This window comes from Chaetodon auriga, chromosome 20 (assembly GCF_051107435.1).
Source record: "Chaetodon auriga isolate fChaAug3 chromosome 20, fChaAug3.hap1, whole genome shotgun sequence".
NCBI classification, from domain to species: domain Eukaryota; kingdom Metazoa; phylum Chordata; class Actinopteri; order Chaetodontiformes; family Chaetodontidae; genus Chaetodon; species Chaetodon auriga.
Window position 1 is genome coordinate 1231535 of NC_135093.1, and position 122216 is coordinate 1353750.

The 122216-nt window shown below is 45.9% G+C and overlaps 14 protein-coding genes, 1 non-coding gene and 1 pseudogene across 29 annotated transcripts; 9 read left to right on the top strand and 7 right to left on the bottom strand.

Moving 5' to 3' along the window:
• The first annotated feature begins 3845 nt into the window (after positions 1-3845).
• LOC143339347 (receptor activity-modifying protein 2) lies at positions 3846-9870 on the top strand. Its single transcript, XM_076760525.1, has 5 exons — positions 3846-3957; positions 4158-4250; positions 4666-4776; positions 5102-5249; positions 8518-9870. Exons 1-5 carry the CDS (start codon positions 3921-3923, stop codon positions 8765-8767), a joined length of 639 nt encoding a protein of 212 aa, XP_076616640.1. The 5' UTR covers positions 3846-3920; the 3' UTR covers positions 8768-9870.
• A 1968-nt stretch (positions 9871-11838) lies between these two features.
• Positions 11839-15295, top strand: LOC143339540 (uncharacterized). Its single transcript, XM_076760835.1, has 6 exons — positions 11839-11926; positions 12296-12412; positions 12861-13625; positions 14039-14190; positions 14283-14410; positions 15127-15295. The coding sequence occupies exons 1-6, from the start codon at positions 11839-11841 to the stop codon at positions 15293-15295; spliced, it is 1419 nt and encodes a 472-aa protein (XP_076616950.1).
• Positions 14875-14946, bottom strand: trnap-ugg (transfer RNA proline (anticodon UGG)). Its single transcript has one exon. It is a non-coding gene; the product is annotated as a tRNA-Pro (tRNA).
• Positions 15296-15492: 197 nt separating the features above from the next.
• LOC143339250 (UDP-glucuronosyltransferase 1A5 pseudogene) lies at positions 15493-18866 on the bottom strand (annotated as a pseudogene). The gene is made up of 2 exons (XR_013079316.1): positions 18780-18866; positions 15493-17665 (listed from the first exon to the last, which is right to left on the bottom strand). The product of XR_013079316.1 is annotated as a UDP-glucuronosyltransferase 1A5 pseudogene (transcript).
• Positions 18867-19773: 907 nt separating this feature from the next.
• LOC143339266 (endonuclease domain-containing 1 protein-like) lies at positions 19774-23743 on the top strand. The gene is made up of 2 exons (XM_076760434.1): positions 19774-20055; positions 21213-23743. The coding sequence occupies exons 1-2, from the start codon at positions 19774-19776 to the stop codon at positions 21831-21833; spliced, it is 903 nt and encodes a 300-aa protein (XP_076616549.1). The 3' UTR covers positions 21834-23743.
• LOC143339251 (DELTA-actitoxin-Afr1e-like) lies at positions 22682-23642 on the bottom strand. Of its 2 annotated transcripts, none has more exons than XM_076760414.1 (3): positions 23570-23642; positions 23306-23423; positions 22682-23129 (listed from the first exon to the last, which is right to left on the bottom strand). In XM_076760414.1, the coding sequence occupies exons 2-3, from the start codon at positions 23407-23409 to the stop codon at positions 22682-22684; spliced, it is 552 nt and encodes a 183-aa protein (XP_076616529.1). In that variant the 5' UTR covers positions 23410-23423; positions 23570-23642. The 2 variants fall into 2 exon arrangements, with proteins under 2 accessions (XP_076616529.1, XP_076616530.1); XM_076760415.1 differs by having other exon boundaries at positions 23306-23454; positions 23570-23628.
• Positions 23744-24006: 263 nt separating the features above from the next.
• Positions 24007-26239, bottom strand: LOC143339252 (DELTA-sagatoxin-Srs1a-like). 3 transcript variants are annotated; one of them, XM_076760417.1, is made up of 4 exons: positions 25707-26239; positions 25213-25327; positions 24168-24602; positions 24066-24132 (listed from the first exon to the last, which is right to left on the bottom strand). In XM_076760417.1, the coding sequence occupies exons 2-3, from the start codon at positions 25314-25316 to the stop codon at positions 24176-24178; spliced, it is 531 nt and encodes a 176-aa protein (XP_076616532.1). In that variant the 5' UTR covers positions 25317-25327; positions 25707-26239; the 3' UTR covers positions 24066-24132; positions 24168-24175. The 3 variants fall into 3 exon arrangements, with proteins under 3 accessions (XP_076616533.1, XP_076616532.1, XP_076616531.1); XM_076760418.1 differs by having other exon boundaries at positions 24007-24602; positions 25213-25324; XM_076760416.1 differs by having other exon boundaries at positions 24069-24602.
• A 2445-nt stretch (positions 26240-28684) lies between these two features.
• Positions 28685-33170, bottom strand: plaub (plasminogen activator, urokinase b). Its single transcript, XM_076760201.1, has 11 exons — positions 33046-33170; positions 32827-32962; positions 32635-32739; positions 32406-32559; positions 31753-31850; positions 31625-31666; positions 31344-31542; positions 31105-31256; positions 30884-31024; positions 30320-30468; positions 28685-30235 (listed from the first exon to the last, which is right to left on the bottom strand). The coding sequence occupies exons 1-11, from the start codon at positions 33109-33111 to the stop codon at positions 30041-30043; spliced, it is 1437 nt and encodes a 478-aa protein (XP_076616316.1). The 5' UTR covers positions 33112-33170; the 3' UTR covers positions 28685-30040.
• A 2502-nt stretch (positions 33171-35672) lies between these two features.
• hid1b (HID1 domain containing b) lies at positions 35673-47093 on the top strand. Its single transcript, XM_076760189.1, has 19 exons — positions 35673-35758; positions 36557-36706; positions 38256-38426; positions 40174-40296; positions 42011-42117; positions 42482-42598; positions 42700-42931; positions 43012-43068; positions 43146-43286; positions 43710-43800; positions 43930-44081; positions 44522-44600; positions 44711-44875; positions 44950-45171; positions 45459-45595; positions 45673-45756; positions 45861-45952; positions 46271-46429; positions 46554-47093. Exons 1-19 carry the CDS (start codon positions 35693-35695, stop codon positions 46615-46617), a joined length of 2409 nt encoding a protein of 802 aa, XP_076616304.1. The 5' UTR covers positions 35673-35692; the 3' UTR covers positions 46618-47093.
• A 748-nt stretch (positions 47094-47841) lies between these two features.
• Positions 47842-51148, bottom strand: LOC143339133 (proton channel OTOP3-like). The gene is made up of 7 exons (XM_076760191.1): positions 50761-51148; positions 50530-50666; positions 49575-49633; positions 49289-49443; positions 48529-49211; positions 48285-48449; positions 47842-48188 (listed from the first exon to the last, which is right to left on the bottom strand). The coding sequence occupies exons 1-7, from the start codon at positions 51146-51148 to the stop codon at positions 48018-48020; spliced, it is 1758 nt and encodes a 585-aa protein (XP_076616306.1). The 3' UTR covers positions 47842-48017.
• A 3944-nt stretch (positions 51149-55092) lies between these two features.
• On the top strand, positions 55093-61391 carry LOC143339226 (pre-mRNA splicing regulator USH1G-like). Its single transcript, XM_076760340.1, has 4 exons — positions 55093-55395; positions 58581-59028; positions 59194-60017; positions 60790-61391. The coding sequence occupies exons 1-3, from the start codon at positions 55232-55234 to the stop codon at positions 60013-60015; spliced, it is 1434 nt and encodes a 477-aa protein (XP_076616455.1). The 5' UTR covers positions 55093-55231; the 3' UTR covers positions 60016-60017; positions 60790-61391.
• Positions 61392-62074: 683 nt separating this feature from the next.
• On the top strand, positions 62075-70690 carry fads6 (fatty acid desaturase 6). 4 transcript variants are annotated; one of them, XR_013079300.1, is made up of 7 exons: positions 62075-62621; positions 65012-65178; positions 66348-66528; positions 66735-66922; positions 68622-68801; positions 69030-69997; positions 70198-70690. XR_013079300.1 is itself a non-coding variant. In XM_076760192.1 (6 exons), exons 1-6 carry the CDS (start codon positions 62360-62362, stop codon positions 69177-69179), a joined length of 1128 nt encoding a protein of 375 aa, XP_076616307.1. In that variant the 5' UTR covers positions 62159-62359; the 3' UTR covers positions 69180-70690. The 4 variants fall into 4 exon arrangements, 1 of the variants encoding a protein (XP_076616307.1); XR_013079302.1 differs by having other exon boundaries at positions 69030-69949; positions 70366-70690; XR_013079301.1 differs by having other exon boundaries at positions 62159-62621; positions 69030-70025; positions 70342-70690.
• A 1507-nt stretch (positions 70691-72197) lies between these two features.
• trim16 (tripartite motif containing 16) lies at positions 72198-79830 on the top strand. Its single transcript, XM_076760202.1, has 6 exons — positions 72198-72993; positions 76667-76762; positions 77151-77384; positions 77499-77670; positions 78008-78103; positions 78904-79830. The coding sequence occupies exons 1-6, from the start codon at positions 72268-72270 to the stop codon at positions 79512-79514; spliced, it is 1935 nt and encodes a 644-aa protein (XP_076616317.1). The 5' UTR covers positions 72198-72267; the 3' UTR covers positions 79515-79830.
• An 843-nt stretch (positions 79831-80673) lies between these two features.
• Positions 80674-83911, top strand: tvp23b (trans-golgi network vesicle protein 23 homolog B (S. cerevisiae)). Its single transcript, XM_076759579.1, has 7 exons — positions 80674-80750; positions 81622-81698; positions 81974-82118; positions 82207-82296; positions 82487-82612; positions 82971-83099; positions 83182-83911. The coding sequence occupies exons 1-7, from the start codon at positions 80739-80741 to the stop codon at positions 83206-83208; spliced, it is 606 nt and encodes a 201-aa protein (XP_076615694.1). The 5' UTR covers positions 80674-80738; the 3' UTR covers positions 83209-83911.
• A 1026-nt stretch (positions 83912-84937) lies between these two features.
• Positions 84938-96554, top strand: exoc7 (exocyst complex component 7). Of its 8 annotated transcripts, XM_076759570.1 has the most exons (21): positions 84949-85143; positions 85299-85364; positions 85799-85983; positions 86069-86174; positions 86297-86519; positions 86653-86820; positions 87091-87102; positions 88627-88719; positions 89786-89931; positions 90185-90337; positions 90425-90523; positions 90605-90667; positions 90852-90918; positions 92084-92122; positions 92808-92873; positions 93335-93455; positions 93624-93719; positions 93803-93866; positions 94740-94781; positions 94866-94999; positions 96289-96554. In XM_076759570.1, exons 1-21 carry the CDS (start codon positions 85066-85068, stop codon positions 96389-96391), a joined length of 2124 nt encoding a protein of 707 aa, XP_076615685.1. In that variant the 5' UTR covers positions 84949-85065; the 3' UTR covers positions 96392-96554. The 8 variants fall into 8 exon arrangements, with proteins under 8 accessions (XP_076615689.1, XP_076615686.1, XP_076615685.1 ...); XM_076759571.1 differs by lacking the exon at positions 87091-87102 and having other exon boundaries at positions 84942-85143; XM_076759572.1 differs by lacking the exon at positions 92084-92122.
• A 1488-nt stretch (positions 96555-98042) lies between these two features.
• Positions 98043-100689, bottom strand: LOC143339231 (galanin receptor 2a). Its single transcript, XM_076760344.1, has 2 exons — positions 100165-100689; positions 98043-99314 (listed from the first exon to the last, which is right to left on the bottom strand). Exons 1-2 carry the CDS (start codon positions 100605-100607, stop codon positions 98675-98677), a joined length of 1083 nt encoding a protein of 360 aa, XP_076616459.1. The 5' UTR covers positions 100608-100689; the 3' UTR covers positions 98043-98674.
• Between the last annotated feature and the right edge of the window lie 21527 nt (positions 100690-122216).

Consider the following 122216-nt stretch of genomic DNA (forward strand, 5'->3'; position numbering starts at 1 on the left):
CAATCCAATACTACCTAAAGTCTACGTTCATGTGTTCACACCGTCACGGACTGTTTCAGGTCTGAGGTCACAGGGGTCGTGTTGTAAACATGTTTCTAATATTCTGCTCCTTCATTTCTGTAAACGAAGGAAGGACAAAAAACATGCTCGTATTTCTGACTGTACACAAAAACCTAAACTTGATGACGGTCGAGTTTGTGTCTGGTGGTTTGTGTTGAATTCATCAGATTGTTCAGGTGTACCTGATAAAACACGTACATCAAACTGCTCAGCCATTAAAAAAAATCCCAACGGTATAATTTCTAACATTTCTGAAAGGGTTATATATATATATATTTTTTTTTATTTTTTATTTATTTTTTTTTTTTTACATATTCAGAACAACATAACATTCCGTTTGCATTGAATCATCACCTTTGTTTGGAGTTAAATAACGACTGAGGATTTAACTTGTTCCTTTGATTCATCACTGTGACCTGCAGGAAAACACAGCCTTGTTTTATAGAGACGGTCGATGTGAGGCTGCTGTACATATTTTATTTTCAAAGAGGGAAAAATAAAGTTTCAGAATTAAACAAAGTCTCACAGAAATGTAAAAAGCGATGTAACAGTGGACTGATGGTTCCAGATGCATCGTTGTCAAATGATTGTTTATTTTCTTTTTCCATACGCTGACTGTATGAGAGAGGTACGACAACAGGTTTTACAACCTGCACGCTTCATCTGAAATGAGTTTACGGGTCTTTCAGTCCATCTGTGTCATTCTGAAACAGGAAAAGCTGAAGGTGTGAAGTGTGTGAAGAGTGGGGGGGTTTGGCCAGAGATGGTGAGAAAAGAAAATGAGTTTCAGATGAAGTGGAGCAAACAACAATATTTAGAGGAAAACAAAGAATCCTAATGACAGCTGCTCATTTTAACCACTGGAGGGCGAGTTGAAGCTGGTTTACTGATGATCTCAGCAGCAGAACTTCAGCCGTCACTGCTGTGGACTGAAGACGTCCACGTATTAATATGAATTCACAACTCAAAGGGTGTCGCAGTCGCTCTGTTTTACTGACTGTGGCCTGAGCTGTTACAGGCGACGCGGCTGAGCTGCTGTCAGTGGTCTTGGTTTGGAGAAGTACTCTGAGGAAGTATGTCTGTGATAATATCAGTACTCTGTTACAGTACTTTACCTGAAAAACATGAACCCTTCTTTCATTCAATGACAGAATGTTGGTCCAAACACAAATAACCGTATGAGAGCTAAATAAAAGAGTGTAAACTCGGTGAAGCTTCAATGTAACGTTCAGATCATCCTCGTGAATTCTGTCTGTCCATTTTGACCCTTCGGAGCCACAGACACGCTTCAGTCAGTATGAAGTACTGAGGCTTCATACCCGGCCTGCTAACAGGCAGTACTCTGCTGTGGTTTATTTGACGTGTGGACATGTTACAGGTGGTGTGATGTGTTTTTGTGTCCTCGCTCGTGTGGCGCCAGTCTGAGGAAATGTTTTTTAAAGGTGTTAACTGATAAAAAAAAAATCTGAAACTTGTGGTTTCTGGATTCAGGTCTAACACTTGAATGTGAGCTACAAGTGATGAAGCATACTATATTAAAGGAAACATTCATCCAAAGAACTGTGTGCGTCCTGATTTCTTCGGCGATGTTGAGCACAGGGAACACACAGAGCACATTAACACAACAGAAACATTTCCTTATCCATTTAAATCCCCTGCATTAGTGTTAAAAAAGAATAATTTCCTTTGTTTTACAGCTCGTTATGAATGATAATAACAACGATAATAATAATACTGTTATCATAAAAATAAAATAACTGTTGCAGTATGGATAACTGGAAAAGTGGAAGAAGTGATTGTCACTCGTCGTTTCGTCTTATTACATCCCCCTCACACACAAACAGCAGTCAGTTGGTCGACAGCACCACGGCTGTGATATCATGTGGCTGCTGCTCATCCTTCATTTGCTTTTCTCAATTCCAAAAATGTCCCTAAACATCAGCATGCAGCCAAGCCCTGAATGCCAGAACAGCTTCCTGTCAGTAGACATAAGTCATTACTCAAAGCTCTGACATCCTGCACACTGAAAACCACAAAGCACAGGAAGCTGTGGCTTTTTACACTCAGTAGGTGGTGTGTTAGATGCAGATGCGTACAGTTCTCCTATAGAGTACTGCGTTTAAACATCGCTGGCATCACATTTTTCTAAAAAAAATCCAAATCAGTATGGGTTTCTGTATAAAATACAGGAAACCTGTTGCCGTATTTTCGGTCTGAATCATCACTGCTGCCACACACAAGCCTGTCAGAGCTTTCTGTGAGCTGTTGTTTGTGTGTTTTCGAAGCTCTGACTTATCTTTCATGCTGCACCAGCTTCCTGGTTCCAGCCCAGACTCCGTCCCAGCAGCCGCCCTTCCTGCCGCGAGATGGAGGAGGAAATCCCTTAAGAGCCTTTCCAGCAGCTATCTGAGGAGGAGCAGGAAACTGGGCCGCTCTCCCTCTCTGACCACATCACCACCAGCATCAGGGCAGTCCCACTCCAATTAGATGTACCACAGCATTATGTGCCATCATGTGTTCATGTCAGCAGACCCACAGGAGTAAGTGAGGACATACCAGCACTTCTCCTTATTTAGTCTGCGCACACAGAGCTGTACACATGGAACATTCCACAGGTAAGCAGGCTCACTGGTGACAGGTGAGAGGATCATGATGGGGTATGAAAGGCTCAGTCGTTCACAAGCGAGGATGGAGCGAGGTTCACCACTTTGTGAACACATGACTGAATGAAGGAGATTAATACATGAACTCAGAGACACTTCAGAAAACACAGTTTGACTGTGAGCGTAAATGTCAAATTCAACTGTTGTTTTTATGAAGAGAGTAGACAGACGACAACAAGAATTAGAGATGCTGGTCAGTGAAAACACAAACCTAATCTGAATGATAAGAGGGAGACGAAAGCAGAATCAACTCTGAAATGCAAAATATTGTGGAAATTACCAAAATATAGATGCATTTTCTAAAAATCAGGGTTCATGGTTATAAGCGTCTTTTCACGGCGTCTAAGCTGAACGATCAGAAAAAACTATGCAGCCATGTTTTGGTGTCTCACACACGCACCAACAACATCAACACACTGTCAGCGGAGCGACCACATCAGCAGATGTGAGACGCCAGCGTGCAGATTCATTGGCATTCATTCCATTCTGGACGTGAGCACAGTGCAGACCTGGTGGAGGCCAAACCAGAGCTGAAAGGACAGTGTGCACCGGACTTATTCCCCAGGTGAGCAGGTGAGACACAGCTCCAGCTCAATGCTCACGTTGCTCCATGTCTTCTTGTCCATGATGTGTTCACAGTTTGTGCTGCCCTCAAGTGGCCAAAATAATAATAATAATAAATATTATAAATAATAATAAGGGACAGCGTTTCAGAGCTGATAAACAGCATCTGTGAATCATTTTTACTGTATATTTGTGGTGATAACTCTAATTTATACAGTCCCCAACATTATTTCACTGTGTCTGAGCTTCCTGAGTTCAGCTCAGTGAAAGACGTTTAATAATGACTGAATCCACGGTGTAATATGAAGTTTACAGGTGAGGCTCCAGCAGCTTTTGGTCAGAAGTATTACTGTGATACAGAAGTACAAAGTGATTTAAAGGCCTAAAAAAAGGGTGCAGGTTCCAGTTCTATCAGACTCATTAATCTTCCATCATCCAGTGTGTTTATCAGGCAGATCTCAGACACACACACACGCTGCACACACACAACATGCACAGCCAGCAGTGTTAAGATAAGGAGGGCTGGGCTTGTTCCTTCACCCGCTCAGCTCTCAGACCCTGAGCTTCATTACGGCGCCTCAGGTCAGCGGCCGGCCTCGAGGGTCACTGCCGATCCCCTCACCGCTCTGCACCATGATCCTGTACCTGCTCGCCTCCGCTCTTCTCCTCGGTGTGTATCCCACGTCACGCACACACATTTCATTTGACACGCTGGTTTAAGGTTAATGATGTTTCACTCTCTTAGCATGTCCTGTTTTTTGGGCTTGCTGCATATTTCCATGAGTGTGCACTGTCTCTGATTGAGTCTCCGATAATGTGCTGGACTTCTTCATGTGACGTTAAAGAGCTTTACTGAATCTGTGTCCACAGGCGTCGTGGACTCACAATCAGCCAACGTGACAGAGGAAGAGCCGAGGAGAGCTGAAGGGAATCAAACGTTCAGCGAGTCCAACACTGACAACAGTAAGACTTTTTCCTCTTCATCAGGATGAGTCTGCTCTATAAAATGTCCCTGAGCTCTGAGCTAAGCTCTTCTGTTCAGCCAATAATGCAAAATACTCAATCAATCATCAATGAGGAATTAACAAAAACAGCAAACTCTCACTTTTCAAACCAGAACAGAAGCTGGAATCAGTGAATTTCAGCCATTTATGCTTTAATCAATGACTAAAATTGACGGCTAATTTTCTGTCCCTCCATTAACTCTCTAATCTTTAACCATCAGTTTACTATGACAAAGAAAACCAGCTTTGCTTGAAAAATGACAAAATAATTGATGATTAATTTCCTGTTGATCAACTAATTAATCAAACGACCGATCATTGCAGCAGTCATGGACAATCCTGCTCAGATAAAGTGAATTCATGTTTGGCTGCAGGTACAATGAAACCCAGAAATGTGACATTGAGTTTGCACAAAGACGCAAGGACTCACATCGAGGACGAACTACAAAATAACCAGACATCTACTGTGATCACCGAGGATGATGGTGAGTTTTTCCACTTCTTCTGCATGAGGAAAGGAAACTCATCGCTGTCAGCACCTTTACGTTTCCTGTGCTGACGACACAAATGAAGCATTACCATTAGCTTTCTAGTTTCACTTTCAGGTCAGCCGAGATAAAGCAACGTGCTGCTGGACTATAAACAAAGCAGCCAATCACAGCAAATCTATGAAATATTTAATACATTTTAGGCTGCAGGACAATCTGAATAATGTCATTTACTGATGTAAACCTGGGTGTTGTTTGATATCCGTGTGTATCTGTTAGTTTGTGAGTGTCAGGCGGATTTTTTTTTGTGTTTGCTTTGCAGAGAATTTCCAGAGTCAAGAGTCCCCAGCTGGACACTGTCTTTGGGACATGCTGGTGGCGTACAGTTACGGTGTCTGTGGTGCAGTTTTTCACGAAGAAATGTCGTCAGTCAGCAGAGAAAAGTGGTGCATCCTGAAAGATGTCATCAGGTGAGGCGAATCTAAACCACCATCACCATCATCATCATCACCATCATCATCACTTCCTCATAATTATATTTACTTTTCTATGTCTGTACTTCTTATCAATCTGGAATCAACACACTTGGATACACGTACAGATCAGGACATAATACTGCAAAGACAGAACACTACAAACAGTGACTGTAAAGGTTTATGTTCACATCAAAGAGCATTAATGCATGTATCAAATACATGACTTACAAAGTCTTAAATATCTGCCAAGCATACAGAAAACAGCCTGTGAGGAGTACTAGTGCTAGAGGAAGTACTCAGATCTACTACTTAAGGAAAATGTAGCAATACCACAATAAAAAAAACATTGTAATACTTTGTGAAGTACAAGTCGTGCACTTAAAATTAATTAATATACATAACATTATATACTGCTGGGTAGCTTGTTAATTTCCCAAGGAGGATCAACAGTCAGAATAAAATATTATAATGTATAAGCTCAGCACAGCCGTGACGCCTGCAGTTATGTGGTTAATTATTAAAGCTCGTTACTCTGCACGTTTATTAACAAATCACAAACAGGTGACCAACAAACATATAAATAATAATAAATAATTAAGTAACCGTTTGACTGATATGAACAGCAGCAGTAACACAGTAGCCGCACAACAAACTCACCACAACACAACCTCTACCACATCAACAACAAACATCAACACCACCACAACACGTAGGGACATGACGTCACAGCCGCGGCGGGACTTTAACGGCAGCGAATAAGCTAGCGCTAAGTTAGCCAACAAACACACCGACACAGACACACAAAAATTGAATCTGACTCACGTTCCTTGACGTCGAAGCTCATCGTCCTTTTCTGCCATGAAGGCGAAGTGAAAAATATCCGATATCCAATGTTTTTGGCAGAGTTCCTCCTCTCTTCGCTTCCCCCGCGCTAAGCTAGCCTGCGCTTAGCTAGCTATCGTTAGCAACGCTAAAACTAGCCAACGTAACTCTCCCGCTCCTATCATTAAACTTAATGCAGCTAACTTTCACCAGAGTACAGCTGGTTTACTTCACGGCTCACTTTATCGTTTGTTTGTCCAAAAGTCTCTCCGTTCATAGTTTCACATCTGACTGTTTGATTCATTTTTTAATTGACTTCACCTGGTTTTCCTTCCACTGACCCACGACTGCCTCGACTGACGGTCACTAGCCGCTACAACACAGGGGGCGCTGTTCTTGTTCTTATTATTGTCATTTTCAAGAATAAAAGAAGAACACACAACAATACAAAAAAAAAAACAAAAAAACGTTTGGCTGCATGTACATCAAACTGCACATACATCATTCTGCACAGTGTAGCTCAAACATCTAAGACGAGTAACATTAAGAAACGGATGAGCACATTAAATATGTTTTATTAAAGTGATACTAGTGAATATTTTGGATGGTGAGGGACTTAAACCTTATTTTGACTCAATCCTACGCACCATCCTGCTGCTGCTGCATTAATCCACAGCTGAAAATAGTCAGAATCTGACCAGTAATCAGTGGGTGTGAGCGCCACAGACAGAGTAGAAGAGTCAGGAAGTGAACTTACACATTGTTAGCCTTTTCTTGAGAAAGGAAAAGTGTAGAAAAACACCACCCTTATCCTCAAGCAACAGTACAATGTTAATGCTAATGTCAAAAGCTGAGTATGTGTCAAAGTCTACAATGATGGCGAGGGGCACCGGGAAATATCCATCATCAAGACTGGGCCTCACAAACAGCTGCACCCTGAGTGCTTTTCCCACTGCTGAGTTAAACCTCTGCTCATGTTCAAACAGGAAGGAGTTTGACCACAGTCTCAGTTTTAGTTACAGGTAGATGTGCCACACCTTTCAAGCATTTCTTGGTCCAACTGAAGAGTTTCGTTTCCAAAGTGACGTCTCCAGTTTCACGAAAACACTGAGTTCTTATGAAATTCAGGGTTCAAAGTTGTCCTTATTGAAATCTGTTGTGCAGAAAGGGTTCATATGACAACAACAACAACAACATCAACAGTAAATCACAGAACGAGTGCAGGGAAATGGAAGTTCATACCAAGTGCAAATGTGCAGGTGTGACCAGATTAGCACAAAGACCGTCGAACACATGAGTGCAACAAAGGATAAAAGAGTCATTGTCCTCGGAGCAGCTGAACACGGCCTGAGGGCAACAGTTCAGACTCAGGTTCATGTTCTGAGCAGAAGTACAGAAGCTTAAAGTCAGTGAAACTAATACAATAAAGAGTTCACTTTCCTCAGCAGGAAAAGTCTTTGGTGGACATTTTTCAGAGTAGCATCAAGATTCAAAACACAATTTGTTACCGAGAACAAGATCCAAATCTTCATCAGCACGCTCACGATCAGCATCGTATCGACCTGAGGGCTTCGTGGTGACTTCCTGCCCTCAGCGGTCATGTTTTTGTTTTTGACACATTCAGATGGAGGTAAGACTCATCGCACCAAGCCACAAAGTCATCCACCCACCACCGGCCCGTGGGCCCGCTCCCCCCCTTCAACAGGGCTGACAGTAACAGACTCAACAGTGAACTTTGAGATGCGTTTGTTCTTACAGCTGCTGCGACGCTCGTTAGTGTCAGTGATGTAAAGAAGTGGGAGAGACGGTGACCTCGAGGGGAACCGGTGGATGAGTAGAGCTGGTTAGAGAGAACGCCATAAACTCACCGTGACCTGTCAGTTAAAAATGCCTCAGCCAGTCAGGTTAGGATCTCATTCAGCACAAAATATAGAGCAAAACGGGCTTGTTTTCATTAAAGAAGCCTCTTAAAACAGCTGTAAATGTCTGATTTTATCTGTGACTCCATGAAAGTTTGATTCTCTGAGCAGGTTCATTTATTTTTTGTGCTTTTTAAATGACAGAGTGACTGTTTTGGGGCTGAAACTAAAGATTCTCTCCACATTTGATCTGCCAGTTCTTTTCTTGATAAATGCATTAATCTTTTGGTACATTAAAACAGTTGATGATCATTTTTTGTTTTGATGTACAAACGGTTCAAAACCCAAAGTTGTTCATTGTACAACGTTATAAAACAGCGGAAAACTGAAAATCCTGACATCATAAAAGCAGAACAAACAATGTCAGGATGAAACCAGAGAGTTTTTGTCAACTTGAGTTTGATAACTGACTTAAACTGTGAACTGATTCTCACAGCAGTAGAATAACGGACCAATCGTTTCAACCGTTCTCTGCAGTCGTGTGTTTGTCATTAATACTTTGGTTTCTCTGTCTGTTACAGGCCATACAGCGACATGACCTTATGCTTGGAGAGGCTGTGCAAACGGTTCAGCTGCTATTACCCAAACCCCGACATTCAGGACTTCTTCCTTCAAATCCACTCTCACTACTTCCACAACTGCTCTACGGAGGGCGTCCCGCTTGTGGACGCGCCTCACGGGCTGCTGATCGCCCTCACGCTCGTCCCTGTGAGCCTCATCCCTGTACTGGTTTATCTGGTGGTTTGGAAAAGTAAAGTCCAACAGACATGAAGTATGTGGACGCCCTGACGTGCCATCCTGATGAGATTGTTAAGGATATAATGTCGTAATCATGGTGATGAATCAGCTGCTATAACAGCCTCCACTCGGACTTTAACGGTTCACCTCACAGACACAGCTGGAAATGTAAGTGTGTGACATCGTGAGTTCTTATTTTCACTAAATAAAGTCTGGAATGTGTGTGTGTGTGTGTGTGTGTGTGTGTGTGTGTGTGTGTCTCAGTCCTGGTGTCAGTGTTAAGGTCAGAGGTCAGAGAGCACATTATCTCAAGGAGAGTCCTCACAAGTGTATAAGTCCATGCTAATGTGCTGTGATAAAGCCTCTGTGATGCTGTTGGTTCGTGATGGGCTGTGAAGGATGCTGAAGATAAGAAGAGTCGTTAGCACAGAGTCTCACTGACACCATCTGTATGCACAGGAATGAGGCGTGAACACACACACACACACACACACACACACACACACCCCTCCACCACCCAATGCCACACACTCCATCAGCCCGAGTGAAACCTCAGAGTGAACACACTGACACACATCTGACCATCAGCAGTAAGCTCCCGTTAGCTTCACCTGAGGAAGCAGCTTTGTGAATAATTAGCAGATAAAGACAAAAACATGGAAGAACGGACACAGAAGTTATTTGATGCTGCTCTCTGACACGCTGAGGACGGACGGGTTGTTGGTGTGCCATGCTCTTATACCTTAAACTCCGCCGACAGCAGCAGGCTGTAAAGCAATGATGTGCTGTGTGTTTCCTTTCTCACACACGTCAGAGGCGAGGTGTGTGTTTGAGCTGATCTCTGCAGCTTCTCGCCGTGATTCTCCCTGCTGAGAGACAACATTGTCTCACTTATCTTCAGCCTCTGCTGGCACTGGATGTCCTGCTGGTGGCAGCGTGTTTGATCTTTTACTGAATCACAGACTCACACCGCTAAACGTAATGATGAATAACAAGCTGTCTCTTACTGTCTGTGAAGCAGCTGAAGCAGTTCAGCTTCTTTCATGAAGCTGATGTATCTGCATGATTTTTGTCAGTTGACTGCTTGTATGACAAATAATAATCATTAAAATTTTAGGAACTTTTGTTATATTTAGGTTTTGTCTGCACATATACATTTTTAATAAATAAAATACAATCATGGTTCTCCAGATGATTTATTATTCTATTATCATTAAAAATGTGTCCAGTGAGATTCTTCAGGTATGCAAACGCCACAACAGCCTCCGCTCTTCTGATTTCAGGTTTTAAAGCAGATTTTCAAACCTGGCTGCAAAATTTGCTCCCATTCAGACACAAAAGTGTTAGTGAGGTCCAACATGGGCGCTGAGGCCTGACTCATGTTCCAGGTGTGATCAGTTCAACCAAAGAATGATGAATTTTTCCTGTTTTAGTTGAATATTTTTTCGAGACCTGGAACAGTGAAATGATCCATTAATTCACAAGAAAAAGGCAAAGACAGTGTGAAGAAATCAGCATGATCTGGTGTTTCTTTCCCCTGCTTCTCCTGTCCTGTTAATTACCTGCGCAGGTGTGGAACCACAGCAAGTAAAATATCACTGAATGCTGCAGCGTTGAGACTTCACCTCACTGGAAGGAACCATGAAAAACAGACCTGAAAACAGCCGCAGGAGCGTCCACAGCCTCTAAACCAGCAACAAGCTGTGCAAAAGGGCACATCGCCACCTACTGGCTCACACTGAGTCAAAGAAAACGGCTGCTGACGATGGAAATAGAGCATGTGTTCATATTTATTTAAGAGCTGAGTTCTTAAATTTGCTGAGACTTTTAAAAGAACACCACAAATAAATGATGAAGAAAGTCGTTTTGAGAGCCAAACAGTGACACACAGTCGTACCCTCAGTGTCTATTGTTTAGTGAGAGATAAGGTGACATCAGACAGAAGAGGCCATTATCAGAGTGTCTGAGGCTGCTGGAGGTGAGAGGCCTATAAATGAGCTGCAGGCTGACAAAGACAGTCAGTGACTCACATGTGAGACAGTCAGGACAGACTACAGCAAGCTGGGAGGGACATTAACTCAGGTAGGCCGTGACGTGTGACGATTCGTCTTCAAACCGACTTCAGCTGCACGTTCCATGTGCAGAAATCCGACAAGTACTGCATGCAAACTTAATTTAGTACACTAGAAGTATTAAAATGGGTTATTTTCAGCAGAATTAACTTAAAGCATCCAAAGCAAAAGTTCTCTAGAAGGCTCTTTTCAGAGGTTTGTATTCGGTGGTGGAGGAAGTATTGACTCCAGGAGCAGCAATACCACCATAAAAATGATAATGATGAAGCCATTGGGTGACAGAATAACCCTGATTATTGAATTATTCCTACAAATACATTAGAGTGTACTGAAACAGTGCATCAGATGTGCAAACAAACTGCATGTACTGTATTTGTGTCAAGTCTTGATCTTTGGAGTAACTTGTATATCTATGACAGTACATAATGTAAAAAATACAGTATTTCTGTCTGATGTGGTGGATAGAAAATAGAAATACTGAAGTATAAGTAAGCTCTTGAGTAAATGTACTTTGTTACCATTGGATATACTGCATTATACACAGTATGCAGTATTACATCACAGTACGTTAACATGTCAGCTGCGTTGTAATGCTGCAGCAGTCGAGTTTTCTAAAGTAGAATATTTTATATAGGAGTCCAAATTTAACTTCAGTGATGTAGTTTGTACACTGTGTCAGTGTAATCAGAGGATTTCCCCTCAAACGTGTCTGAATACAGACTGAGGAGATGCTGTGACGCCCTTTGATGAAGCAGAAGAGGAAAACCACAGAAACACTTTGTCTGAGGTGTGAAGAACCTTTAAAGATACTCTATCAGTGTTTGATGTCTAGACACTTAACACTCAGTCTGCCTCAGCATCTGTGGGCTCATTAAGGATAAACAGAGTTTTTATCAGCCAAACCAAACCTTCACACGTGAGATCGACAGTCATTTTAACACAATGCAGGCCTTTTGTTCAGCAGCTGCCCACTTCTTTTAAAAGGAGGATTGAAAGTCAGTTTTCCTGTTGCTCTGATACTGAACAGGTAACATGGTCGGACATCAGCGGCTCCCCGGGATTAATAATCCAACCTCGGGCTCAATCTCAGTGACTTCAGCCAAACAGGAGCAGGAAAAATGTAAGTAAAACAACCACATCTGAACAGCAACCCTTTACCTATCCTAACCGTTTTCACAGGTTTGTGTGTTGCTTTCAGAACTAAATGCTTCATAACTTCAGATCCTAAATGATTCAGATTCATCTTAAATTAATGAACGATGCTCTCAGCAACACTGTCCACATCCTAAATAACGTTTGATCTAAATTTATATCTTAAAAACTGTTTTCATGTGCAGAAAGAATATTTCTGATTTGAATAGAAATCAGCTTTGTAGAAATGGGCGTCTGTATCTTGAATTTGGCACACTGAGATGAACAGAACTGACTGATGTTTGTATTTATCTCATAATAATAAGAATGCCGATTATAATGAATCTGTTTGTTTTAGCTTCAGTTTGCCTCAGAACCAGCAGAATCTCGAGCTGTCTCCACTTCCGTCCAGTCGTCGGTCTCTCGGCTCTCTGCTCGGTGCTGCTTCTGGCCTGTGTCGCTCTTTCTGTCTTGTGTAAGTTCAAATTATGGACGTTAAGCTCAATAAGTGAGGATTAGGCAAAAGAAGAGACCACAAAATAGAAGTTTGGTTCAGAAAGTTGAAGGTCATTGACTTTGCTTTCTTTCCGAGAGTGAGATGAGAAGTTTGATATCACTCTCATGTGAGTGTGATAAGCTGGAGTCAGGAAGTGGTTAGCCTAGCTTAGCATAAAGACTGGGGGCGGATGGGAATAGTTAGCCTGGCTTTTTCCAAAGCTAACACATGCACCTCGTTTCTTGGAGAGAGTTAAATGAGAAGATCGATGACCTTCATGTCACATCTCACTCTCAGAAACAAAAAAAGTGTAATAAGGCGTCTTTTTTAAATGGAAATCATGTGAATTCATAAAACTTTTGAAGTTGTCTGTGCTGCGTTGTCTTTTCTTACGGCTTTCTAATGGTTCTTTGTCTTTAACCTTCAGATTACAACGAGTCAGACCGCAGGCCAGCCTGGACAAGCCTCCTCTTTGAGTACCAGAACATGAGTGAGAGCTGCCTCACTCTGACTACAGCCAACAGCCACCTGAGAGGAGAAAATGAAATGCTGAAGCAGCAGATCTCCTGGCTGGACGAACAGACCAAACTCCTCAACAGGACTTCAGCCAAACTGATGTCTGTCAATCTGGCTTTGAGTGCAGAAAGCGCCGAGCTAACGGAGCAAAGTGTGAATCTGACGTCTACGAACTTAGAACTCACACAAGAAAATGAGCGTCTGGTCCAGCAGAGGTCGGAGCAGGAGGAGGAGAAGCTGAACATGTCTCAAACCATCAAACATCTGGTCGACTCCAGCGCTCAGCGAGAGGAGGAGGTGCGACGTCTGTCTGAGATGAACGGCCTCCTGAGCAACGAGCTGTTTGAACTGAAGGAAAAGAACAAAGAACTTCTGGAAACCAACAACAAGTTTCAGGGAGAAGTCAAAAATCTGAGCGAGCAGGTTGGAGCTTTGTTGATGGACGACTGTGAGGAGGTGAGGAAACACAACATGCAGCTCCAGGAGAGAGTCGCAAAGCTTCAGGAGCAACAGCAGAACCTGAGCAGCACGTTGATGAAAGAGAGGCAGGAAGCAGCAGAGCGAGAGGACGGCAGCAGGAACAAGCTGCACCGAGTGATGGCCGACATGCAATCAGTGAAGGAGGCCTTCCACTCCTTAGACCTCTACTGCCCCGTGCTCAACCACAAGACCAAAGGTACATACGAGGTTTCTTCACAGCGATAACAGCAGCTGAGAGTGATGGGTTCAAGTTCAAATCACATGAAAACCGTCTCCTAGAACAGCTGCTCACTGTAGTTTTTATCAGACAAACAGGAGGAAACAGAGCATCTGTTGGGACTATTTTCAGCGGCGGATGAATCCACGTTTGGTGCTGTAGTGACGGCAGGACGGTGTGTGTGTGACTGAGTCAGAATAAATACAGTGTGTGTGTGTTCATGGTGATGATGAATGCAGTCTCTCCAGGTTCAAGGTGACCTGAGGAGGGTTCTGTGAGAATAAGATGATTTTAACGACCTTAAAGCTACAGAAGTGGAAAAAGTGAAGGTTCAAATTCAGCCGACTCATCGCTGCGCACAGAAATGTCACGTTCTCAATGTTCTTCCACAGAGCGGGTTTGTAAAAAGTGTCCGAACAGCTGGAGGCTGTTTGAGAACAAGTGCTACTACTTCTCCACTCGCGTGCTCACCTGGAGCTCCAGCAGAGCCTGGTGCCAGACACAAGGGGGCGACCTGCTCGTCGTGGACAGTGAACCAGAACAGGTAGAGGACAAAAAGAAGACACCGCGCCGGAGGACAGTGGTTCAAAGATCAGTGTCCGCTCAGTTTGCTTTGACCCGTCTGTCTCTTTTCAGAGCTTCGTGTTTGAGAGCAGTCAGGCTGTGGAGCAGAGCGGCAGCCGGCTGTGGATCGGCATGACCGACGCCGAGGTGGAGGGTGAATGGATGTGGGTGGACGGCAGCTCGCTCGCTTCACGTGAACAGTAAGTCAAAGCACAGAAATGCTTCTCGTGCTGATCTGATCTGACTCACTGTTTCCAGTATTGATTAATCGATTCAACCATTAAACTGAAACAAAGTCAAAATTCTCTGATTCCAGCCTCTTAGATGTGAATATGTTCAGGTTTAGGGTTAGGTTAGGTAAAGGTAAAATGATCAGACTAAGTGACAATGAAAATAATGACCAGTTGAACAAATGGGAAATTATTTCTACAAGATATTAAACAAATTTTCAGTAAACTGTTTAAACAATTAAATGCTGCATTACTCAGTTTTTTTTATATGTTTCACATTTTGTGTGCATTTACTGACATTTTCTGTTTATTTACAAGTTAACAGCTCTTTCCATGTATAGATGTCCACACCTCCATTGTTACTGTGATATCAGGTTTCACTTCAGAGTTAAAGAGAAGCAACAATACTGAAGAACATAGTTCTTAGATTTAGTGGGCTCGTCCGGGATTTGAACCCGGGACCTCTCGCACCCAAAGCGAGAATCATACCCCTAGACCAACGAGCCACACACGTACATCAGCACGCACGCAGACAGACGCACGGACGTACGCACGCACGGCCGAACGCGCTTCCGCCAGTGTCTCTTTAGCTTCAGTATTGATTGATTGATTGTCATTTTCATGTATGAGTGCTTGTAGTTCTACGTTCACTTGACACTGTGAGGATGAATGAACTCCTCCTCCAGGTACTGGCTGAGCAGACCAGGGACGGGGGCTGAGCCTGATGACTGGAAGCTGGACGACCCTCTCGGAGAAGACTGTGGACACATTGACAGCAGTGAGACCGCACTCCAGTCCTGGTTGGATGGCTCCTGTAAGACACCTTACAGATGGATTTGTGAAAAGACTGTTTAGACCATTTTGAGTTCTCACTTCATAATGTATGAGATGTTTGAGAGATGTTTTTCTGTATATGTATATAACTGCTTTACAGTATGTATTAAAATCATGGTGACATGACAGTGTTCAGGTTTTCACATTTAACCTCCAGAATCTAACTTTTCATTGTTCGATTGCAGAGAATAAAGACAGAATCTGGCAGGAAGTTCATCTTTATTAGTTGGAGTATAAATTTGAAGAGATCAGAACAGATTTAACAGACTGTATTTTCTTTCTTCGTGTTATGATTCACAATATGAATTTGCAGCATTCATTTGGAAAAGCTGTCCCGATAAAAACGTAAAACAAGACAGATAAGAGTGTTTTTCTACGTTCTGATAGATGTCAGATCTGTGTACAATGTGTGTGTGTGTGTGTGTGTGTGTGTGTGTGTGTGTGTGTGTGTGTGTTGATAAGGCTGCGTGATGCTATCCTATATTTGATTATTATTAACAATTTCCAAGAAAAGACCAAAACCAATGAAGAACGCTTCTGTCAGGATTACCAGTTGGATGTAATCTCTTGGAACCACGACTGTACAAAGTTTCATGGCCATCCTTCAGTAGTCGCTGAGTAACTTCAGTTAAAAGTGTCAAGAGTCAAAAGTGGTGGATTGACCTGTCGAGGGCCATCATTCTCCATAGAGCAGCACTGTTTGGAGACCACTGCCAGCTCTCTCCTTAAAGATGGCTCGGTCAATTTAAAGAGCTCAAATCAAATGTGAGGAGTCAGTAACTACTCCTGCTTTGGTTTTCTTCTCCTGCAGAGTCCAAAGCAAAGGAATCGTATTGATCCCACCACAATGACTATCAGCATCAACAAGACTGCTATCAAAAAGCATATAACATCTATAGAATAGTAGGCATACCAGGGCATCTTATAAGACTCAGTGCGTAAATGTGAAGCTCCTTTGTGCCTCATAACAAACTCAATCCAGTAAAGGGCCGTTTCCAGAGGATGCATTGGTTTATCCCGATGGAGAGCAGACAGACGCTTCATGTTGCTTCTGTACGACGGATCCTGCAGAACTTCTTGTATGGCTTCAAGGAAGTTCTGCCGAGTGATTTTGGTTGCATCCACCACCTTAGCGGCTCCTCGCACCTCCAATCTCAAAACATTCTCAAACTGGTCAAACAGGAGGGGTATGCCCAATATCGGCACACCGTGGTAGATGGACTCATAAATCCCGTTTGTACCACCATGAGCCACGAAGGCTTTAATTTTTGGATGACCTAAGAGGTCGTTCTGGGGCAACCATTTCACCAGCAGCGTGTTATTGCCCAGATTGTTGGGTTGCTCACCGACATGCCTCCATATGACCTTTTGAGGTATTTGGGCAAAGGCAGCAGCAATTTCAGAAGTGATTTCTATTGGTAGGCCTTTGACCAGTGTACCAAGAGACATCAGGATGAATCCATGGTCTCCTGAACTTTGGACGAACTCCTCCAGCTCTGATGATAATGGATCAGAAGGCTTACTCTGAAAACCTCCAATGTACACGATGTTTGGCATGGTGGGTCTGGGGAACTCAAAGACAAAGTCCACCCTCATGAGCCAGATGTCTGCTCCTTGTAGAAGGTGATAGAATTTCACATCTGGACCAAAGTACCTTTCTACCAGTCTATCATAGTGAGGGCATACTATAAACTTGTCAATGCATGTGTTCAGGACATAGTATAAGGTGTTCTTGACCCTTTGCTGAAAGGTCATCTTATCTGACATGGCATTTCCTGAAGTTGGAACATAGGACGTTGGAGATGGAGCGACCACAAAATGCCCCTCTCCACTGGTGATCCATCTCACGTTAAATACAGTTGGCAGCTTAAGTTCATGAGCCACCAGGACGCCCACAGGCAGTCCCGGGTCCAGAAGAACCATGTCAAACTGAGTGTCTCGAATACTCTGCATTAGAGTCTTGTTCTCAAACATTTCTACCCCCAACAGGCTCGCCTGGTAGTGGATGTTAGACAGAGAACTGAGCATTTCCCAGTAGAAGCTCACAAAGTTAGTAAGAGACAGTTCTTTCTGAATGGCCAGCATCTTGACCAGGAAGGTCACAAAGAAGTCCTCCTCCTCGATGTTGATGGCCTCTGGTAAGGTGATCGTGATGGAACGGTAATGTGGAGCGTTTTCTTTGACGTACCAGCTGGTGGCTGTGCGGACCACAGTGACCTCATGGCCCCTGGCATGGAGACTCTGGATCATCAGGTTCATGTTGACCCAGTGGCTGCCATCCACAGGGAACACCAGAATCTTTCCGCCCTGGACGCTGGGACTGGTCAGGAGGGACATACTCAGCGCCAGAAGCACAAGTGAAACTCCTGGGATGCTCCCCATGGATGGACTCTGAGGACAAGAGCAAACACACAAGTTTAATGTTTAATTTTGTAGTTATAACCTGTTATGATGAGTCCTTGTCACGTTGACATGGACTCAGAGCTGTAGTCACCAACTGAGGGCGTGTTTACTGTACGTGTTTGTTGAAGAATTTGTGGGTTTTATATTCTGACATTTGAACTATTAGTTAGACAAAAACAAACATTGTATAAGTGCCATTATTTTATGAAATTCACAAACAAAACAACTGAGTCAATTACTCCAGAAAAAGACAAGGAGATTTATGTAGAAGGAAAGGAGTCTTTCACAACATAGAGCTCCAGCTCAGCTAACTACAAAAAATGAAGTGATGCTCAGAAATGAATGCATGAGTCATAATAATCTAATGATATCATGAGAATATGAAAAGGCAACAGCTCTCAATATTATGATAGTGTGACAGTCACAGGGGACATTTTCTGCATACTTTTACTTTTGATACTTCAGGTACATTTTTTCTGATACTTCTACGTAAGTAACATTTTCAAGGCTGGACTTTTACTTCTGATGGAGTGTCTTCACAGGGTGATAATAGTGATTTGACTGAAATGAAGCGTCTGTATGCTTCCACTGTTGCAGTTTTGTGTTGTTGTAACTCTAAAACATCATTTCCCAGAATTACTTTATTCTAAAGCTGTGGCAGAGGCGATGAAACCAGGAGGAAATGAGGCCACAGGAGTGCCTGGACTATAAATAAAATAACTGGAATGTTGCACTGATCAACAGATCAAAGTCCAATGTATGAACTGCCTGATGTTACTGCGGTCTATAATCCTCTCATGTGCATTCAGCAGGGGCCTGCTAACAGGCTAAGAACACATAGCAGAGTCTCTTTTCCTAACAACATAAGAAACATGCCCTCACATGTCCAGTTTCCTTTCTGCATGTCTATTGTTGACAAAGCTGAAAGAGGAATTGAACCGTGTGCATTCTTACATACAGATCAGCAAGTTCCAGTGACCAGAGCTGTTGGAAACAGAGTTAGTGTCAGCAAAGCAGAGTCTGCTCTGCTCTGCAGTGCGGTGAAGGCATTTGTCTGAGTCAGTTCATGAGCTGTAGAAAAAGAGGAAGTGTTCAAACTTACCTTAAATCTCTGCAACTGTGGAGAAAAGTCCTGTGAGCCTCCTCTGGCCGAGTGAAGCCCAGCACCGACATGGACAAGAATCCAGACTCCAAACCCCTACTGGGTTACATAAGGACAGAGGAGGGGGAGGGTTAACAAATGCACTTCAGATTTCTGTGTATTTTGAAAGGGGAGGAGAGGACTACAGACCGCCCTCTGCGCACACACACACACACACACACACACACACACACACACACACACACACACACACACACACAAAGACCACCCACACAATGCACATTAAAGTAACTCAAAGCTTTCCCAAACATTTCGCCTGCTCTGAGCTGCACAATGAGCTCATCCTGAAACAAATGTCCGGGAGGTTCAGCTTCTTCATTCATGTTCTTCATCAACAGTTACAGTGAAGCTGGAAGTTACAGAAAAGGCTTTGAGTTATGAGAACAGATTCATTCGACAGTCAGCCCAGCAGTATCAACGACCTGCGAAGCACGAACTCTACAGAACAACATGCACAACTGAACGTTACTGCGTGACTGTCAGAGCACCACACATCCTCCATACGAGCAGGTTGGTCTCCTTCAGTCAAGTTATTTATTGTTGCATTACAAGAAACAGAATGAACGGCATAATGGTGCAGAATACACCTCATATGTGTTTACCTCAAATTCTCAGACCTGCTTTTAGCTCTAATTTGGTCTCTTCCACCAACTCCTGAGAGAAATATCTGGATCTTTAGAAGAAGAAGAAGAAGAAGAAGAAGAAGAGAAGGTGTTATTTTCACATCTGGGTGATGTGAAACATCAAAAAATGACAGAACGTGAAACTGATGTTGAAACTGCTTCTGCTTTCTCTCAGAGGTCATGTGTTGATGAAAAGGGAACAGCTCTCAATGAATTCATGCCTCGCTGCGTCTCGCTGAGAGTCGGTGTGGAGGCGGGACACATTGTCGGCTTTAAACAGCAGTGAACGCCACCGGCCGTCACTGGTCAAAATGTCTTCTTACCGTGCTCTGCCTGTGGTCGTCCTGGCCTTAGCTGGACGCTGGTGCCTCTGTGCAGCTGATGTGGGTGATTTCGCTCCATGCCTGCAGGTCTTTTACAAGTCGTGGCCTCCTAAAGGTCTGGCCGGGACCCCGATCTGCCAGCGTTATTACAACCAGTACCGCTTTGCCACACTGTACAGTCGACCACGGCGCTCTCCGTGGTTCTCGGCCTATTTGTACTCTGCACCAGAAGGAAAGAGACCCTCGTCATCTTGGAAGTATGAGCCACAGGTGAGGATATTCAAAGACTGTGTTGTCTGATTCAAAGGTTTGAAGCGTGCATTTAAAGAAAAGAAGGTGAAAGGTGGAGTACTTCAATGTCTTTGTATTTAGAGCTCAAAGAAGACAGAAGAAGGTTTACAGGCTCTGATTTGAACTGATGAAACTCTTATTTAAGTTTTACAACTTGCTTGACTTTGTCTTCCCTGCGATGACACAATATGTCTCATTTTGTACACGCTGACGCTCCAGTTCAGCACCTGTTGTATTATGTAATGTGTTTTCAGGAAATATTAAGAAAATGAGGAAATGAGCACCACTAATGGAGAACTGCCTCATTTGTGTGTTTATGGTCTGTCAGCTCTTCATGGTGCAAAGAAAACTGTTTTAATTTTGGTTTTGATTTCCATCAAAGCTCACGTGGTACACTTAAGGGCCAAAAGTACTTGGACAGCCAAACAATGCATCCATATGGGATTATGAAACATCTCCGTCCAAAAGCATGAATACTTATCTGCTGCTATGAAGGTCAGTGTTTTACTTCAGTTAGACGGGGGGAGTGTTTGTTTCTGCACATTTTATCTCCCCACATGATGGTTTACAAGCTGTTTCAAGACACTGCCAGGAATTTAATTAATCTTACTGCATAAAAACAGTCAACACTGAGTGCAGAAAGCATCAGAATCGGCCTCAGAAAACCCACCATGTGTAGTTTCAATGTAAATGTGAAACTGATACTGAGGACATGACCTTTTTCTGTCCTCCTGAAAGCTGTAGCTCTGGTTTGAAGGTGGAGACAATAACACTGGACATCAGTGGGTCCAGGTCTTTGGTCTTTGCACCACCATGAAATTCACATTCATGGTGGTGCAAAGCAAATGACTGTACTTTGTACTCAGTGCTAATCAGCAGATGTTAGCATGCTAACATGCTAACCAAAGATAGTACACCTGCTGAACATCATCATGTTAACATGGTCATTGTGTGCAAGTTAGCATGCTGATGTTAGCATTTCCTCAAAGCACCACTGTAGTAAGACTAAGCTCAGAGAGCTGTTAGTGCCGCATAAAAGCAGAGTCATTCATTCTCCTCTGAATTACTCGGTCTGTGTGACATGCAGTCATCTTTAAAACTACATTGTTTTTTTCCGTCCACCTGCCAATAAACAGTTAGCCTACCCAGGAGCTGATGGCAACATGGTCCCCTTCCTTCCGGGCCCTCTGGACCAGAACGTGGTGGACAGCCAGGCGGTGGAGCTGGACTACATTAATTCCAGCTATTCTCGTGGCCACTTGAACCCCAGCCTTCACCACCAGAGTCACGAGGATCGCGCTGCCACCTTCACCCTCACAAATGTAGTTCCTCAGAAGGTGGGCTCTAATGATGGGCCCTGGGAAGTCCTGGAGCAGACTGTCAACAAAACCCTGCAGGCCTACTGTCTCGGAGACGCTCACATAGTGACTGGCATCATCCCTTACCTAAAGGACGAGCGCTGGCTCAAGAATCATCGCGTGGCTGTGCCTGAGTACATGTGGTCCGCCTACTGCTGCCCAAACTACAACAGCAGTCTTCCAGAAGAGCTGAAGGACGAGTTCCCCACATACGCCGCCATCGGCCGCAACGACCGCAACAGCACTGAGGAGATTGTGCCTGTTAGCGAGACTGCAAAGAAGCAGTTCCGGGGATATGACGTGAGAAAGATGCCCCTGGAAACACTGGAGATGTATCTGAGGGACAGGTTCAATACTGTCATCAGTGTTTTTTATGAGCGGTGCTCGGGATCAGACTGATGTGCACACGCACAGTGACCAGGTCTTTGAAGTGTTAATCCTCCTTTTATTTAGTCTGGACTAAATATACTGTCAAGTGTCTTTTTAACAAGTTAGAAGAGAAGATTTGTTAGCTTAGCTTAGCACAAAGACTGGAAACAGGGGAAACAGCTAGCCTGGCTCTGTCCAAAGGAAAGAAACTAAAATCTACACATTTGCGCAGATAATTGTCATTTCCCTTGTCTGGGTTCATGTACACTGTTACACTTACACTGCAGGTTTGCAGCCATACTTGCACCTTTGGACCACTAGGTGGCGACTGTGTGTAATACATGCAGATGGTGAAAAGCTGTTTCAGAGCTTCTCGGTTGATGCTCACCGCAGCTGGAGGGACTTTTCCATGAAGTTTCATCTTCACAGAATTCTTTGGCATTTCAAAGAAACCCCAGACCTCATTATCCTGAAAGTCAGTTTGTATTTTATCTTATTATTTACTCAATGCTGTCAGTGATTTTTAATTTTATATTTACAACAGAAACCACACTTCAGACTATTTTGTATCACACTCATTTTCATGAGACTTTCTGAAGATGTGAAATAAGTAGAAATGAGATTTGTGTTGTGTTAAGTCAAGAACAAATGCAGGTTGATAAATTACTTTGATGGCTGATTGAGACAAACTTGCTGCTCACTCGCTGCTTCTGAAGCTTTGCCAGGACCTTTTTATTTCAATGATCAGTAAGACACGTGATTTGTCATTTCAGACTCTGTGGATTTATTGCACAAACAGATGGTACAAGAGCACAGGAATACAAAGGGTTAAACATACGTCAACGCCACACACTGGTGTGTCAAACTCATCATCAGGCTCAGAAAGCCTGCTGCATGATTGGAGTGAAGATCTTGTCCCACAGCTCCACCTTCATAATGGCCCTGCCCATAGGGGACATGGTACACATGACGTCCAGCTTCGTGCCCTCATACATGAGGCAGCAGCCGTGAGCCTCCCCCCTCACGAAGCCCTCCTCCTTGTTGTAATACATCTCTTTGTACAGACTCTCGTTGCACTCTTTGCCCTTGCTGTAGATTCCCACGGCTGCCCAGTTCTTGTACATGTTGTAGTCGTAGGGCACGGAGAACATTATGGCTATGGTCTCCTTGGCGGCCTTGCTGTGCCTCTCAAACACGTCGTAGGTCAGGACGCCCACCGCGCCGGAGGCTTTGGCGCTGGTCTTGCTGAAGTTGCACACCTCAGTTTTCAGCGGGCGCACGGTGGGCTGGGGAGGGCTGTGGCAGTTGCCGCTCTCCAGGTAAACCCTTTTTTTAAAATCCAAAAAGACAGAAAAGGAATAGAATAGAAGGCAAAAAGTGGATAACGAAGGGGTTCACTGGAAAACTGGATTTTAACCTCGATTCATCCATGAAAGGAAACAAACATGCACTGTTTAACCACACGCTGCTCAACAAGCTCGTCTGTCAGGTCTGGCACTTACTTGGGGTCAATCAGGCAGTAGTTATTGGTGACGTTGGTGATCTCAATGGTGACATTTCTTCGGCTTTTCTGGTTAGCTGCCAGAGCCTCTGCTGATTCGCTCATCCTGCTGCTGAAGGCTGCGACGGAGCACGAGAGGAAAATGCAGATCTGTATGTCAGTGCAGCGGAGCAGCTGCACATATGCACACAGCTGTTCATGGAGGTGCTAAATCCTCCCACTGTACACCACAAATCACTGAATATCTGTCAGGAAACCGCCTTACCTGTCCGGATCACAGGTGTGCTGCTCGCTCAGGTAACACCAGCTCTGAACCAGTTCACGGTTCACTCTTCAGATCGTTCTTGTTGGGGAATGTGTGACACCTAAATCCCACCCATAACCGTCTCCACCCACAGCTACTCCCTCTTGCGCACCGTCACCTGAGGTTGGTGTCCAGGGTGGAGCCATCAATTACGACAGTACCGTGTTGTTGTCTGTGTCTGTAGTTTTGTCTTGAAGTCAGGAGCCGGTTGGTTCAGCGTTCACGACCCTGTCTCATACCACGCTGTCTGTCATGCACCACACCTTTAGAGTCTGGGTCTGAGGCGTTTCCACTGTCTGACTGTGAGGACAAACCTCCAGACAGTGTGAACAAAGTGAAGTATCAGTCCTGTTTTATCAGCTGAAGAGGAGGAAATCTTCCACTGTTCATCTGTTGGTACTGCGTTTGTGATCAAATTAAAGGAAAGATGATATGAAAATCAGGATCCTTTAAATCGTTTTTTATTGGTTGAAAACACCCAAACATGATGTGAACGACAGACATCTGCACGTATGTTTTCAGGACTATCTGCTCCTACATTTCATCCTCATAGTGTTACAAAGAGACTCATGCCATCCTGTCATACACCTCCAGTTTGATGATAGCCCTGCCTTCATCAGACATGCAGGCCCTCACCTCCACCACCCTGCCCTTGTACACCACCCCCGAGCCGTTGGCCTCGTGGCGCTCAAAGTTGGTGAAATCCTTCCCCTCGTACATGAGCTCGTACAGCTTCTTATCGCAGGCTCTCGTGTGCTCAAAGATGCCCACCCCCAGCCAGTTCTTGTAGAAATTGTAGTCGAACGGCACGGAGAACATGACGGCCATCAGCTCGTTGCGGTGGCGGTTGCGCATGTCCAGCAGCTCGTAGGTCAGGACGCCCACGGCGCCTGACGCCGTGTTGTCGTCCTTGGTGAAAGAGCACACCTCGGTCTTGGTGGTGCGCACGGTCGGCTGTGGAGGGCTGAAGGCGAAGCCGCTGTGCATGTACACCCTGGAGGGGAGAGGAGGGTGGATGCAGCCATGAGCGTGGAAGGAGCACTTAGATTGTTTATTTAAGTTAAATACTAATAAAAAAATGTGACAATACTTAAAATAAAAGTACTGATGTCCCTGCGACTGATACATCTTGAAGCATCACTGTTAGAGCAGCGTTTTACTGCTGGAGCTGCTGCAGGTGGAGCGACTTTCAACTACTTTATATACAGTTAACTGGTTAAGTCCAGTGGCTCTCAGCTTTTATCAAGAACTAAACCATTTTACCTCTTTGGGCCTGAAACAGTAATTTCAATGAGACCAGTGAGAGGTTTAGAGGTGACATGTTTGTTTGGTGGAACGACCTCAGCATGACGTGAGTTTAATCTGTAACAAGCTGATCTCATGATTTTTATGTCAAAGCTTAATCAGGTCTTCATCCAAATGTCGTGGAGTACAAGTACGAAGTGGAACAGGATCTCAAAAGCATCAAAATTGTACTTGATAACTTTCCACTGCTGTTGTCATAAACACGATAAAGGGATTCGGGTACATTTGTGGTGTCTTGCTCACGTCTTTGGGTTCATACACAGCGGAGGAAGGCCTCGCTGTCTGACAGCTGCTCTTACTTTGGGTTGATGAGGCAGTAGAAAGCGCTGACATTGGTGATCTCTATGACACAGTTGCGGTTGGTGGTGAGGCTGACGGCGTGGGACTCTGCAGTCTCAGGCATGTTGACGGCTGCTGGAGGACAGAGGCAAAGAAACGAGCTGTGAGCAACTGAAACTGAAACTTTGTCATCATTAAAACTGATTTTACAAGATGTGCTCACACATTGCCCCGAAGGGTTATTTGATTAATGTGCTGACTGCTCAGAGGCATGCAAACCATCATTCTGCGTACAAACTACAACACTAGGATGAAGCACGATGCATTCAGGACAGCAAACATTACAGCGCTGCAGCACACTTTCATCTCTACACAAGACAAAACACTGAAGTCGCCTCTCCTGACTGTTTACATTACACAGTCTTTACAGACTGTTACCTGTGATCGTAACCACCAGACATGTGTTCTAGCTTTGGTGAAAACAGCATGATTATCTCAGAGTAAATGTACTTACTTCACTTTATGTCGCACACACACGCCGGCAGAGAGTCCTTTGAAAATAAATGGAGTTTGGTTTGGAGACGAGCACAAAGTCCCGCCTGCAGTCACACCTCACAGCGTCCGAGCTTCCAGTAGGTGTGTCTGTGTGCTGTTCTCAGATCTGCTCCGGTGCACATGCAGTGAAGGATCAGTCCAGAGCTGCAGTGGAACATTCAGTGACTCAGTGCTCATGATCAGTTCTGCAAAACGTGGAAAAGTACTGCTCAGATGAACAATAGAGTGTCCCTCAGGGGCTGACAGGTGAAATACCTGAATGTGTGGTAATATGTAAAGACCACACCCTTCAATACATCCAATGATTGGATGCAGCCCAAACCTGAACTGGTTCATTTGAAAACAGACATTATGGCAGTTGGTAACTTAAAGAGGCCGCCACTGTCACCAGTGTCATGTTTGAGTGCATTTGATTATGTGCCCAAAGACGCGGAAAATGACCACAAAGAGACGCAAAATGACCAGAAAGAGACAAAAAATGACCAAAAAGAGACGCACAAGGACCATGAAAAGAAAGAAAATGACCACAAAGAGACGAAAAACAACCTCAAAGAGATGCAAAACTACCATAAGTGACCAAAACGAGATGCAAAATGACCACAAAGAGACGTAAAATGACCACAAGGCGACGCAAAACAACCACAAATCACTACAAAGAGATGCCAAACAACTGCAAAAAAACACAAAAAGACCACCTAGAGACTCAAAATGACAACAAGTGACTACAAACTGACACAAAAAGAACACAAAGAGATGCAAAACAACTACAAGTCCGTAGAACCCCCCCATCACAGCACCACCCAGCAAAAATGAAGATAGTGAAAACAAGTTGTGCCCTGGTGAGACAGTGTGCAGGAATGTTCACTGTCAGGTTTGTCGTCGTCCTGTCGTGAGACATGAAGACACGAGGTGCTGAAAGTAAACGACGATCTTTTAGAGAGCAAACACTGACACTGGGAAGAACTGAACCACGACACAGAGCAGAGCATGAGAGCTGGTGCCGAAACATTCCAGAGATCAGGTGAGTCGACTGGACGTTTGATCAGGTGAGATCAGCACATGAGTGAGTGGGCGGGGCACCTGCAGAAGGCACAGACAGAGACAGGGAGAGACACACGGGGAGGAAGATAACCAACACACGGGAAGGCCGGAGGTCCAAACACGTCCAGCTGGTCGAACAGCTTCGCTCAGCTGCTTTTAAGTGTCTGCACAAACAAGACCAAAGCAATGACACACTGTTGATCTGTTTCTCATCCATTAAAGAACATTTTATGAGAGAAAACTAGCAGAATGTTAAAAAATGAAATGCAGCAGCACATCCAAACCACTCACACTCCCTCACATGGACTAAATGTTAATAAACAATGTTGATGCTGAACCTCTCAGTTAATGTTCACTGCAAGTCTTTCCTACAGTGATACAGCATCTGCAGATCTTGGAAATGTATTAAATTGTAGAAGAAGAAGCCGGGAACATTGTCATTGTTCCTTCGTTTCTGCAGTAAAAAGTCCCAGGAGTGTCTCGTCTTGCAGAGCTCACACACTTTGCCGAGTGTTTGAAGGATGTTTCCTTTGAGGACTCAGCAGCTCAGTCTCACTCAGACGTTAACGAGCCTCAGCTCGAGCATATGAGCATGCAGCATGTGCAGAACTTCTTCACTAGGATGTCAAATAAAGTCAGATTCAGTCCACAGCTTCAGCAAACTGTTCTGTTTCTGTGCAGCGTTGCACTCGTTGAGTTCAGGCACATTGTGACCGAATGGAAACAGCAGCATCATCGAGCTGTTTGCTTTGTCTCTGCACCACGAAAATCAGCGACTCACACAGATCCCTGCAGGACTGTGTTCAGCACTCAGCCCCATTAAATCAATTACACGTTGAATTACTGTCTGATAATTACTGATTTCACCACAAGATGGAGCTGCAGTGGTAAAAATGAACAGCACAGGCGACGGACGATGATGTGTCTGCGAAACTGACTGAATGTGTCTGAACGGGTTTCTGACACATTAACTGTGTTTGCGGAGGATGAAGATGCTGCTGAAAGGCTTTGATTCAGCGTCATGTTTCAATTAAGAAGTTAATACAAAGAGTAAGATCATCTTCTCGTTCACGCTGATTAAAGAAGCGAAGAGCAGAAATCTCTGTGACCACAGGAACACTTCATCCTTCAACATCAACACACCTGGAGATATGAGCTTTTCACTGGACAGGAAGAGGATGCTAAGAGTAATCTGTAAGTAACTAAAGCTGTCAGACAAATGTAGTGCAGTGAAAAGTGCAATATGTGTCTCTGAGATGAAGTGGAAGCAACAAAATGGAAATATTCAAGTACAAGTACCTTAAGTACAGTACTTGAGTAAATGTACTCTTACATTCACAACAGGACACATTTGAACCATAAAGGACGTTCATATTAGTGGAAGAACTCGACTGAACTTTGAATCCGTCTGACAGCTTTTAGTAATTTAGTAAAGAGACGAACTGAAGAGTTTCTGATCAATAAGTTTAAAGAAGGTAAAGTGAGAAGACGTTAAAGTGTTTTCTGTTCAACAACCAGAGCGTTTTCATTATTCTTCAAATTAAAACAGCATTTAATTAAAACAGCCTGCCACTATTTTTTATCACAGCATCATAAAATCAACGTTCAGCCTGTAAAAACAGTGTCATGGAAGCTTTTGGGCAAACAGGAGCCGCTACACGCTGTTAGAGAAAGATAATTAAAGGCTATAAAATCACTTGTCAGAACAATATCACCTTGATTTATATTTACAAGTGTGAAGATGTTTCATTAGCGATGTGCCACTTTTTGATTTATTCCCTCAGATGTTTGTACAGTTTACTGATTTACTGAGTGTTCAGCAGGTTGTTCCAGCGTGTAAAATCATATGTAAAATCCACAAAAGACAAAAGATGTACCAAAAGGGCAGAACAACTGTTTATTTTCCTAAATGTTACACCAGTAAGAACAAAAAACATCTGCAAAAAGCTTTGTGAAGAAAATCTACAAAAATACTGTGAAAAACATACAAAAATAAAGCCTGTGTGTGAGAGCAACGCATCAGTCCTCATCAGCACAGAAGTACCCTGACCCAGCAGAGAAACACTGTGTGTCATGAAATCTCAGAGGAAAAACAGCTGGAGGACCATCAGAGCGTCCAAACAAGTTTTAGCTGTTAAAGCATGAAATGATTACTGGCCAGGTTCAAACGTACACTCAGACTGTTTGGATGTTTTTGTCCTCCCGTTCGAGGCAGCTCATAGCTTCCACTCATCTCTGCAGCGTATGCATGCAGAGTAACACTGACTCCACGCGACGTGATCGATAACACTACTCAAAATAAGGTTCACAGGTGAGAGGATCATGAGTGGGTCTGAAAGGGGCGTCCTGGAAAGGCTCAGTCGACCACAAGCGAGGATGGAGCGAGGTTGACCACTTTGTGAACACATGACTGGATGAAGGAGATTAATACATGCCTCATGCTACCTGATTTGTAGCAAATGGGCTAACACACGTAAAACCACTGAGCCTTTAAAGATAAAGCTGGTGACATTTAGCTCATCGGTTCCTAATGAAGATCCTGAAGCAGCTGAAAAACAGCTGATCACTGTAGTTTTTATCAAACGTTACTAACAGGAGGAAATAGGAAAATTTGTTGGGGACTATTTTCAGCAGCGGATGAATCCATGTTTGGTGCTGTGTGAGTGTTTGTGGCAGCAGGACTGTGTGTGCGTGTGCGAGTCAGAATAAACTACAGTGTGTGTTGATTGATGTGTTTTTAGCCACGTTAGCACAGCGACTCGACAGGTGGTCTGTCCAACAACCACAGGACGGACTGCCATGAAATCACGCTCACGCTCTCCCTGTGATGTATCCTCATTTCTTTGGTGACTCCCTCAAATTTCATCTTGTGCCACCAGCAGGTGCACGTTCCCTATAATTCCCATCATCCTTTGCGCTTAGTGCTTTAGCATGCTAACACACTCAACTAAGACAGTGTCAAAGGCTGCTAAACATCAACATGTTATACAGCATACTGACATTAGCATTTAGCTAGTAGAGCCTCACAGAGCTGCCTTCATGACTGTCTTAGTGTTGGTAGTTTTCAGAAAACACTGGAGGAATTAGATAGATCAGGCTTTATACTACTTGTGTGCAGGATGACTTGATTTTGGTCATTTTGAGGGATTTGTCAAGAAAACTAAGAAAAATATTAAATGTTGCCAACTTTATCCTCTAAGGCCACCAAGAGAAAGAGCAAAGAGCAGCAGGAACAGCTCGTCAGCCCGACAGTCACAGCCGAGGGAACATGGAGCCCGCAGTGATGAAGGACAGCCCCGTCTTCTCCTCTATCCATCGGTTGTAGTTGGTCACTCTGGTGTAAACGCCGGGTCGAAACTCCTTGGCGCAGCCTTCGCCCCAGCTGATGACGCCGAACAGGAAGAGCCTGCCGTCGACCTCGCACACCAGAGGCCCTCCTGAGTCTCCCTGTTGGAAGGAAAACGAGCGGCATTAAAGGGAATCCAAGCTGATCTGTGGAAGCCTGATCGAGTTTGGGCTTGTTGTGAATACCTCGCAGGCATCCTGGCTCCAGTCAGGACGCCCGGCACAAAACATGTTGTCGGTGATCATGTTTTCATAATAGTCCTTGTGTCGACACACATCGTCGGCGAGGAGGTTCACCTGAGCCTCTCTGAGGTACTGAGACTTGTACCACAGACCTGCAGAGAATAAAAACTGCTAAAACCACACAAATACTGTGCAAGTTATTACGGCTTGAAAAGTACACATAATTAGAGGAGGAGGGAACTGATTTATTTAAGTGCTGTACTTAAGTCCTCTGGGAGCTTTCAGCTGCACCTCATGGCCTTCACATGGGGATCAACGCGGATCAAGGATGATCTTTTCAGTGTCAGATGTGATCCATGATCCTTCCTCAGCCAGTGGAGCTGAAGAAGACCATGAGACACAGCTGAAAGCTCACAGAAGCGAGGCGATGAGTGGTGATGAGTGAAACATGGCTGCAGGCTTCGGCTCATCTTCACCACATGTGGGCGTAATGTTTGAGTGTCCACATACTTCTTGCCATATGTCCACTGTCACACAGGACAGCAGTGTTCAGAGGAGTCTCCTCACCGAATTTCTCTTTTCCATATCCAGCGATCTCACAGGTGAAACCAGACTGGAGTCTCTGCTGAGGCGGCGGCAGGCAGACGGTCTTCACCGAGCTGGTCTGTACTGCACATTTCCCCCGGGTGGCCTTCAGCCTCACCAGAGCTGCAACACAGTTATCAAGGAATCACCGCTGTCATTTCATCACCTCATCAGTGCTGGAGCGTCTACGGACGTGTTCATACCGATGTCGTTGTTGAAGTTCCCCGCGCTGTTGTTGAACCCCTTGTGGACGATGATCTCCTCCACCCTGAACGTTTGCTCCACAGTCGGGTCGCTCTCATTCAGAGCATTTTTCCCCAAGACGACGGAGAAGCGGCGGGTTTTGGTGCCAGAGCTGCAACACAAATTCACAAGACAAGTCCAATCAACCTGCTGCTCCTCAGCACCTGCCGTGGTTACAGTAAGTGACCTCATGTCCTACCCTTCAGGGAAGCAGTGGGCAGCTGTGAGGACCCAGCAGGCTGAGATCAGACTGCCCCCGCAGCGGAAAACCCTCTCCTTGGATTTGCTCCGCCAAAATATGGCAGCGACCCACGGGTGGGATTCCACAGTGGCAACTGTTCCACCCACGATCTTCATCAGCTTTCTCCTGCTGCGCTGGCCACATGTGGACTCTGCAGCTGGGGGATGAAAGCGAACTCAGAACAGTCGAGGGAAGCATGAAAATGGGACACGACGAGTTCAGCAAGGCAGTGAAGTTACCTGGCTCCGGATCAGCGGGTGCAGGTGGAGGCGGGGCCGGAACTGCAAGATTACAGAGTTTTTAACGCTGATGAAACATGCCCTCTGGTTTCCATTTTCTTGGAACACTAATGAGAGAAAGCACTTACTGGACCCAGAGCCGCAATGTGCAACAGCACAGTACTCCCACACCAGACGCTGGCTCTTCCGCACATAACACCACGGACGGCGTCTGTAGCGAAGGTTTCTGTGGGAAAAACATTTAATCCATCAAACTGTACAACATGAAGATGGTAGTTATTATCACATGTGACATATGAGGTTTTCTCCAGCACATTGGATCTGAAATAAAACAATAAGAAAGAGGCTTTAAGAGATGGATTTTAGCTTTAAAGGCCCTGAAAACAGCTGAAACTACACTCTCAGAGGCTTTAAAAGTGCTCTTGGAGCACAGGACTGCTCAGTTCGTCTCGTTTGGATGTGAATGCCTTCAGGTCAAAGCTGAGAGGGAACACCTTCAGTCCAAGATGACAGCGATGCATCTACAATGCGAGCCCCATGGTCTCAGCGCCTCCTGGGTTCTCTCTGCCCTTTAGCTGCTGTTTCCACCATCTTCTCAGATGTTAAACTGTGTGTTGTTGTACTGGAGCTAATATACAACAAAGCTACATAAGTCTGATCTGGAGGATCGAACCGCAGACCTCCTGCGATTGGTAGCCAACTAGTTCTTTCACCTGACGTACTGCTAATACGTAGTATTTCAGGCTGTACATGTTGTATATCTGGAGTAATGACAGCCTACCTGCAGTAGTTGTGTCTCCCTGAATTAACATCTGAAGACAAGTACAGCTTCCTGGTGTCCGAGTCCCACTGCTCACATGTTCGTCCGCTCTCTGATTTTGATACAGTGCCTCTGTACATCAGTCCCATGCCCACGTAGCACTGATCGTCTTGTACTGAAGGAACAGAGGGATGGTTTGATTAAACGTGAAAAAGGTAAATGCACATCGGTTTGCAGCTGAGCTTCTTACCCGTTTGACAGTTTTTCCCCTCAAAACCGTCAGCACACAAACAAAACATGTGTTCACCAGAAGTCAAGGCTGGAACTGAGGTGCCTCCATTCAGACAGACGTAACCTGAAACAGAGGATGCACTTCATGCTCACAGCAGCCTGATGTTAACGTACAGAACCACACAGCACTGACAGATGTGGAGTTTCTCACCTGAACTTTCAAAGGAGGACGAGAACGAAGAAGATGAAGACAAAGAGGAGGAGGCAGATGCAGATGCAGAGGCAGAGGCAGAGGCAGAGGCAGAGAAAATAGAAAGTTTATTCCATCTTCTTTCGCTCAATAAGCCCTAAAAAAGTTAAAAAAAAAGTCTGATAAAATCTCCTGAAAACAAATGCATCATTTCAGCAGAAGTCATAAAAATATCCTCACCTCCTCAGCCGCTGACAGAGCTGCCAGCGTGCACATCAGAACAGCAAAGCTCGTCTGGGTTGTCATGTTGGCGCTCTGCACAGATTGAGATCCTCACAGCAGGAGTGTGTCTGCAGAGAGCTGTATGGGATCCTCCGCAGGGCTCATCCTGTTTTGCCTGCTGCGTGCAGGGAGGAGGGAGCGCCGTGATTGGCTGAGGAGAGCTCTGCGATGGGCCGGCCCACTTGATTTGGTGTGATGAAATCGCTGTTTGAAGGGCAAGTGGATGAGTAAGCGTCGTTAATCCACATCAGTAATACCAAGGAAGAATATCAGTAAGTTTGGTCTGCTGGAGGCTGGAGTCACATGGGACGTGCAGCTGTTTACGTGGGGAAGCTACGCATCAGATTCTGGATTAGACTGAATCTGGATGAATACTGAAATTATACGGTTAAACGTGTTTACGACTGTCTGGACATCATAAACCTGCAGTATGTCTGTTTCCACGCCCTGTGACACCTCTGCAACATCCGTTGGGAAACTGGCTCAAATGTGCCAATAATGACCACATGAAGAAGAAGCCGCCTCAGTGCTCACTGGGTGTGTCTTTGACTTCTCACCGGGTCTCTGTAACATGATTTTGACCTATTTTTTATAGACGGATGCTAAATTTAGACTTTGGACCTTTTACTTTGGTAAAAAACAAAACAAAACAAAAATCATTCAATTTGAAAATAAAAATTAATCAGTTTTTAAGCTGTGATTGAGAGAAAATGTGAGCAGTGAGACACATTTTCCTCATTTTAGACAAATGAAGGCAAGCGAATCCAAACAAATCTGAATTTGATGACAAACGTTTGATTGATTTCAGATTTTTCTTCTGTATTTGTTTGTTTCTGTCTTAGTTCATTGTTGTGAGTGTGTATCCTAGGCTCTTTAACTGTGTCAGTGTGTCAGTACTGATGTAACAGAGTTACAAAGCGGGAACACGTATTTTGGCTCCCGTGACTCCAGAAATAAAAGTCCCATTCATTTCTCCATAGACACGATAGGTGACTCATAAAACATGAAGCACGTTGACTCAGCCTGAAACTCTACTCTCTACTGAAATCATCAGGACTAAAGATTAACAGCTTACAAAGAATCTGTTTCTTTGATAGAAAGCGGAAGGTACTTTGGTGGTGTAGTTCAGTGACTCACAGGGTTAGGGTTCAAGTTTTGGCCATCCTGAACCCAACAGGACCCTAAAAATTAAGGTATAATTATTCTAATTATTATATCAAATATTTAAAAAACCCTCCATACGATGAAAGCGTCGGGCTAACAGCTAAGGTAACTTGGAAACTAGTGATGTGGACACTGAATTTGTTATATTTACTGTTAATCAAACCACAATGAGACAAGAATTAGCTAGCTAGCTAGCAGGCTAATGGGGAAACGTTAATTCCATTTAGCTTGGGAAATAATGATATGGTCCATTGAATTTAATGGATTTACTGGTTATCAGACCAGAGAGGAGATAAACTAGCTAGCATGGCATGACAGCAACTGAGGGGACGTCATAGAAAATGGGCATGGTTTACACACAGCAGCGGCGGCGGCAGCACAGTAGTTAGCTTAATGGCTCTTGGCATGCTAGTTAGCTTAACATATTAGTTAGCTTAACAGGGTGTTTGGTTTATTAAGTGGCCCAGGCAACTTTCTGCGTTGGCTTAACATGCTAGTTAGCTTAGAGCAGCAGAGTTTTGCTTGATGTGTTCAACAGCATGTCGGTGATAGCAACATGCTAGTTGGCTTGACATGTTGCTAGCTGGTTGTTAGAATGCTGTAGAGGGCTGTGTTGAATGTGGGTGCAGCTACAGGGGGAGATGGTCTGGTGAGGAGATTAGTAAACAAACAAACAAACAAACAAACAAACAAAACTACCTCTAACTACATATAATTATGATAGAATGAGATGATATGATGATACAGGTGATGATAATAATGGAGATGAAGATCTGAATCTTCATACCTTCTTCTGAATAACTGCTTTATTTATAAATGAAGGTAGTTTTATTGTATGAATAATAAATGATGAATCAATGAGAGCAAATATTTACATTAGGATCCCGGAAGTCCTCTAGTTTGGATCCTGCTTGGCTTTGTGATAGCTTTACTGACCCTCGGAATTATTAAAATTCTTGAGCAGACATAACAGACTGTGCGTAAACGTGTGACGTGTGACTAGCGTAAATACGGTGTGTAACGTCATTACGCGTCATTCTCACACTAACATAATTTAAATCTCCATGTTTTTAAAAAGTCATTTATTCAGTTTTTAAAGTTTGGTTTTCCCACTTTCCAATGTGTTTTTAATTGATATTTTGACATTTCCCTATTTATTTTTTTTTGGAATTTTAGTTCATTTAATTTTCCATATTTAGATTTGTATTGAACTGTAGTGCTGATTGTTTTAATTTAGTTTTAGGCTCGCATCGATTACCGTTTAGAACAGTACCAGCAGCTACTTTTGCCATGCGTTCGCTTGAAGTTGTAGTTTCCGAGCAGCTCTTGAACGCAGCAGGAGCGCAGCGCGGCTGTCAGCGCTGGATGGAGATAATCCTCCTTTACGGCCACTCAGTGTTAACGCTGATCCACACGGGCAGGAGGCGACCTGTGACTCAACATGGGAAACGCCGACACCAAACTTCACTTCAGGAAAGCGGTGATTCAGCTCACAACCAAAACTCAGGTCGGTTTCTCTGCGGGAAAACGCAGAAAGGCGCAGAAAAGCGCGTCGGTTGAGCGTTTGCGGGTTAAATTCAGGCTGTGGAGATGAAGCTGGAGTGCCAGATGGTAGTCTGAACTGAAGCTCAGGTGACACAAAGTGGAGAGAAAAGAGCAGGAAAACACTGCAGTCAGTTCATTTAGATGTGATTTTCAGACAAACACGATCAGATCCTAAAAAAAAAAAAAAAACAACTTCTTTTTTAATATTCGTGCTGTTTAAGAGACTGAAAGACGAAGTTTGTTCTGTGGACAATTTGACTTCTTCCCATTGGTTGTTTATTTAGTGAAATAATCCTCAAATGACTTGAACATGAAAAATGTTTGGTTAGTTTTCTTCCAGGCAGCAGAAAGGTGGTCACCTGGCAGGTGAATTTAAGGTGGAACCATCGAGATACAGGTGACTGCAGCCTGGTTCAGTGTGTGTGCGCGTGTTGTCTGCAGTATTTTACTGCTGTAGCTGCTCGTGGTGGAGCTAGTTTAAACTATTCTATACACAGGTTAGTCCAGTGGTTCTCAACCTGTGGGTCACGGCCCTCCAAAGGGTCACGAGATAACTCTGAGAGGCTGTGAGGTGATTCAACGGGAGAGGAAAGAAGAATAAAACGTTGTCAGATAAATGTGGTGGAGTGAATTCACAGCACTGCAACAGCCACAAAAACACAATGTAAAGACTAGAGGACATGATAGGAACCACACACACACTCACACACACACTCACACACACACGCAGTGACGTGCCGGTGTGTGTCCTCTCCCGCAGCCTGTAGAAGCCACAGATGACGCCTTCTGGGATCAGTTCTGGGCCGACTCCTCCGTCACCATCCAGGACGTCTTCGCTCTGGTGCCGGCGGCTGAGATCCGAGCTGTCAGAGAGGAGTCTCCGTCAAACCTGGCAACCCTCTGCTACAAGGTGAGCTGCATCAATGGACGGGATGCCATGTCTCTAATGGGAGATGTTGTTTGTTCAGTGGTGGAAGAAGAACACTGATCTTTTACTCAAGTAAATACCTCAGATTACATTCAAGTACAAAATTGTTAACATCAAAAGAAGCTTAAAGTACAGAAAGTACTCATTAAGCAGTTCATCACTTTAATGACGAGTACTTTGTGTACTTCTGGGGCGTTTAATCCACGATAATAATACTAGTTTATCAGCTGATGATGTATTCTGTGTTAAGACTCTGAATCTGCAGGTAGCTCTGAAAACTGCACTTCAGGACAGTACTTGAGTAAATGTACTCAGTTACTTTCCTCCGGAGGCTTCGGTCCATCCTGGATACAGTGTGAGTCAGAGGAATGCTGCTGTTTGTTGTTCCCACACTAAACGTTTCACACGTCGGCGTCTGCAAAGGTCAAAGGTCATTCGAGTAAATGTGACGCGTCTGAAAATAAAACTGTTCAACAGACGAGACGAGGAGACGAGAGACCGCTCGTTCTCCCAGCGAGGACAGATTTACCGTTGACATCCAGTCATTTTAACGCTGTAACAAGTGTCTGAAGCAGAGAATAAAAACTGTCTGTCACTGAGTGTCAGATCAGAGTCGCTGTTCTGGGATCAGATCGTTCCTCATTTAAGCAAAACTTTTCTCTCTTTCACGAGAAGTTCTTTAATTCAAATTAAAAAAAGTTTTTTTTTAGAAGCAAATGTTCGTGTTGGTCACATTAGAGGATCAAAAAAGGATTTCTCTGCTGTTTGCTGAAACGTAAGAATCATATCGGTTTATGATGAAGTATAAAAATAGAAAAACAAATCATACAATGTGGCTGAGTCTTTAAAGGAACACTTCAGAAGATGAACAATATGAAGCTAAGAGCGGGAGATGATTAGCTTAGCTTAGCATAAAGACTGGAAACGGAGGGAAACACCTAGCCTGGCTCTGTCCATCTCCTGGCTTCTTGTTGTGGACACGTGGTGGCCAGACAACAATCTGTCCCTCTTCAGCTTCCGTACAGGTTAAACAAACAAGAGATAAAGTGTTAATTAGTGAAGTTTACAGCTGCTGGAGGAAGATTAAGTAAATAATATTTAATAATGTGTGCCAACATTAATTAAATTAAACTGAGTTGAACACAATAAAGAAAAAAACATTTTATAGCTTTTTTTTTTTTACTTTTTGACCCCTGTAATTATTATTAAGTATTATTCATTTTCTTCCTCGCTGTCACACAGTATCACACACTGTGTTGTGTTTCAGTGAAATATTCAAACTCCAGAACTCACATTAGACACATTTTATATTCTGGATCTTTACAAATGTTAAGATGTAAACTAAAATTTAGGATGAAGTTCTGTGAGTTTGAACAAAGTTTGGCTGCACGGTGTGAGTTTACATCGACTGACCAAAGAAAAGAATCGAGTCATTTCAGCTGCGTCTGAGACTCTTTCACTGTCATTGACGTGTAGACGTGCGACTGTAAAGCCTTCACACGTCTCGCCTTCTTCGCGTGCTCTTCCTCAGGCGGTGGAGAGGTTGGTCCAGGCTGCGGACACCGGCTGTCCCTCAGAGAAGGAGCGACAGATCGTCCTGAACTGCACCCGCCTGCTCACCCGCATCCTGCCCTACATCTTCGAGGACGCCGACTGGAGAGGCTTCTTCTGGTCCACCGTACCCGGAGCCGGCAGAGCGGGGGTACGACCCTGACACACGCTCTGTTACAGGAAGTGTTCTGGAGGGAGGCCAGGTCGTTCTCCAGAATCTCTGACCAGGTCCGCCTCCATCAGGTCTCTGCCAGGCAGCTGCTCTCCACCCAGAGAGCATGATGCTGGACGTTATGCTCATTAATGATTTCACACTGAAGCTGAAGCTGAACGAGTCTCTGAGGCTGGTTTCCACTGAAGTCCTGCATGTGTGCTGTAACAGGAAAGGAATGCATCGAGGAAGCACTTATTCCCTGTTTCTACAAGTTAAATTACAAACCAGCCGCTGTGTGTGTGTGTGTGTGTGTGTGTGTGTGTGTGTGTGTGTGTATTCTTCTTCTCCAGTATCATTATCTAAATTGCCGATTTACTGATTTAATGCTTCAAGCGACAGGAAGTCATTTACCAACAAGCTGGCAGAGCTCATTTCAGCTTAATGTGAAAACAGTGGCTAATTACATAATCATGTTGACATAGCCTGGGGGGGGGGGGGGGCAAAAAAAAAGAAAAGAAAACACGTTGAAGGGCCATTTAACAGAAGAAAGTCTGCAGACATGCTAGCTGCTAACATGCTGCTGATTAGCAGGTATAATGTTCACCATCTTAGTTTAGCATGTTAGCATGCTAACATTTCCTGATCAGCAGCACAGTTGGTGTCATGAGCAGTGCTGGGAGCAGCAGGCGGAGGTTTGTGGAGTTTCGTCTGTCGGCAGCCTCTCGGCTCTCCACACATCAGAGATCTGAGGCCCTTTGAGCCTCCCAGTTATCATAATCACACCAGTAAGAGGTGATGGGGCTGTCTGATTCAGGATCAGGGCTGTAAGGTGAGACTGGCTGCTGCTGTCAGTGCTGTCGAGGTCACTGTCCGAAAACGACACCCCCCCCCCCCCCCCCCCCCCCGCTCCCCCTTCCTGACGGCAGCTGGTTCTCTGGTTACCTGGTCGGCAGGGGACCCACAGTCCAAACACTGCCCATATTGTGTGTCCCCCTCCTGCTGGCCAGTGGTTGAATTAAGGAGGGATTGAATGTCCCTTAATTAAAGTGTGGGACTGAGCTGCAGCAGTTGGGACAGACTGACGGGTTGTTTGTGGCTCTGTGGGGAAGCAGTTAAATAAAAGAAACCAGTGAAACCGTGTATTTCTAGATAATACGTGACATTTTCACTCATGAACTAAACGACTTGTGACATAAACGTCTCTAACATGGAGTGAAATCCAGTGACGACGCTGCAGGTGTGGATTTCTGAGGCTGTAGTTTGTGTTAGATTGAACTGAGTTTAAAGAAATGTACCTGTACCTGAAGGCAGCAGCCAGCCAGTTAGCTTAGCTTAGCATTAAGCCTGGAAACTGAGGCAAACAGCAACTCTACTGGTTGCTTTGCACCCGCACAGTGATGACAGCACTCCAGGCTAGCTGTTCTCCCCTGTTCCCAGTCTTTATGCTAAGCTAAGCTAACCGTCCGCTGGCTGTAGCTTCATGTTATGTTATTGTTATATTTTACTACAGTAGTGTACTAATACTACTGCTGATTAATGGCTGAAAATGACCTTAGAGCTGAAGCAGAAGCTCTCCTGTGTTGCATAGTTCCTGCTTTGGATTTCATTGTTCCCATTATTTTGGAGGTGTTCACGTTATTCTGTCCCACTGTACAGGCCTCTATCAGTTGTGAGAGATTTCAACTTTTCCTCCATTACATCGACCTTATGGTGACGTCTCTGAATTCGTCTCTTTACCCTCCAGCGCCTGGACGAGGATGACAACGATGATGAAGCACGGCCGCTGGCTGAGTCCCTGCTGCTGGCCGTCGCCGACCTGCTCTTCTGTCCGGATTTCACTGCTCAGAGTCACAACAGGAGCAGCCCGGTGAGTCCAGCAGCCCTCTGCGCTACACCGAGGTTCAGCTGTGGCCTCGTTATCCCACAGAGCAGCCGCACGCAAACACCTGCCAATATTCAGCATTTCATTAAGAAGATTTTATGAGTTAAATCATAAGCAATCAAGTTATTACTGGTGGGTTTAATTAGCCCCACAGCTCTGTGGACGTCGGACAGATGCTTTCAGACAGTTTGGACACTGAGTGGCTGTCAGAGGGGACGACTGCTGACGTGAATAAAGCCAAACATCTCTGCTTTCACTGTAGATGATATATTCTGATGATCTGGTTTTCGAGGTGTTAGCAGGAGCCCTTTAACTTTGACTAGAGTTAGCCAGGCTAGCTGTTCCCACCTGCTTCCAGTGTTTATGCTAAGCTAGGCTAACCACAACCTGACTCCAGATCTGCAGTTAACACAGACATGAGGGTGACATCAGTCTCCTCGGCAATGTCTGTAGAGTCAGTTCCTGGATAAATAAGTAAATTCATAAAGGTTTGAGTTTAAACAGTCTGTCCACAGAGGAAGAAAAACAGCTTCTTCAGCTCACTGTTTACTTTGTTTTTGCCTTTTAGCCACAAGAGGTCTGTGCTGCTTGGATTAAAGAGCACGTCCCTGTGTTTTAACCCCGTGGTGGCACCATGTCAGCGCTCTTATCTCCTGCACACAATCTTCTCAGGCAGTAGCTCCAGTTAATGAGTTACTCTGCATGAAACAGAGAGAGGCAGGAGTGGCCATGTTTGTCAACTGGGCTGAGGAGAGCAGGGTGGACACGTCTCACCGGGGCCGAGCAAACACCTGCCGGAGAGCGCGGGAGGTGACGGCACATGGCCGACCCCTCCACCATCCCACCGCTCGCTCGCATCCCCCCGAGGGGATGCTAAAGTCAGCCGAGCGTGTTTGAAACGGTGCTGCAGGAGGTGGAAAATGTCCGGCGGCCATCGTTTGTTCCCACCTGTGAAGCATGTACTCACAGAAACAGCTCAGAGGAAGGAGAAATGTTAACTTCTCAGTGAGGATTTAAAGGCTCAGTTCACCCAAATTACCAAGAAAACAGAAAAGTAATATAAAGTTATATTTGTCTCTGAAATTACATTTATGAAATTCATCAGTAACAAATACTTTGTTTCCAACAACAGTTTGGTTACATAGTCGCACAAGCTGTGACAAAGGGCTGCATTCAGATGTTGGTCAGCGGTGAGCGTAATGGCACGCTGCCCTTTGCTGTCAGATGAAGAGCAGCAGCACCTCGTCACATCTATTCATAAAGCTGTAGTCGTCTGCGCCGAGGTGTTTCACTCAGATACCGTCGGTGCTCGGCCGAGTGCGCTTGTTGAGTCACGATAGAAGAAGGTGTGAACACAGTCGCCTGCTCGGTTAGGCTTCAGGAATGACTGCATGTGTGCAGTTAATTCAAGTCCTCAGTCTGAGTGTTGAATATCACCGTTTATAAAGGCGGCCAGTAACTGAAGACTGATAATCCACAGTCCAACCCGTCCTCCAGGACGAGTTCAGCTCTGCTTGTCTTTCAGAGTGCGTGTTGGCAGTTTTGTTCTGGTTGTAATTCACTTTCAGTGAAATTCATTTGGTGCTTTCTGATTCAGCTTGTGATTCACTTTGACTGCCTACAGAAAGGACCTTCAAAGGCCTTTATTCCACATTTGTCATCTGCGTGATGCACTTTGTTGTCCTCGTCTCTGCTGCAGGACACGGCTGAGGACATTCGATCCATAGACAGCTGTGAGTACATCTGGGAGGCCGGGGTGGGCTTCGCTCAGTCGCCTCCTCTAAACTACATCCACGACCTGAACAGGTAAAACTGAAGCTTTTAATGAGTGTGGATCCATTAGTGCCTTTATGTCGCAGCTTAATCATTTGGATCATTTCAGCATTTTCTGACTGAACACTGAAAAAAGTTATCTCACTGTTTTTCTTATAACTGGGCTCCAGTTATTTGTGGGTGGCTCCTGTTTGATGTAAACAAAGAAGACACATGTAAACTCTGATACTTCTGCAGTTCTGGAGTTTTCACATTGAGCTGTCCACCAGAGGGCACTGATGAGACAACAGTAAAATGTCTCTGGGTTTGTATCCTGGACACAGTTGAACTGATCCAGCCTCATTCGGGCTGAACATCTTCAGTGATGTCCATTGGTCCTTTGTCCTGCTTTGTTCAGGACGGAGCTGCTGAAGCTGCTCCTCACCTGTTTCTCTGAGGCCATGTACCTTCCTCCCTCCGCTGAGACAAAGAACAGCAATCCCTGGGTCTCCTTCTTCTGCTCCACGGAGAACAGGTAACACACACACACCTTCCCTGCTCCTCTTCTGATAGTCCTCCATGCGTGACCACAGCAGCGCTGACTGACCTCCGCCTGTCTTTCGCTGCTCCACCCAGACACGCCCTGCCTCTGTTCACCTCCCTGCTCAACGTGGCGTGCGCCTACGACCCCGTCGGCTACGGCGTCCCGTACAACCACCTGCTGTTCTCCGACTACCGGGAGCAGCTGGTGGAGCAGGCGCTGCAGATCCTCATCGTCACCCTGGAGCACGAGGCCGGGTCGGCCGCCGGCGCCGCCCTCCAGGCCCTGGACGGCTCTGCGTCCGCCTCGGCTGTGGAGGAGCAGGAGGTGATGAATGTCACAGTCAGTGAGTAATAAAAGCTCTGATTCTGATGCAGAACTTAAATCCTCTCTTGTCTTTTCTTCAGCCAGCTGGACCTGATAACCTCTTCGTGAATTATCTCTCCAGGATCCACCGAGAAGAGGTGAGCCACAGCTAACCATTCAGCGCTGGACAGGAAGAACCAGCAGAGTGTTAAAGCGCTTCTTCTCTTTTTATCAGGACTTGAGCTTCATCCTGAAAGGTCTGGCACGGCTGCTGAACAACCCTCTGGTTCAGACTTACCTGCCTCGCTCCACCAAGAGGATCCAGTTCCACCAGGAGCTGCTGATCCTCTTCTGGAAGTTCTGCGACTTCAACAAGGTCAGAGCTCGAGCTGCGAACTGTGGAGTCAGTGTGTGTCTGCAGGTTTTAGTGTCCGTCCGTACATACTGCAGAGAAAGAGTTTGAGTTTTACTTCTTATTGAACAGAAGTCAAACATTTTGGTTCCTTCACTGTCATTATGAGCATGTTAGCATGCTGAAACTAGCATTTAGCTCAAAAGGTCACAGTGACAAAGTGCTAACGTGTCTGTAATCTCCCATAATCATTTTCATATTCTGTTAAATGAAGAGCAGTGCATTGTGGGATTGTTAGCAGTCAGAATATGGTGAGTGCTTTTGGATGCAGCTAAAATAAAGTGAGTGGACATCAGACATCACGTAGACAAAGACCTCTTGTGGAATCTGAAAACTCGTATCTCGAACGCAGCAGCCGAGTTAAATCCTGAACTTTGTGTCTTTTAGAAATTCCTGTTCTTTGTGCTGAAGAGCAGCGACGTGCTGGACGTGCTGGTTCCCATCCTCTTCAACCTGAACGATGCCAGAGCGGATCAGTGTGAGTCATCCTCTCTGCTGTGTGTGTGTGTGTGTGTTGTTCAGACACGTTCAGATGAGTGTGAACTTGTATGGATCATTATTAAAACCCTCCTGACAGATCCCTCCTTTTTTGTGTGTGTGTGTGCAGCACATGTCGGCCTCGTGCACATCGGCGTGTTCATCCTCCTGCTGCTGAGCGGCGAGAGAAACTTCGGCGTCCGTCTGAACAAGCCGTACACTCTCCGTGTCCCCATGGACATCCCTGTTTTCACAGGGACCCACGCCGACCTGCTCATCGTGGTAAAACACGACTCTCAATAACAGAGTTCAAAGTTCATTTCACATGTTTGAGAAAGATTTAATGAAGCCACATTTACAGGATGTTATAGTTCATTTTTATTTGAAGTGCTTTAATCCAGATTAAAAGATTTATGAAGGATTGAAGAGGAATGCTGTCGTCCTTCATGGATGAATGCCAAAGAATGTTGTTGATCATCTGTCTTTAATCTCAAGACAACAACAGGATGCGTCTGAGTTTATTACAGGTTACCTCAAAACCGCTAATACAGCATGATAACACCTCATGACAGATAATGTCTCATATTCATTCTTAAAAAGTCTGAAATTCTGAGTGTACGTCAGCTGTTTTTTGACGTTTTCCCGTCCTCTGTTGTATTTTCTGACAGTCTGTGATTGAACAGCAGACTCATCACTCCAAACATTCACTTTTTCGTGTTTAGATCTTCCATAAAATCATCACCAGTGGTCACCAGCGCCTCCATCCGCTGTTTGACTGCCTGCTCACTGTCATAGTGAACAGTGAGTATCACACATGAGATGTCGCCACCTGGTGCCTAAACAGGAGAACTGCAGAGTATTTTAAAGCTTCTCTGGGATTCTGTGTCTTTTTGTCCTATGACCCTCCACAGTTTCCCCGTATCTGAAGAGTCTGTCCATGGTGGCGGCCAACAAGCTGCTCCACCTCCTGGAGGCCTTTTCCACACCCTGGTTCCTCTTCTCCCTCCCCCAGAACCACCACCTGGTCTTCTTCCTGCTGGAGGTCTTCAACAACATCATCCAGTATCAGTTTGATGGTGAGCGCATGGATTTGAACTCGAGTCAGCAGAACAGACACCATCATGGCACCAACCGCTGACTCTCCCCACAGGTAACTACAACCTGGTCTACGCCATCATCCGAAAGCGGAACGTGTTCCACCAGCTGGCCAACCTGCCGTCCGACACGGCGTCCATTCAGAAGGCCCTGCAGAAGAAGAAGAAGTCTGGGATTTCCAGGACCAGCTCTACAGAGGCAGAGTCCATGGAGGGCTCCAGACCTGCTGTACCTGCTGAGCCTGGCACGCTGAAAGCCAGCTTAGAGGCCACTCCAGGTATGAAGACTGATCATCACATTCACCCAGAGTTTCACATCTGACAACTCTTCATTTCTCATGTTAGTGCAAACTCTTCATCCTGTGAGTCGATTAAAGAAACACGTCAGAAATCCTTCATTCTGAGTCGTTTTACCTGCGTAAGGCCGGTATTCACTCCTTTCCTTTAAGCTGCATCTGAAAATGGTGAAAGTGGTGAGAATGAACCAAAAGTTGCATCCAGTAAAACACAAACAGTGAACTCAACGACACTGAAACAGTTCATCTCGTTCTCTTACGTGTTTTAGGCATCGATAAGATAACAGAGAAGTCCCAGGTGAGTGAGGATGGAACCATGGTTGCCGTGCCTCATCCAGACCCTTCGCCGGCGCCTGCTGCAGCCGGAGGAAGCGACCCAGAGTCCAGCTCAGACAGAGACCACGAGGTACGCCAGAGTCCACATCACGGCTCTGTTTCTGTCTGCACTGAAGGTGATTTCTTCCTGCTTCACCTCGTCGTCAGGTGGATCGCGCAGAGTCAGACGCAGCGAGGAGTCGTCTGTCCAGTGTGTCGTCATCAGCGGCCTGGAGCGCCAACCCAGACTGGGTGAGTACGAGTCCGTCCATCTTCGTTTGTCTGCCGGTCTGTCTGCTGTCTGCTGATGAATGGCAGCTCTTCCTACCTGTCTGTCTGTCTGTCTGTCCGTCCAGGTGTTGTCATGGAAGACAAAGCTTCCTCTGCAGACCATCATGCGGCTGCTACAAGTTCTGGTCCCTCAGGTGGAGAAGATCTGCATCGACAAGTAGGAAAGGACACACATTTAAACACATGGATGAAAGACCTTTTGTCTTTAAGTGGTGCTGGACGTCCCAAACACCTTTGTCTTTCACCTCGTTTGGACGTCTCTGCTCTGCCTGTCCAGTCCTGCTGACTCCTGCTGCTCATGCTACTATACATCCTGTTGTTTATTATTTTCTTGACCAATCGATTATTTTGTCTAAAAATGTTACATGTAATTATAAAATGTCAGAATTTCCCACCATGCGTGCCGTTGCCTTCTCGTTGCCTCTCTCGTCTCCAAACTGTGAAAAGCACAACTGAGCGTCTTTGTCGTCCTCAGGGGTTTGACGGACGAGTCAGAAATCCTGAAGTTCCTCCAGCACGGCACGCTCGTCGGCCTCCTGCCCGTCCCTCATCCCATCCTCATCAGGAAGTACCAAGCCAACGCCGGCACGGCCATGTGGTTCCGCACCTACATGTGGGGAGTCATCTACTTACGGTGAACAAACCTGTTTGAGTTTCGGACGTCGACTTAAAAATAAGATTAAAGCTGTTATTTCCAAACCGGCCCGGTGAGCCTTGAACACTGACTTGTTTCTCCTCTTGGACTCTCGTCTCAACAGCAACGTGGATCCTCCGGTCTGGTACGACACGGACATCAGGCTCTTTGAGATTCAGAGGATTTAGAGCGGCTGCTGGAGGCGTCCATGTGACGAAGACGAGCGGCAAAACTCTTCCTGAAAACCTTCAGGCTGCAGACGGACGTGAAGAAGAGGAAGAGCAGGCAGTAGAGGAAATGCCAAACGGTCATTAAATATGACAATGGATGAGACATTTATTGAATATTAATTTATTCACGTTGCCAAAAATATAACAAGTCGCTTAAGTGACAAAGGGACGTTTCTGTACGAGGCTTTGTGATGTATTTTAGAACAGACTCGGCGCTTTCTGTTTTCTTTTTAACTCCTCGCCACCTGTGGGCCATCAGCGTCCCGCCTGCAGGATCCTGCTGTGCTGGAGGGACCAAACCAGGTCTGACAGGACCCTGAAACCTGTGCTGCAGATCAGCCGCTTCAATTAAACACTGATCAGATCAGTCTGAGCTCAGAGGACGTTATTTCATGCAAAGCGTTTTCCTCAAACACCATGTGGCCAAAAGTATGTGGACGGGCGTCAGTCACCTTGATTAAAGACTTTAATAATTTAAGGTTTTATTCAGGTGACATTTAATTTTAACAATTTGAAGAGACCCCTGAAGATCATGAAGTGTGGCTGAGTGATTGTTGTTTAGCCTCAGGATCGGGCTCATCAGGAGATTTTTAAGGCGTTTTTAAGACTTTTAAGGTTTTTTTTGGGTTGTTTAGTTTGAAATGATTTACTACTTAAAAACAGTTTTTTTTTATGCACCGTCATTTCAGCTTGAGTTGCACATTATTGCTTAAAGGCTGCCGCCGCCGCCGCCTTCTGAACACTCTTAAACTCCTCGTCTGTTTCTGGTTTTCCAGCCAGTCAAGTTCTTCCACGCTGAGAAAAGGCTTTCTTTATGGAGCTGCTTTAAGCACTGGGGCGTTGTCATGTTGAAACAGGACAGAAACAAACACAAACTGCTGCCACAGAGTTAGAAGAACACCATTGTCAAACATTAAGGAGTAATAGCATTAAGATTATAGACACGTCCACATAATATATGAAACAAATAATTTATAAACTTGAATCCTGATGTTTTATCCACAACCACGACTCCAAATCAGCTGGTGTGAAACTTAAATAAACACAATGTGATCACCTGATTATCATTTCTGACATAAACTGACCTGAAAACAGCACAAAGTCAATATATTTAATGTTTCAGATCATCAGCTGATTTTTCAAAATATCTGCTTATTGTGAATCTGATGCAGCAACACGTTTCAAAAACACCTGTTTGGAACATTCCACAGGTAAACAGGCTCATTGGTAACAGGTGAGAGGATCATGGTTGGGTATGAAAGGCTCAGTCGTTCACCACTTTGTGAGCACACGATCGATCCAGGTGATATTCAGGTGTCACAGACTTCTCCGGGTCGGGTTGTCGTCGGTGCTGCTCGTCATGCGGAGATGAGCAGCTCCATCAGAGCTGCCACAGAGTGCATCCTGTAGAAGACGCTGAGCGGCTGACCCAGGTTCACCAGAACAAACCAGGTGGAGAAGCCAAAGAAGTGCTTCCCCAGGCCGTTCTCAAACTGAGGGTGGACTCCGAACGCAGGGATGATCCAAAGCTGCAAGAACAGGGAACACGGATGTTTGTCCATCAGTGCAGAACGAGGCAGGAACTATTTCTGTGTAAATTGGCGAATAAACACACGTGACGTTACCATGACGTTGGAGAGGATGAGGAAGGCACAGATTTCCTTCATCACTCTTTTGGTCCAGGGCTTTTTCCCAGGATCCTCTGCAGCTGCAGCTGATGTGTTTCCCTCCAGTAGTGACAGTCCCGTCCTGCTCTCCTCTTGTGTCGACACAGCGGCCTTTTTCTTGGGCTGTGGGACAGTTCATCACTTAAACTAAACCTTTGAATGCTCAGTGCTCATGAAGTGCAGACACAGACGAGGTGTTTACCTTGAAAATGTTGCTCCACTGCTTCTCCTTCTTCTTGGCAAGGAGATTCGGGTGCCTGTGCAGGCCCTGGATGATGAAGATGTTCTGGAGGATGAGCTCCAGCAGACTGAGGAGGGAGTAGGAGAGGTTGAGGCCCTCCAGAGGCCCTTTGGCCCCCACAGCCAGAGCCGCCACCAGGGAGAAGTAGGACAGGGTGAGCTGGCCCAGAGCTGCTCCCACCAGGAGGATCACGTCCAGGCTACGCGTGGGGTTGTGCCCCCCTTCGTTCACCCTCCGCTCCAGCCTGTGGACCAGCATCCCAGCCACACAGCAGAGAGACATGACAGGCATGACCGCTAGATGGTAGCCGTAAAATATGAGGAAGGCGGTGTGGCGCCGCTCCCGCTGGCTGACCCAAACCTGGTAGAGAACGAAGAAGGTCACTCCTGCTACGAGGACCAGGGCGCCCAACACCAGGCCGTATGTGATCCCGCCTTGGCGGATGATTTGAAGGGTCAGCTTCTGGGCGACGTGGTGGTGACCCGGGCTCATCCTGCGGCCCACGTTCTTCCACATCACGTAGATCATGCAGCCCGCCATCAGGTAGAACTCCATGTGGAAGGGAAAAAGGACTTCGAAGCCTTTCCTGAAGGTGAGGCAGGCTGTGCTCGCGCTGCACTGACAGAAGGTCCAGTTGAAGTTTCCTGCAGGAAACATGAAGGACCTCGTTTAAGCACAGATCCACGGTGCAACACCAGCTCACCTGCCTCACAATAACTACCTGCTAAATCAGAGACATCTGCCTCAGGTGAGTCTGTGGCTCTGAAATCAAGCTCACTCTCTTTCTCAAACTCGATCTCCTCGTGGATGGTGTCCTCGGTCACAGCGTTCAGCCACAGCAGCAGGTCGGTGGAGAGGATCAGCATCAGCCCGGACCTGCAGCGGGCGAACACACTCAATACCAAACACATCCACCTGAAGCCGCAACTGACAATCAGCATTTACTATCAGCTAGAAAATATGTGGAAAAGGTAAGAAAGGTCAGTAAAACATAACGCGTGATGCACCTGGTGATTATCTTGTGTCTGTGAATGCAGTCTTTGGAGTGAGCCCACAGTAAATATGTCTGCAACAGAAAAGAAGCAGATATTCAAGAAGGAGACGATAGCAGAGAGTCGTGAGGACAAAACGCTAAGAATTTAAAGATTACTGTGATCAATCTGTCGTGCTCTGATGCTACAGAAAAATGACTGAAACGACAAACAATGAGCCAGAGGTCATATTGAACCCAGTCCAGAACTGAAGCGCTGATCTTGTCTTACGAATCCCTTAAACCTTTAATGGATTTAAGGTTTATTTGAGAGATCTGTCCTTTAATCCTGCATGTGTTTACAGAAATCTGAGGAGTGAATTTAACAGTCTGTTAGATTTAGATTCAGAGGTAGTTCAATTCACAGATGAAGGAGTGAATTTAACAGTCTGTTAGATTTAGATTCAGAGGTAGTTCAATTCACAGATGAAGACCATGAGATGCAGCAGAAAGCAGAGAAGAAGACCTCTGAGTTAAGGTTAGACTGAAACACAGAGTTCAAGGGATGGCTGTGTTTAGAGTTTATTTACCACCTAAAACAAATTCAGCTCCGAGTCGTCTTCATCATTTTGGCTCAACACGTTGACATTTTGAGCTTTTTGTCTTTTCATGTTAATTAAAATTCAGATTCAGAAGATGTTATTGATCCCTGGAGGGAAATTGCTTGTTTGCAGTACAAACTGTGTGCTCTACACACCGTTAGAGGAGAAGGAGGAAATAAAATACTTTCTCAACTCATTTCACTCCGTTCGATATCACCTCTGTTTCTCCTTTCTGACTTTACTGTAAAGGTCACTTATGGCAGCATAAAACATTATTGAAACATTAATCAGGCTCTTTTTTTTCTACCATTAAATGTTGCTGAACGTCTTTCTTTCTTCTGGATTTGCTGTTTTCTCAGAGTAAAGTAGCAGCTGAGCTGTTGTCTCTACCTGCAGCGTGAGGAAAGGAGCCTCGAAGAACGGGGAGAGCACCTGAGCAGCAGGTTTACACTCCCTCATGCTGATCAAATAACCGATCCTGCAGATGTACAGCAGCAGACTGAAGGCAGCAAACAGCAGGAGGACGCCTGGAGCAGAGCAGGAGAGAGAGGCACGTTTCATTGGATGATCCACAGCACATGTTCTCTTAGAATCTGTCAGATGTGACACCGAGGAGCTTACAGGTGACAGCGACTCCCCCGGCGTGGTGGTCTTTATGTGGGCAGATGTCGGGCTGATTCCTGGCCCGCAGCAGGTACCACAGCATCCACACCAAGCTGAGCCCCATCAGCAGCAGCATGAACACCTCGGGCTCCTGGTGCTTCAGGCCCCCCGAACTGAAAGCCTGTCCGGCCACCAGGGCGGCTCCCAGCAGCACCATGTTGAGCCCCAGCAGCCCAGAGATCAGGCGCCTCCCGCTGGGAACCCAGGCCGGCTCCGGCTCCGGCTCCGGCTCCGGCTCCGGCTCCTGGACCTGATGGTCTGAGCTCTGGACTGGTTCATCGCTGGGGGGGTTTCCAGGTGTCTCACAGAAGGATCCCAGCTCTGTGGCTCCAGGATCTGAATCCATATTCACCTTTAAGTCCCTCTTCTAAAAACACTCTTTCTTAAAAATCCTCGGTCTTCTTTTCCTCTTTTTCATTCGGTTTTCTGTCTTGAAGTCACACTTCAGGTGAAGTCCAGCCACTCAGCAGGTGAAGGCATGTGAAGGTGCCGGTAATCCTCCTGTTCCGCCTTCCAACACTGGTGTGGGTGTGGTCACGATACAGTACATTAATGACAACACACCTGTCATAGGAAAAGCAACAGGTATCATGTTTCCTTTTCATGCCCACCTTTTTTCCACCTGTTGTGTCACCTGAACAAAGTTTACCTCATGGTCCCTGAGCAGAATCTCTGTCCACCTACAGCCTCGTTCTTCTAAAAGTCAGTGACCTGCTTTTATTTTGAAAGGGTTTATCAGCTGGGCTCTGCGCCATATCGACACAAGGAACTGATTCATGAGCGTAACCTCACTCTTATCGCTGCAGAGCCTCAAGTAACGGCTAATGCTTCAGTCGAGACTGATAACCTGCTGCCTGAGTTTCACTCTCACCTGTACGATCATAAAGGTGCTTTGCATGTTTCAGCCCATTTAAAAGGCATTAAGCCTGCTTTACATCACAGCTTTGTCTTTTCTCTTCCCTACTGTATGAAAACCAATCCGAAAGCCATAAAACTCACCCAGAAGTCTGAAACTAGTCGTCATAGATGTAAAGTGTGTGTGTGATTTGGGGTTAATGACCTAAAACAAGTGAACACACCCTTTAAGTGGAGCTGTGCAGTGTGCTGCATTTAAAGGCTCGTGGTGGCTTTGCATGTTATAGCCCATTAACCACAAACTTCATCTCTTAATGCAAACCAGGCAGCTGCGTTTTACATTGTGAACGTATGTTTGAGGCATCTGTTAATTTCCATACGCTCTGAAAATCTCTTGTGATTCCATATAAATGATCTAATTACTAAAGAAATGTGTTTATTTGCTTTCTAGCAGTGAGATCCGTCAGTTTTGGGTTTTAATTCCTTTATTTCCTGTTTTATGTTGAAAGAGTTTCTCCTCGCGTGTCTTCCTGTGTTTCATTACTTAATTAGCCTCAGGTGTATTTAGTCCAGGTGTTTTTCTGCCTGTCCTTTTCAGTCTCATGTCTGTGTGATGCGACAGGAAGAGACTGTTAGCTTAGCCTAGCTTAGCACAAAGACAAACAAGTGGCAACAGCTAGCCTGGCTCTAATGGAAGGTGACAAAATCTGCCTGCCAGCGTCTCTAAAGTTCACTAATTAACACTTTTTATCCAGTTTCTTTAATGTCTGAAGTCTGAAGGGCATCCATGAGTGAGACTGTCCAGGATGTCCCTGCACCCGGCCAAGAAATAGTCCAACACAAAAATCTACAGAAATCTGTTTGTTTCAGATTGTTTTTTGTAGAATTTAAACAAACTAACTTAAAGTATGATGCTACTGGCAGACGACAGTTAGCTTAGCACAAAGACTGGACACAAGGGGAAACAGCTAGCCGGGCTCTCTCTCAGGTAGTAAAACCTTGTCCAGTCTGTCCCTTCATGCAGCTCTGCTGACCTCAAAGTGACAACGAGGCTCAAGTCACAAACATCACTTTTACACTTTGTTTGCTGTCCAGATTAAACTAACAAGATACCATGTGTTAATTTGACGAGATGAGCTAGAAGGTGGACTTTGAGCCCAGCTCAGTGTCCAGTCTTGATGCTAAGCTAACATAACGTTGATCTTATCTAACTCACTCTCAGCTCTGTTGAACTACTCCTTTAAAGACCCACGCGACAGATGCTGGAACAGTTTTCAGAGTATTTAAAGTTGTGATTAATCTGGATTATTTAATCTGGGCAGCCTCTCTGTGAAGACGTTCAGTTTTCATGAGTTGAGCTCGTGAGCCTGGACCCTCAGAGGGTGAAGCAGCTGATGGAGGGATGAAGCACGCTGTTTACTCTGTGTGACGTCTCTCTGCGCTTTCATGCGTGGCTGCAGCGCCTCATCAAACGTGTGGGCTGATGATCTGATTGGAGGAGAATGTCAGCAGAGTTTGAGCCGTTAAATGAAGCCTGAGTGTGTTCACACCTGATTCCTCCTCTCAGGTTTTTCTTATAATTCATTAAAACCGTGATGAAGATCACATCAAATCAAGTTTCAGTTTTTTCGCGCTTTTTCCGCCCGCGTGCCCTTATTTTTCACTCAGGTGATAAAACTTTTCGATCTGGATATAAATCCGAAGAGCTCGAGCCTGAAACTTCGACCTCAACACAGATTTCTGAGCAGAAACAGAATCAGAGCATCACAAACTGCTGCAGAGGAAGAACAATCATCGATCAATTCAGACTGAAAATCACCTGAAACCACGCAGCTGACTCACTCACCTGGTTCCTGATCCGCCTGTTAATCAGATATAACTCACCTGCGGCTGCTCAATCAATCAACTGAAGACTCACCTCACACCCGGAAGACAGTCTGTGACGTCAAACTGATCGATTCTCTTCTACTGTTCATTCTCGCTCGTTGATCTGCAGAACTGGACTCTGCTGGACTCTGCTGGACTCTGCTGGACTCACGTTTTATTCTAAAACTCTTAAATTGAAAACATCCAGGCTACAGGATATAAACACAATAAACAGAATTAAAAGTAAGTGATTCACTTCTGAACAGATGAATTAAATCTAGATGTTCTAGAGGTCTTCACGTGTTCTCAGTTCTTCACGAACTCTGAGGACAGAACATGTTCTCCTCTCAGATGATTGTTCACGAGGTTCTTCTTCGGACAGAAAACCAGGCGTTTATGAAACAAAGCATCAGCTTGATGCTGATCAATTCTCTTGTCCCACAAGAACCAAACACCTGGGCCCGTATTCACAAAGCATCCCGAGGCTAACAGCAGCTCTTAGTGACGTCATTCTTAGAAAAATCGTAGAATTCCTCGAAGTGTAAGATTTTTCTAATAATTTTCCCTTGATAAGATAAAAGTCATTCACAAAGCGTCTCGGGCCTTAAGAGAGCTCCTGAGGTGAAAGCGTGTTGGGAGGACGGAGGAGGACTTTGAAGAAGCCTCAGAGTCTGAAACAGACAAGATGACGTAGCAGCGCGTCTCACACTCGTCGCTCGTCGTAGTAAACAGAACAATAAGCAAATCAATATAATTCAAACATATTGAATTAATGTCACAATTCATTTCATTTTGCTGAGTTTCATGACATAAATTAATGTCACGATTACACATTTCTTTACAGTCCAAGTTATGTGATTGTTTGATTTTACTGTCCATTTATTACCAGGAGCGAGAGCTTTTTTTTTCTTTCCCTTTTTGTAACAACCAATCACAGCATTTAGAAGACTGCGTCGTACCTAGCAACGGGGTCAACCACAGCTCACTAAGATAAAAGTTTGTGTACCTCCTTGCTCAGAGTTGCTCTCAGACACTTCCTGAATCACTCTTAAGCTCAGATTCCTTGCTGGGCTTCGTTAGGAGCTTTGTGAATACGGCCCTGATCTTCTCCAGTGAGAGGAGGAAGAACATGGACTCTGGTTGAAGCGCAGACATCAGACAGAAGAATCACATGTCACATGCTTCAATTTCAGCATCTCACAAACTGCAGTTATCGTGAACTTTTTCACAAAAACGTTCGTTTTTTCTACTGTTTCCTGAGAGGTTATCTATTCTATTCTATTCTATTCTATTCTATTCTATTCTATTCTATTCTATTGTGTTCTATTGTGTTCTATTGTGTTCTGTTCCATTCAGTTGTGCTGCATGTCTCTACCTTTTCTATGTTTTTCTTTTCTGTTCTTCTTCACTGTGTTCTGTTCTAGGTTGTGTTGTTCTGTACATCTCTTCTCTTCTCTTCTATTTATTCTATTTCACGGTCCATGGTACTTGTTGTTCAGAGGGGCGGGTCTAATCATCGTAGCCCCGCCCCTGCCTGGCGACCAGCACGCCTCCTGTTCGTGTCCTAGCAACCCTTCCTGTCAGCCGCTCCGTGCCGCTCCAGGCCGTCCGGACACGCCGCGTCCCGGACTAAAAGTTGCCTAAATAACGGGGCAAACCGTCCAGAACCCCCATGGAACCGAACCCAGAGTGAGCCGAGGGCGCCGCCATGAACGACCGGTACCACCGGGCGGCCCGGGACGGCTACCTGGACGTGCTGAAGGAGGCCACGCGGAAGGAGCTGAACGCGCCGGACGAGGATGGGATGACGCCGACCTTATGGGCCGCTTACCACGGCAACCTGGAGGCGCTCCGGCTCATCGTGGGGAGAGGGTGAGTCTGGAGACCAGTGAGGGTCAAATAATGTCCCCTGTGTCCTCACAGGACTCCCTGTCTGCTTTTACTGGAGGGGATTCTTTGACTGTTTTTAACTATTATTCTATTGTTTTGTTAGTTTTGTGTGTTTCTTTCGGTGAAAAGTTGCAGTACATAAGTGGATTTGTCTCATTTCAGTCAGAAACTTCACTTTGAGAAGAAAGCTTTAATCTCTGTTATCAGGTCAGAGTTTCTCTGTGAACACAAAGGTGTTGAATTCTGGTGTTTATTGTACAGTCTAACCTCAGCTCACTCACCTGCCTGCTCATATTAGCCTGAAGATAAAAACACGGTGCCACACCTCCTCCCACCCCATCACTCATCATGTGACGCAGCTGATGGAGGTCTATACATTTTAACAGCCTGATTACAGAGAAAGGTCACAGCAGCAGCACTTCACACCATACACACACTCTAACACACACACTCAGTGAGGAGGAAGAAGAAGAGTGTGTGCTGGAGCGTGATAACCTTATTGTTAATCTCACAGATGTGGCTCAGGCTAATCCGTGACATGGCAGGACAGAGTGCAGGAGCAGGTATAATCTGGCTCATCGACGACACCGATCAATTACTGAAGGGCACAGTGCAGAAACCGATTGGCTCCCGAGCAGCAGATATGATCAGTGCTCTGAAGTCTAATTGGCCCTCATCAGAGAGCGTTGGCTGTGTGTTTGTTAGAGAAAACTGAGATGACCGTAAACGGCTTTAGGAGTAAATCTATATTCTGTGAGATAAGTTGAAGCTAATGTGTCAGAGAAGTCTTTTGTTCGAGGTTTAGCAGACAGACAAAGCGGCCTTTCATCATATTTTTGCAGACCAACAGGAGGGCAGAGCGCAGTATGTCACGCCGCTGGTGGCAGGTTTATAAGGCGAGCAGCAGTTGGGTTTGATGCTGGGGGGCGACTGCAGCCTCAGGAAAGGTCACGGTGATGGATAGAGCATCTTCATAGGAGCGTGCATGCAGGATGCAGTGCAGAGTGGACGTGAAGCAAAGACGGGTGACTAAGGCTGAGCTGCAGGTCAAAGTTCACAGCAAAAGGTAAAGTTTAAAGAGGACAGAACAGAGCCTTCATGATCACCTCTTATTAATGTCCAGTCTTATATGAAAAAGTCCCTGAAAGCTCAAATCTGAAGTGTTTCTGCATAAACTCTTTAGGATAAATTAGGAGCAATCAAATTTAAAAGCATCAGACAGGCTGTCAATGCTAACAGCAGCATGCTAGTTCAGCATCTTAGTTCAGTGTGTTAGCATGCTAGCATTTGCTAGGTAGCACAGCTAAAGCTGATGGACACGCTGTTTGTTTCTCATGTAAACAGAAGTCAATGTTTGGCCTGACGATGGCGGAAGAGAAAAAGTCAGCGCATCATTAAAGTCAGCGGGCTCTTTCCTCTGGGGACCATGAATGTCTGTGCAGACTTTCAGCTCGTCCAGCAGATGTTGAGATGTTTCAGTCTGGATCAAAGTGGTGGATGGACAGACGGACAGACCTGCGTTTTCATTTCTGGAGCCATGCTGTTAGCGTGGCTGATAACATGCTCGTATCCTGACAGTACTGGTTGGTTTCTGAGTAAATGCTGACGCGTCATGTGCAGTTTGCTGTCTGCTCTGGACTGACTGATCGAGGTTCATCCCGCCATTGGAACTTGATGTTTTTACTCAGGCAGGTCTGAAGTTTGATACTCAGACATACCTGTTGCTAGTGAACAGGTGTTTGTCTGAGGTTTGTGTGTCATCCCTGAGTCAAACCTCCTGGCAGAGCTGCAGATGTTCGGTGTGATTCATCCTCCGTGTTACTACAGTGATACACTTCTTGTTTCTGTACCTTTGGAATATGATCTGCTCAGCTGCCCTTTCAGCTGACACAGGACGACAAGAGCAAAACACGATGCTCCGAACACGAAAATAAACCACATGCTCTAATGTCGCATGTGATATTTGGAGGCTTTGCCCGCGAGCCGCCAGGACCTGAAATCAGGGGTCATGAAGGCGGTGACCCTGCAGTGTGTGTGTGTGTGTGTGTGTGTGTGTGTGTGTGTGTGTGTGTGTGTGTGTGTGGTAACAGTGTCTCTGGGTGTCTGCAAAAAAACACGCCTGGTGTGTGGGATAAATAATGCAAAGTCACCTCTGTCATGTTTAACCTGCAGTGCTTCAATTATTGATCAGGGCCCGGCCATGTGGGCGGGGAGAAAACAGGAAGAGGAGGGGCTTCGGCTCACTACAAACACAGTTCACTGTATGTATGTGGAGTCGACATGCTGCCGTGTTTCAGTGATAATCAGTCTGAAGCCAAAAGCCAAAGTCCAGCGCGTGTTGTACTGTTTAATCTGTTATGCTTGCACTGCATTATGGGTAGTGTTTTACCGATATCGCAGTAATCTGTCCATATGTACGTGATGCTGAATACTACACCCGAGTAGTCATTGTACTCCAGCAGCAGGTACTCAGCTAGTATTACTGCAGACTTTTGAGTTACAAGAAATGTTTCTCTTCATTATTGATTATCCAATCTATCATTTTTCCAAGTAAATGATTAATCAGAAATCATACATTTCGACTGTGAAAGGTTTATATAGATCGGTTTAAACTAAAACAGAGAAAAGAGCAAATCCTTATATTTGCAGTATAAGATAAATATAAGGAACCAGATGTGTTCCAGAGGTGTAGCAGCCAAAAAATGCAGAACTTGTTCAGCCACAGAGCATGAAGTGAAAATACTCAGTACACTGTACCTCGTTTTTACTATGATGGATACAAATAACTTGACGTTCCCGTTACGTCACGCAGCTCAGGTGATCACATGCCGTACTCCATCAAAGCATCTCCAACTCCAAACCGAAGGGTCCTTTTCAGTGTGCAGCAGATGAACTGATGTAATTGTGAGTCACCTTGCTTCCTGAGTTCAGTCTGTAGTGTAAGGAGATCTCAGTGAACCCGGGTTCAGTCTGCAGCAGCTCTCTGTGAGAAAACTTCTGTCTGATGCAGAACATGAAATCAGAAACCTGCAGAGAAGAGGGAGTGAATTCATGCTGTACGACCCGACAGAAAACAGAGTAATACTGCTGAATGCTGCTGTGTGTTACACATGTTTTGTATGAAGTGTTGAGATCCAACATGGCTTCTTGTCCTCTCTGTCTTCTAGAGGCGACCCGGACAAATGTGACATCTGGGGCAACACACCTCTTCACCTGGCAGCTGCCAATGGCCACCACAACTGCCTGTCCTTCCTGGTGGCTTTCGGTGCCAACGTGTGGTGTCTGGACAACGACTACCACACACCGCTGGACATGGCTGCCACCAAGGGGCACATGGACTGTGTTCGCTACCTGGACTCCATCGCTGCCAAGCAGATCGCCCTCAACCCAAAGCTGGTCAGTAAACTGAAGGACCGGGCGTTCCGTGCCGCAGAGCGCCGGATCAAAGAGTGCGCAAAGCTCCAGAGGAAGCACCGCGAGCGCATGGAGAGGAAGTTCATGAAGGAGTCCGCCGCTTTAGACAACTTAGACACTATTAGCTTCTCTAGCTACACCAGCAGCAGCACACTGAGCCGCAAGTTCAACACTGTCACCTCCAACATGCCATACTCACAGGTGATCGCTCTTTGACTGTGTGTTACAGTGGAAAATATGTCATGTCCCACTTTCAGGTTAACTGTCCTGTTAGCTCTGGTTCTCAACATGCTTTCCGTTCATTCACTGACCTAAATGGATGTTAGCAATCTGTCTTAATTTCTAATGTCTATACTTTGCTCTCAGGCCACTCTGCATTCCACAGCCAAGGGCAAGGCCAAGATCCAGAAGAAGCTGGAGAAGAAGAAGCAGGTTGACGGATCGTTCAAGATCTACGAGGATGGGAGGAAAAGTGTGCGCTCGCTGTCCGGCCTGCAGCTTGGCAATGACGTCATGTTCCTCAAACAAGGCACGTATGCCAACCCCAAGGAGCGGTCACGCCTCAACATCCGCGACATGTTCCCCCGCGACGATGACGACGATGCCGACACCGTCTCCCGTGCCATGAGCGACCCGGGCCTCCATGAGGCCGCGTATTCGGAGATCAGCGCCGACTCTGGACGTGATTCCCTGTTCACCCGACCTGGACTTGGCACCATGGTGTTCAGGAGGAACTATATGAGTGGAGGCATGTTTGGTATTGGGGCGCGGGACGAAGGGAGTGTAGCAGGAAGTGAACCTGTGGGTCAAGCACCTAACGTTCGCCTACGAGGTCATCTGCCTCGACGCTCGCCCAGCTTCGATGAGGACAGTATTGGCAGTGCCTTGAGCCTGCAAGAAAGAAACCTTCAGGAGTTGCCCTGGGAGGAAACTGATGTTGTGCTGGATCAGGACTTGGAGCCAGAGAACAGTCCTCTAGAAACCTTCCTGGCTTCTCAAAACCTCAGTGAGTTCATGCAGATCTTCAGGAGGGAGAAGATCGACCTGGAGGCTCTGCTGCTTTGTTCAGATCAGGACCTCACCAGCATTCACATCCCTTTGGGCCCCAGGAAGAAACTTCTGGATGCCTGCAAGAGACGTCTGGACACCCTAGATGAACCAGAGGCCATTGAAGACACTGAGCTGTGAAGGTCAGTATGGAGTTATTCACGTTTTGTTTGAAATGGGAAGCGCCGCTGTCCTCTCCTACCAGATAAACCTTGCATGTAATGTAATGAGCAGCGAGCCACACAAAACAGAGGCAAGAAAACGTGTTGGCGTATGCGCTTGGCGAGCAGTTTCCATTCAGCTGAATGAGCATCCATACATCATGCTGTAACCACAACTTTGACCAATAATCAACAAGATGCAGCTAATAAATTAGCACCTCATGTTCTTTTAATGTTACTCTGGCTGGTTCCTCCTAACGTCACTCATACTGATGTTGCACTTGTTTGGGTGCGACAACTCAGCCAGGGATGATTCTTTAAACAGCTTTTTTAATTGGCTAAATGGCTCCATCTAGTGGCGATGTGTGATACATGACACAAGATTTCAGAGCTTTGGTGGCCTATAAGTTATTAGTATTGGTATTATTGTTATTAGTATAGTGGTAGTAGTATTCTGGTATTCTTGTTACTTAATGTATCTTTTTACACATCACACATATTTCTGTATAGACAGTTGCTATTTATTGTAGCATGATGACATCACAGATGTCAAATTACATTTACATATTTCATTATTAATGGTTGTTTTATATTGTAGTATAGTGTACATAATTTCACATATTCTCTAAGATATTTCTTATTTCTGTGTTATTTGTTTGTTGTACGATGGGAGCAGCTGCAGCCGACCCAGTTTCCCCTCAGGGATCAATTCTACATGTTATCGATCATTCGTCATGTGATTTTCTATCAACAGGATTAACACACAGTGAAGACGTTATGCACACATGATGCTGGCTCCTTGCACAGTTATTCCTCCACAGTACGGTCAGTGAATGCAACATGGACCAAAGGCATCTGCCTGAAACTGAACAGAAGTGATGAACAGCTTATAGGAAAACTTTGTTACATATACAAACACGCACACACATTTACTGTGTTTGTGTGCTCTGTTATGTTTGCATACTGTATTAATTCATGTATTAGTGAATGTAACTAATTCTTTGGACATGTTGTTTATTTTGGCTTCATTGTACAGTTTTCTTACTTTGGACATGTTGTTTTGCTCCATGGCACATAAACAATGGCGACTTACTATTTGTGGGGTTATTTATGGATGAAAATAGACCCAGACTGACTGTTACTCTGCTGCAGTAGTTAGGACAATGGGGTGGTACTGTGGGGTTATGGGAGTGAGACAGATAACACTGTTATCTCAGGTTGCTGCGGGTGTATTTGGTTTCACTTAAGATCTGTCCGTCAGTGAACTTGAGTGTGACTGTGCATGAATGTTTTTGTATCTGAAGATGTACCTGCAACCATAACGATCTTTTATTAGAATAAAGTGAAAAGTATTATAGTTTTGCGTGTGAATATGTTTTAGAACTCAGCCAGTGTTTGCTGCTTTACGTCTGCAGCCTTCACGTCTCATTCTCTGCACTAAAAGAGTGACGCTGACGGACGATAGTGCTTGAATAAATAAAAACAACCAGCTGAAGGCTGTAAGCAGAGCTGTCAGACAGCCTGCTGTTCTTATGTTCATGCTCTGCAGTTTACCTGCTGTTCTGTGGAGTACAAAATGCACATGCATGCTGCAGTCATGGCTTCAAGCCCAGAACACTGGCCTGTCTCCAGAAGAAATGCAGCACTGACATCAGATATGTGCAGCAGATATATATACTCTCACCTGCGCCAACACATAAACACAGCAGAGCCATCAGAGCACATTCCTGCACAGCAGCATCTTCTCCTTCTGAACCTTTCCCCCAGTCAAGAAACAACTGAACAGCCTCTGTTAATCCCCCCGCCCTCCTTCTCCCTCTCCTTTCCCAGGATGTTTGCCAAGGTTGCAGAGATGGGGGGGGGGCTGACACAAAGAAACACGAGGGGGTGAGCGATATGCAGAATGTATGAGACACCAGAGAGGGGAGAGAGGTGGACTCTGAGCAGCTGTAGTTCTGTGTGGCTGCTTTGTGAGGATTTTTGGATCTGTCACGTCACAGAGCAGCCTTACATCTTCAGGCCGTGAGATAATAAAGGCCACTGCTGCTGGACTGCACCAGGAGTCAGCTGACAGGGGAAAAAAGAGGGGAAACAGTGTAAGAGATGAGGAGGGGGTGGGGGAGGAGGGTCCACGAGGCTCTTGAAGCAGCAGGAAGGGGGCTGGGCCTCTCTGACAATGCCTCTAACCAATAAGGACTTTCGTAATGCTAACTTTGACCTGTGGACTTTGTGCTCGGTGTGGAGGCAGCGTTTAGCGCCGGCTGCTTGCAGCAGGACACAAAACGCATGGTGAGTTTGTTCTGAGCCGCTCATCAGCACAGGACATGCAGAGTGTACCGGAGGAGCAGGGGGGTGAGAGGGGAGCAGGAGGGAGGACGGGGGAGACGTTAGTCAAGAGAAAAGGAGACTCTGAATACAGTGAGGAGATGAAGAATGGAGGAGCAGGTGGTGAGGAGGCGGAGAAGGAGTCGCTGATGATGGAGCTGACGAGGCTGGTGCAGAAGACGGTGAGAGAGAGCAGCTGGTGGGAGAGGAGGGGGATCGACTGCAGCATCCTGGCAGCAGCATTCCTCTGTCTGCCGCCCGGTAAGACTGAAACTTCACACAGCTGCTGGATCGTCAGCTGCTTTATTCAGTGACTACAAGTCACCACAAGCTGTTTGTGCACAGGCGAGTTAGAAACGTCTTATTCAGAAGGTGGTTAACTTTTATTTCAAGGTATCAATGATCAGTTCGGGAACTGCACAGAAACATAAACCTTTTGGCTGAATCTCATTTCCATCATGTAGTTTGATGAATCAGTAGAATCAGGTGAACTGTGCCTGATGAAGAAATGAACAACTTAAAGTGAACTTTCTGCGGTGACGTCACAGCCTGGATGTCGGACTGTGAGCTGCATTTTCTCCTTTGATCACCTTGAACTGTAGCTGCTAAGCTGCACAGTAGGAACATGTTAACTTTCCATTAGAAGATTGTATGTAGAACTGTTTCCACAATTTAATCTGTCAGTTAGAAAATTAACCAATAAGAATCTCTGAGAGCCAATGTGACGACTTGGAGTGAGAACAAAGCTGAAAATATCAGTTATTTTTATTATACTTTAATCTCCTGATTTGTTTCTTGATTAACTGTTGAGTCTATAAAATGAAATGAGAAATTTGGCCTTTTTTGCTTTAACCGTTAATCAAATGTCATATATACTAAATTAATGAATCAATTTCTCTTTAATACATGGCCCCTTATTAATAAAATTAAGTAAATCAACTGATTACGTCAGCCTTAATTATCTCATTAATTAATTAATGTGATCTGGAAGATAATCACGTTCCATCGAGCATGTTTCAGAGCTCAGTTCAGCTCTGTTGCTGTCGCTGGTTTACACATTCACGGTATCCCATGGTGCCCCTCTATCTGGGTCACTGGTGGTCAGCTACTGACCTCAATTAGGACGAGTGTCTATTGTCGCTCATGACACTCGATCATTGGAGCTGACAGCTTTCTGCAGCACCACAGGACACCTGGTTCAAACTCCACTTGTAATCTAGATTTATGATAGATTACTGCTGTATTTGCGCTCTTATAACTGTGTTTTTGTGAGTTTTCCTCAAGCAGATCCATGCAGTTTATACTGTAGTATAAGGCTGAGGAAATACTCACTTGAACTTGAATTTAGGCACATGGTGCAGCTGAGGAGGCATCTGTCATTGTGTATCACACAGCTTGTGACTTATCACCTCGAAATAGGCTGCTTTGAAATAGGAGGTGCAGTATATTAGCACAGTTTTATTGGGTTAAGAAGGAAATGTGTCACCTAAACCCGGCTGCTCCAGCCAGCGAAGCCTCGCCGGCTGCTTCTCTTACAGGGTTATTAGAGTCCAGTCTGTTACCACAGTGCAGCCACCTCAATGCTGCAGTTCATTCATTATTCACTGCGATCACAGTGAGGTCATTTTATCGTCAAACCGAGTGAGCAGACAGGAAGTCATTATCAGTTCTTTAATGTCTGTGAGTATTGAACGATAACAGCTGTATACTCAAGAAAATCATCAGACTTTAAATGCAGAAAAAGCAGATTTGATGTAAAACTCCACAGGATCATTTCACAGTGAGATAATCATGAAAGCAAAGCCGTCCGTCAGACACGAAGCTGCACAGTCACGTCCAGGTAGGGATAAAGTTTCACTCTTTCACCTGATCCCCCTGCCTGAGTGGACGCTCACAGCTGACAGATCCAGTTTTCAGCCACACAGCGGCGTCGCTGTGGGGACGACAGCGCGGGTCAGTCGGTCTGGTGATGTCTCACTTTGGCCCAGAATCAAAGCCCTCAGCAGCTGTGGATTACAGTTAAAACTGCCATTTATGGTCCGTGAAAACAGCCACAGCCAAAACCTCCACTTCTCCAACACATGAGTTCATGAGTGAACTCTTGAGCTTTATTTTGAAAGTTAACTTAATTTAGCACATGCTAATGTTAGCATTACACACCAAATGCTACAAACATGGAGGCTAAAACACAAAACCGTTATTAAATGGTGACTTTTACAAATAATGTCCATTAAAGCCATGAACAGAGTCTCAGATGTCCTCTAATGTTTCCTGTACAAAGGACAATGGTTCCATCCTCAGCACAAACTTTTATTAAATCAGTATTTTGCTCCACTAGTATGAAGGATCTAAGAATACACAAGCTGTCTTTCTGTTTTCATGCATGCTTTGTTGGTCACTGCAGCCTCTTAATGTTGCTGAAGTGTGAGAGGCCAGCGGACACATCCAGCACACATTTAGAAACCAAAGAAACTCAAAAAGGATTAGAAAATAGCAAAAAGAAAGAGAAAAGCCAACGTGTCGGGGTCATGTAGTCTAAGCGAGTATCTGTGTTTCTGCTCTTTGTCGGTGATGATTGTGGTATCGTGTGTTCTGTTGCAGAGGTCAAAGCGTCACTATCTGGTCTTAGATTTCTGGACTTTGTCTTGCAGCCTTCCTGCTGCTCGGCTCCTCTCAGATCGTCAGCTTTGCGGCGGGCATGCTGCTGATGGGCGTGGCTCACGCTGTCATCACCATCAAAGGGACGCACCTGGCGAGTCACGGGGCGCTCAGCGAGTCGCAGGCCTGGGGGAAGTTCTGGGCCGTCTTCTTCATCGAGGTGAGATGTTCAGAACAAACCGACGGCTGTCGTTAAACACCTGAGGCAAAGCTTATTCTTGAGTTTGGTGTCATTCTCACATGCAGCTCCGCAGCCGTGAGTTTAACTGCAGAAGCGCCCTTGAGCAAGGTGCTAAAGGAACATCTCGGGAAGAGTGTTTATTTGCTTTCATGCTGAGATGATTGATGCCACTCTCATGTCTGTAGGGTAAATATGAAGCTAGAGCTAGTAGCCAGTTAGCCTAGCTTAGCATAAAGGCTGGAAATGGAGCTAGCCTGGCTCCGTATGTAACAGAATTCTCCCTCCAGCACCTTTAAAGCTCAATGGTTCACATGTTGAATCCTGTGTTTAATCTGTACAAACAGTGGGGTCACTGTGGTGTTATGGGGACTGTGTGCTGAACTACTTCCTGGTTCTGCTGGTCGCCTGATAACTGCACAGTGATGATAAGACTCCAGGAAGTCAGCGCCTCATCCAAGAAATAGTCTGGGTCAAGACATTCTTTTCTATATTTGTTGTGCAAATTAAACAAACCAGACATAACATGTTAACTAGCCGTTTCCCATTGTTTCCAGTCTTTATGCTAAGCTAACTGGCCGTAGCTTCATATTTACCAGACAGGCATGAGAGTGGTATCAAACTTGTCATCTAGAAGACAGAGATGAAGCTGTTTGAGAGACGCTGCTCTGGGATCAGTTGTATACAGCTGCACAGCTGTTGCAGAGCAGCTGTGAGTGAATGAGTGAATGTGAAGCAGTGAGGCCTCGTGCTCAGCCAGCCAACCCTGGTATGACCCTGGAAACAGTAATATTTACAAGAGTGAGTGATGAGCCTTCATGGATGAGTCCAACACTGTGAATCAGGTTATTAAAGCTGTGTTTAATAACCTCGCTGCTGAACAGTTCGATGAACTCCTGAACCCGTGAATTCGGATCTGGATGTTTACTGAACGCTCAGTAAACAAACAGGATAATCTTTGCTGTTCTTTGGCCTCATTGGTGGCTGCTTATCAAAGCAAGCGGAAGAAGGACGTATAATAAAAAAGTCAACCAATGCTGAGCTTCCTGCTGGATCATTTTCATTGATTGTTTTAATGTGTTTGCCTCACTGATGGTTCTGCTGTTTGAACGTCCATAAACGAGCGTCTGTCCTTGTCTTCTTCCACTCAGATCTGTGGCTCGTTCTCAGCGCGAGCCGGCGTTCACGGCCACATTAAGATGCATCACGCTCACACTAACGTCATTGGACTGGGCGACTCCAGCGTATGGAAGGTCCCCTTCCTGCCCCGCACCGTCTACCTGTTCGTAGCCCCCCTGGCCGTGCCCATCATCACTCCCCTCGTTGCACTCGGTAAGAGGCGCCACAGGACCGCAGAGGAACAGAAGGTTTATGGGTTTGCTCAAATATTTCAACATTAAATGTGATTATCAGCATAAAGCTGAGACAGATTTCTTACCTTCTGATGCTGTTCAAGGTCCCGTGTTACCTCGCCTCTCTCACCTACCTGTGAGTTTATTCTCACACATGTGATGGTTTCATATTCTCTGGTTTTACAGCTCATCTCAAAGGACACTCGTTGGCTCACGTCGTTAGGACCATGCTGATGGTAGCGCTGGGCCTGTATTCTCAGTACTGGCTGCTGATCCACGTCTCCGGCTTCCTGTCACCTCTCAGCGCTTTGCTCTGTATGCTTGTTTGCAGAGCAATGTTCTCTGTGCCGTATATCCATGTCAACATTTTCCAGGTGAGAAATACCTGCAGCAGGCCTGCTGCACTGTAGAGCCATGCCAGCGGCTCTGTGAGCTGTGCTTAGTCATGCTGGTGTTAGCTGAAAGCTAAGACAATGCTAATATGCTGATGTTTAGCAGGTATGATGTTTAAAATGTTAAGAGTTTTAGTTTAGCGTGTCAGCATGCTAACATTTGCCAGTTAGCACTAAACACAAAGGACATGGGGTCTCTTTAGTTTGTCATAAATCAAAGTAGTTGGCTGTGGTTTTGCAGGACGCGGTTTTGCAGGACGTGGTTTTGCAGGACGCGGTTCTGCAGGATGTGGTTTTGCAGGACGTGGTTTTGCAGGACGTGGTTTTGCAGGACGCGGTTCTGCAGGATGTGGTTTTGCAGGACGTGGTTTTGCAGGACGTGGTTTTGCGGGGTGTAGCAGTGCACACTCAGGTACACATGTTAGTATGTGAGTGCGTGTTGTTTTCCTATAATTTGGTCTATTTGGTCTCATACCTTTGTGGACATTGATAGTATGTAAGCCTGTTTGGGTGGTTCTGGGAGAGGTTTGCCTTCAGGGTTTTCTGCCTGAAAGCCTTTAGGAACTCAGGTGACACTATAATGAGGAACCAGGTCTGTGGAGGGAGCAGGTCTTGGTGGACGAATAGGTCAAACACAGGACGTCCAACCAGCAGAAACTTCACCCGAAACCTTTTTGCCAGAAAGCTGTCGTTCATGTTCATGTTCAAGCTCCAGAGCAGGTCCTTCATGGGCTCCTACTATGCTGACACTAAATTCCTACAGACATGCTGTGGCCACACGTGTTCACCTCTCACAGATTTGATAAAGACTCCTGTGTCATTTCACACCAAGTGATTATGGGAGCCCCTCTTGTTAAACGACCGTCTGAGAAACTCGTGTTGAATGCAGCTTTGTGTTGGATCAAACTATTCAGGGAACCAACAGGATAAAAAGGAGCAGCTCATGCATGATTTTCCCAGCAGGTCATTGTGCATTGTTCTGATCAAAGAGTGTGCAGATGGATTAGAAAACACAGGTTCTTGATGTGAAGTCGAGGGTCTAACAGGGGAGAGTGTTTGTTCTCTCTGGGGGGTCAGACTGAAAACATGTTCTAACCTGTCTGCTGGTGCTGTTGTTGGCTGTTGTCCTATCTTTTCCCCCCTGAGCTCAACGCCCCATGTTCTTCCAGCTGAGGATGACCTTTGGTTTGGTTGACTCATTTGAGAATACTGAAAACTCTTCTCATTTCCTTTCTTTTAATAAACATTTGGTTTACACATTGACACTGTGTAAAGCACTTTATGTACACTTTATACTCTTTATTTTGTGTTTATGCAAGCCTTGGCGGCAGTTTTCTTGATGTTTTGCTCCACTGATACCAAACAAATATTGAAATTCTAGGGCGTGAAAAGCAGTTTGTTCGAGCAGGTTCTGGATTTAGCAGCCAAACAAAGCGAGCCGCCGGCCTGTGGTCCAGGTTCACTGTCAGGCAGCTCGTTTGTGGACATTTAAATGAGGTCAAATCACAGTTTCACTGAAATGTTAAAGTCTTAATCACCTTGAATCATGAGTGCATTTATGTATCATATATCTTCAAAGGCAGAATTCAGCATATTAAGCTCTAAGTATTTTGTACTGAGGTTAGTTAAACACCCGTGGGATTGACTGGCTTTAACCGGACTAACTGTGTGTCATCTGCAGCACATCGGCCTCCACATGTTCTCTCCCACCAGTCGACCAAAGAGGATCTACCAGATGACCTACGGAGTCCTGAACCTGCCGCGTAACTTCCTGCTGGACTGGATATTTGGACACTCGCTTATCAACTGTCACGTGGAGCACCACCTCTTCCCCTTCCTGTCTGATCACATGTGTCTAAAGGTGGGAATCAAACCCAAATCGTTTCAGACTATCACAGGGTGTTTTATCTGATGTGCCAAAGGGTTTTCACTCAGCGTGTGTGCATGCGGACTTCTCTCATTCCCAGCTCGTCAAACGTTTGATCACAGCCCTCTGCGTCTCATACAGATGCTAAAGATGTAGCTAAAGGTTCAGCATCTGTTATTTTCCGCTGTGTTCACCTGTGAAAGAGTCCTCGTCTCTCTGCAGGTGAAGCCTGTCGTGTCCAAGTATCTGACCGAGAAGCAGCTTCCATACCAGGAGGACAGCTACCTCTCCCGCCTGCACCTTTTCTTCAACAAGTACCAGGAACTGATGGTGTTTGCCCCGCCGATCACAGAGCTGGTGGGAGTGCAGTGATGAAGACGCAGTGATGAAGAGAAACTATTCAGACTCATGACTGCTGCAGCTGAAAAGCTTCAGTGTGTTTCTGCTGACACGTCACAACCTCCACAGCCCAGGTTTGAATAGTCTCTGCCTGACAGAACAGGTTCATAATCAATAGCACAGCGACACGTGATGATAGGAGCTGAATTAATGTTTTTAATTACTAACTCAATCGGTATCCGACATGTCGACAGGTAGTTTAATAAAACACAAAGACAAGCACTAAATTAAAAGTCACAGTAGGAGATTAACCGCGGGTGTTGAACTGACCTGGGGTCTGTCTCATGAAGCACTTAACTGAACTTCGCAGGCCTCTCTGTGAGTTCCTGCTGGTCCTGGACGAGTGATGTCACACAGGTGGTCACCAGCCGCCAGCATGAAGAGATTCAGAGGAACATATTTAATGACATCACTGACATTACAGCTGAAGTAAAACATACAAAGTTACAGGAAATAAGCACAACAGAATCTAAAATAATGCCGTAACAGAATGTGTGAAATCACTGTAAGTGTTCAGTATCTCATAGGCTTTAAAACACTTTTGGACAGAGTGATATGCTGAAAACTCAAACTTGTTTTTTCATGACCACTGTGAATATTAACATCATATTTAACCTTTAAAGGAGTCGCTCAGACGTTTTTCCAGATTTGTTTCTCACTGCTTCTGGTCTTTATGCTACGCTAGGCTAATCACCTCCTACCTCCAGCTCCGTACTGCATTTAACAGACAGACAGGCAGACAGGCAGACAGGCAGGCAGACAGACAGGCAGGCAGACAGACAGACAGACAGGCAGACAGACAGACAGACAGACAGACAGGCAGACAGACAGGCAGGCAGACAGACAGACAGACAGGCAGACAGACAGGCAGGCAGACAGACAGACAGACAGACAGACAGACAGTCACACAGACAGACAGACAGACAGGCAGACAGACAGGCAGGCAGACAGACAGACAGACAGACAGACAGACAGGCAGGCAGACAGGCAGACAGACAGGCAGACAGACAGACAGACAGACAGACAGTCACACAGACAGACAGACAGGCAGGCAGACAGACAGACAGACAGGCAGGCAGACAGGCAGACAGACAGGCAGACAGACAGACAGACAGACAGACAGTCACACAGACAGACAGACAGACAGACAGACACACAGACAGACAGACACACAGACACACAGACAGACAGACACTGGGGTCATAACTGTATTGCCCTAAATGAACAGACTGGGTCGCTGCTCTCTCAGCCTGCGGCTGATGCTGATGCTGCTTCGAGACAGACTCCCGTTTCTGAAGCGACAGATGTTGGTGCTGTTGTTGTTGATGCAAACGTTTGATTTTCTGCGTCCTCAAAGACGCATCCTTGACTGCGCTGTAACTATAGTTCATACAATAAGGACATAAAGTGTCTCAGTGTCTTTGTTTTTTCTGATATTAAATTTTAACATGAATTTTCAAGTATTAAAGTTGTATTTTCACCTTTTTGACTCTTCATCTTATATTCCAGTATCCAAACGTCTGTGCTGCTGAGATGAAGTTTTTCTTCAAGTGACATTCCTGATTAAATCAATTATTGTGTATTTATACACATAAACACAGACAGCTGCTGTCACTCACAACCATAAGAAAAAAGGCTGTTTTTCCTTTTATGACATGAAAACACTTAAAGCAGTATTCAGATATATTTCGGCCACCTGGGGCAGCAGAACAAACTAAACACACGTTATCACCTCATTAAGTCGGAACATTAGCAAACTGTCACCTTCCACATTCGATCGATTATTAACATAAAGACTCTGATTAGTGCAGTTTTAATTTCAGAGCTCTTTGTCTAAAGCAATAATTTGAAGTAGTTATTTTACCTGCAGGTGCTGCTTTCTGTACACACTTCTGAGTTTTTATTCATTCCTCAGGGGTCAAAATAACAAGAACTAAACCAGCATTAATTTCTGGAACAGCCTCTTGTTCTGCACTTGTCAGTGAGTCTGAATTTCTCCTCTTAAATATTTTATTAAAGCCTCTCCTCCACCAGCCGCAGACTTTCCTTCCAGGTTCCATTATTTCAGCACTATTTGCTGATGAATCCATGTGTGAAATGCTTTTATTAAAGATTTCACAGTTAAAAACCCAAATCACACTGGTCTCTGCAGAGTGAAATAGAAAAGAAGTGTCTCTCTGCAGACTCTCAGACCACAGGACACACCTGCTGAGATCTTTTCCTGAGACCGACCAATCAGCTCTGCTGTCTGAACCGTTACACAGGTGTGTTTAGCAGGTGTGTGTGAGGCTGCGGACAGACGTGCCTGAAAATCGCAGAGAAAATGTCAAAAGAGCAACAGGGCAAATCCATGTTTGTGATTGGCTGAACACACATTTGATTAATCACATGACCACATGAGAGCTGCTCTGTTCCTCTGAACTCCAGCACGGTGACTCGGCTCTGGTCACACGGTGGCAGCATCTGGCCTGATCCGACTGTGACTCACTCTATTTACTTTTTCTCTGGATTTTCCATTGGCTCTTTGGAGCAGCGGAGATGTGCACATGACCACAGCCTGCAGCAATGATTTACTCAGTTCTATCAAGATAGTTCAATCACGCTGGAACAGAGACAGCAGAGACAGCAGAGACACGGAGCAGCTGATGAGTCCATCAGTGCGGAAACAAAAGTCATCTGTAAACACTCAAACTGGTAAGTTCGAGCTCATGTTCAAACACAAAGCATGAGGGAGGCTGCAACTCTACTCCTCTGTTCCTCATTTGCACTGCGGGCTCCACCCTGTGGTTTCTTTTTCCTTGAGGGAGGGGGAGGGCAGTGATTGTGCATGGGGGTGTATCACTGTTTGTTGGCCCGCCTGCTTACAATTGAGCGCTGAGGGGGCGGATAACATTTAGACTGAAAGTATGGGCCTGGACTGACATCCTCGAGGTGTGGCTCTCCAGCCTCTTCACTGTGATCCAGGAACTACCGGCTCACAAAAAGTGGCTGAGCCAGTTATTTCCAGAGAGCGTAAGAGAGTGGAAGTGAAGCCAGCTGACAGAGAGGACGGTCTGAAGACATGGCAGATACAGCAGCTGAAGACGCAGCTCCCCTCTCCAAACAGCAGCAGTGTGGCGCCTGCTCAGGTGTGCTGAGCGGAGACGGGCCGGCCGGCCGCCGTCACTCCGTCTGCGCCTCCTGCCTCCAGGACAAAAGCCAAGGAAGTCCCGAGTCTCTGCAGAGCCCCGACAAGCCCGAACCTGAAGATGGTCCCAAACAAAACGGGACAGAAGCTGACGCTCCTGTGATCAGCAGCAAAGAGGAGCAGAGTCAGGACTCAAAGACGGCAGAGGAGACCAAAATCCAGAAGGATCTGAAGGAGTCCGAGGACCCCAAGAAACCTGAGGGGGAGAAGAAGGAGGCAGAGCAGACAGACAAAGAGGTGAAAGATGGAGAAAAAGAGGAGGTAAAAGAAAAGGAGGTGAAGGAGGAACCTTTGGGCCCCGATGATGTGGTGTGTGACTCGTGTATCGAGAGTCCCTGCAGGGCCCTCAAGTCCTGCCTCACCTGCCTGGTGTCCTACTGCGAGGCCCACCTCCGGCCCCACCTGGAGAACCCGAAGTTTCAGAACCACCGGCTGGTGGAGCCGCTCAGGGACATCGAGAGGCGGACCTGCGAGAGCCACAAGTGGCCCCTGGAGCTTTTCTGCAGCGCTGACGCCTGCTGCATCTGCCAGGACTGCGTGACGGAGGACCACAGGGGCCACAACACCATCCCTGTGGTGGAGGCTCGCAGACAAATAGAGGTAAGACAAAAGTTTCCTATATTCACACATCTGAATATGTAAAGTTCAGCTTTGGTCTAATGTTCAGCTCAAACCAGTCTGATGCAGTTTTGTCCTTAAGTCGGTGCTTTCTAACCTTTTCGGCCCCTTAAAACGAGGCAGTGTCTCATCACAGGTTAAAGCTGTGGACACAAAACTCAGAGTCCTCTTTAAGGAGACCTGAAGGCCTTAAAGTCTGCAGCATTTCACCAGAAAAAAGCTAAGAAGTCAGAAAAATAAAGTTATTTCTGGGCCCTCAACTTGGTTCAAGAACCACACGTCTAAATAATTTATCAAGCAAAATGTCAAACATTTACTGGTTTTGGACTCTTCTTCCTGTTTTATATCATTATGATTTTAATATCTTTGGGTTTCTGACTGTTAGTTGGTCGGACAAAACAGGTAATTTGAAAACACAAAATCCTGGTATTTCCTAAACTTGATTATTGATTATTGATCATGATAATCCTTCGTTTGTTGCAGTAGTATGAAATAATAGTAAGTAATTAGTAAGAGTAATAAAAACAAGCTTGTCAACATCAAAAAAAGAGGAAATTATGACAGCGAGTTCCACTCATTTCCTCTATGAGGTCAAGATAAGCCTTAGATCACATCCACACTGCTGACTGGAGAAGAGATTTAATCACATTTCTGTATGTAGTGAAGTCTGAGCAGCTTTGATGGATGTAACCTTCAGCACCACTGAAGAGGGGATGAACTGTATCCTCCAAATCCATCACAATGTCCTCACATGTCGCACAAAGCAGCTCTGATCCTTTAATTCCAGTTAGGACAGTAATTCTGACTAAACATCCACAGTAAAGCTCATCATATCGTGCTCAGCTCTGCGTGATTAACGACATTGTTTGGCAGTCTGGAAACTCAGTACTCTGATCTATTTTAACCCTCTGACGCAGCGAAAGCTCAGGCTTCAGCCAAAGTGTCGTTTGTCTCACTTTTTGACAGTTCTTGACCTTCAGGTTCAAGCGTCCTGGTCCAGATTCCTGCAGAGATCCGTCGCTTTTAGCCTCCACCTGTTATTTGCAGAGTGTGTTGTTGCAAAACCTCAAAGCGCTTCATTAGCTCTGTAAAGCTAACAGCGCTGGGAGGCCGGAGCGTCGACGGAGCTGTTTGAAAATACCACAAAGGGGACGTGCACACTCCTGACCACCGCTGCGTTCACTGACCTGCAGAACTCCTTTTCTGAAATCTCTGATTGTGTTTGAATAGAAAACGAGAAGGGAAATAATAACAGTGACGTTTAAATGAAAGTATTTTCTGCTGAAGAGGAAACTTCTCAGTCAGATGTATTCCCACAGGACAGACACCAACAGTAAGAAAAACATGGAAAACAATAGAGGAAATGACCTGAAATTCCTGTTCGGAGCTCATGTTCTGCGTTGGCACACGAGAATTCCTCCTTCTGGAGATCCTCTGTTTCATTTGTGAGCATTACGTTCACAGAGGTAAACATGTTCCTCTAAACGATGAATGGCCGACAGCAGTTCCTTTACCGACACTCACCTCTGTGCTCTTTAAAGACTCTCTTCAACACGGTTTTAACCTGTTTCTCGAGTTAGGACTCTTTCCTTCCTAACAGCTGGAAATGACATATGTTCGTGCTCTCTTTGTACAACACCAGAGACATTATTTTGTATGTAAATATAGAACGATAGAAGTGACGATGATACAGACGAATGGAACTGGTGATACGGTTTTTACTTCTGGTTCATGCTGTATGATCGAATGAGGATGTTTTATTTCTGCCTGATAACTTGAGAAACATGTTAAAATTTTTTTTTAGTGTGCAGCATATATACATAGCACATATAAAACATATTTAACTTTCAGCATTTCTCTCGCAGCTCGATGCCACGAATTCCCTCTTGACACAAAGTTGAGTCGCTGTATCCTGTGACAGATATTTGTCACAGTGCCAAACAATGGATACCTGTTGTTATACCTGTTTTGTATTGTAGTATTTGCCTGCACAAGCTCTGCTTCTGCTTTGGCCTCATGTGCCACCACAAATCATCCAGAGTGGAATGAGTCACCTGAGCTGTACCTCCCACATATGTCTTACTTATCAAGTTTATTAAGTAATGTTGAGCATTTGATAGTGTTTTTCACCTAATTACTGTTATTTTATCGATATTAGTTACAGTAACCCTTATTTGTAAAGCACTTTTTAATGTTACAAAGTGCTTCACAAAACATAAACAAAACCAAAAAAACAAACATTTCCAAACATTAATCACTAAAATTATTTGCACTACACATACATGTACATTATGAGGTAGGACTTAATGGTAAAATGACACATAAAGAATAAAGACATGTAAGTTTATAAAGATTTGTTTCAAGTAGATATTTAAAGTCACTGAAGTTCAACAGGAAGAGTTTGGAGTGTTAAAGTCGAGGTCGGGGGACGACTCGCAGCCCCCGAAAGCTCACAAATATACATTTTGACTTTAAACTTTTAACAAAGTAGTTATTGATTTTTGGTTAAATACAACAGAAGATTATCTGCATAGAAATGAAATGGATATAGATTTTAGTGTTTGTTCTCCACTGCAGCTGCACTGTTCTTGTCTTCCAGGCCCATGTGGGCTCTGACACAGCGAAAACACAGCTAGCATAGCGACACCTTTGGATCTAAATATCTCTGTAATGTTGATACAGAGAGGAGTGGGGGGAGACAGACCCCGTCCTCAGCAGAAACACGACTTACAGGTTTGCTTTCCAATAAGCATATTTTGACCCATATTTACTTTTATTTTAGGCAGCGGCCTCTCGTGGTCGTAGTAATTATGACAGGAGCAAAGGAGGAAGTCAGGTGACGTAGTAAACGGAGCAAAGACATTTGCATTTGTTTATTCTACAAACAAACAGGATGTTTCACCCAGCAGATCGATGCTTGTAAAGTCAGCGCTGACTCATTTTGACTTACGTAACATTCTTCAGTTACATCATGTACGTAACAGTAAAATATTTATTTGAACCAAAGTTGTTTTCCTAAAGATAACCAAGTAGTTTTAATGCCCAAACCAAAGCAAATGGTGACCGTTTCACAGTGTTAACCACCTGACGATGAAGGTCCACCTGACGCTGGTCCTGTCCAACGGTCGGTCACATGTCATTTTAGTAGTCATTGTCAATCACTTTATTCAGTCGTTTAGGATGTGTTGGCGAGACGCCATCCCTGTCTTTTACCCTTCTCCTTAGGACATTTTAGCTGTAGGGTATGTCTATAATAATTTCATAAACACCGGTTGTTTTTTGTCACAGACTTGACGCCCTGTCTCAAGCAAAGCAAGTGTTTCCCTCAGGGTTCAAAGTTTATGGAAAAGAATTTTCCTTGATTCCCGGCTTCAGCTCCAGACTCGCCTGGACCTGCCGGAGGAATTCACACTTTAATCTGCAAACAAGCTGATGCTTTGAAAACCACAAATATCACAGAGTGTAGAGGAGGACATGGCCCCCCGACAGAGTCGAGGAAACCAGGAATCAACACAGTTTTCCTGAAGAAAGAGCCTCAGTGTTTACTAAATACATTTGCTTTCCATCTGTTAGGATCTGGCATATTTGCAGCATGACAACACGGCCGTAGTTTCCGTGAGGAGATGTGCTGAATTCTGTTCTCTTTTGTTCACAGAAGGAACTCGGGGAGAAGCAGGCTGAGATGGTGAAGACGGTGACGGCAGCAGAAAATGCTATCAACAAACTTCAACTCAACACGGTCTCTATTGAGGTAAGTACGCCACATGACTAATCTGAAATGACCTCACTGTGTGTCTGTCACATGAAAGTCACAATACCTTGTTTAAATCAGTTGGGGGTGGTGACTATTTTTGGTTTGAGAAACCACCAGACAGTCAGCCCTGAGGTCCTGGAGCCGCCCAAACCGAACAGGTTTCTCTGAGCTGTGGGAGGAAATCCATGTTTTTATTTGGTTGAGAGTGGTGGTGAGGCAACCAAGCATTCCCTAACCGAGCTTGCAGTTATGCAAGATCATGTGGCCTGGTGCATTCCCTACCTGTCACCTGTCAGAACCTTTGAGATCCATCACCCCCTGTCATAGAATGTAAAGAATGCTCGGTTCATACAATACCAACAGAAACTGAAACACTGTTCCGCAGCATTCGGTGACGGAGGTGCGGGCCGTGATTGAGAGCCAGTTTGAGGAGCTGCAGACGGTGGTGGAGAGGGCGAAGCGGGAGGTGATGGAGATCCTGGAGGCCGAGGAGAAGCAGGCGCTGAGGCAGGCCGAGGGCATCCGGGTTCACCTGGAGCAGAGGTGCACCGAGCTGAAGAAGACACAGGCCCAGATGGAGAAGCTGTCAAAAAACAAAAATGATGTGGATTATTTACAGGTAACACCACCAGCACCGGGACAGAGACAGAGACAAGCCAGAGACAGATCATGCCCGAAGGCTACAGCAATCCTCATGTGGTAATTCCTTCATGACACTGTGTTTGTTCTGTAGGAGTATTCAGAGTGGAAGAAAGAAGCCACTGACATTTCTCTGCCCGGGGTCTACATCGGCCTGATGGACCGCCTCAATTCCTTCAGCCGCGTCATCGTCGACTCCACGCAGGATCTGTGTGCCATGCTCGTGTCTTCATACATCGAGAAAGTTAAAGAGACCTGCAAGAACGGTGAGAAAAACTAGCTCGAACGATGCCGCCGGGGAAAATCACACCGCAGCACTAAAGTACAGCTGTACAGGTCGCTGTCTGTCGGGGCGTGTTCACACATGTGAAGAATTTTCAGCCTGTGTGTCACAGCTGCAGAGCTCAGGTACGCAGCGGGGGCTAAACATGCCTCCAAACCACCTGTGTGCTTCGTGACTCACCTGTTTTGTGTGCTGCCAACAGAAGCTGAAAGACAGCACATACTTGTTTCCCTTTTGTACCAGCTGAAGGCAAAGTTCATACAAATACACTGACATCGTGTTGTGTTACACAGACTGAAATATACTCTCCTCTGTTGCAGACAAAATGGGAATAAAGACGACAGTTCAGGCAATTGTTGCAACAAAGCAGAACATGTCGATACCAGACCCGGTGACGCATGCCGACTTCCTCAAGTGTAAGTGTTTCCCGTGTGTGGATAGAGGTCACTGTGCTGGAGTTTTGTTGTAGTCATGATTTCAGAAAAGCTGAAGAGTCTCATTTCAATCTGTTTCACACCAGCAGTAAACAGTCAACCTCACAGAGTAAGATTTGTGTATTTTAATGCAGTTTTAAGGCAAAGCTGATGTGTTGAGACAGCTGTTTCCAGGTCCAGTCGTCAAGCACTTTCACAGGCTTTGCTAGGCCTATGAAACAGACTCTGGATCAGATAAACTCACGTATGAATTCCTGAGTTCAGGAAGAAAGACGGATGTGGCCTGCAGGGCTGGAGGAGGGAACCTTTAACAGAGATATCAATGAGAACCTGCGTCCATCCATTATCTGTAAAGGTTTATCTTATTCAAACACAACGTGGGCTGAAGACTTTCCCAGCATGCATTGTACCAGAGGAGGGTGCACCCTGCACAGGTCTATCACACCTCTGAAGCTCGTTTTGTTTGGTTTGCTCTGACACAGTCACACTTATTGAAATTGATGCATTGATGTGCAAGCAGCATTGAACCGTCGGAGCTACTCGAGCTGGAGCCACTTTGATTTAAATGGACCTTTAAATGAGGGTCCAGTGTGAAGGATCAAAGTCTGAAACTGAAACGTAACACAGCTGTCAGATAAAGGCCGAGCTGTCAAAAGTACAGCGTTGAACACATTAAACAACACTGTGGTGGCCTTCGTGACGCGTTGGGATTTGCAGCGTTGACTGTTCTTACGTAACTCTTACAACATAAATAAACTAACAAATCCTCGATCCTCTCTCAGATACCGCCCACGTGAGTTTCGACCCTGACACAGCTCACAAGTTCCTGCGCCTGACAGAGGAAAACAGGAAGGTGACTAATACCACGCCGTGGCAGCACCCTTATCCCGACGTACCTGAGCGGTTTGAGAACTGGCGCCAAGTTCTGGCGACAGAGAGCTTCTATCTGGGGCGGCACTACTTTGAGGTAGACATCAGCGGCGAGGGCACGCACATCGGCGTGACCTACAAGAGCATCGACCGCAAAGGCAGCGAGAGCAACAGCTGCATCACAGGAAACGACTTCTCCTGGTGTCTCCAGTGGAACGGACGCACCTTCTCCGCCTGGCACAGCGACGTGGAAGCCCCTCTGAATGTGGAGAAGTTCACTCGTATCGGGGTTTATGTGGACTACACCAGAGGCCTCCTGGCTTTCTACGGCGTGGATGACAGCATGACGCTCATCCACGAGTACCGGGCAGAGTTCCTGGAGCCTCTTTACCCGGCTTTCTGGTTGTCCAAGAAGGAGAACATCGTCGCCTTGGTGGCACCAGGGGAGCCGTTACGGCTTAAAAGCCCTTCTCCTCCCACATCGCCCGCAAACGGAGCAGTGGTTTCAAAAACTGCAGCGTAGTGGATCTTAAAGTGATGTCAGTCTGTCAGGGATCATTTAAGTGACAATTCAGCGATGACTACTGTTCTGTAAAGATGTTTGTGTCCCAGCAACAGGTCTGTTATCTGAAACTTTGAGGAAAAAATCTGGAAAGTTTCTCCTGTTGTTTTGTACAACTCATGATAAATTGAGAGTGTTTGTCTGATGTGTATTTAGGCTCAGTCATATTTATACTCCTGTGTACGTTTGGGACTGTTGTTACTTCTCATCACACTGTGAATTCTGAGGTCTTCTATATTTTCTGTATGCAAATAAAAACTATTATCTTCATTTGCCCAAAAAAGGCCTGTTTTCCCTCACAGTTCAGTCGTTCCCTCCACCTCGACTCACTGAAATCATCCTTTGGATGTCTGTGATCAGGGATTTCTTTGGAAACTGTCTTCAGGAGTGAGAGCATTAGAAAGTTGGAGAATAATGACTGAAATAGTCAAAAGTTGATTATCTTATCACTGAAGTGTAACTATTGATATAAGAGATGTTGGATTTGCAGCTTACCAGAACACATCAGAATTACAGACGTGTAGTTAATTTACAGGTTCAGAGTTTATTGTCATGACGTTTTGTCCACAACAGACAGAGAAACAGATACAAAATGTACAAAGACAGTAGACAGTAAAACAGTAAACTGGTGGCAAGATTCCACTTTGTCTAAAGCTCACTCTCACACATGAGATGTGCTCTGTGGACAAATTAATGTGGAAAATTGGACGTAAACCTTTCATACAAGGGTTTTAAAAGGTTCTCTTGAAAACAGCACAAATTGTGTCCAGATGTTTTCCCACTGAGTTTTATTTAAAAACTGTCCTCGCTGGTCGAGTCTTTGAATGAACAGCTTCACATTCCTGCACAACCAGCTGCTGCCATAAAGCACAGCAAACGTTTCTGAGGCTTAAAGAACATTGAAGTGTGCAAGTATACGTCAGTACAACATCAATAAACCTGCAGAGTTAAAAATATCATAAGAGAATAAAATGCAGTATAAATACACGACTTGTGAGAAGTACTCTGTAGTAACAACACACTGTTGATGTTCCGGAATTAAACAAATTATTCATCGACTAAAATTAAAACCCACTGCGATGACGTAACCAAACACGTGGCACGCTTTGGTCACCTGATCAGCTTACACAGTGACGTGTATTCCAACTGAGCATGTAACCAGGAAGATCCTGCTCAAATTTCACAATGATAGCAGACGTAAGTGACAGTTTTTAATGTTTATCGTTTATCTGCTGTGTAGAATATATCAAACCGTTTGTTATCGTGTCATCTAATGAGACAAACAACGGCCGAAAATGTAGTTTATCAATAAAAAAATAGTTCCCAGCTGAGGTGAGCATCTCTCGAGCTAATGTTGCTAGCTAGCGAGCTAGCATGCTAACTTTTGTAGCTCTTTCTACAGAGTCGGCGTTAACTTTTACGTTTTCAAAACCGCATAATGGCTCAGTTTTGTTCTGATAAACGTCCACAACAGCGTTTCCCGCCTCGTTTATGCTAATTCATCCTTTGTCGCTAATAGCAAGTTACGGTTAGCTAGCAGCTGTTTTAGCGTCGGCTAACGTTGGCTAACGCTAGCTACGTAGCATCTGTGCTCATTATGATATTCATCAAATACAAGTTCAAACTGGAAAACTAGATCAATGACAACACTCCTGATGAGAAACCTGACATCGCATTGTTGTGTGTTCAGTTGTCCTGTTGAGTTTAAGCAATTAGACGTGTTCAAAAGACTTAGCTTTGCGTGATTAGCAGGTTACATATGTAAGCTAGCTAAATACAGAAAACTAACAGTGGCTAACTGAAGGTTGTAGCATAAAAACAAACTGTTCAGCTCGTACAGCACTATAATAAATGTTTTATTTTACTGATCAAATGTCTTTCTGGATAAAATAGTGTTAGTAAAGTGGCGTAGTAATTCTGATTAGTACAGAGATTCTTCCTTTAAACATGCTGTGGAGCTCATGTGAGCCATGAATCGTCCACATGTGAACAGAAACGAGGCTTCAGCTGAGATCTTTTTGTGTCCTGAGTCTCAGAGGGATTAGCCTCTTCCTTATTGATCCCTCAGGATACCAATGATGAAGACGTGTCCCTGTTTGATGCGGAGGAAGATGCGGGGAAAAGGTCCAAGACGACGAAAATAAAGTAAGTAAACCGCCGCCTGCTGGTTTGAACTGTCAGGATTCAGTGGACTGACAGCAGAGCTGCTTTCACTCATCTCCTCAGTTTATATCTGCTTTAAGTGAAGATCTGATGCTTTTCTTTGTCATATGTGATCGTGAATATGTTTTGGTTTTGGACTGATGCCTTTAATGAAGACAGTAATCTTTATATTAATAAATTGAGATAGTTTTAGCCCTGCAGGACAGAATTATTTATTTCACGGTGTAACTGAGGCGTGTTGACTCTCCTGCTCCCAGACATCCGCTGGCCTCCTTCTTCCACCTCTTCTTCAGAGTCACCGCCGTCCTCGTGTACCTGCTCTGTGAGATTTTCAGTAGAAGTTTCATCGCCTGCATGGTGACTATAATCCTTCTGCTCTCGTGTGACTTCTGGACAGTGAAGGTGTGGCTTTTCATTCTTTTACTACTTTTCTCTCGTCGACGACAGAACTTCTTGTTAATTTAAGTGAAAATGAAATGTGTATTTCCAGAACATCACTGGGAGGTTGATGGTTGGCCTCAGGTGGTGGAACCAGGTGGATGATGATGGACGCAGCCATTGGGTGTTTGAGTCGAGGAAGGTGAGGCGCTCCTCCGCTCGATCCGTGCTGCTTTGTGTGATTTGGTGTGACGGTAATTGTTCTGTCCCACATGTGCCTCTTTGACCTCTCCTGACACTGACCTCCTGTGCTGTATGTATGGAAGTGTACTTGTTTACTGTCAGCAGGCCTTATAGTATTTGCAGCTGTGAGAATATCCTGTTTTCTTCAGGGCACTGGGAAGCAACAAGCGTCCGACTCTGAGTCCCGAATCTTTTGGCTGGGACTGATTGTTTGTCCGGTCCTCTGGGTCATCTTTGCTTTCAGCACTCTCTTTTCCTTCAAGATCAAATGGGTGGTAAGTTATTAATTTTTAAAGATTATTTTGTACTTATTGTTAGCAAATCCCTCAAAAAGACCAAAACCATCGTTATGTTTGTCTCTGTGTCTGTGGAACAACAAAACATTTGGTTTCTAATGAAGACATTAATCTCTAAAAATAAGTCATAAATGCACCGTTTAATTTTTTGAAATGTTCAGTATTTTAACAAGTGTAAGTTACAGAAAGAGGAAACAGAGCGTTTGTTGGGACTATTTTCACTTCCACATGTGGTGCTGTAGTGAGTGTTTGTGGCAGCAGGACGGTGTGTGTGTGTGTGTGTGTGTGTGTGTGTGTGTGTGTGTGTGGCAGCTCTCTGACCGTCTTCCCCTCTCAGCCTGTAGTGATCATGGGGGTGGTGCTGCAGGGGGCCAACCTCTACGGTTATGTGCGGTGTAAAGTGGGAGGAAAGACCAGCTTAAAGAATATGGCCACGAATTATTTTGGGAGACAGTTCCTCAAACAGGTGACTTTGACTGAAACACACTGATTAAAGTCCCGTTTGTTGACTCTCACAGTCTCACGCGTGTCCTGCGTTTCGTCCACAGGCGCTGTCCAAAGAAGAGGAGTCGTAGAGTCCAGCTCTGCGACTTTAACACGTTTGCATTGTTCTTAATGCTGTTATAAATATATATTCTTTTAGCGAGTGGAAACCTTTTGGCAGCAGGAAATGAAACTAACAGTTTTTCCTTTTCTTCTTTTTAACGTGTGACTCCGCTGATCCAGTAGACTGAGTTCATTTTGTTTTCCACGCAGAGGTCAAAGGTCCAACAGTGAACCCTCAGACGTCTCTGAGGCTGGAGCTTAAATGCATGAGTTAGAAAAGGTGGAAGGGCTTAAAATGTTAAAGTGACTGAAGTCTGATGTGTCTCCCCAAAGTCTTTAGTTTGTCTTTTCGTTGCCTCTGAACTTTAATCTCTCTGAAGGTAAATCATGAGTTGGTGCGAGGTTGTAAAGGTTGTAAAGTACGAGTGTAAAGTATTCCAGGAGAACTGTAAATATGTACGTAAAGAAACTGTGGAACATCTTTTGTGCTAATACATTTATAACGTTTTTCTGAACAGTCTGGTTGTTTTTATTCATGTGAATGTTTTTGTTTACTGAACGACTCGTGTGAAAAGTACAGGTTGAATCTGATTGGTTCTCTCCGTTGTTGGTTTGAGAAGTTTTTTACTGTAGAGACACGACGTGTCTGGAATCAATAAGACATGACGAAAAAAACATGAAAACATACAAACAACATTCAGAATAAACATGAACTGAGAGTCTTACAGGTCATTTCTGTTTCATTCAGTTTTTTATTTATTTATGTATTTTAATGTCACAGCTGCGTTTTTCCAAATAGCCGTTTTGTTCCTTTGAGGTGAAAAAGTGTTTGTCAGTCCGGACAAACTGTCAGTTATCTGACTGCTCTGATCTGATTGAACAAACGCACGGAAAGTTTTCTTTTTTCATTTTTCTTTTTTTGCCGGGTTGAAATGAAATGACCTGCAGTAAACTGTTACTGTGAAAATACGACGAGCCAACAAACGTCTCATTTAAACTTTTTATTGTTTCACTGTTTCTTTTCCATCAGTTTGTCCTCGTGATTATTTACTTCACAGTTGTGATATTTGTTGAACACTTTGGTCTTCTCGTATTTAACGGTTTGTTTTGGTCCTTCAGCTGACGGCAGCGACCCCCGGCGGTTCGTTTGGGTCATTGCATGTCCCGTGCTGACTGTTCTCGGTGTGACAGATTTCAGTTTTTTAGAGAAACTGATAAAACGAGAAGCTCAAACGTCGCTATGATTTAACGTTGATTGGCGTAAGAACAACAAAACACAACAAACATGGCGCCAGTTTTGTTCCAAACACTCCCACAATCAGCAGACGGACCCGGAAGTGAAGCCTCGCCTTGAGCTCGTCAAGTTCGCGTACGTGTCGGAACCTGGCAGATTGTACTTTCAAAATAAAGCCAGTTCATTTTGCGCACAAGGATTTTCATTTGTTAAGCGTCTTATTCAGAGGTAAATTTGGACAAACACAAGCTCAGAAGGAGTACGATTATTAAACGCTGAAAAATTTTTAATTTATTCAGAATTAGTAAGTATGAGTTTACTGCATTTCAGGTGGAATTCAACGAACTGGTTTCACATACATTAAAACGTGACTTGATGAAGCAGACCAGCTGTTTGGTAATTAATTCCAACTTCCTGCGTGTTATTTTGAGTTTGGTTTGACAGTAATTACTGAAGTAGGAGAATCAGATTCACAGCGCGGTGTTTTACTTTGAAGCGCTTACCGGAAACTCTGCACTATCACCGCTATCCTGCCCCGCTTGACGTCGTTGCCTTAGCTCTCTCAGCAGCAGCTGCGGGTCGTGCTCGGTGTCGTTTTTATGACTTAAACCGGTTCGTTAACCCGTTTGAACCCACAGGTGAGCGTCCGTCGATGGGAATTACCTCCAGGATGATTCCGACCGAGGATGCGTCCGCCAGGAAGCGGGAGATAGAGGAGAAACTGAAGCAGGTCAGACATGTCCGAGAGAAAGGAGGCATCACAACGAGCCTTTCAGGGAAACACTCATCAAACTGGCCTCACGTGCCGCTCAAATTATGATTTATTGATCAATCTAATGTCTCTTCCTGCTGACAGAAGTGACTCAATGCCTTTCTGTGTTACAGGAACAAGAGACGCTGTCGTTCATCCGGGAAAACCTGGAGAAGAGCGATCAGCTGACCAAGGGCATGGTGCGCGCGCACGCACAGATACACACACCAAAAACACCTTCATTCATCTGTGTGGTTTAGATTAAACAAAGTCACCTGTGAAATGGCTCTTCTTCTGTTCACACAGCTAATATATTGATTCCAGTCTGACACATTTCAGCTCGACCTGGTCTCATGTGGTCTGGCAGCAAAAAAGAAGTGAAGTCACACATTTTTCAAGAATAGAAGACCAGTTTCAGGTTTCTGAAATGTGGGTTTGGGTTCTGGTCTCTGGGGTCCGTCTGGTCCAGGTTTGAGTCTAAGTACAGTTTCTGATCTCCAGACCCATTTTCTTAATATATGCTGAGAAAACAGAGACAAGACGCTTCGGTGTGTCTTCATTCTTTCTTATTGTGAAAGTCTTGCCGTGGCGTCCGTATCCACTTCCTGTGCTGATGTGGCTCTCGCCCTGAAAGGTCTCCATCCTGTCGTCGTTCGAGAGCCGCCTGATGCAGCTGGAGAACTCCATCATCCCGGTCCACAAACAGACGGAGAATCTGCAGCGTCTGCAGGAGAACGTGGACAAGACTCTGTCCTGCATGGACCACGTCATCAGCTACTACCACGTGGCCAAAGACACGGACCGGATCATCAGGGAGGGGTGAGGCTCCGGCCTGGTGTCGGTGGACTTTGAGCAGGTGTAGGAAAGGCTGCACGCGTCGTGACGCTGGCTGTTTGTGTTTCAGGCCGACGGGACGCCTCGACGAGTATCTCGCTTGTATCGCAAAGATTCAGAAAGCTGTGGAATATTTTCAAGACAACAACCCCGACAGCCCCGAACTCAACACGGTGGTACGGCCTCAGCTTCTCTCTCTATGTCCCACAAAGTCGTCCTGAAATGTCAAACTGTTTCTCTGAAGTTTCATGTCTCAGTTCTCGCTCTTTGAAAACATGACGTCGGTGCTTCTCTGCAGAAAGCGCGCTTCGAGAAGGGCAAAGAGCTGCTGGAGGCCGAGTTCCGCAGCCTCCTGACCCGCTACAGCAAGCCCGTTCCCCCCATCCTCATCCTGGACGCCATCAGCGTGGACGAGGAGCTGGAGGTCCAGGAGGAGGTGGTGCTGGAGCACCTGCCCGAGGCCGTGCTCCAGGACATCATCTGCATCGCCGGCTGGCTGGTGGAGTACGGACGCAACCAGGGTACGACTTCACTTTGATGCGTCAGCCCGGTCAGTCGGACGGAGGAGGAGGATTTCCAGGGAGCTGTTGGCAGAAATAAGAACGAACCCGTCAGCTGACTCATGTTTCACGCTTCTCTTGTCTTCTTCTGCAGATTTCATGAACGTCTACTTCCAGATCAGGTCCAACCAGCTGGATCGCTCCATCAAAGGCCTGAAGGATCACTTCCGTAAGAACAGCGCCTCCTCCGGGATCCTCTACTCGCCCGCCGTCCAAACCAAACGCAAGGACACGCCCACCAAAAAGGCTCCCAAGAGACCAGGTCAGCAGCAGCCACGCCCCCTCCGGCGAGCCCGATCAGTCTGTAATCACACTCATTGATTAGTCTAACAGAAGATCCTGATCGTGCATTACGATGATTGAGCTCCTCATCTCCTCCACACTGTTTGATTTCCATCCAGCCACCTTGTTCTGTCTCGAGCGTCCTCCTCCGTCCCCCGATTGTCCCGTAGAGCCAAACCAGTGATTTTACAGTCAGCTCTGACTAATCCTTCATCCTTTCCTCTTTTATAATCCCATGTTGCGATGACAGTCTACATCCCAGGTAAACACCACGCTTCAGTGTGCGCCTCCTCGTGCTTGCTTCTGCCCGCCGGACGCCACATTTCACGGCCAATCAGTGGCAGCATGAGTTTGTTTAGCAGCGAGGATCAGTGTTTGTGGAGAGACGTCGCAGGTGTGGACCTCTAGTTTCACTGTGGCGTGAGTCCAAAACCCCAAAGAGACGTTCAAGTTCCAATCAGAGGAGACAAAATATTCACACACTCAGTGTCCACTTTATTAGGTACATCTGTGCAGCTGTGAAGCCCGCCGTCACGGCGTCGGCAGCAGTGTGCCGCCATGAAACTAGAGGCTGCAGAGTCGTCCGTGTTTCCGTTAGTTGTGCTGTGTGTGTGTGTGTGTGTGTGTGTGTGCGCGGCCATTAAACAGCTGAAACCTTTTGCACCGATTCAGTCGGTGGACCTGCGCTCACAGCTGCTGTCGCTGCTGCTCAAGTGTCACTTTTAGAAGATGACTGAAGGCTTTATGGCGGTGAAGAGAGGACGATGTGGACGGTGTGGGACGGTGTGGGACGATGTGGACCGTGTGGGACGATGTGGACCATGTGGGATGAAGCTGCACTAATCAGTCTAGTTTTTGTGTTAATGATGGAAGTTATGGAGCTTTTTAGCCCGTTTTAGCTCCTAGCTTTGGTTTTGTTTCCTGTCTGCAGCTTTTAGCCGTTAGCCGTTTAGCCATGTTAGCTTTCTGTTAGCTACCTTCTCAGCGTCAAACAGCAGACTCAGCGCAAGATCTGATTTGTGACCTCAGCACCTCGTCTGTGGTTCTCAGGTGTGCTTTCAAAGGTGTGTTGGTGCTCGTGCAGATGTCTTCCTGTCTGGAATGATGGGATGTATTTAAAGTGTTTCTGCCGGCGGCGCCGCCTGCTGCGGCCTGACTCAGCTGTGAGACGCCTGCCTGGTCATGGTCCACAGCGCTGAGGTCACAAACCACGCTGAATGTTGGCCCTCCAATGGGATGATGGCGTTGCTCTGTGCTTGATGCAGGTTTGCTAAAGTGCTCGCCGTTAGCCGTTAGCCGTCTCAGCAGCGACAGCGTTTGCGGCTTGTTTGGATTTATATGCAGCAGAAAAAGCGAAATCATTGAATGCAGCTTTGAGTGTGCGTCGTGTTTACTAACCCACTAACCAATCAGAGGACGGCGTGTGAGCGTGAAACGTTCTGCTGATGTTCATGATGATGTTTGAACTGATGGCTGTCATGTGTCATGTGATTAACCTGTTCATTCTGCTCTTGACCCCGGGCCCGTGTCCTCGAGCACACGCTGTGTTCTCATGACGTACCTGTGCTCGCTCTGTCTCACCTGGTCTGTCATGTAGCTGTGGTGCTAGGCTGTGCCCCCCCACACATTCAAACCCCTGCTGCCTGTCTCGGTGGTGGTTTCTGTGTTTCGTCACTCACTTCCTAGCTTCTTCTTCTTCTCCTTCTTCTTCTTCTTCTGTTTCTTGGCTGTCTGGACCTCGCTGCCCCCCCTCCTCTGGACTCTGTCTCTGTGTTTATGGGACCAGGGACCATTCGCAAGGCTCAGAACCTTCTGAAACAGTACTCACAGCATGGGCTGGATGGGAAAAAGGGGGGCTCTAACCTCACTCCTTTGGAAGGTAACGCACCTCGGTCTCCTCCTCCTCGGTGTCCCCCCCCCCCCCGCTCAGTGTGTTCGTCTCACCTGTGTTGTGCTTCCATGTTGTTTCTCATTCAGATGAACAGACACAAATCTGACGTCACAACAGCTTCAGATCCTGCAGATGTCGAATCAGATCCTGGGAAAAGGACGTTTGGTCGAGGACAGACTTTTATTAAAATGATGAACCCAACATCCTGAAACACTTTCCGCTGATCAAAGAAGTATTTAAACGCAGTATTTGAAGTATTTAAACACAGTATTTGAAGTATTTAAACGCAGTATTTGAAGTATTTAAACACAGTATTTGAAGTATTTAAACACAGCGAGACGACGATAACGAGCTTCGTCTCAGCTGCTCCTCTTATCGTTTCCAGTCTTTAACTTTGTTCAATCAGCTGAACTCAAAGATTTTACACATTTAAATTAATGTTGATGTTTGTTCGACCTCGAGAATTGAAGTGTAGCATTCTGGGAAATGTAGGAAAGAGGAAGGTTTTTTTTGTGTTTTGAGACGGATCAAATGAACCTTTAAGAGCTGCAGCCAATCAGAAGCTGTTGTGACGTTTATTCACTCACTCTCACACACACACACACACACACACACACACACACACACACACCCCCTCTGGGCACGTGCTCCCCCTGCTGGGTGCTTGGTGGTGGTCGGTACAGGTGGTCCTGGTTCAGGTCTGCCCCCCCCCCCCTACCTGCGGCCTAGTCACGCCCCCGGTGGTTTGACTAGGCCCGTCTGCTGCCCCCACCTCACCCACCAGGTTACGATCACGACCTGCGGGTCAAACACCTGTCCGACGCCCTGACCGAGAAGCACGGGGCCTCCGCAGGTGAGTGACGGGGACACGTGGGGAACCGAAGGCTGATAAGACATGAACGCCTCACTTCCTGTAACACGCCTCACTTCCTGTAACACACAAACAGTCACTGCCTTCATGTGAATGTGGAGCTGCCGCTCGGCTTCCGGCCGCAGCGCCGCAGTCCGTCTTCACATCAGAGCAGCTGACCGGCGTTTTCCTCGCGCACCTCAGGAAAAGACGACGTCCTGGACATCGAGATCGACTCGTACATCCACTGCATCAGCGCCTTCGTCAAGCTGGCGCAGAGCGAGTACGCCCTCCTGACGGAGATCATCCCCGAGCACCACCAGAAGAAGACCTTCGACTCCCTCATTCAGGTCAGACACTCACGGCGGCTCGAGTCTCCTCGCCAACATCACACCACGTAGAACGAAGTGTTTTCATTTCTCATTTAGAAATCGGCCTCTGGGCTTTAATAGGCAGAATTTTGTCCCTAAATGTCTCGAAGGACTGCGTCTAAATACTCTGCAACTTTTCTTCTTCTGCCTCACTGACTGCCTTTGACTAAAGTTTTCCTCTGTCCAGGCCTCGTCTCCATCGTGTTTAATCTGTTCCCTCGTCTGTCCACAGGAGGCGCTGGACAACCTGATGCTGGAGGGGGACAACATCGTGTCCGCCGCGCGCAGAGCCATAATGCGTCACGACTACTCGGCCGTCCTCACCATCTTCCCCATCCTGAGACACCTGAAGATGAACAAGTCTGAGTTTGACTCGACGCTGCAGGTCCTCGTCCCTCTCGTGTCCTCTGAGACGCCTTAAATCTCCTCTGATTAAACTTCCTGAGCTGAACTGGTGTGACTCTGTCTGCAGGGAACGGCGGCGAGCACCAAGAACAAGCTGCCGACGCTCATCACGTCGATGGAGACGATCGGAGCCAAAGCTCTGGAGGAGTTCGCAGACAGCATCAAGGCAACGCGCTCACATTCAAACTGACTGAACTCTTCGTTCATTCGAGAGCGATTTGCTGAATTCTGTCTCTTCTGACCGCAGAATGATCCTGACAAAGAGTACAACATGCCCAAAGATGGAACGGTCCACGAGCTGACCAGCAACGTAAGCCGACGCCCTCGCTCCTCTGCTGTGTTTCCTCTCTCTGCACTTCAGACTCGACGCTCCGCTGTTGGTCCGTCTCCGGGGACCCGGGCGGGGTCCAGGGGGACGGCCGACAGCGGCGAGCCGAGCGTCTCTGTGTCATCAGTAAGCTGAGGCGATGCTCACCCTGACCTCTCTCCCGCAGGCCATCCTGTTCCTGCAGCAGCTGCTGGACTTCCACGAGACGGCTGGAGCCATGCTGGCCTCGCAAGGTAGACGAGCCGTTAGCTCCCGTTAGCTCCCGTTAGCTCCCGTTAGCTCAGACCTCCTGCTGTCCTGCTAGCTGCTAATATGCCACTTCCCTCATTAACATTCATGATTCTGTCTCAGTGTTTGGTCGGTCGGCTCGTGGCTCTCTCTTAAATGAAACCAGAGGTTAAAGGTCAGATTTTCAGCTTTAATTGAAGTCGAACAGACGAAGGTGTGAAGATCAGAGGACATCAGATCAGAGGACATCAGATCAGAGGACATATGGAATAACATGTCAACAACAGTAACACATAAAAAAACAAACAGCAGAAATGAAACCAGAGGGACGTTCAGGAACGCTGCGTTCTCCTCTGATCATTAATGTTTGAACACATGGTTTTAGACTTATAGACGGGTCTGAAACCACGTCTGTAAACCTGAAGAAACAGAGAAACTGAGTCCACGTTTCATCTTCAAACGTGTTTTTGTGTCCAACATTAAAAAATCCAAAATATTCAATTTACAGAAATCTGAAGGATGAAAACATGAGAAAACGTTTCAGAGGCTGGAAACAGACTTTTCGTTTGCTTGGATGAATAATTGATGATCAACATTTGCATATTTGGTGAAATGACCATGGCTATTTGTTGCCATGGTAATTAGACCTTCAGCGTGTGTGTGTGTGTGTGTGTGTGTGTGGTCTTAAAGCTGAAAACCGTCCAAACACTCTGACTGAAGCGTGTGTTCGTCATGAATCCAGACTGAAGCAGGAGGACTGACGCTCCTCAGTTGGACACAGCTGTGTCTCCTCCGTCCTCCCCTCACTCCCTCATTCTGTGACTTCCTGTGCTGTGTTTTCACCTGCGCCTCCTCCTGCTCCTCCTGCTCCTCCTCCTCCTCCTCCTGGCCTCGTGCAGCATGTCATGTGCGTCACTCGTCCTTTTTAAAAGCGTCTCGGTGTGTTCAGGTGAAATTGGACTTCTGGACGTGGATCCAATCTGCTCTCACCTGGAGGCTGTGAACCAGTTCTCTGTGGCCCCCTGTGGACGTGGCTTTGCCCCCCCCCCCCCCCATCGCTCGCTGCCTGGCTGATGACTGTTTGCTTCCTCTGCACTAACAGATCTCTCTAACCTTTTTGCACTTGTGCCTCTTTCTCTCTTCTTCTCTTCTGCCTCCTCGGCCTTTTAGTTCTGGGGGACACTTACAATATACCTTTAGACCCCCGAGGTAAGCCAAAGACCGCGTGGAGGCCCCTGATGAGCGGCGGTGGGAGGAGTACTCCCACCTGTTACTGAAGTAAAAGTAGCAGTACTGATGAAAAGTACTTTGGTGAAAGCATTCAAAGTAAAAATACACAACCCTGATTCCAAAAAGGTAAAAAAAAAAAAAAAAAAAACACCAATGAAACCTGAATCAGTCTTTTCATGTAGGAATCTCCTCTGTCCAATCATGATCACTGTCACCAATCAGCCTGTTTACCTGTGGAATGTTCCAAACAGGTGTTTTTGGAGCGTTCCACATCTTTCAGTCTGTGAAACGTGTTGCTGCATCAGATTCACAATAAGAGATATTTACAGAAATCAATGAAGCTGATGAGGAAGAACATGAAATATATTGACTGTGAGCTGTTCTCAGGTCAGTTTGTGTCAGAGAGGATCAGATCAGGTGATCACATTCTGTTTATGGATGTTTAAACAGCCTCCAAACTGTTCTGGAATCAGGGTTGTTGCAGCAAATTGTGTTTCATGTGTGAGAAGTAAAAGTACTCTATTCAAAGTATTTCAGTTATTATGCAGTACATTTATTGATATTTATCAGTGGAGTTTTACTCGCAGCAGCGTAAACTGAGTTGTGGGTTGTTCAGTCAATTTCAGGTCGTTTTTGGTTCTGAGACCTTCTTTGTTTCCTGCAGAGACGAGTTCGTCAGCGAGCAGCTACACGTCCGAGTTCAACAAACGGCTCCTCAGCACTTACATCTGTGAGTACAGCGGACGGACAGACGGACAGAGGGATGGACAGAGACAGATGGACGGACAGACAGACAGACGGACGGACAGACAGGGACAGAGGGACGGACAGAGACAGATGGACGGACAGACAGACGGACGGACGGACAGACAGGGACAGAGGGACAGACAGAGACAGAGACAGACAGACAGACGGACAGATAGACAGACAGACAGACGGACGGACGGACGGACGGACGGACAGAGACAGGCGGACAGACAGACAGAGACAGATGGACAGAGACAGATGGACAGGCAGACAGACAGGGACAGAGACAGACAGACGGACAGAGACAGACAGACAGACAGGGACAGAGACAGACGGACACAGACAGACAGACAGACAGACGGACGGACAGACAGACAGACAGACAGGAGTGCAGGGACGTGTCCAGCTCTGCTCTGGAAACTGACACAGGACTCTTTCTCTCAGGTAAAGTTTTGGGGAACCTGCAGCTGAACCTGCTCAGTAAATCCAAAGTGTACGAGGATCCGGCTCTGAGCGCCATTTTCCTGCACAACAACTACAACTACATCCTCAAGTCGCTGGAGAAGTGAGTGTTCTGTCCGTCCTCCACCTTCACGGGCTGACGTGAGGCGTCTGTGCGGATACCAGCAGTGTGTAAAGGAGGAGGGTTCAGAGAGTACTTTACATCAGTAGGACTGCAGGACTTGTACTTGTAACCCAGTATTTGAACTCTGAAACGTGTCCTGGTCTTCAGGTCTGAGCTGATCCAGCTGGTCACTGTGACGCAGAAGAAAGCGGAGAGTTCGTACAGAGAGCTGATAGAGCAGCAGATCTACATGTACAAGAGCAGGTAAGCGTGTGGAAAAGCACCTTGGCGTCTCACGCGTGTGCCGCTCACCGCTCGTCTTCACCGTTTGTCTCATCCTGTCGCAGCTGGTTGAAAGTCTTGGAGCACCTGACGGACAGGAACATGCCCGTCTTCCAACCCGGAACCAAGGTCAGAACTTTCTTACCTTTCACTGGGAGAAACGAACCCTTTGGAGCACAAGTGTCAGCTTTAACACGTCTGTATGAGAAAAACTGATTCTGGGGCCCGGGCCCCGTCAGCCTTATGGGGCCCTCAGAGGGCCGGCTGTGACTGTCAGACTGAGTGTGCAGATATTGTCCATGCATTGACATAATGTACAAATATTTGTAAGCATGTTGTTATTGTGTTATTATGACATGAATCCCTTTGATCAGGTTAAGAAACAGACATTCCTCATCAATCACAGATCATCAGACATGAGTTATTACATTAGAACATGTGACAGATGACAGACGTCCACTATCAGAAAACACTTTATTCATGTGTTCCAGGCAGCCGCAGCCGATAAAAAGGCAGAGAGGAATAAAACACAAAAATCTAAAGTGAGCACAGTTTATACACGAGAGTACGTGTTTTCCCGTATTTTTGTTGGATACAAAAGTACGTAGCAGTATATAAAATATTACTGCTAATGGAGAGCCTTCAGCTGCTCCGCTTCAAGCTTTCCTCTGGAAAAACTCGACTCAGATACGAAAATGCTGCCCTCTAGCTGCACGACGGTGTCATTTCATGTGTCACAGAATCAATGCATTGTGGGAGATGTAGTTTATGGTCACTGTAAAGCAGCATAGATTTTTATTTTGAGGCCTTTTAAGCTCTAAAATGACGTGGTGGCCCTAATTCGGCCCGCGGGCCTCGAGTTTGACACATGTGGCTTCAGGTGTTCGCACTGACCTGCTCGGTCTCTGGAAAGATTCTGTATGAAATCCAAAGAAAGCTTTCAGACCTGAATGTGTCTCTGCTTCAAACACACGTTGTAACTGAAGTTTTTTCTTCCTCCAGCTTAAAGACAAAGAGCGACAGGTGATAAAAGACAAATTCAAGGTGAGGTCAGAGGTCAAACTGTCGCAGCTGAACATGAAGGAACAAACCGTGGCTTCCTGCAGGTCTGACCTCTTTTCCTCTCAGGGTTTTAACGACGGCCTGGAGGAGCTGTGTAAGACCCAGAAGGGCTGGGCCATCCCGGACAAGGAGCAGCGAGACTTCATCCGTCAGTCTCAGAAGAAGGTGGTGTCTGATGCTTACCGGGCCTTCCTGCACAGGTGAGCCTGATGCTGGAGTGTGACGTGTGTCCTCAGTGGACGACGTGGTCGACCTGCAGTCTGATAAAACCAACAAAGCTCCAAATCACTTGTTTCTTTGTGAAGAACATAAATCCAAACATCAGGAGCATTAAGGTGCAGATTAACCTGTCGGTTTGTCATGTGATCATGAACCAGACCTGAACTTTAAGGCATCAAGCTGCAGGTGTGAAAGCACCATCGAGCTAGTTTTCAATGTCAAAAGAAAAAACAAACGTACGTTTCCATCCAGCACCGCCGAGCGACGGGCTGCTGCTGATGGAGTTCAGGGGTCAGGGGCCTGCAGGAGGGGCCTGCAGGAGGGGCCTGCAGGAGGGGCCGGGCTTCTGAACTTCTGCGAAGAGAAAGGAGAGTCAGTGATGGTGTTGAACAGTCAGGTTAGGCGGTGCATGGATGGAGCGCTGGAGCGACCTTTGTTGATTACGTCCACAGCTGTGAGGGTGTCTGAGTGTATGAGGATGGACTTGCCCCACAGAGTGGCTGCAGCTATTATGGGATAGATTTTGGAGAGAGTGGAGGAAGTGACCTGGGTAGATAGACCTCTGATAGGTGGAGGTTCTCTTCACGTCCTTCAGAGCTGTGCTTGATGAAGGGAAGACATAACGAGCAAGATCAATGTGATCTCCACCATCTGCAGTCTGTGTGTGTGGGCCGCTGGGAGCTGGAGAGGAATGGGCGCTGAAAGCGTAATGATGATGAATGGAAGGATGAGCTGCAGCCGGGGGAAGCTGAGGGTCGTCGCTGGGCTGGAATTAGTCTTAGAAGGAAGATCAAACTCAATTAAGGAAGGAAGTCTCTGCTGCAAGAGCTGTGGAGGAAAGCTGGGTGCCTGCGTCTCGAGGCTGGGACACAGAAGGACCCGACGTCCTGGATCCGGGGGCCCCGGCCGTGGCCCCTGACAGAGGCAGATGTGACCCCTGGAGGGGGCGGCTGAACTGTGTGTCTGTGTTTGCCTGAAGAAGCCTGCGGGGGGCGCTGCCATGCTGGTGTGGTCGCTCCACCTGCAGCTCTGGTGTCTTTGTGTCGGCTGATGATGAGTCGGCGTTCAGTGAAATGTCTTGGCCTTGGTCTCCTTGGAGACGGGGACGGCTGCACTGTCTCAGCCATCTGTGGACAGTCTGTCATGTCACATTTTAGGCCGAAGAAGGAAAATGCCTTCACGCTCCTGCTGCCTCGCAGCTTCGGCTCTTGACTCCTCTGTAGCTCCTTTTCTCCTCGTGGTCTCACTGTTTTTCTCCTGTTTCATCCAGATGTGCCAACATCTCTTTCACCAAGAACCCTGAGAAGTATCACAAGTATCGACCGGAGGAGGTGGAGGAGATGATCGAGAAGCTGTTCGACACGTCCGCCTGAGCCGCTACTCAAGTTTCCCACGCTCCTCGAACACCTCTCAGCCTCTCCACACTACTCTGGTCCTTCCTGCGTCTGCTGAACGTTTGTACAAAGATGTGAACATGATGTATTTATGTAACGTAGCTTAGCATTTCAGATAAATAAAGGGAGCTCTGTGAATGGATCTGACTGAGATTTGTTTCATTGATCAAAGTTAAACTGCAGCACTGAGCAGATAACTCGACTGCTTTACTGACATGAAGATTAACAGCTGGGTGTCTTTGTCATTTGTCAGCGAAACGTCTGTGACTGAATGACTGAGCAGGAAGCTGCTCTGCCGTCCCTCAGTCCAGAAACACGTCATTAGAGCCGGCAGCATCCACGTCTCATTAACGAGCAGTCAAGGTTTCCTGTAAGAGGAACCCTGAAAGCTCCTCAGCAGGACGTCTTCAGCATGTGACTGAAATACTTGATGAGCTCTGAAGACGTGAGTGTTTGTCGATGGGCAGTCGAGGCTGCTGCTGAGCGCGATGCTCCATAGAGACAGCAGGTGTGTGTCCAGCATGCTGAGTCAGAGTCAACGCTGCTGCCATCAATACGTGACGTGACCGTGCAGCTCCACGGAGCATGTTAGCATCGCTAAGCTCACTGTTTGGTTTTACAGCCTGAAACGTTCATTAATTACTGTCCACAGCAGACAGAGACGGGCTGTGGACACACTGAAGCCTTTAGTACCTGGGAGGCGTTTTTGGAGAAGAGAAGCAAATTTAGGTGTTGCAGCAGCACAAATAAGTACAGACGAAAGAGAAAAAACTAAAGTATAGAAAATAATTGAAATGAACAGACTACAGAGGAGCAATGAAAGTCAGATTTAGGGAAGTGATGAGCAGCAGCGCCTCAAGCAAAGTGAAAAATGGTTTTATTAGATTTGATTTTTGACTCTGAACTCAATTAATTGGCACTTTTTACTTCAACTGGAATTCTGTAAAAAAAATCTGTAATAAATAAGAGCTAACGAAGAGCCCTTAGAGAACGTCTGCTATTTCACAGGATAAATTCAGGAAAATGACAAAATAAAGTTCAAATCTGTAGAATCGATGTCACTAAAAGCAGGATGTGGCTAAATGTATGTTAATTAGTGATGATTAGAACAACCCACAGATCCTTTGTGAGGAAACGGCTCATTGGAGAATCAGGCATTAATCAGCGATCGCCTCGTGTCTGAGTTCCAATAGAAGAGAGAAGAGAAATGAAAGATCCTTTATAAACAAGTAGAATGGAAACAGATAGAAGCATCGTTGTGTTGCTGAGTGATGAAAAGTGTCAGTCAGACGGTGGCTCTGAATTCTCTCCTGTTTCAGCATGAAAAGTGTGTTTTTGCTCTGAATGTTTTGGCTGACTGAGGTGAAAAGAGCTGATGGTGAAGCCTGACGTGATGACAGGAAGTCATGAAGTGACAAGCTCGACAAGAAGGCGGGACTTCTTTCTGTAGAATTTCTGTTCGATGCCTCGAGGTCTGTTAGCAAACAGCTGTCCTGCTACACATCCAGCTGATCTAGATATGTTGATGAAGGAGCTCCCAAAGGGACACGAGGGGCTGCGGCAGAGACGCCATGTTTGAAGTTAATGACAAACTGTAACGTGTTGCTAATCAGACACACAGAGGAGTTATGAGACTACATGATGGATTTATTATTTGAACAGATTGCATGACGTTCGGCACACCACAGTAACACTGTCAGCACACGTGAACACACAAAGAAACGTGTCCTTGTATCGAACATTACAGAAAACTTCAGTTTTATGCTCTGTGACATTGTGACAGCGCTGCTCAGCCTCTCTTATAGAACCACCTTTCAACACTGAGCTTTCCAATGACAAAAAAATATCATGCAGCACATTTTCAAAAGAATCCCTCGAGTCAACACGGAGGCTCGATGAGTCGTTCCTTGACCAATCAGTCTGTGTCGTTTGCTGAGTTGACTGTGACAAACCATGACTGCATTGTTCTTTCCTGATCAGTTTAATTCTCATGATGCAGTCTAAACGACAGCCTCAGTCCTTTCTCCCTGAAGGTGAAGGTTCTTCCTCTATAACTGCTGGAGCTGATCAATAATCCGATGGAGGCAGTCTCTGCTTTTCTGTCGTCCTGAGCTGTTACTTGTTTGCAACTGTTGATAAAAATCCTTTTTAATCAGGTGAAATTAATACTTTTAGGGCATCTGAAGACAGTTTGTGGGTGTGCTCATAGTTCAGGATGTTCAGTTGGCCCGTCCTCTGCTTCATCTGGTCTGGTTCTTGTCTTCAGTTGGACGTCTCCACACAGCTGACCGTGTTGACCGCCTGGACGACGTGCACCTTGTTGACTTCCCTCCTCCTCAGCGAGCAGCTAAACACCTTCCTGAAGCCTTTGCGGAAGTGCTTGGAGACGAGAGCGTAGACGATGGGGTTGAGGCAGGAGTTGGTGTAAGCCACCAGGTGGGAGAGGATGCGGAGGACATATGTGGTGTGGTTGAGGGGGAAGCGTCCGGACCACATGCACAGGATGATCATGTGATGGGGAAGCCAGCAAAGGCAAAAGAGAGCAGTGACAATGATGATCATCTTGGTGACTTTCCGCTTGGCCCGCCTCGACTCGGACATGTCCTTTATGGGGTCCACGCTGGTCCACAGGTATCGGATGGTACGAGCGTAAGTCAGGCCGAGCACCAGGACGGGGACCAGGTAACCAAAGATGAAGGTGCACACATCCATTATGAGTCGTGGTTGGGACTCCCAGGCAGGAATACACACCACAGCGCCGGCCAGGTCCATCTGTGTGTAGTAGCTGAGATACGGTCCAGAGAAGACCAAGGCCAAGGCCCAAACCAGGCAGATGGAGGTGAGGGCATTCTTTGGCGTTCTCATCTCCCTGGAGCGCAGCGGGTAGCAAATGGCTAAATACCTGTAAGAGCAGAGGAAGACATGATCCAGACGTTCAGCACTGGAAGGATGAGTCATTACAGGTGCTGGCTGAATGTCAAACATCAGGCTGATGCAGTTTCTGCTCTTGACTGAGGTTTTCTCCTGACTTTAGGTTTGAGAATCAATGTGTGAAACAGCTTTTTTTCTTTAAACATACATCTATAAATCCACTGCAGCGACATCTAGACTTTCTGCACGGCTGCTGTCGTGTCCGGCTAAAACTGGGAGACTGGAAATGACTTCAGATGAACTCCACTGCCCTTGATGTGAGCGGATAATACTCATCTAAAACAGGATGCAGAAAATGAACGACGCCAATCTGTACGTGAAATCCGGTTTTGGGTTTGTCCACGAACATACCAGGACACAAATTGAGCTTGACTGCCAATGATGCGTTTGGTGCATACGTGTTTGAAGGGCTTTTTAATCACTGCTGATGTTAGAGGAGCTGATGGAGTCTCTGTTCTGTTTTAATCTGTGTATTGTATATATTTGGCCTGATTTAGTTTATGGACATCAAGTTTGTGATTTATGTAGCCTGACTCCTCTAATACATAATGTAGTACTATCCATCTATCCATCCATCCATATATCCATCCATCCATCCATCCATCCATCCATCCATCTATCCATCTATCTATCGCTCCAATCTGGCCAATCCTAACAGCCCCTGTTGGTATCAATTTGCTCCCAGTTCAATGAAATGTTACTCAACATATTTCCCATCTTCACTGTCAGTACATAAAAACGTTTTGCTCTTGACTGTGCACGCTGGGTAATTCTGGACTTCTCTGTCTGAACACCTGAAGCTTAAAACGTGGTGGACGCACCTGTCCAGGGACACAGCTGTCAGGGTGAAGATGCTCGCGTACATGGTGAGAAAAATGATGAAGTGCACGACTTTACACAGCACAGGGCCGAACACCCATTCATCCAGAGTGTAGATGGTGGCTTGAAAAGGCACGCAGAACACGATGAAACACAGATCTGCCAGTCCGAGGTTCAGGATGAACAGGTTGGTGGTCTTCGTGCTCATCTGTCCGTTTCGAAACAGAACCGCGAGGACCAGACAGTTTCCCACGGTGCCGACCAGGAAAATGACCGTAAAGCCCAGAGAAATGACCACCGACTCCACCTTCCAAGAGGACGCGTTCACCAGAGAGAGGTTCATCTTTCTGTTTTGTCCCTCAGAATGACACGGACGGGTATCTGTGCAGCCACGGGAACGCACGCTGGAGGAGACGCGCGCCTCGTTTGCGCGCAGCTTCCACATCCAGACGCAGCGCGACAGGCGGCAGAGCCGGATTCTTCATGTCATCAGCTGAGATAGTGATCTACAGCCGTGAAAAACACCGTCCCAGCCTCCCTCCACTACAGCCCGACTGTCACAGACTGTTTCTGCAGGCTCCGACAGAAGAGCGCTGACGCTTTGATACGATAACAGAAAATATGATTCAGAAAGCAGTTTGAAAAACACAGTAAGAACAGCAGAGACACCATGAAGGCTCTCACAGCTCAGTGACGACCAGCTGCACGTTAAAATGTCCTGAGGTTATATTCTGATGAGCACTGACACGTCTGGAGAAAGTCTGTGTTCAGTCACCTGTTGACTCAGTTTCACTTCAGTCTGCTGAGAATGAAGCAGTCTGCCCCCCTGTGGTCACACTGAACCACTGCAGGAGCACAACTCACTGAGCAGTGGATCACTGCGTGTTCCCCCAGAAATCCTGTGTGGTAATCCAGTAATCAGTCAGAGTACTTTCACTGCTGAAGGACAAAAGGTACTTTTGATTTTACTGCAGTCTGTTTGTACTGATTTACATTCACAGTATTTTTATTCAAAATGTTCGTTTTCTCTGTCAGTTTCTTGATGAAATGTAAATCCACAGGTCAGGACACAGTGTGTGTATGTGTGTGTGTGTGTGTGTGTGTGTATTCTTTTAACTGATTTTAGCCCCAACTGTCATCTCACTGTATTAGCATGCTAACATTTACCATTTAGCACTAGACAAAAGTGCAGCAGAGGCTGATGGGAATGTCCTTAGTTTTGCAGGTTTTTGTGCTGAACAAATTTTGACCTGATGGTTGCGCTAGATGAGAAGTTATTAAATCACACAGTTCAGTCTGAGCGAAATATGAATGCTTGTACAAAATTTAAGGAGAATCCATCCTGCATTCGTTGAGATACTTGAGTCAAAACCTTGAATGTGAAGGTCATGGTGGCGCTGCAGTCACGAGGGTTCATCCTCTGGGAACCTTCAGTATGAAGTTCTGGACCAAAGTGTTGGACCGACCGTCCCTCGAGCCACCAGGCGAGTCTCACAGAAACTGGGAGGATTAAAAAGTGAGTTTTAAGAGCTGAGGAACAGTCAGAGGTGAAGGTTTGAGCAGCAGGTTTGACACAAACCTGTAATTAGTCTGTCTGCTGCAGTGTTTCCTCTGTCTGAGCACCGCCACCCCCCCCACGGGGTGTCTTCATCCTCAGGTTTGATTCACACACACACACACACACACACACACACAGGCAGGGAAACGTTCTCCTCCTCTCACAGCTGTACAAACACAAACACCTTCACTCGACTAAATTTAACTGGTTGCTTTTCTTGTCCAGGAGGAAGCGGCTGCTTCAGTCCTTCTGTTTCCTCCTCAGGGACTCTGAATTACTCCATAATCAAACATCCTGGAAGTCTGACGAAGGTCAACAAGCCTGAAGAGTGTCACTCGTTCTTATGACGCACAGCTGAACGTCTACTGAATGTGATGATGCTTTTGTTTTCTTTGCCCAGTTTCTTCACTACAGACCGTGACAGGTCTCACTACAGCGTTCGACAAATCTGAGAGCACTTTGTCCACCATTCCAGACATCCGCTGGCCTCCATTCATTTCCTAAAATAAGAAAAATCCCTAAATTCACCACATGTAACCAATGATCCTCCTGCCAGTGTTTCTGGAGCCAATCAGCCGCTTGATGCTGTTCTTTAAATGCCTGAATCTTAAATAATGAATGAACTGATTCACTGATTCATCCAGACTCGACTGCCGTCCTGGTCTCACCCCTTCATATCTGTCTGAGCTCGCTCCACCTTAGACCCCATCCTGTGGTCTGTGCTGTCAGAATACAGGACTCCTGACTGTCCCACAGGTAGGAAGAAGCCAGCTGGACGCAGGGTCTTCTGCTGTTGAGCCCCCTCCTCTGGAATAATCCGTCTCAGGCCTTTCAAGTTGAAACTTGTCCTCTCTTATCAGGCTTCTCGGTGGTGGATCATCGGCCGTCCTGGGTCCTCTCTCTCCTGGATCTGGATCTTCATGCTCCAGGAGATCTGTGTGTTTGTGTGCTCTGTCCTCCCTCCAGGTCTCCATGGTGGAGAGAGGTCCTGTGGTTCAGGTTCACTGAAGTTGCTCAAAGTCCTCCTGGGTCCATTTTCTTCATGTTTTACAGTTTCCATGCATCTGTAACTGGATCTGTCATCAGAATGTATTCATGATTCTGTACACTTGCATATCTGTGCAGGCAGAGGGATCCCTCCTCTGTCCCTGTTGTTGAGGTTTATTCCATTTTTCCATCTTCAAGGGTTTTTTGGGGAGTTTTCTTTATCAGAATCGAGGCTCTCAGGACAGAGGGTGTCGTATACTGTGCAGACTGTAACGCTGCTCGAGGAAGATTTGTTGTTTGTAATAGCTGAGCTGCGGCACGGTGGCGCAGCAGGTAGTGCGCGTCCACAGCAAGGAGGTCGCTGGTTCGATCCCCGGGTCGGGCGGGGCCTTTCTGTGTGAAGTTTGCATGTTCTTCCCGTGCATGCTTCCTCCCACAGACCAAAAACATGCTCATTAGGTTAAATGGTGACTCTAAATTGTCCTTAGGTGTGAGTGTGAGTGTGAATGGTTGTGTGTCTGTGTGTCTGTCTATGTTGCCCTGCAATCGGCTGGCGACCGGTTCAGGGTGTACCCCCGCGTCTCGCCCATTGCCAGCTGGGATAGGCTCCAGCCCCCCGCGACCCCGAAAGAAGATAGAAGATGAATGAATGAATATCTGAGCTGTAAAAATTATATAAGCGACTTGACTAAACACTGTGTTTTGTAAAATGTAAAGTCCGTACTTCTGCAGTTCACCAGCAGATGGCAGCAAAAGCACAAGGAATGACGACTTGACGAGTTCACTGTCTGAGCTGCTGCTGTGGCTCATCCACACACTCATTCATCAGTGGATGTTTCCTCAGGAGCTTCAGATGGTGGTTCATGTTTACTCCTGTCTCAGCATCCACCAATCACGTACGCAGGACGCTGAGCACTTCAAGCCTCTGTGGAGCATTAAGTCATGTGTCAGTCCTGCAGGGTTATGATAACAGTTTCATCCCACAAATGACAAGCTCATCTTTGCACGACGCTCGATGCTCGTCTGAGTGTTTGGTCAAAGCCGATGAAGCGTACGAAACGCCAACCGAAAGTCAGTTTGAGAGACGCTCGATGACTTTCCTGACCGGCCCACCAGAGGTATCAGATCAAGACCAACCTGAGTCATGTTTGAGATACCGTCTGCTGCACTGTTAGGCATGAGGCAGAGAGCAGGAGCCCCTGGAGCAGGAAATGACATCATCTGTGTGTGATCACCGGCCGGGCAGAGCAGGAATGTTGAAAATAGGCTGCTGGGTGAGAGAGAGGTAACCACACGCCACAGACGGTAGTGACCACACATGGGAATATTTGAAGCTCAATCAGAAGAAATCATTAGAGTCTGTGTGGACCGGGCAGGTGGAGGCAATGGGCTCTGACCAGGAATGAACAACACGGACGGACTGAAAGCACCATTACCTGAAACAGGACTGCAGTGAGGAGGAATAATTCTAGAAACTCCTTCTGAGAGCCTTAAAATATCTCATGGAAGTCAAAATGTCACTGAAGTGCACAGACCTCATAAAAAGAGGTCGGACCGATCGGACACTGGGAACTGTAGGGTGGTGTTAATCATCGGTGCTCGAGGATGTGAATGGCCGCGGTGCTCATTCTGTGTTTCCTATGGGCCGCAACCCACACATCATGATTCCCTCATTAAGTATGACTCCAACCCACAAGTGTCAACACTTGCAAGGAGGCGGATCGAGAAGCGGTGACCTCAAAACATCTGCTCAGTACAACAACACAGCGCTCCGCTCATCCGCTGCACCGGCCAAAACCCCTCATGACAAAACTCCACACAGATAAACCTCCGGTAACGGTCATTTTAGAGCACAGCACACACACACACACACACACACACACACACAGACACACACTCACACACACACACACACATCCTCTCAACTCCCGCCGCCTTGCTTCGCTGATAGTCCCACACATTATAAATAGCGTGCGCTTTTAATATGCGCGTGTGTCCAGTGGATAACGTCAGCGCTCTGGGAGAAAGGCTCAAGGAGTGTTTCATTATAAACCTGTACCATTAAAACTTGCTGGCTGGGTCTGGATTTTGGCTCTCACGTCCCCTCTCTAACTTTTATGAGGCCCGTTATGATCCTAAATCGATGCAGGAAGCTGAGATGGAGGAGTTGGGTAAGGTAAGCGGTGCCATGACCTCACGAATAAAAGGTGGTGTTGGTGATTGTGTGGCTCTTTGCACCGTTGCGTATTGTGTTGTTCAGCTTGAAGGCTCGACACTGCGAGTACCTGCATGGCTGTAAACTGGACAGGTACTGGAGGAAGTATTCAAACCCTTTCCTTCAGTAGTCGTAATCATATCACACTGCAAAAATTCTCCATCACAAGTAAAAGTCCTGCTTAGAAATGTTACTGAAGTAAAAGTACTTCAGTGCAATCAGTAAAATGCAGTTAAAGTACCAAATGTTCCTTATTCAGAGGGAAAAACGGCCTCTGTGAGTGTTTTACGATCATTCGATTATTATTGCTGATGCATTTTTAATTAGCATTTTATCGTTTTGTTTGGAGCAACTTTTAATGACATTATACAGCTGAGGTTAATGTATAACTCTGCTTCACAGCCTTTGCAGATAAAGTCTAGTTTGCAAAGGAAATAGTAAATGTACTACAAAAAAGTCTAAATATCAACCTTTGCCTCAGTGAAAGGGATGAACTGCAGCTGAGTAGTACAGGCTGTCACAGCTCGAACTGGGGACACTCAAGTAAAGGACGAGTACCTCAGATCTTTAAGTCCAGTGCTTGAGTAAATGTACTTTGTGGATGAAAACGTTACTGTGAAGTTGAAGTACTGACAATCAGCTTTAATTTGAGCTGATCTTTGACCAGTCTAGACTTTTTTAATACTTCATTCTTTTAAGACTTGGAGAGTTTATTTGCTGAGGATCTCCAGAGACGTCCCGCAGTGCACGGACACACAGCGTAGCTAGCAGGAAAGCTTGGCTGTGAACAGCTAACGAGCTGGAACGTGCAGCGATAACCCACAAACAAGTGAGCTAGCAGCTAGCAAGAGAACCGCATCGCTTGTAAGTGAGTTAACAAGCAGTTTTCAGCCACTTAGTGGGATTTTCACTCAGTGTGACACAAATTGTGACCAGACTAAAACACCCTTATTCAATCTTTGCGTTCCTCTTTGTCTACGTCATTATTTTCTCACTGTGCAGGTCACGCTCTTTAGCTTCTGCTTTGCAGTGCTAGCCTAGCCTAGCAAGCGTTCTCCTACTTCAGTTTAACGGTCTTTGGTAACTGCGTCACCTTTGCAGATGGTTTTTCTTCTGGCAAGTCTGTTCATAAGGAAACTCATCTCTGCAGCTGAGAGTGTTCAAGACAGCTTTAGCACGAGCCTTGATAGCATTCGCTGATTTGTGATTTTGGGCCATAAACTTTAAATAAAACTGACTGGACGCATGTGCTGTAACAACACAGTTCACCTCATATGGAGACAAACACCTGACGTAGCAGAACTCCCGCGTCAGTCCGGCCAAGTTCAAAGGTCACAAAGGTCAAGCGGCGAGCCATGCAGGTGCTTCAGAGAGCTGCGAGAGGAAGTGAAGCAGAGACAGAGAGGGCTGTGAGAGAACCACAATCACGCAAGCTGCGTGTGGTTTGCAGCTTCTTGCCAAGACCTCTCACTCTCTGCGTCCCAGACTTTCTCCCTGAGTTATCCAATCCCCCCGTCATCTCCACTGGCTGCCCTCCCCACTCCCACTCTCGACCGCACACAAATGGTTTGAATAAGAGGTCTGCATGACTGGGCTGCCACAGATGAAATCCTGAAGAGTGATAGTTTACTTAGCCTAAATACCCCCGATTAGACAAATTGAAACATTGTTGTTATGCGGTGGAAACTCAAGGACCTATTGGCCGAGGCCGTTCACCTCGTTCCGGAAAAGGCTGTGCTCGCGGACTTTCGTCATGCGAAAACCGCAAGAGCTGGCACAAGTGGAAAAAAACAAAACAACAACAACAAAAAAAAGCTACGACAAAACAAACTCAAATCCTCCACCGAAACAGAAACTGTAAAACAGAAAATGAATATTGTCACATAGAGATGATTCACAAAGGAGGCAGGCACACGCGACTCAGGCTTCTGTGACTACTGAAAAACATGTCCAACCACAGACCTTCTGTCTTGACTTATGGTATGCCTCATGATGTCACATTTTCCCCTCATTTTGATCGTCTCCACCATCACAAACAGGGGCTGCAGCGACGCGCTGCTCTGAATTGATCACAATCTACCCCTGTGGAAAATAAAGAAATCAATCATCGTGTCACAATTAATGAAGAAATAATTTAAATGCGACTTAAATGGCTCGACTTCCGATTCCTGCCGTGTTTAAAGTCAGCCAACTGTCAAACCTCCTTCATCCCATTAAAAGCTGTAATTTGCAAGGCCATGGAGACCTTTTTCTTTTAGCTACTTAAATATTACAACACACACATGTACCGCACATGCACACAGTTTGTAATAATACACCAAAATGATTCTACCAGACTCGAGCTAAACAGCAGTGGAGACTCATAAAAGGAGCGGTAGCTGCTTCGTTGGCCAGCGGACTCCGTCTGGCCGGGCAGTCTGGTGTCAGCGCTCGGCAGCTGGACTCAGCAGCGGGGAAATGCAGCCACTCTGCAACTGGAGGAATCTGCATTACCAACATAGTTCTTACATCTGTCCGGTGCTGGAACGATAAGTCAGTTAACTGACGAATCGCACGCCTGCTCACCTGCTTGGTTAGATGAGGAGGTGGATGAATTAGACCGAACCGTTTGACAGAGGACTGCGTTGATGCGTACTGTACTGCGTATTTTGTATTTACCGCTAATTGGCTAATGTTAGCATGCTAACATGCTAAGCTAAGAGCGTGACCATTACAAACATTACACACAATTGTTAAACACCAGCATGTTAACACTGTGAGCATGCTGACATTAGCATTTAGCTCTCAGAGCAGCTAGCATGGTGCGAGAGTCTTGCTGCAGATCAGCACGTTAAAGAACCCTGAACATCAGCGTACATGTAGAGAAATGAGCAGAGGACGAGTGTGAGAGTGCAGCTCATGTCAACACCATCGTGGCCTCGTCTGAATTCTGCATGTGGCCACTCAGCAGCAGTTTCCCCTGAAGAGCTCAGAGACACACATCTGCACACATTACATCACCTCTGTCTTCACCCCCTGCTGGACCCTCAGACCTCTGGGTGATGCTCAGGCAGCCGGAATTACGTCGCCTTGATTCTGGTGCAATTAGAGCATCGGGTCCTTTTTTGCCGAGTCCCTCGGAGGCTCATGTACGTAAGTCTGTTGTTCGTGTGGCAAATAGAGTCTTTCAGGACGTAAAAGGACAGCGGGAATGAAGTCAAAGCAGCCTGTTGTGTGAGTGAGCCTCGCAGGTCTTGATCACAGGGAGCAGGTGTGCTCTCACATCGGCAGCGGTACAGGAATGAGGTGAGCTCGTGTGTGGCTTCATCAGGGGCTGATGGGATGTGATCAGACACAAGCCCTCAGCCTGTGGCATCTCCTGTTCAAAGGACAGATTTTGGAAAATTGAGGCCTAATGACCTTGACTGGGGAGAAAATGGCCTCTTGTCCACAGCGTGTGCAGCTGTGGCCAATGAGACGGGGACATCTTCTAGAAACGGAGCACAGCGAGCAGCTCTGTTCAGGTCAAAACACATCCCGCTTCAAGTCGGCCTGAAATTTGGTTGAGAAGTGAACGTTTTAGGTGTGACCCCTGTTTGAACAGCATGTCAAGGGCTGAAACAACAAACTGACATAGTCCAGATATCCTTTGACCCTCAAATCACCAAATCCATCCATACGGGATGATTCCTGAGGGCTTACGATGACTCACAGCTGGCCGAACAGAAATAAGGCAGCAACTGACTAATTACTCCAGTACTGTACTTAAAGCTTGAGAATCTGTACTTGAGTATTATTGTTTGCAAATTCAAGCCTTTTCCTTCACTCCTTCAGTAAGGTACTCCTCCTACGCCTGTCAGTCAGGGTCAAAGTGCTCGCTGCCTGAACTCTGTGGCGACGAGAGATAACGATGATTCCAGAGCAGCCGTACAAAGATTTCAATCTGTGCTTGTAAAAGCTGCAGTTTTTAAACTTTGCTTGGTTAAATGAAATTACTCTTCATGGATTTTTATGGATTTGTCTGCCAAGTCGTTGTATTGGGATTTTAATCTTAAATAAACACAGCACTGTTAGCGGGGACGGTTACTGAAACCGGAGCCCGGTTCAATCGTTAAGGACGTCGTACTGATAAGCTGCCATGTTGAACGTTCATTTATCTCTGCTTTAAATGTGTCATTTGTTATTTATTTATTATCACGCTGCTCCGTGTTTACAAGTTTTTTATTCTCATCCATAGTTTTCTTGTCTACATATCGTCCACCCATCCGTCCGTCCGTCCAGCGGAGCTCCACCTTGGGTTTTTCTTTCATCCGTTCAGTCTTCTGTCACGTCTTACACACTCAGACTGTGTGTTATTGAAACAAGGCTCTTCCCATGGGTGTGTGATCAGGTTTGAGAAAGTTCAGCGCAGCCACACAGAGGACAGCCAGAAGCGAAGCAGCGGGAGCAGAGCTTCTCGGAGGATTTCGTGTGGACTCTGTACCGTCCCTTTCAAGTCCTGAAACCACAGGACCTGGAGAGGAGCAGCTCTGCTTTCTCTTGACGTCAGAGCAGCGTGCTCTGAACCTCATATCACCGGGGCGGATCGATCAGTCTCTCCTCATCTCATTATTACCGTCTCATGTCCAAGGGTTTATGATACACTGGAGCTTGATGATGTGCTATCAAGTGTTTGCTTGTATGCATTTATTATTGTGTCCATATGGCTCCAGATCGGTGTTTCAGGGAATCGCCTGACCTGAGTCAAACATCTCCGCTGGACCATAAAAACATTTCCAGCTTATGAATACCTTTCGGTTTCAAAGAGACAGAGAACATTATGATTCTAACAGAGCGCACGCACACACACACACACACACACACACACACACACACACACGCACACGCACACACACACACACACACACACACACTGAAATTATATGCAGCTCCTCCCTTTGAGTTGTGTTTTCCAGATTTTACTACAGTTTTTATGCTTTTTTTTACTGCTGAAGGAGAAAACAAAAGAATCATTTGGGTTTCATTTCATCCAAAATATGATCATACAAAATATCTGCTAGACACTTGAGTCAGTACGAGTCCAGGATGCACTGATGGCATTAATATGCTGCACCTCTGTAGTACTTCAGGTGAATCTGTGCAGAGCCACATGCTGTATTCTGCACGCTGTACACAGTTCAGATATTTAATATTGGGAGCTTACAATTGGTCACAACTGTAAGTTTGACTTGGCAACGCTCATGACACTCTCAAAAGGGCACTGTTTGAACTTCAATACCCAGAAATCCAGCAGCGTGACATCAGCACTCTGCGGTTCTGTGGGCAGGTGTGGTACACCCACCACACCTGCCCTTTTGCTCTGAAGGCTGAACTTTCACTGTTCCTCTATGCATGTGTAAGCATGTTTAATTTGACTGTGCACAGCGACACAGCCCCACAAATACCTCTGATCAACGCAGCCGGCCCTCAGGTCGGTCCAGTCCTGTTTCCTGTGACCTCAGGTGATGCTCTGTTGGGACTGTTGGGCCTAACCTGAACCTTACAGGTGTCATTTTTCCTGCTCTGGCCCTCACTGGCCTGCATACACACCTGATGATGGACTGCAGTAAGTTTAATCCTGGCTGCAGAGCAAATATATGACAATTTGGGAACTGTGTTAAATAAATTAACATCATAGTTAGAACAATAATAACCCTAATTAAGGTTAGGGGATGATTGTGATGATGTCAGAAGAAACCAAAATTGACTGTCGGCTGGAGAAAAGAACTCTCACATGTTCAAGTCCAGCGTTTGACTGACTCCATCCACCCGACCACCTCGTCACGTGGACTTCATCCCTCTTTAAAAACGTCACCCGACCTTTGCTCCTGTCATTGCGACTACGACCTCTAGAGGGCTTTGTCCCTTGACCATGAACATGCTGCATGTCATTGTGGGACATCTGATGAAACAAACATCACTTTTCTTGGGAGGACAGCCTCTTTCGAGTACACCCCGGCCTTCAAAGCTCTGTAAGTGTGCGTGAACTCAGTGAACTTAGAAGTCAAAGCCGGACCATGCAACAGTATTGTTTAAGCAGAGGAAGTTTGCAAGCCCCACACATAGCAGGTGACTTAACAGAGCACAGAGCTTCTTCCTGCACCACCTCTAATGCTGCCTGTAAGGACTCTATTATCGTCCCCACATGGTCGCCCCACCAGCACCGCCACCCGGTACGTCCTCCTTCAGAGGCCGAGACAAATGAAAGGGCTCTCTCTACCACGCGAGGCAGGCAGATTTTCCACTGGTTTAATGAGAATCACAGACAGAAGAGAGGAAATGTGCAGGGTATTTATAGAAAAACGAGAGGAATGCAAGCCCCTTAATTGTGCTTAGTCTATCTCTCTCCTGCAGAACCTGCTCACACTGCTCCCCCCGACGTTCGACATGGACTCAAAGCATGTGGAGGGAAAGAGAGGAAACATGGGACAGCAAAGAGTTCTTTAAAAAAACCCTACACACCGGACACGCATGTTTAAGAAACGCTGATTTTCAGTTTTCCTTCTTTGCAGTCGTTATGAGGACATCAGCTATTTGCAGAAATCGTCTTTAGGAGTGTTCTCGAGGTGTCGTGGTTCTTCTGCTTTTTTCATTTTGAAAAATGTTTTAGCCACGTTTGTTACACAACTCCAGGAGTGGAAACGTCCACACGGAAATATCTCAACAACTGCTTGCTGGAGTAGCTCGAATTTGTGCAGAATCCATTTGACTGGTGGAGCTGCTTTCCTCTAGCGCCACCATGAGGTTTGTGAATTTGAATGGAAATTTGGTTGAGAAATTCATGTCTCCCTCAGGATGCGATGGAATAACTAAAGTGCCATCATCAGGTCAAGATCACCTAATTTGCCAAATATAGTGACCAAATATCAGCAAAAAAAATGACATTCCCATCAGCCTTAGCTGTACTCTGTGTTCAGTGCACATGCTAACATGCTAACATGCTAAACTCAGATGGTGAACATGGAAAGCATTATACCTGCTTAGCATCAGCATGTTTGTGTGGTAGCTGTGAGCATGTGAGCATGCTGATGTTAGCATTTAGCCCAAAGCATCGTTGTTGTCTGCATGTCGCCATTTTCTTCGTTCCACTGTAGGAATTTTGGAGGCCTTTGAATAAAGCATTCAGTTAACACTCAAAAACATGGCAGACAGTCGCACCATATGATTTCAGGCACTGACAGTTTCGTCCCGGCGTGACAGACGATAGAAACTAACGATGGACGATGGAAACTAACTTCTTCGTGAATCATTTTCTTTTATTTTATTAAATTTTATTTATCTATTTTTTGGTCTGACTCCTGTTCGCGGTGTCTCATCTTTTTCAGATTTGTAATCACCACCATTGAATAGATTGTGTTTTTCCAGTAAAAACTTTAAAGACCAACCTCTGTCTTCAGCTTTTATTGGAAGTGAGTTCAGCTGGCTGCAGAGCTTTGCTGCTACGTGCAGCTACACTGAAAGAAAACCCAACACGAAAACTAACAACTGATTGAGGTCAATGAAAAGACAATTATTCATTCATTCATTGGGTTACCACTAAAAATATGAAGCACGACAAAACAGCTCATGTATCTGGTGCAACTTCAAGGCTAGCAATAAGCTAACAGTGCTCCCCAGCTGTCTTCTCGGACAGCTGTTGGTTGGTTAGCGAAGGTATCCGGACATTTCCTGAATGTAAGGTAATCAGACTTCTTTAATATTTCAGCGTGCAGGTCAGGCAAAAGCTGCCTCCTTTTCCGATCTGAGCGCCGCCTCTGGGCTGCTGCTTCACCTCAGCGTTGTGTCGTACATGTCTGCACAAAGCTCATCCTCACCTGACTGGAGGCTGTGAGGATTAACCTGGGGCAAACTCCCGATGGAGATTAATCCAGCATCCTAACCCAAATCCACACACGACCTCTTCCTTTCTCTGACTTCAGCAAACTCTAAGAAGCGTGATGAGCGAATGACCTTAATGAAACGCACACTCTTTCCTAGGTTAGCTGTGTGTTTGTGTCATGTTTGTCCTTCGTCGTCACTGAAACACTGTCCCCTCCACCGGCGCTGCTCTGCAAGGTGCACGCAGGAAACAGGCTTTCCAAGAGCTACCCGACAAGAGACGCAAAGTGGAGTCAGACTTATTTTAAGTCGGTGATTAAATACATTAAACAAGGCTTCATAATCAGTTGAATTAGGTGGATAATACATCACAGGGATGAGCAGCATGGAAAATAAGTGTAATCTACTTCAGTGAAAAACACTCCCAAACACACGAGCGTAATGCAAGAGCATGTGCTGTCAACGTTATGTCATTTTGCATGCAACCTCAAAGCGCACACATCTGCGAGGCCAAGATTGGTGGTGTAAAAACACCCAAACATCGGGTACTTGACTATTTAGATTTCCCCATAATGAGGTATGATGATAGACCGAGCCGGTGAGGAACACAGGATAGTTCATATCGACCAATGGGAGCACTAATTTTGGATTGTTATTACAGTAGTCTTGTTCCCCGGGCAAAAGCGTTCTGTCATTTCTTTATTTATTCTGCGGGGCCACATGGTGGTATTTACCCTCAAACAGACAGCGGAACGGGAAGGCAGAGAGATTGGATCTCACTATTTACTAAACAGGGCAGTGATACACCTGTTTTTGCCCTTAATCTTCGCCTGACCCCTCGCTGTCCTTTCGTCTTCCTGTTGTGTTGAATGCCATTCCTAATTTCCTTTTTTTTTTTCCAAAGTGAGGTGGTCAGTTCCCCCTCCTTAAAGATGTAATCTCTGGGGTAAAAAGATACATGAGTGAGCAAGCAGAGAGATATTTGAAAGCACATGAAAGTGGAGCTAATGCAGCTCCAGCTGTAAGCGTGTAAACTGTGGATGGATGATGCCTCTAACTGTTTCAGGGCATTGTGTTTCTGCTGTCTGACCTAAAAGCATTATGTCTGGTGCTGTTGTGTCTGGAGTTGGCTCCTTATAAAAGCCCAAAGCACAAGACAAAAGTGACAGAAGTAGCACACACCTTTAGTTCTCTCAAAAGATTAGTTTCATCACAGCTCTGCTATGATGGTTTCCATGTTAGTTTGATCAGGGTAATCAGACACAGAGCTGGATTTTCTGCTCTAAAGTGGCTGCAGAAAGAATTTTCATCAGTTCTGTCAGATTTTTCCTCCTCTGGCCACTTGGAGGATCAGCTTTGTCAACACAGGAAGCCAAGAGGTGAGGCAGCACAGGTTAAAAAAACAACCACATCCGAGCAATTAGGTCGGTTTGTGCCCTGATTCTGTGTTTGGCGGACGCGAGCTCCACTAAGAATCACCTCTAGTTCATTAATGCCAAACTGTGAATCCAGACTCACTTCTGTCACCAGATGGTTTGTCTGTGAAGCAGTGCAGGTGGAGAGCAGATACTGGCAGATGTCTTTCACGCTGGATGTATTTACATTGAAAAAATCCAAATGTTTCTCGGCCAAACGACAGCACAGAGCTGAGGCACTGATATTACCGCAGTGCTGTTACCGTCACTCTACCCTCTGATGCCTCTCAGGTCTGTGTTTTATATCCACTTGACTGGATCAGCTCAGGTCAACCATGAGTAACCGTAATAAGAGTTTCTCCGTCCAGAGGTTACCTCAGCCGAGCTCAGGCGGCTCGACGGCATCAAGCATCAAACACAAAGTGGATCAGCCGTGAAGTTCACGTTATGATCTGACTCCTCTAACTGATCTTACTGTAGCAGCATTTGGGTAAAGCGGTTTCTGTCAGTCATGTATACAACCAGTGCCGCCTCCAGTTAATCAAATGTTCCATTATTCACCCCAAACCCCATTTTTGCTACTGTGGTACACCCCCCCCCCCGTCTTTTTTTAAGAGTTGCAGAAACACTGTGGTTTGACCTGCTGCATCAGAACACCGTAAACTCAGCTCAGCTTCCTGTCCTAAAACCGCTCACAACCTGCGCCACGCCGTCAAAAAGTCACCCAGGAAACCTCAAATACAGTAGATGCAAAAATGAAGATCTTTGATGATATAATGCAGATAAAAGGAGCCGAATATTTATCTAATAACTCTGTCCAACACGATCAAAAGGTGCCGAGCCGACAGATCTGGCCGCAGGCGGTTTGCTGTATGTGATCCAGAACGTCATTAGAAACTTAAATCAGGGTGATTGTTTGATTAAGAGTGTTTGCATTTCTACGCCGCCCTTCATTGATGTGAAAGTTAAAATACTCCAAGTCTAAACTCAGTTATAACCTTCGTTGGGTCAGTATAATCAGAAAATGCTGTTTGCATGAGTTTCTTATTCAGGGTGTTGTCTTAATCAAGTTAATACTGGAAATATTACAGTCCATGTTAAATGTTATGTCTGTGTACAGCTGCCAACAAAACGCCTGATTTTTGGCCAGGCTTTTGTCATGTCCAAGACAGGCTATGGGAAGTCGTAAACTAAGCACAGAATATGATCTATTACATGTAGAAAAGCTTTGAAAGGGCAAATGGAGTCTCACTCTGACAATGAGACAATAAAAAATAAAATAGTTAGAAGAAAAATGTTTTGGATCTTAGTCAGAGAGAGAAAGTCTGGCCTGCCATGTTACGTTATTCAACACATTTCCTCCTGATCTCACAGCTGTGCAGGTCATTAGCAAACAGTTGCACGGGAACCACAGGCTCTGCCAAAACCTCTGCTGCAACTCCTGCTGTACATCCTGGGGTCACGGCAGGCCTCTGGGCCCGGATCCATCGGAGGTCTGAGCCTTAAACGAGACTCGCTCCAGCATAAGAGCTACTGGCGATGACAGATCCCCGAGGCTGGACAGGATCATGGCTGCCGCTTCGTGACCTGATGTCTGAACGGTAGGAAGTCAACAGCACGCGGTGGCACTCTCATACCAGGCTGAGCCAAGTGCAGCCTGGACAGCCGAAGAGCTGGAGGTGGAGCAACAGACCTCAGACTTGGACTCCAGTCACTAAAATGAAGACTTGAGACTCGACTTACTTCAGAGTTGACTTGAGAGTCGAAAACAAAAACGTTTGAGCGTCCATACAGGCCTCACACAGCCAGACACCTGGATTATGTAATTATTGGACTGATGCAATGGAAGGACTTTGTCTTACTTAAGACTTAAGTGGCTGTGTGAGGCTGAGTGAAATGCTGACGACCAGCGAGGAAACCCGTTCACAGTGAGAGTCCAGACATGCTGATGTTCAGCAGGTGTAACGTTTAACATGTGCTCCATCGACACAAACCTTTGTTCATGTGAAGGCACAAAAACACAGTCGAAGCCTGTCAAGAGTCAAACCAACAGCCTCCACAAAATCCTACCCCTCAAACCATGTTGGCCAATCAGAAGCCTGAAAAACAGCTATTACCTGTAGACTTCCTGCAACTAGAGGTCTGACCTGTAACAACAGGTTCACTGAGCTAAAGCTTGAGGTCACGTCCGTCCAGCACATGCAGCGTAAACTCCATTAACATTAACACGACGTGAGAGGAGCAGTTGATCCTCCTGCTCAATCGACAGTCACTGACTCCAGAGCAGCACATTTCTAATGTTTATTCCTCTGAGCCGTTCAGACGTACCTGTTGCACCACACACTCCCTGAAATCTTCATGAGGGTTACCAAAAGACCTCTGCCAGGGAAGGAGAGCAGCGCCGCACTTTGAGGCGTGTGTTGTCATAACACAGCGAGTGACCGTCACGTCAGTGTGACTGTGTTTACCAGCAAATGACCAACATGTCATGTCTAGTCACTGCGCTGCCCATGATGACAGACTTTCTCTTGAACACATGGAGCGAGAGAGCTTACAATAGAAACACCACCTCCCGCCGATGTTGTGTAAACTGCAGACATCAAATGGTTAAGCGGGATTATGACAAACAGGCTGAGCTCAGAGAACATGTTATCCACGCCAGTGGGTCATTTTGTAATTCCTTGAAAACCTTTTATTCGTGTTTTACAGCATCCAGACTGATTTGGAATCAGGGTTGTATTTGGAGTAATTAGCTTGTTACACAATGATAAGTCTATGTGGTGAAAACTGGGCTGTGTGTACTTCAGAGTAACTATGAGTGTGAGTAACTCAACCCAAATAAGCACGACTCTGTGTTTGTATATTAAATATTGCATTCACACACACTTTGAACGGCCACGCCTCTGTTATGATTTCATGTTGTTATAAACACATAATAAAACACAAATACAACACATCCTGATTAGTCACCATCACCATTACAGCAGAAACACGACCAGCTGATCCCAGAGCTGTGTGGAAGGAATGACATACAGTGTGTGAAGCTGCTGTGGTGGAGGCTCTCCGACCTTTAACCCCTGAGGTCACATGAGGTCAGTCTGATAGCACGTTCGTCCTCGTCACATTTCGTCGTTCCACATCCAGACGTCCATGCTTTGGTGTAGTCGAACGCCTGACAGTCAGCCTGCATCAAACACTGTGTTTCTGATGACATTAAGGCGAGTCCACTGTTTCAAGTCCTCAATATTCTCTGTTAATTATCCTCATTTGCACCTCTGCCAGAATACTCCTGTGTGCACGTGTGCAGCTCAGCGCTGCCTGCATCGGGAGGATTCGTTCCAGCCCAGTCTGAACTCCATTTGCAACCCCAGAACGCTGCCCCCCGAGGGCGATAGTTATTCAGCGTCTGCTGTTTTTCCCTGTGTTTGCTCGATGGCTCAGTCGGCTTTGGTGACCGTTCAGAGGGGTCTGGGTGAACGAGACCACACGAAGCCCCAGATCGTGTTGATACAGTTGCCTACCCCGAGGCTTGACAACAGCCCCTGAAGAGAGGGGCCAGAGGAATGGATTAGGCCCCTGGCACTGACCTTTTTCCCTGTTCACCTCCCCCCAGACCGAGGAGGTCCCGGCCCTCACAGCTGAGCTTAGAGTCCAGTCCCAGTCCTGCTGGCTATATCCTACTGGCGTGTATTCTCCAAATGGACATTGATTATTTACCTGCTGCACGGGCGCCCGTTTGATCTGACGTCGCCAATGAACATGTTCCTGGAATCGATCCAGACATGTGACAAGATCAGATCAGTCGAGAGGAGGATCACCTGAGATCTGAGGAAGGTTTTGCATTGCTGCTGCTGAGCACACTTTACGTCATAATAATTATGTTGAAACAGAGGAAGACATCCAAATCTATCTGGGCGGATGCCATGGAACCTTCTCACCAATCAAATGGATTTGCACAACACACAAGACCACCCTTCTGCAGAGGAAGTACTGTAGATCTCTCACACATGAAGGAAAATCTGAGTCATTGCTCACTTCCAATAAATCTGTTTAAATCAGATCTGAGTCCAAGCACATGCCTGCTGTTATACTGAGGAATTTAACACAATTTCAGAAGTGAAGATAGTCTCTAGAAGTGACCTGCTCTGCTGCTGGCTTCTAAACAAGGATGACTGAGTGGACTGACAAAAGACAACAACACTGAGTCGGACCAGAAATCAGAAATGGAAACTGTTTAAACCTGATCAACAGCTACTTTGACATAAAGTCCCGAATGAAAAACAACTCCATTCTAAGGCTGACAAACATTCAAACTGGGGCAGCAATTACTCAGTGCATCTGGCTGCAGCTCAGACATCAGCTGAGGGCGCTTAGTCACATGTCCAAACAGCATATCAAGTCAAAGACTGAGAGTTAAGGTCATCAAGTCTCCTTGCAGTCTGATCCCAAGGTTAAACACATCGAAAATCTGCTACTGGCTGCTGGGAAGTGCTTGTGACTGTGGACGCTGAACATGCTTCTAGTTTAAAGAGCAAAGTAAACCTCCAAAGGGAAGAGGCTGACGTTCAATACTGAAAATGATTTCGGCTGCACTGATGTGACTGTCCTCATGCTGTATTATGTGTGGGCCAATCAGATGACAGCATGAACTACGCTGTAAATGAGTGCTGTGCTGACCACTGCCTTTGCACAGCCGAGTGTAGAACACTGTACTGAGGTCAGTTTCTGGGCTTTGTGGATTCTGGAGTTACATCGGGCACTTTTTAGCTCTGGAGATGTCAGCGTCGTAAAAACAAATGTCCAGACTGAAATATCTCAACAACTATTGGACGGATTGCTATGAAACCTCCTACAGACAGTCATCTTGTGTCGGCGCCAAGATGAATTGATGATGGACTGACTTACCGGCAGGTTGAATTTTTAGTTTGTTCAGTACTTCGCTATTTATTTATGCTGACATGTTAGCATTGTTAAGCAAGCATGCATTCACAGTGTTTATAACAACGCTGTGTCTTCACAGAGCTGCTAGCATGACCACAGACTCTTAGCTCTGCACCAGCTGACCTTTGTACTGTAACATATTTTCACCTGACAAAAGAGATTTGTAAAATTGGCTCATTCAGGACCATTAGCAGGTGCTGAGTTCAGTCATGCCCCAGACTGGTTCTGGTCTGAATTAAATACCCTGATTCAATGTCCTGAGTTTGTCCTCTTGAACTACTGACCATAACAATGAACGTGCTGCCTTCATATACGCTGCTGGTCACTTTGTTGAAAATATTACACGCTCTTCATCTCAGATTGCAGCTTATTCCACTTCTTTTAGATGCAGCAAGAACATTTCAATAATTGCCGTCAAGGCTGAAGTTCAGATTTTAAAAAGCATGCTGTTCTCTAAATAAACAGAGGACTCGAACTCTGCCAACATTTGCAGACAACGATTTTACACCATCTGGCTTTTACAAGCACGACAAACCATGTAGTGGTGCCTCGTGAAGTTCAGGACTCAGTCATGGTATTAGACCAATTTCCACATCAAACCTCTTCCCCTTTATGTACAAACACTTGACACAGCACGTTTTTCCACTAATTATTTTTATTACTCGGCATTAGGATGACAAACGGAGACAAAGTCATACAAAGTGTTATGAGCTTGTTACTCATTGTGTTCTGGTTTTTGATCAGCCCTCAGTGTTACAGGTGGATCAGAAAGCCTTTCTGCTCCAGATGCACTTGTTCAGTATTAAAACCGTCTCGGTATCATGCGGGACGAAGCCCCGCCCTCTGTGATGATACTCTGACATCACATGACCTCACATGTCACTGTTACTACAGTTGTTGCTTTGTGTATTTGTGCTGTTCCTCTCCTCCTCATCTTCTTCGCCTCCGCTGTTAAAGGTCGTAAGTTGATTTCCTATTTCTATCTGGAAAACAAGGGCAGCTTTTTCCACGAGGCCGCTGCTGCGTGTCGTTAACTGTGCGTATGGACAACATGAATCATGTTTTTGATACCGGGGAGCTGCTTCAGTGAAGTCAACTCTTTTCCTTCTCAACTTATTGAAAACAGCACCTCGGGTGAAGCGAGGGAACGGCTGCATTCATCCGTCTGTCACACACTCAGCTCACGTGGCTTCATCTGAAGCTGAGTACACAGCCCTGCTCATTCAGATAACTAATTACAAATTCATTAATAATCACCTTTTTTTTTTTTTTTGCTTTGGCTGAAAAAACAAACTGAAATTCATACTTTTATTGAATTTCTATATTGTACAGTAGTTGTACATGATGCCATCAGTGTTAATGTCAAATGTTAGAATGCTAACACATAAAAATGCCTGCTAAGCATCAGCCGTGTGAACACTGTGATTGTGAGCATGCTAGCATGCTGACATTGGCATTTGGGTCAAAGCACCACTGGGCCCAAGTACAGCCTCACAGAGCCACTGGCATGACTCACCTCCATTGTACTGAGGTGGAGGCTGGAATCTCAGATCCAGTTATGTACCACTGGTCGTGGGTCAGCAAGAAAATATGTTTGTTGTGATTTGGGTGAACTGCACTGTGCTGCGTTCAGTTCAGACTCCAAACGTTATTAAGGCCTATCTTTTTGGAACATGACGTCAGCATGTAAGTCAGTGCATGACTGAAAGGTGCTGATGTTGCCAGCACGTGTCCTGAGCAGCACGTGCTGCCTGTCCTGGACAGGTTTAACCCCTGGGAGATGGCACAACAGGTCAATGACCCAGTCCCTGGGGCCAGAGGCGATAATGTCCTACACTGGACACACAGCACTCACCTCTCTTTCCACTCAGCACGGCCTCAGCGTGCTGGCCTACTGGACTCCTCATTGGCTGTGATCTTAAATTGACAACCGCTCACATCGGCACAATCAATGTGCTTTAAAAGCTGGGAGCAGAACCATGTGTGTGTCCCCCTGTGACAGTCCTCATCTGTCACTGTCTGGAGGCAGCGATAGGAAGCTGACACAGAACTTGTCACATTCTTTAATTGGTTGTGTGACGACTATTTCTGATCACTCGACCCATTAGTAAACTCAGCGAGGTGCGTTATCAACACCCCGCCTTTTGCTCGGGACCTCTCCCCAGGGAGGGAATGAGGTCATGTTGTTCAGGAACCGACTCATCTATCAGGACAATGGACCACTCGCAATTTCCCAGGGTGCAGTGCTGAGTTGCACCAATCAGATGCCTGGGAATCAATACCTATAGTTTCTTTTTATTTCCTAAGAAGTCAAAATGGTGCAAGTAACCATCTGATACCATGAAACTGCTTCCTTCCTTGGCGAGTGCTGAAGGGAAACCAACAAAGCAAAGTTAACACCCAAAAGCGAGCAGTTCCTCCCTAGTGTAACAATAAAGCGTGCAGTTAATTATACACTTATGACGTTTGGCACCGATGACCGAAAAGTCACTCCCAATACAGAGCACACACCACACAGCACATGAAAACCTTGTTAAAAATGATGAGCAAATTCACTCCACCTTCACAGTTTCTGCTGCATGTGGACTGAAAATGTATTTGTGTTGACACTGAGCGTGGTCACCATGCAACCCTGACCGCCAGGGGTTAGACATGGTTTAAACTTTAGATTTATCCGCTTAGATTCAGATTTTCTCATCTGTTGGGTTTATTATCAAATCCTGGTTGTGATTATTGCCTTATAATTTGATAAAGACAAGAAACCAAAGTGCTGTGTTCTGAATAAAAAGATGATGAAGGATACCTTACATTGTTGGAGTGTAGCGCTACACGTATTTGTATAGAACCATTGATGTTCGGTTCTATATGCAGCTTCCTTGGTTCGGTACACAGTCCAAACACTTAGTGTCGGTTTTAACCCAAAAAGGCAGGCCAACCTCACACCATTGTTCTCCTTATCTTGCGGGCAACAGAAAAACTGAATAAGTTCATCTTTCAGATGGTGTTTGGTTACTAAAATACACTGTTGGTAAGGTAACAGACCAAAATCTTGTGTCAGACCTGGACAGCCATCAAAGGAGCACTTTCTCCCTCCAAACCTCC

Coding starts and splice junctions, on each gene's coding strand:
- LOC143339347 (XM_076760525.1), top strand. CDS start 3,921: ATGATCCTGTACCTGCTCGCCTCCGCTCTTCTCCTCG. Junction 4,777..5,101: donor TGTGATCACCGAGGATGATG/GTGAGTTTTTCC, acceptor TTTGCTTTGCAG/AGAATTTCCAGAGTCAAGAG. Junction 5,250..8,517: donor ATCCTGAAAGATGTCATCAG/GTGAGGCGAATC, acceptor TGTCTGTTACAG/GCCATACAGCGACATGACCT.
- LOC143339540 (XM_076760835.1), top strand. CDS start 11,839: ATGGTCGGACATCAGCGGCTCCCCGGGATTAATAATCCAACCTCGGGC. Junction 12,413..12,860: donor TGTCGCTCTTTCTGTCTTGT/GTAAGTTCAAAT, acceptor TTTAACCTTCAG/ATTACAACGAGTCAGACCGC. Junction 14,411..15,126: donor TCGCTCGCTTCACGTGAACA/GTAAGTCAAAGC, acceptor CTCCTCCTCCAG/GTACTGGCTGAGCAGACCAG.
- LOC143339266 (XM_076760434.1), top strand. CDS start 19,774: ATGTCTTCTTACCGTGCTCTGCCTGTGGTCGTCCTGGCCTTAGCTGGA. Junction 20,056..21,212: donor CTTGGAAGTATGAGCCACAG/GTGAGGATATTC, acceptor GCCAATAAACAG/TTAGCCTACCCAGGAGCTGA.
- LOC143339251 (XM_076760414.1), bottom strand. CDS start 23,409: ATGAGCGAATCAGCAGAGGCTCTGGCAGCTAACCAGAAAAGCCGAAGA. Junction 23,130..23,305: donor TACTGCCTGATTGACCCCAA/GTAAGTGCCAGA, acceptor TTTTAAAAAAAG/GGTTTACCTGGAGAGCGGCA.
- LOC143339252 (XM_076760418.1), bottom strand. CDS start 25,316: ATGCCTGAGACTGCAGAGTCCCACGCCGTCAGCCTCACCACCAACCGC. Junction 24,603..25,212: donor TACTGCCTCATCAACCCAAA/GTAAGAGCAGCT, acceptor TCTCCCCTCCAG/GGTGTACATGCACAGCGGCT.
- plaub (XM_076760201.1), bottom strand. CDS start 33,111: ATGACAACCCAGACGAGCTTTGCTGTTCTGATGTGCACGCTGGCAGCT. Junction 32,560..32,634: donor GGGGAAAAACTGTCAAACGG/GTAAGAAGCTCA, acceptor CTGTTCCTTCAG/TACAAGACGATCAGTGCTAC. Junction 30,469..30,883: donor ATATGGAAAAGAGAAATTCG/GTGAGGAGACTC, acceptor TATTCTCTGCAG/GTCTGTGGTACAAGTCTCAG.
- hid1b (XM_076760189.1), top strand. CDS start 35,693: ATGGGAAACGCCGACACCAAACTTCACTTCAGGAAAGCGGTGATTCAG. Junction 42,599..42,699: donor TTCTGCTCCACGGAGAACAG/GTAACACACACA, acceptor TGCTCCACCCAG/ACACGCCCTGCCTCTGTTCA. Junction 45,596..45,672: donor GCTCAGACAGAGACCACGAG/GTACGCCAGAGT, acceptor CCTCGTCGTCAG/GTGGATCGCGCAGAGTCAGA.
- LOC143339133 (XM_076760191.1), bottom strand. CDS start 51,148: ATGGATTCAGATCCTGGAGCCACAGAGCTGGGATCCTTCTGTGAGACA. Junction 49,634..50,529: donor CTCCTTTCCTCACGCTGCAG/GTAGAGACAACA, acceptor TTTCTGTTGCAG/ACATATTTACTGTGGGCTCA. Junction 49,212..49,288: donor AGATGTCTCTGATTTAGCAG/GTAGTTATTGTG, acceptor TGTTTCCTGCAG/GAAACTTCAACTGGACCTTC.
- LOC143339226 (XM_076760340.1), top strand. CDS start 55,232: ATGAACGACCGGTACCACCGGGCGGCCCGGGACGGCTACCTGGACGTG. Junction 55,396..58,580: donor CGGCTCATCGTGGGGAGAGG/GTGAGTCTGGAG, acceptor TCTGTCTTCTAG/AGGCGACCCGGACAAATGTG. Junction 59,029..59,193: donor CCAACATGCCATACTCACAG/GTGATCGCTCTT, acceptor CTTTGCTCTCAG/GCCACTCTGCATTCCACAGC.
- fads6 (XM_076760192.1), top strand. CDS start 62,360: ATGCAGAGTGTACCGGAGGAGCAGGGGGGTGAGAGGGGAGCAGGAGGG. Junction 62,622..65,011: donor ATTCCTCTGTCTGCCGCCCG/GTAAGACTGAAA, acceptor TTTGTCTTGCAG/CCTTCCTGCTGCTCGGCTCC. Junction 65,179..66,347: donor GGGCCGTCTTCTTCATCGAG/GTGAGATGTTCA, acceptor TCTTCCACTCAG/ATCTGTGGCTCGTTCTCAGC.
- trim16 (XM_076760202.1), top strand. CDS start 72,268: ATGGCAGATACAGCAGCTGAAGACGCAGCTCCCCTCTCCAAACAGCAG. Junction 77,671..78,007: donor TAAAGAGACCTGCAAGAACG/GTGAGAAAAACT, acceptor CCTCTGTTGCAG/ACAAAATGGGAATAAAGACG. Junction 78,104..78,903: donor GCATGCCGACTTCCTCAAGT/GTAAGTGTTTCC, acceptor ATCCTCTCTCAG/ATACCGCCCACGTGAGTTTC.
- tvp23b (XM_076759579.1), top strand. Junction 82,119..82,206: donor GTGACTTCTGGACAGTGAAG/GTGTGGCTTTTC, acceptor GTGTATTTCCAG/AACATCACTGGGAGGTTGAT. Junction 83,100..83,181: donor GGAGACAGTTCCTCAAACAG/GTGACTTTGACT, acceptor TTTCGTCCACAG/GCGCTGTCCAAAGAAGAGGA.
- exoc7 (XM_076759570.1), top strand. CDS start 85,066: ATGGGAATTACCTCCAGGATGATTCCGACCGAGGATGCGTCCGCCAGG. Junction 93,456..93,623: donor ATCCTCAAGTCGCTGGAGAA/GTGAGTGTTCTG, acceptor CCTGGTCTTCAG/GTCTGAGCTGATCCAGCTGG. Junction 94,782..94,865: donor TGATAAAAGACAAATTCAAG/GTGAGGTCAGAG, acceptor TTTTCCTCTCAG/GGTTTTAACGACGGCCTGGA.
- LOC143339231 (XM_076760344.1), bottom strand. CDS start 100,607: ATGTGGAAGCTGCGCGCAAACGAGGCGCGCGTCTCCTCCAGCGTGCGT. Junction 99,315..100,164: donor ACAGCTGTGTCCCTGGACAG/GTGCGTCCACCA, acceptor CTGCTCTTACAG/GTATTTAGCCATTTGCTACC.